Source organism: Molothrus ater, chromosome 26, assembly GCF_012460135.2.
Source record: "Molothrus ater isolate BHLD 08-10-18 breed brown headed cowbird chromosome 26, BPBGC_Mater_1.1, whole genome shotgun sequence".
Taxonomy (NCBI): Eukaryota; Metazoa; Chordata; class Aves; order Passeriformes; family Icteridae; genus Molothrus; species Molothrus ater.
The window spans coordinates 3285686-3419665 of NC_050503.2; the positions used below are offsets into that span (position 1 = coordinate 3285686).

The following is a 133980-nucleotide window of genomic DNA, read 5'->3' on the forward strand; positions in this document are numbered from 1 at the left end:
CCCTCCTGCTCCTCCCTGCTCCGCTCTCAGCCCAGCCCCATCCATCTCACAGGGCTGAAACCCAATTAGGGCGCCGAGGAGGGGGTGGTGCAGCGGCACAGATGTCCATTAGCCTCGGGGATGGAGATGGAGCGATAGGAGCTCTAATGGCCTCACCAGGACTCTGATGACAGCCTGGCTGCCCCAGCTGCAGCGCTCAGACTCGCTGGGGTGACACCAGAGCGGTTCAGCCCTGGTTTGCAGCCCGTGATAAGGATCTCGATGCAGATTTGTGCGCCTCGTGTGTGCTTGCACGATTTAAAGGCACTCCAACACCCCCAGGAGCAGCCCAGAGCTGCTCCCTCCTCACCCTCACTTGTCCCACTGGAAGAAGGATATTTGGCAGTGGAGCCTGCTGTGCTCTGAAGTTTAATTAACCCCGTCTCCCCCCTGAACAGGCTTCCCTTCCTCTGCTCAAATGCCACAAATGATCCTTTGCAGATGCTAATCTGCAGAAGAGAGAGAAAAAAAAAATAGGAAAGATTCCACATTTAAGATTCCACATTTAATTGCAGAACATAAAGATATTACAGGGTCATTAAAACACCATGAATATGGAAATGAAATCCACAGGCATCCATGCAGATAATGGCAGGGAAAAGGGAGTTGCAGGTGAAGCTGAAAGGTGGAAAGGTGGAAAGGTCAGCTCCATCTGGATGCATCATTAACCCCGCTCCCGGCAATCTCCAGAGGCCAGGGGGGGTCTCGGGGGTCTCGGCCGTGCTGGCCTCACCCCGCAGCAGGGGGAGGGCGGTGCTGCCCCGGGCAGAGGCCAAGTGCTGAGGGTTAACCCTTGCTCTGGGGGTTTTGGGGATCAGCCTCTGCCTGCAGCTGCAGGAGCCTCCAAAGATGCCTCAAATCCCCACCAAACCTGGTCTGTGACTCGGACTGTGAGACCCCACAGCCCAGGAGGGGATGCTGAGATGGTTTTGCTCTTCAGGGCCTCCTTCCCAGCCAGGCTCAGCCCCCCGTGTGCCTCATTACTGGGCTGATCCCAACTCCCTGTCTCTCCTCCGCCCCGGCTCCCTCCCGCTGCTCTCGCTGCCGGCTTGACACTGACGGGAGCTGCTAAGTGGAAAAAATTAATGGGGACCTCGCTAATTGGAGCTGAGACACCAGGAAAGAGAGAGACACAGGCCAGGGTGGCTCTGCCACCCGCCTGCAGGTGGTGATGGGTGCTGTGGTGTGGCAGGGGCCGCAGCCACTTGGATTTAGGAGCTTTTCGCCGTGCCCAGGGTGCTGCTGCACCTCTGTCCTTGCAGCTTTTGGGATGTCCCCAAGGAGCTGCAGCCCCTGGCATTCCTTAGGAATGTCCCCAAGGAGCTGCAGCCCCTGGCATTCCTTAGGAATGTCCCCAAGGAGCTGCAGCCCCTGGCATTCCTAGGGATGTCCCCAAGGAGCTGCAGCCCCTGGCATTCCCTGGGATGTCCCCAAGGAGCTGCAGCCCCTGGCATTCCTTAGGAATGTCCCCAAGGAGCTGCAGCCCCTGGCATTCCCTGGGATGTCCCCAAGGAGCTGCAGCCCCTGGCATTCCCTGGGATGTCCCCAAGGAGATTCAGCCCCTGGCATTCCTTAGGAATGTCCCCAAGGAGCTGCAGCCCCTGGCATTCCCTGGGATGTCCCCAAGGAGCTGCAGCCCCTGGCAGGGGCCACAGCCACCAGGACTTGGGGGCTTTTTGCCGTGCCCAGGGTGCTGTTTTTCCTCTGTCCTTGCAGCTTTTGGGATGTCCCCAAGGAGCTGCAGCCCCTGGCATTCGTGTCCTGATGGGAGGGCACGGCTGAGGAGGGTGTGGTGCTGCTGGGACACCTCCGGACCCTCGGAACCCTGCAGACCCCCAGCACGGTGCTGTTGTGCCGAGCTGCCAGAGCCCCCCTGCTCTCCCAGCAGCGGCTTTTTGCCTCCAGGGAGAGCGTGAGGAGGAGAAAAGCAGATTAGAGTTATCGCAGCATCTCCTCGCTGAGCCGAGAGCTAAATGTCAGCTCACATCTGACACAGCTCCGAGGGGGAGGGCGAGGAGTGCCGGTGCCCCCCTCATCTCAGGGGGCAGCCCTGGGGGCACGGGCAGCTGGAATGCCACCAGAGGGGGGGGGATGGCTGCCCTGGGGTCCCGCTGCCTCGCCTGGCTGGCAGAATCCCAGCCGCAGCCCCAGAAACTTTCCTCCTCCCGTTCCCATGGAAACCGGGAATTTGCTTCTTCTCCCCAAAGTTGAGCTGCGTGCCTGAGCTCTGTGCCCAAGTGGAGCCCCTTCCTCAGAGCCCCACGGGACGATATTTTGGGGGGAGCTGCTGGAAACGTGCCTGGGTGTTTGTGGAGCCAGAGCCCGGCTGGGGAACCAGACCAGCTCAGACACCCTGCCCGGGCTGATCCGTGCCAAACCGGGATGTCCTGAGAGGGGCAGAGGCACCGAGGAGGAGGAGGATCCTCACCTTCTCAGCACGCTGTCATCTCCACAGCTCAAGCAGAAAAAATGAGCAGCCTGCCGGGAAAACAGCACGGCAGAGCGACCAGAGAGCCCTTGGTCCAACCCCAGCCATAGTGAGCCCCTGCATGCAGCAGGAGCCAGCCCTGCTGTGGGCTCCAGCTGGGAAGGACACTGGGGGAGTGATTTGAGGCGGTTCCTGGGCAATCAGAGGGTTTCAGGGCTCTGCTCACCCCCAGCAGGAAGGGCACGGCCTGATGTCTGCGCTGCCGAAAGGAAGGAAAAGCTTTCCCCATCCATCACTGCCGTGGGCTGGCAGGAGCTGGCATCAGGCACCAGCCCTGGGGGCACTGAAACCCTGAGGGCTGAGCTGCAGGAGCTTTTCCGTGGGATAAGTGTGGAGGAGTCAGATTTAGACAACAATGACTAAAACTGAGCTTCAGTAAAAATTAACTCCAAAGAGGGGAATGTTCCAGGCGCTGCCATTTGCTGTCGGTAAAAATAAACCTGCAGGTTCAACACAGCCTTTTCCTTCTGGGGGCTCACGTGCCAGATCAGGGGAGCTTCCTCCTGCTGAAATGGTTAAAAAGAATAAAATCACAGAGGGCCAGCTCTGCCCTGCCCTGTTGAGCATCATCCCCATGGCTGATATGGGGTCCCCAAGGCCTCTCAGTACTCGGGGGTGCATCAGGGCTGGGGTAAATTTGTAAGCACAGTTTTTGGGGTGCAGCCAGCGCCTGCTCCACATCCCAGAGCTGGAAGGAGCTGGAAGCATCAGGTGGTGTTTAAGGCTCGCTGGACACCTGGCAGGGCCCATCCCTGCAGCACACAGCCCCCCCTGCCAGGGCTGGCTCCTTCCCTCCACCTGCCATTCTCACTGGGGTTTTAATTAGTGCTCCTCTGTATATTCAGCAAGCAGGAGCCCGGAATGGAAATGTACAGGTGTCCCCTTGATCCAGTTTCCATGGTTGCCGCATCGAGGTGGGGGCTACATCTTTTTTTTTTTTTTTTTTTAATATTTAATAATTTTATTACAGTGGCTTCAATCCACTGGCGAAGAAGGGAAGGGGGGGAGAACGTGGGGGAATAAAAAATGCTGGATGAAAAGGGCATGTTCCCGTGGCTGGGCTTATTTGCTGTCATTCTTTTTCTCTTATTAGCAAGCGCTGTTTTCCAACATGCTCAAAGTCCAGGAGCTCACTAACGAGATCCCAGCTCTGTCTGCTGTGGGGAAACAGCCCAGGCAGCCATGCTGGAGCCACACAAATATCTGTGGGGCCACCCCAGAGGCCAAGGTGGGCATCAGGAACACCACAGAGCGATGCTGCCCTCTCCTTATCCCCATGTCCCTGTTCCCACCCTGTGGGATTGGCCCTGGCATCCCCTCACTGAAGGAACAATAATTTTCATTAGTACAAGATACAAATCCTACAGCATTTACATGCAGCCTATAAGAATCACTACATTACCATACTGTGCTACATTTTAAACCCTAAAAACTCCTCTTTGGGCCCCTTCTGCCAAGCTGTAGGGTCTGCTCTGACCCTTGGGCCTGCCTGCAAGCAGAGGGTGTTGTTCCATCAAAAGGGGATCACCTTCAGCTGGCCATGCCATTGTTTTCCCGTTGTTCAGTAACTGAGGGATCTCAAAGCTTGCTTTCATTTCAATCTCGCTTATAGTTTCCATATTCTCAAAATCTTTTGCCAGGCAATCATATTTATAAGGCTTTCCTGTTTCATCTTCCCCAACACAGCAAAGCCCACAAAGGAACCCTGGCCACCCCTGAGCAGCTCTTGGGGACGCTGGGTTGGTGCACAAGGAGAGCCCAGGGGGTGCCAGGCAGGGTCCCCACAGCCCTGCCAGGGAAATGGGCTCGAGCTCAGGGACTGCCAGCACCGGGATCTGTCTGTCCTGCCCCATCCTCACCCAGAGTGGTGGCACTCGGGGATGGTGGTGGCACTCAGTGAGGGTGGTGGCACTTGGTGAGGGTGGTGGCTGCTCTGGGTGCCAGCACCAGGAACTCTCCTTTCCTCTCACCAGATCAGCCTCAATCTCCTCTGCTGTGACCAGTGCAGCGTGTGAACGTCCCCATCTGCCACCACGGGATTGTTTAGCCCCCGCCCTGCCTTGAAAACAGCCAAAATCTTCTCTGTTTAGCTCAGGATGGGTTTCAGCTTTTGTGCAACGGGCGTTAAAAATATCACAGAAACGGCATGGGCCCAGAAAAATCCTCTCTCCTCGCACTGCACTGTGCATCTGGGCTTGCCAAGAAGGGAGAAATCCCCTCTGCTCCTGGCACCGTCCCGCGCTGTGGCAGGCAAACACACACGCCGAGCCACAGACCTATTAGTCACCAGTAAATGTTCTTTTCCTCTCCCGATTTGTTTCCCTTGAAGCTTGATGTTTTCCTCTCCTGCTGCCCGGGCCTCGTTAGGCTGCAATTAAAGCCAGGAATCAAAGCGGCATGGTGCAATTAAAGCTCGGGATGCGGGATGCAGGATGCCCCGGGGCTCATGCACAGCCCCGCCTGTCCTGGGGAGCTGTGACAGTGCCAGGGGGCAGGACAGGCTCAGCCCGAGCTCCTCGGTGAAGATCTTCCGTCGTTTACAGCGTCATCCCCAGCTCTGGCACCTGGAGGATGAGCCGAGATGCATTCACTCCCCAAAGGAGATGAATTTTCCTGGCTGTGAGAGTCGTAAACACACGGAGCAGCTCACAGTGGGGAAGAGACGCTGCTCACGGTGCCTCCACACTGAGATCGAATCTCCATCGTGCCAGGGGAGGCTGTGCCCATCCTGCACTGACTGCTGCTCACTGCCTCCTTCCCCGTGGCTTTCCTTGGGGACAGCCCTGAGGATGCAGATCCCACACCCAGAACCCAAAGCCATCCTGCTGGTTCACGTCCCTGTGCCAGGGGACAGCTCAGGGAACAGCCATTGGTGTCCTGCTCCTGGCCAGGGAATAACAAACCATGAGATGTAACATTCAGTGCAATAGAAAGACTACCCGGTGCAAATCTCCAATCACCCAGTGCAAAACAACAATTAATAAACTATTTTGTGCAATACAACACTGCTCCTAGCCAGGATGAGTGGGCTGGATGGAGGCCAGGACGTGGGCTTGGGGCAGTGCCCCAGCAGGAGCATTGTCAGTGCCCAGTGAGCTGTGGCAGTGGGCAGTGGGCAGTGCCTGGGCACAGCATGGCACGGTGCTGTGGGAGGGACACACCACCAGCGTGCTGAGCCCTCTGGGCAGGGCCAGCCAGCTCCACCAGCACCAAATCCACTGCCATAACAGCTCCACCAGCACCAAATCCACTGCCAGAACAGCTCCACCAGCACCAAATCCACTGCCAGAACAGCTGAGCCAGGGCAGGACCAGTGGGCTCCTCTAGCACCAAATCCACTGCCACAGCAGGGCAGGACCAGAGCTGGCTCCACCAGCACCAAATCCGCTGCCACAGCAGCTGAGGAAGGACCAGGTCCCTCCACCAGCACCAAATCCACTGGCAGAGCAGAGCAGGACCAGAGATGGTTCCACCATCACCAAATTCACTGCCACAGCAGCTGAGGAAGGACCAGGTGGTTCCACCAGCACCAAACCCACTGCCACAGCAGGACAGGACAGGACAGGACCGGACCAGTGGGCTCCTCCAGCACCAAACCCACTGCCACAGCAGCTGGGGCAGGAGCAGGTGGTTCCTCTAGCACCAAATCCACTGCCACAGCAGGGTAGGACCAGAGCTGGCTCCACCAGCTACCAAACCCACTGCCACAGCAGCTGAGGAAGGACCAGGTGGTTCCACCAGCACCAAACCCACTGCCACAGCAGCTGAGGAAGGACCAGGTGGTCCCACCAGCCCCAAATCCACTGCCACAGCAGAGCTGGTGCCCATGTGGGAAGTGCTGGGGAGCAGGAGTTGCCCCCAGAGCAGGTCTGAGAGCCCCAGAGAGAGATCCCCTGCCCTCCCGTGTGCCATAAACACCAGCGCCCCACCGCAGCTCGTCTCCCCACTGCTGGCAGCCGCCGCACGCAGAGGCTGCCCCAGCTTTGGAAAATAGATAGTAACAAGTGAGCGCGGGCAGCAGAAGTAGCAAAGCATATGGTAGGTGTTGGAGTTTATTCCTGTCGGCGAGTGTCAGCAGCGACAGACGGCTGGGGGCGGCAAAGGGAGAGGCTTCGGGAGGCGCCCGTGCGACACCACCCCACGGGCTCGGCGGCTGCGGCGAGGGTTGGGACCCTGCCACCCCCTGCCACCCCCTGCCACCCCTGCCACCGGCGCTGCGATGCTCTCCTGGGCTGTCTGAGCCCCCTCCTGCCCCCCAAACCCCCCCACAAATCCGTGATGCCATCCAGGCACACCTGGGAGCCCCATCTGAAGGTCACCTGCCTGATGTGGGGCGTGAAAAATGCGTGGTTTGTGGTCGGCTTTTCGCAAATATTCAAATGGGTATTGGATGTGTTGTGTTAGAAAGTGATGCTGTGTTGATTCTCTTAAGTAGTGTGGTAAATATCGTTTTAGGTTATATTTTTTTTTTAAGAAAGGAATCACACCGAGATGGCAGACACAGGACACCTAAATCTTTCAGAGAAAGAGAATTTATTGCTCCATTATCAGAAGAAACGAACTTCTTCCCGCCTGGCTAAAGATTGAAGGTGCCTTAGGATTAGGAGGGAGAAGTTGACACTGACCAGACAGAATCCTGTGTTTGAATGGAATTTCTGCATCATATATGAGAAGTATGAATATGCAACAGGTTGTTGTGTTTAAGGGTCAACCCTCTGTTAACTGTGTCCTTTTTCGGGCTTGTGCTGCCCAGAAAAGGGTACCTGGACGTCCATAACTCTTTGTTTCTATTGTCTCATACTATCCTAGTTCAAATTGTCCAAATTATTATTACTCTGATTGTATTACTATTTTTATAACCATTTTATTACTATTAAACTTTTAAAATTTTAAAAACAACTGATTGGCATTTTTCACATGCATCATGTATGAAGTGTATGAATATGCAACAGGCTGTTGTTTTTAAGGGTCAATCCTCTGTTAACTGTGTCCTTTTTCGGGCTTGTGCTGCCCAGAAAAAGGTACCTGGACGTCCATAACTCTTTGTTTCCATTGTCTCATATTGTCCTAATCCAAATTGTCCACATTATTATTACTCTAATTCTATGACTATTTGTAGAACCACATTATTACTAAATTTACTAAATATAAATTCTTAAATATAAATTTTTATCATTTACTACACATAAATTTTTAACATTTTCAAAACAAGTGATTGGCGTTTTTTCACATGGGGGAACACCTGGGGGAACAGCTGGGGGAACATCTGGGGGAACAGCTGGGGGAACACCTGGGGGAACACTTGAGGGAAAACCTGGGGGAACACCTTGGGGAACACTTGAGGGAACACCTGGGGGAACACCTGGGAGAACACTTGAGGGAACACCTGGGGGAACACCTGAGGGAACACCTGGGGGAACACCTGGGAGAACACTTGAGGGAACACCTGGGGGAACACCTGAGGGAACACCTGGGGGAACACCTGGGGGAACACCTGGCTGCTCTCTGCTCCCGGCCTCTGCCAGCACTGCCCCTTCAGCCCAGCCTGGCCCTGTGGCACTTGGTGGCTCCCATGGAATTGTCCTGGTGGCCAGAGCCACTCTCACCACCTCCGCCTCTGCGGGGAATGGGGCGGGCAGGGAGCCAGCGGCAGTGGGAGGGAACAGATTGTCCGCAAAAAAGCGCCTCAGTTCCCAAACGGCTCGGAGCAGGATCTCCCGAGGGTTTGTGCCTTGTTTGCCTGAGCCCCCTCAGAGGCTCTGGGGCTGTTTAAGGACTTTGCATGGTGATGTGGGGCTGGGAAAGGTGAGGGCACCTTGGGGATCCCTTCCTGCCCAGACTGGGCAAGGAACAGCCCTGGCAAGCACTGCAGGCTGTGTGCATCCTCCCCTGGCACAGGTGAGGCAAACACTCGCCCAGCAGCAGCTCACCTGCTAATTGCAGTGTTCTCACCTTGATAAGATTAGCAATTAGCAATTACAGAAACCTCCTGCAACAATTGGTCTGGGTCAGGAGCCTTGCGAGGGAAATTGGACAGAAGCGCAAATGGGGATTAATTATAACCCGGCTGTGGACAGCTTGGAGGGTTTGAGTCTGTGTTTTTATGGATTTCTCAGCGCAACCTCCGTCTCTGCCGAGGGTGTGAAGGGTGCCAAGGGCTTCACCGCAGCAAAGATGTGCTCACTGCTGTCCAGGCCATACAGAGCTCGGGCAGGGGATGTCACAGTGTTCCAGATTGCAATGCAAGATGTTTTCTGTTACCATCTGTATGGCAGATTATCTTTGTCAATGGGGCAGTTTGCCCTATCTCTCTCTCTGAGTGACCACAATCACTCCTGCCTCGGGAGGGGACACCTGCTGATAACAGCCATTGAATGTCCCTGCATGGCTGATAAGAACTACAGCATCCCATTGGGAGATGGGAGCCCAGAGGGAGGAGCCAAGCATTGCTACCTGGATATAATCTGGAGATTCTGGACACCAGCACGGCTTCTGCACTGGATTGCCCAGAGGAACAGCAGCTGCCTCTTGCCCTGGATCTTCAGAGGCAGAGACTGCACCTTTCTCCAGGATTCCTGCTCCAGCAGAACCAGCCCTGGCACTGCAGGAGGGCTGAGCCACAATTCCAATGGTCCTGCTGCCAACAGCCTGACCCACAGGGTGTCAGGTTGGGTTCTGACTCTGGCAGTGTTGTTCTAGTGTACTGCATTGTTTATTTTATCCTTTCACTTTTTTTTCTTCCCTCTTAAAGAACTGTTATTTCCTGCTCCCATATTTTTTGCCTGAGAGCCCCTTAATTTAAAATTTATAGCAATTCAGAGCGATGGGGAGGGTTCACATTCTCCATTCCAGGGGAGGCTCCTGCCTTCCTTAGCAGCCTCCTGTCTTTCCAAACCAAGACACACAGGTCAGGCCTGGGCTGGGATCCCAGTGTGAGGCGCGGGTGAGTGCTGGAGATCCCTGCCCTCGCTGCTCCCGCCTGGCAGCTGCCGTTGTTATCTCATTGCCATGGCAATGCCAGCCCGGCTCCCACGGCGTGGCAGGGGCGGTCCAGGCCAGGGCTGGAGCCCCCTCCCACCACAGCCCACCCCCCTGAACGGCCACAGCACGGACAGCAGGGCGAACACACCCCAAAGCACTCGGGGGATTGCAGATGGACATGCCCCCACCCAGGAGGTGAGGTCTGGGTGGGGAGCACAGAGAGGGGAGACCTGGAGCATCTCTCAGCCCTGCCCTGCTGCGTCCAGCCAGGTGCCCTCCACCTCAGCAGGACCTCTGTGCCCCACAGCCCCCCTGGGCTCAGCCACAGCCCCCCTGAGCTGGTGCCAGCCCCTGGCCCCAAAAGACACATGGATCAGCACCCGGCTGCACTGATATTGAAGTTTTTGCCAGCAGCTGCTGGTGTTTAACAAATCCTCCTGCCTGATAATTTATGCTGTTTTTCCCCCCTCCCACCTGGGCCCTCTTGATGCTTTGGGAATTTTGCAGAGCGTTTTAAAGGCAGAATGTCAGAGTCCACCAGGCAGCTGGCGAGGAGCAGGTCACTAGAGAGGGTGAGGAGAGGCAGGGAAGATTCTGCACCCTGCTGCTCTCACCCTCATCCATCCCTGCATGCTCCCTGCACTCTCCCACTGCAGCTCCTCGTGTTCTGTACACCCACCCTGACCCCAGCCCCAAGTCAAGGCTGGATCCAGAGGCTTGAGGGGGAATCCAAAGTGCCATTTCCCATCCTCTGGTTGCCTTTTCCTGGCTATGAAGGCACGATCTGGGCCCAGATCCCTGTTGGATTGCCAGCCTCAAAGCAGGAGAGCAAAGTGCAGATGGGAAAGCAGCACAGAGGGAGCGTGTGCTGGGCAGCTGCAGCCACCGAGCTGCATTTCAGCACGGTGCCAAGTGCCTCGGGGCTGATGAGGAGCTGGAGGACACCTCTGCCCCCGGCGGGCTCTTGGGACCCCAGCCCGGGGGTTTCTGTGTGCCCTGGAGGAGCAGCACAGACTGCTGGGTGCCGGGGGTAATTCAGACCTGTCACTCTCCACTGAAGAGACTCTGAGATTCAATTAAGTTCTGTTTTCCTCCCAGTAACAGTGGGAGTCTCTCCTCTCCCCTTGAAGGCAGACACGCTGCCATGGAAGACAAATGCTCTCAATAAAGCGCTGCAGCCGGGGGAGGCCGATGCTCCCTCCCTGCAGCCGGACCGCGCCCGCCGCTTCCCCGCGCCCTCCCCGCCCGCTCTGGCTGTCCAGAACCGCGTGGCGGAGTCACCACCGGCACCGAGCTGGCTCCGGCCGCAGGGCCACCCCTGTCCCCGCCACCGGCCGAGCGTTGCCAGGCAACGGGAAGATGCTTTTCTGACCGAAAAACGGGAAATCGGCAGCCGGAGTCGGGCGTGGGGGGAGGGAAAGGGCTGGGCTGGAGCACGCCAGGCTCCCCCAGCCTCGACAGCAGCCAAAAAACACCGAGAGGAGAAGGAGCCGTGGCAAAACGGCTCAGCCAAAACTGCCAAGGATCCCCGAACACCTCGGCCCTGGGAGCCCCAGGGTGTCCCCAGCAGGGCCAGGGTGTCCCCAGCAGGGCCAGCCCCGCTGATCTCCTCGCTGCAGAGCCCTCCCGGCAGCCTCGGCCCTGCAGAACGCCCTGGATGAAATTGAGCCCCTAATTTGCCCTCTCCTCCCTCCCTCCCTCCCTCGCCAGCCATCACGCCATGGCTAAATGAGCTCCAGGCAATTTTCTCAGAAGTTGAGTCCTCAGCGCTGAGGGAACACAGGGCTAAAAATAGCCATGGCCTGTGTGTGCCTCTGACCCAGGTGAGCCTCAATCCCTCTCTCTGGAGATCAGGGCTCCTCCACATCCAGCTCTGCCTCAGTTTCCTGCACAGATTGGGTCCCACATTCCTCAGGACCCCTGGTCAGAGGGATCCCTGTGCAGGGGAAACCTCCCAGGGGTCAGACATCCCTTGGTGTGCACAGCAAAGGGCAGAGCTGGGATTTCACCCGGCTGCTCTTTGCCTGGGCACCCCCTGACCCCAGGGGCTGTTGTGCAGTGGGGATGTGTCACCCTCTTCCTCAGAGGATGTCTCATCCTCTTCCTCCCAGCTCTCAGCATGACCAAGCCCTCCCAGGTCAGTGAGGCAGACACATTTCCTTCCCACGGTGTCTCAATTACAAATTCAGAGTTAAATCTTCCCCCACAAGATGCCCCTCTCCACCCCTCTGGCTGCTTCCATTGCTTCAAACGTTGGACACTTTCCAGGGATTTTTGTGTGCTCAGGCTGACCCCATCCACTCTGGTTCAGACTAACTTAATCAGCCTCATTTTGTTACTAACTGCTGCAGCTTTGGACCTCTAGAAAAAGCATGACTTAAATTATTAGCACCTACCAAGCTGCTTTCAGCAACCCTGTGGGGGCCAGAGGTGAGAGAACAGATCTGTTCCCACCCAGCCTCTATAGCTATCAAAAATGACAAATTATCAGAATTGTGGAAATTAGAAAAATGGTATTTAGGTAACAGGCAAACACTCCTCTTTTTCTTCAGCAGCATCTGGCTAGGAACAGATTTGGAAGCGGCAGGTGGGGAGAAAAGAAAGCAACCTGAATGCTGTCAGCTGGGCAGGGGGGGCTGGGAGTGGCCAGAACAAAACCATCACCATTTTCTTCATCGCCAGTGCTGGGAAGGGCTGCAGGGGTCAGGAGGAGGAGGAGGAGGAAGGACACCCCCAGAGTGTCACAGCCCTGGCTGTGAGCTGGCAATGCCGTGGCTCAGCACAGCCCTGAGTCCCCCCTCAAGCAGGAGCAGCACCTTTCCCCATGCACCCCCCTCTCCCCAGGAGATTCACTCTCACCTCACCCCATGGCAGATGGGGAAGAGCTTCAGAAGCACCTTGAGCCCCTGGAAGGCTGCTTGGAAAGGGGAGCACACAGGGAGCCATCGAGAATAATGCCAGGAAATATCTTTGGGAAAGCAGGAGCCAGGGCCACACCTGCATCTGTTTTAGAAATTACTTTATTGCACTAAAAAGAGGAAATCATCTGTAAACAAACATTCCATTCAGGTATTAATATATTTTTTTTTCACTCCAAAAAATACATCATTAAATCCAGCCACAGAGATATCAAAGCAGGAACAATAGAAAATAGCTCCAGCAGCAGAGACCCATCCAAGCAACAGCCCTGGCTCCCACACCACCAGCCCAGCTCAGAGCAGGGCTCACAGCAGCTCATCCCTGCATGGGCACACACCCAGCTCCAGCAGGACAGCCCTGGGACAGGCTGGGGTGGGGCAGGACGAGGGTCCCCAGCCCCTTGGGTCTCCCTCAAGCCAAGGAGCAGCCCGGGCTGCAGCTCTCAGCATCCTCCTCCTCCCCCCAAAACCCAAAGGCACACGGTTCTTCTGAGGGGATGTCAGCCCTCAAACCTCTCAGAGCACCAAAGCCTTCATCCCAGCTCCCATTCCTCCTCTTCCTGCAGCCGGTGCCCCCCACCCCAGCAGCTCCCGGGTCCCCCCAGGGAGCACAGGGTGAGGTGTGTGGGGGCTGCCAGGCAGCAGCCGGCTGGGCAGGGTCCCCTTCCTGCCCCAGACCTCCTCGGGGGCAGGATGGTCACCCCAGACCCCGGAATGTGACCCCTCTCCCTGTCCCCCCCTCCCCAGGGTGAGCCAGGGCACTTGAGGGTGGGGAACCATCCCTGGTGCTGGCTCCTGGGGGAGCACAGGGAAGCCTCAGGTGGGACACTCCCTGTGAAGGATGGACATGTCAGCTCCTTATGTCCTGCACGTTTTCAGCCACAAGCTCAGCAAACAGCCACCATCACCCTGGATCCCCCCGCCCCCCGACATGCAAACACGGCTCTGCCTCTGTACCTGGAACGTATTTACAGACAAAATAAAACGCTGCAAAAAGATCAGCCTCGGGTATAAATAGTCAACACTGAGATCTGCCATCTGCTGCAAAAGGACAAGGAAGGAACATGGACTGCCAGCACAGAGGTTAACACAGAGGGGACACGTGTGTGTGTGTGTGCGTCCACGGGAGCGCTGCAAGCCCTGCTCCCCGCACAGAAACATGCAGAGCCCGACACAAAGGGTGACACCACACCAAACAACGACGCAGAGTGTTTGATCCACCCGCAGGAATGCCCCGGCTGGGTCCTCCCCGCCCTCATTGTCCCCAGGCACTCAGGAGGGTGACACGGTGGGATGGGGAGGGTTGGCAGCACCCAGCTCCCGCCCCAAAGGGAAACTGGAAGCCAGGCCAGTCACTCTGGGAAGCTCCCGCTGGGCACAGGAGCTTGGGGGCCCCGCAGGACACATCTCTGCTGCCACTTGAAAGATCCTCTGCCCTCATAGACAGGGGAGGATGCAGGGTTGTGGAGCCTCAGCCTGCCCCCCTGCCCAGCCTCACCCGCACTCAGGTGGGGCTGCTGCTGTCACCTCAGCTTTTGTCAGCGAGCACATCTGCTGGGACACTGCCTGGGACCATCGGTGTGCCCAGGGCAGAGGTGCCAGCCCCAGCATCTCCCTCCAGTGGGCAGGGAAAAGGCACAGGCAGCCTCCTGGGTATGGGCAAACAAAACCCCCCAAAGCTCCATGAGCAGTTGCCCAGGAGGGGCAGCTGTGGGGACAGTGCTGGGGTGGGCAGGGAGGGCAGCCCAGGAGGCTGCAGGGGTCAGACCAAGCCAACCTTGCAGCCTCACAGGGCTGGACCGAGTCCAGGAAAGGCTCAAAAGCCACAGACCTGACTCATCCCCCAGGCTGGCCGCCCTTGGCCCACTCTCAGGTCACCTCTGCAGTATTTTCTTTGCAGTTTCCAAGACCAGAAACTTGTCTTTTAAATTAAAGCTGTCACCTGACTACAGGTGCTGGGGCTTTGAGAGGTGGCCCTAAGTGTGCTACAGAGATTCACCCACCTCCAACCTGCTTGGTGGCAGCTGGAGACCACAGGCACAGGGAGGGAAGAGTCCAACAGGTGCTTCCATCCTCCCTGGTGGTGGGGAATGGGCTGGAGGCTCCCCACTTTCTGCTGGGCTCCAGGAGATGCAGCCCCGGGGCAGGACCAGGGAGGGAGCAGGGGCAGAGAGGCTGTGGCTGCCGGCTGGTGCTGGCAGAGCCCCATTCCTGGGGACCCCCACACTCTGCCACGACCCCGGCCCTCCTCAGGGGGCCCTTCCAAACCCTCCTGCAGCGGGGCTGGGGGACAGAGCCGGCCCCACAGGCGGGAGGGCTCCCTCCGGGGCTGGCAGCAGGTACCTACAGGCAGGACAGGAGGGCGGTGAGCGGCAGCTCCTTCTCCCCCAGCAGCGTGTCCCGCTTAAGGCTGCTGCCCTTGTTGACCACCTTGAGCTTCAGGGACATCTTCCTGGCGTGCCCGGGGCCCAGCCCATCGAAGAAGAAGTCCTCGTTGAAGACGGGGTTGCGGCTGTTCTTGACGATGGTGCTGCGCTGCTTCTGCAGCTTGCCGGGGTTGAGGCACAGCGAGACGCAGCAGTTGATGCTGCGCAGGTCGACCAGGGCATCGTAGAGGTCCTCGGCGGAGACGAGGCGCACTCGCAGCCGGGCGTTGGAGGGGTCGTACTCGGCGGCCAGGCGCAGGCTCCCGCCCCGGCTCAGCCTCAGGCTGTGCTCCCGGTCCCGCTCCCGGCCCGCGGGCAGCTCCAGGGGCAGCACGGCCGTCGGAGGCTGCGTCCCGGCCGGGGCGCTCCTGGCGCGGCGCTGGGCGCTGGGGCTGGTGTCGGCAGAGCTGTCGTCGGTGCTCAGCGAGCTGTTGCGGGCCACCGAGTGCTTCAGCTTGATCACCTTGGACTGGCTCTCCTGGCTGAAGAGCTTCAGCAGGGACACGGAGCGGGAGAGCAGCGGGGAGCCGAAGGGTGAGGATTCTGCCGAGGAGCACGTGTCGCTCTCTCCGCCGCTGAAATACCGGCCCGGGTGCATCAGGGCGGCGCCGAGATCCGCCGGTGTCCGGCGGCCGCTGTCGCCGTTGAGCTTGGCTTTGCGCTGGGCGCCGGGCGAGGTGACGGGCGAGGGGCACAGGCTGCTGTGCTCGCTGTGGAACAGGGACTCTTTGCGCCGGGTGTGCGGGCTCTCCATCAGCGTGGCGAAGCCATAGGAGGTCTGAGCCTTGGGCACGTAGGGCAGCGACATGGCCGTCTGTGCCTGCGGGTCCACGTTGGTGCCGCCCTCGGTCCAGTCCTCGGCGGTCTCGATCTGGATGATGTGCCGCCCGCCGGTGCGGGACCGGGAGCGGCTGGACGGGCGGGGGCTGCGCGGGGCTTTGCGCTTGGCCAGGTCCTGTTCCGACACTGAGGCGCCCAGAGCGGCCCCTGCGGGCACCTCGGAGCCCTCGGCCTCGGCGGGTGCCGCGCTCAGCTTGGGCGGGATGAAGAAGTCGGGGATCTTGTCGGGGGTGAGGACGTTGCTGTAGCGGGATCCCCGGGAGGACTCGTCTGTCCCCGCGCCCCGGGACCCGCCGTTCTCCGCCACCCCGCGCAGCCGCTCCAGCAGCCACATGTTGCTGCCGGGTGTGGGGCTGGAAGAGACCCGAGGGGCAACGCTATCACCGGGGGCCGGGCACCGGCGGAGGCAGGACGAAGCCGGAAGCCCCGGCAGCGACCGGCGGCACCGAGAGACCCGGACCGGGACAAGGAGCGGAGGGACCGGGGGGACCCGCCAGCCCGGGGAGGAGCGCGAAGGAAGCGGCCGCGAGGAGCGGGGATCGGGGACCCGGGGGACGGGGATGCGATGGGACGGGACAGACGCGACGCGACGCCGGGACCGACGGACGGACCGACCGAGCGAGCGGCGCCGCCGCGAGCGGGACGTTGCCGGGAGCCGCCGCACCTGGAGCGGAGCCGCCGCCGCCACCGCAGCCCGGGCGGGGCGGGCGCGGACGCGCTTTTATACGGCGGCGGTGGCGGCGGCGGCTCCGCTCCCCGTCCGCGCCGCCGCCGTAATCCTCCGAGTGCGGCACCCCCTCATTTCTGCCCGACCAGCGCTGGAACCGGGACCGGAACCCGGACGCCGACCGAGCGGCACCGGGACTGGGACCGTGAGGCCCCGGGGTGCTGATGCTCGGGAGGTGCAGGAAGCCGAGCCCGGGAGACCCGGCCGTGTTCCCACGGGAGTGTCGGGTTTGGGATGGGGCCAGGAGTGGGATCGGGACGGCAGCAGCCCCGGTCCGCACCTCCCGGTGCCCCCAGCCCGCAGCGGGGCCGTTCCCCTCTGGGTGCTGCCTCTCCCCAGCTCCCGATCTCAAAGCACTGAATGAAGGCAGCAGCGTCTCGGGGCTGAGGAGTTGCCTCATCGAGTGGTTTAATACTCCCCTGGAGGAGCTGGGGAGAGGGACGGTGCCGCATGTCACACTCTCTCATGTCACACAACCCACCAGCCCCTGGAGGGATGCGGTGGGGACTGGGGACACCTGGACAAAACGTCGGGAGGGTTCACGGAGCGTCACAGCAAGCCCCGGTGTTGCGGGGGGTCGGGAGACCCAGCCCCGGTCCCGCGGGGATTTACAGCCTTGGGGACAGGGATGCACCGACAGGGACAGTGCCACAAAAGGGTCCAGCGGCTCTTCCCTCCTGGCTGCTGCCCTGTGGGTGCCGTCAGGAAGCACCATCGTCCCTCAGCGGTGCAGGGCGGGCGATGACGGCCGGCAGGAGCAGCCTGGTGTGGCCAGCGCCTTCCGCGGGGGCTGCTGCGGCCTCGGCTCCCTCGGCACCCGCACTCTGAGCTGGTAAAATGAGGCGTCCGGCATCCCGGAGGGCTGGGATGTCCCAGGGACAGCAGTGGGGAGGGGATGGTGATGAGGACATCAGCCTGGCTGGACCCCGGGCTCTGATTGCGGGTTCCGCAGGGAGCAGAGGGCAGATGGAGCCCGGGGGAGGAGGAGGACGAGGCTCGCGGAAGGGGAAGCTGGTGAACAAAAGGCCGATGTTTGCTTTTCCTCCACCCTGCGAAACTGCGGGTAAACAAGGTGCAGAAATGGTTGAGTTCCCCCGAGATAACAAAGAGCGCTGGGGCCGGGCCAGCTCTGCCCGCTCGGGGCCGGTGCCTGCGGGGCACGGAGGGGAGCGGGGCGCTGGGAGCTGAGCACCGGCAGGGCCGGGGACGCTGGCAGGGGCTGGCAGGGCTGGGGACATGGCTGGTGGAGCCGGCAGTGTGCTACCACCTGCTGGAAGCCGGGAAGGAGGGAGAGGTGCTGTGGGAAAGGGTTTGTGCCCTGCAAAACCGAACTGGGCGTGTCTGTGGTCTGCACATTTGAGACAGGTGCAGGGGATGGGTTGGTCAGCGAGATATCCCAGGCTCTGGGAAAGCAAAGAGGCCACGTTCTCTGCAGCTGCTCTTCTGTGCCTTCCAAACCTTCCCAAAACACCTCAGCCTTCCCATCATAGGGGCTGAAAAAGCAGCAGCCCTTCAACCCAGCTGTGGCTTGAGGCACAGAGCCCCCTGCACCCATTGGCACCGCACATCAACCTCAACCAAAGTGGTTAAAGCCCTGAAACGAGCGCCCCACCAGCCCTCCATCCCTCCAGGGCAGCGTCCCCGGGGCTGCAGGGCGAGGCACAGCCAGCAGGTGAACCACACCAGAGCTCGGTTCTCCAGCTGTGAAATAAGAAAGTCGGGACCCTCGCTGCTTTTCCCTGCCTCTATTGAGGGAACAGTGCAATTATCTTTGCAGACACATCACTCCACGACAGAAAATAGCAGCTGAGATGGAAGCACGGCGTCCCTGCGGAATCCAGCTATCAATGGAAAATTACGCATTCATTACTGGGCTTTATTTAGGGGCTCATTTTATTCATTGGCTCGGCTGGCACTGGCCAGCTCTGGCAGAGGCCATCCCCAGCGAGGGGCTGAGGGTGCTGGGGTGACCCTGCTCCCCGAGGTGGGTGCTGGGCACTCAGAGCAGAGCCAGGATTGTCTGTGACACAGGAGCCACAGCCAGACCCACCCTCAGCTCTGGCTCTGCTGTCACCAGTGGGTCACAGCTTGGTTTGTGCCACTCAGAGCCACCCCAGCGGTGGCTGCTCCAGGTGGAGGCAGGTTGGGAGAGCCAGCAGGGCAGGGAGCTGCCAGGTGTGAGGAGGAGAGGCCATGCAGGGCCAGCCCTGGGTGCCAAAGGCCACTCTGAAGCCAGGGGGACACTGGGTGACCCAGAGGGGCAGGGATAAGTGTGACTGAACAGGATGGGTTGGCCAAGGTGAGACCAGGCAGGAGCTGGTGGTGATGGAGACCTGTCCCAGCATGAACCACCTGTTCCTTGCTCTTTTCCAGGTTTAATTAGAAATGTATTCCAAACCACAAACCCGTGCCCAGCACCAGACACAGGGCAGGTAAAGGGGGCTGTGATGGCACAAAAACCTGCCAAAACCCCGAGCTGGCCATGGGACACCTCGTGGGGCAGTGCCAGCAGCTCAGCCCTGCCCTGCACCTTCCCACAGTAGCTCCATCCTGGACCTGGCCTGGGGAGGGCTGCAGGGGCTTGGGGCCACATGGAGCATCATGTGGCAGCCACTCCTGGGGAGAATCCAGCTGAAAGGGGGTGTCCCCAACAGGAAAATCCAACAGCAGTGTCCAAGAGATGGTCTGGCCCCAGAGGCAGAGCCAAGCCAGGGGCTACAGCAACATCCACCAGCCCCCATTGCAGTGCTGGGGCAAGTGGGGGCAGCCCTGCCTGAGATGGCTTCAGGCTCTGTCCCTCCTGCTGAGGCCACTGAGCAGTTCCCACCCCAGGAGTGTTTTTCACCTGTAGGTGTGGAATTAAACATCTGTGTGTCCAGCTGGGCAGGGCACCCCGTGCAGGTGATGGAGGCAGGCAGCAGCCAGGGAGGACCTGCAGGGCCGGGCACCACACAGCCTCACTGGGGAGGAGAATGGGGAGCCTGACCCCAGACCTCAAAAACCAGGCACAACTGGAGAGGGGGAGCACAAAGGGACCCCAGTTTTGCCCTGGGGTGAGTCCAGAGCCAGGGGAGCATGTTAGGGGCTCACATACCCCCTTGGCATCACTGCTTCCTCTGTACAACCTGGCGGAGGTGCAGCTCGCTCTCTGCTGCCACGATGGGCTGCTCGTTCTGCCGGTGGTGGCTGATGAGGTGGCTGATGCTCTCAAACAGCACGTCCTTGGTCCTCACCTGGAGCAGGAGGGCACAGCAGTCCTCAGCTCAGCAGAGCTGCCTCTCATACAGCATCTGTCGCCCTGATTTTTTAACATTTTCTAAGCCTTCTGATGTTTGAATTCTTGTAGCAAACTTCCTCACACGCTTTCTGTAAATAGCTTATTGTTTTGCATTCTTTGATGGAGGAGGAGAAATTTGATGGATTGTCCAGTGTCATTGGAGAGGTGGCACTGTCACCCTCCAATCCACTGTCACTTTTGGAAAACTACAAATGTTGGAGTCAGAAAATAAATTTCCCTTTTCTTCACCTTGAGAGCAGCAGTGTGTGCACTCGTGTTGTTTCATGTCCTACAGTGAATGGGGGCACCTCACACCTGTGCCAGTGCCCTGGGGGTGTCACCCTGATTTTTTTAAGATTTTCTAAGCTTTCTGATGTTTAAATTCTTGTAGCAAGCTTCCTCACACGCTTTCTGTAAATAACTCATTGTTTTGCATTCTTTGATGGAGGAGGAGAAATTTCAGGGACTGTTGGTTTGTCCAGTGTCATTGCAGAGGTGGCACTGTCACCCTCCAATCCACTGTCACTTTTGGAAAACTGTAAATGTTGGAGTGAGAAAATAAACTTCCTTTTCCTTCACCTCAAACGTGTGTGCATTTGTGTTGTTCCATCTCCTACAGCAACAAGCACCCACTTGCAACACCCCGTGCCTGCCCGCAGCTGCATCCTCCATCACCCGCCCCACACCGTGCCCCAATCCCCCACCCTATGCCCTGCCCTGAGCCCCTGCCCTGCCCTCACCACTCCCTCGGGATCCACCAGCAGGAGGTGCTTGGGCTGCCCGCTGTGCATTCCGGTCAGCACGTACTGCCCCGGGTTGGTGAGGCTGTCCCGCACCAGGAAGTCCCCGTCCATCTGCAGGAGCCTCTCGGCGTCCCTCCTGCTCATCCTCCCGTGGTACCAGGGCTCCCTCCTCAGCTGCTCCTCCGTGGGGGCGATGGGGGCTTTGCGTGTGGGGGGGCTCGGCCACTGGTCCTCAATGGGGGGGCTGCTGGCCCCCCCTGCCATGCACTCGTGGAGCTTCAGGGCGTCCTCAAACGGCCCTGTGGGATCCAGGGGTTGTGGGGTGTTACAACCCAGGGCTGGGCTGTGCTGTGGGCAGACCCACAGCCCCCAGGGCACTGCTGTGGGCTCAGCACCTCCAGGGCTGTTTTGGGTGACCCAGCCAGCTGCTGGCACAGCTGGACTGCTCCACAGCACCGTTTCCCGCAGGGGCAGTGGCTTACTCATGTCAAAGAGGTCCTTTTTGGGGCTCTCCTCTGCTGTCCCATGAGCCAGCAGCTCAGGCTCCCAGGCGTCCAGGCTCTGGGTGTTCACGTACATGTGCTCCTCGTAGTCCCGTGGCCCCAGGGTGTGGCTGTCAGCCTGCAGGTACCCGTCGCAGGGCTGGCCTGCAAGGACGGCCATCACCCCATCACCGCCGGCCAGGGCTGCCCAGAGCCACAGGGACCCCCCCAGCGCACAGCTCAGTACCCACCCTGGCTCTCCACGTCCCAGGGTGGCCCCAGCTGGCTGCTCGGGTCTCTTCTGGCTGCTAACCCACCCTAGGGAAGGAGGCAGAAGAGAGTTGGGGGGCTCTGCACCCCCAGAGCAAGGCCAGCAGTGGCTCTGAGGGGCTCACCTGGCTGGAGGGGACGGAGCTGGGGGGCTGAGTGCGGATGTGGCGCAGCCGGGAGTCCACCAGGCCCCCTGGAGGCGGCTCCTTGCCCGGGATGCTGTTGTAGTAGTCGTGCTCGGCTGCCTCCTCATCCTCCCCCCAGGCTGACTCCTCTGCAGCCAGCGCCCTGCAGCAGGGATGGGTGAGCTGGGGACAGCCTGCCCGGCAGGGTGACCCTGCAGGGACACCCAGAGCCACCCCCAGGCAGGGACAGGCCCGGGACAGGGGGATGCAGCAGCAGGGCCTCCACCCCCCTACCTCTCTGGGGGTACCACCACCTTGGGGGGGCTGTGCAGGTACTGCTTGAAGCGCAGCTCAAAGGCCTGGCCCACCGTGCTGATCACGCTCTGCGCCAGCCCCTCGCAGCACTCCAGGATGTGGCAGGCTGTGGACAGACACACAGACACACAGACAGACAGACGGATGGTTTGAGTGTTTCCCCCACGCTGCCATCGCTCCACCCTCGTGAGCCCACGAGGGATCTCTGTCGCAGATATCTTTAATGAAAAATCCTTTCCTTAGGATTTTTCTTCCTGAGAAGCTGAGAGGCCTCAGGAACAAAATGTAAGCAATGGTTATCTGCTGCTGTGGAATGCAACAGGTGCATCTGGGATTGGGCTCATGTGGTTGTTTCTAATTAATGGCCAATCACAGCCCAGCTGGTTCAGACAGAGAGTCTGAGCCACAAGCCTTTATTATGATTCTTCTTCTTTCCTTTTTCTATTCTTAGCCAGCCTTCTGATGAAATCCTTTCCTCTATTCTTTTAGTATAGTTTTAATGTAATATATATCATAAAATAATAAATCAGCCTTCTGAAACTGGAGTCAAGATTCTCATCTCTTCCCTCATCCTAAGGCCCCTCTGAACATGGTCACAGATCTCCTCCTCCAGCCTCCATCCCTACTCCAGAGCCCCCAGGGCAGCGTCACCTCTCTGGTTGATGGGGTCCTTGGCGACATAAGCGACATAATCCGTGGTGTCCTGCAGACAGAGGGGGAGATCAGCACTCATGTCCTGCTACTCTCAGCCCCAGCCCCACGTCCTGACCCAGTTAAGGCCACCCTGTGCTTAGCTCAGCTGGCAGTCCCCGTCCCCCCCACCCTGGGTGTGTGTCACTCACCATGTCCCCACCGGAGGCGAAGGAGATGGACTGCATGTGGTGGTTGGCGATGATCTGCATGGGGAACACGGCCCAGGGGGGGAATCAGCAAAGGGGCTGCTGGCTCCCAGGCTGGCAGGCAGCAGGAATGTGTGCCCAGGAACGCTCACCTGGCGCGTGGTGGGGATCATGAGGTTCAGCCCATCCACGGAGATGTTGACAGCGATGCTCATGCCAGCGAAGTGTAGGTTGCTCTTGCCCAGGATGGAGAACAGGGCTTTGTTGGGAGCCTGGCGGGGGAGAGGATGCTGGGGGCAATGAAGACCACCAGGACCAGGCCTCCTGGGGTGAATGAGCAAACAGGGGGTGCCCCAAGAGGCTGCAGGCCCAGAAACTGGACAGGCACCCCCAGTGCCCACAGCCTTGGCTTGTCCCAGAGAAACTCACCTTCTTCTTCCAGATGCCCTTCACACCCGGCACTGCCTCGTATAGTCTGTTGATTGCTTCTCTGCAATGGACAGAGCCTGGCCTGCTCACTGCTCCACACCCAGCCCTTCCCAGCTGCCTTCCCACCCCACATTGCCCTGTGGGGTCTGGTGGCAGGAGCCCCCACATCCCCAGGGCATTGCAGCCTCCCCGCAGCGCTGCCCCACGTCACGGCCCCAGCCCTGGTACGTAATCCCGGCTGGGGCCACCTCCCTTCTCCTCTTTCCACCCATTGATCTGCAGCAGTGCCCTTCCTCTGTGTCCCTGCATGCAGGGCATGGCTTCCCCGGGCCTGTGTTCCCTTCTCTGCACGGGGCTCTGGGAAGGGGGAGCACCCAGGGCCACCGGGGGCTTGGGGTGGCACTGGGGTGTGGGACAGGGGGACTGCAGGGCCGTACCTGGTGACCTGTGTCCGGGTGTTGAAGTCGAGGGACCTCATGGAGCGCAGCACCTCAATGCACCCCATGTACTGCGGGGGGAAAGCACCACAGCAGGGCAGGCCAAGGACAGGAGAGGCTGTCAGGGGCAGCTCCACACCGGCTCCAGGCATCACACAGCAGCTTTCACTCCCCACCCCAAAATGCCCCATCACACACCCAGACCCCGTGCTAACACCCCAAAACTTCATCTGTGTGCTCCAGCTTGTGACGCCTGGTAGGAGCTGACAATGCTGGAGTCCCAAGGTGGGCTCCAAGGCCCAGCAAGCCCCCGGGGCCCGGCCCCATCACGGCTGTGATGTTCTGAGGGCGGCTGCCCCGGTCCAGCCGTGCCGGGGGGACTCGAGCGAGGGCTCAGCCCGTCGGGAGGAGCCGGACCCGCCGAGCCCCGCACACGCCTGGGCCCGGGGGTCTCCGCGCCCTCCCGCGCCTCACCGGGAGCTCCGGCGGGACTTACCCGGACAATGTAGGAGACGCCGGGCCCCAGCACCCGCTCATCGGGGTGCAGCCAGCCCTGAGCCGGTTTGCGGATGAAGCTGCCCTTGCGGCTCCACTCATCCCCGCCGGGCCGGGCCCCCGCCGCCGGTGCCGCCGCCGCCCCCCGCGCCCGCCCCGCCGCTCCCCGCGCCCTCCCGCCGCCCGGTAGCGCGCAGGGCGCGGCGCAGAGCGGCTCGCAGGCGCCCAGCACGGCGGCCAGCCCCGAGGGAGACTCCGCCGCGGCGGGGGCGTCCCGGGAGGCACCGGCGGGGCCGCGGCCGAGGAAGCCGCTGGAGCCGGGGAACTTCCACTGCGGCATCCGCGGCAGCAGAGCGCAGAAGGTGGTGCCGTGCTCGGGCTCCTCGCCCGCCGCGGGGCACGGAGCGGGGGCCGGCGACGGCATGGGGGCGGTCAGCGGCTCGTCGCGGAAGCGATCATACTTGGGCTCCGGGAGCATGCCCGGGGCCGCGCTCCGCTCCGCTGCCGCCGCCGCCGCCTCCGCGCCGGCTCCCACCCCCCGCCCGCTCCCCCGGGGCCGCGCCGCGCTGATGTCATGGTGAGAGCGCTGCTCCGCCGCCCGCCCGGCCCCGCATCCTCCGCCCCCGACCCCCCCCGCGGCCTCCAGAGCATCCCCGTCCCGCCCCGCATCCCCGTCCAGCCCCGCATCCCCGCCCCGCATCCCCGTCCCGCCCCGCATCCCCGCCCCGCAGCATCCACCCCGCCCCGCATCCCCGCACAGCGGAGCATCCACCCCGCGCCCGGGCTGCCCCCGCGGACACGGCCCGTGGGGCCGGAGCTGCCCACGCTGTGCCCTCCGTCCTGCTCCGAGCCGTGGGGCTGGCCCTGAGTATTTCCAGCTCTGCCACAAGCGTTGGGAGCGAGGGTACGGGGGGAACAGGCAGGGGAGGGTGACGGCTCCTCCCGCAGCCACGGGGCTGTGCCCGCTCTCGGTGTGCGTGAGCTGGAGCGAAAGCGGCCGGCAGCCCCCCTCGCCCACAACGGGGACATTTTCTGCTCTTTCCACCTCTGCACGCCCGGGAAGCGCTGCAGGAGCCCAGGGCTGGCCGGGGAGGAGGCGGGGGAGGGCTTGGCCAGGCTTCGATGCACAAGCGGGCTGCCCTACTTGTGTGCCTCGCAGCCCGCTGGTCTCTCTCGCTGTGATCTCATCCAAAGCCAGATCTGACTCCCGCTTTGTTTGTATCTGTCTGGAGGGCTCAGGCAGTGAACAGCACAAACATTTTCTTGTTTTTTTTTCTGCTTGTAACTGCAGCAAGCAGGGGGAAAAATAATCCCACAAAACCCTTAAAGGGATTTTCTGACCTCAATCGAGCGATTCGCCCTTGCTCCTGCCCCGGGGCTGCGGCGCTTTTCGAGCGGGTCAGAGGACCGGAGTGCTGCCCACAGTGCTGGAGCCCCCTCACTTTTCCCCAGCCCTGCATCCCCTCCATCTCCGAAGTGGTTTTAATGCTGGGGCAGCACCCCCGCTGCATCTCAGGCTCCTTTCAGCGCTTGTTTTCAGATTCCTGGGGTCGCTTTTCGGTCCAACACCCCCCAGCCCCCGCGGCACAAACAACACCGGAGCCTCCCCGTGCCCCGGACGACACAGCCGCCTTTGTCTCCTCTCCTCAGTGTCTCCTGCTCCCCGGCAGGTGACGGGGTGAGAGCCAGTAATTGCTCTAAGGGCGATCAATAAATCAAGGTAATAGAATTACATCTGCCGTTGCCATGTTGGGAAGCGCTTCCCTGCTCTCTGATCTCTCTCCTTGGTTTTGTTTTTGTGAAAAACGCCCAATCACTTGTTTTGTTTTTTTGGTTTTTTTTTTTTTAATTTTAAAAGTTTAGTAGTAATAAACTGGTTACAAAAATAGTAATATAATTAGAGTAATAATAATTTGGACAATTTGAACTAGGATAGTATGAGACAATAGAAACAAAGAGTTAAGGACAGTCCGGGTACCTTTTACTGGGCAGCACAAGGCTGAAAAAGGACACAGTTAACAGAGGATTAACCCTTAAAAACAACAGCCTGTTGCATATTCATACATCTCATACATGATGCATAAATTCCATTCAAACACAGGATTCTGTCTGGTCAGTGTCAACTTCTTCCTCTGAATCCTGACAGCGCCTTCGAGGTGGGAAGAAGTTCGTTTCTTCTGATAATGGAGCAATAAATTCTCTTTCTCTGAAAGATTCAGGTGTCCTGTGGCTGCTATCTCGCTGCGAGTCCTTTCTTTAGGAAGAAAGTATTTTACATAGCATAGTTTCTATTTTAACTTTTTTTTATAACCCAAAACTATATTTACCACACAACTTAGGAGAATTAATACAGCATAACTTTCTAACACAACACCTATAATATTCATTTGAATATTTGCGAAATTTTAATCATAAAATACGCATTTTTCACAGTTTTTAAGCCGTTGCAGAGCACTGGGATAAATCAGGCTTCTCCATGCTTTTATGAGGAGGGTTCAAAGGGGGGCTCAGGTGCCTGCCCAGCCTGGGGGAGCACATTCCTGGGGAGGGCACCGTGTTCCTGTGTTTTGCCCAAGGGTGTGACATGTGCAGGGCTGTGCAAGGCAAGATGTTTTCTATTACCATCTGTATGGCAGTTGTCTTTTGTCAAGTGGGCAGTTTGCCTTATCTCTCTCTCTGAGTGACCACAGTCACTCCTCCCTCTGGGCAGGGACACCTGCTGATAACAGCCACTGAATGTCCCTGCATGGCTGATAAGAACTGTAAGCATCCCACTGGGAGATGTGAGCCCAGAGGGAGGAGCCAAGCATTCCTGCCTGGATATAATCTGGAGATTCTGGAACACCAGCACAGCTTCTGCACTGCATTCCCAGAGGAACAGCAGCTGCCTCTTCTCCCACTGGATCTTCAGAGGCAGAATCCATCCTTCTCTACAGGATCCCTGCTCCAGCAGAACCAGCCCTGGCACTGCAGGAGGGCTGAGCCACAATTCCAATGGTTCTGCTGCCAACAGCCTGACCCACAGGGTGTCAGGTTGGGTTCTGACTCTGGCAGTGTTGTTTTGGTTTACTGCATTGTTTATTTTGTCCTTGTTTTTTACTTCTCTATTAAAGAACTGTTATTTCCTGCTCCCATATTTTTTGCCTGAGAGCCCCTTAATTATAGCAATTCAGAGCAATGGGGAGGGTTCACATTCTCCATTTCAGGGGAGGCTCCTGCCTTCCTTAGCAGCCTCCTGTCTTTCCAAACCAAGACAGCACAGCAGAGCGGGGCACTGGCGCAGCAGCCCCGGACAATGGAGCTGCTCTCCACACCCACACAAAAATCCCGGAAAATCAGGGGATTGCTTTCATCTTTCAGGTGGAGTTACCTGAGGCGACTTTTCCTTGGGTTTAATCATTGCTTAAAGGAAAAGCTCTGTGGATCAAGGCTGGATTGGAGCCTCTGGCGTTCCCTGGGCAGGCAGGAGCCCCGAGAGCCTCTCGGTGTCCCACGGTGAGACCCCTCCACGCATCCCAGGTCGTGTGTGGCCACCTCCCGCTGCCTGGGGCGGCCACCTCGAGTCAGCTGGGCCGAGTAGAGGGACCCGGCGAGCACAAAATTTATCTAAATGTGCCCAATTAATGTCCTCTGACCCCGCACCATGGTAATCAGCACCACGCGCTCCCCAGCCTGTGCAGGGTTAATTAGGACGCGCCCCAAGCACCTGCAGCACCGAGCTCGGGGGATGGGATGGAATCTATGGGATGGGATGGAATCCATGGGATGGGATGGGATGAGATGGAATCCATGGGATGGGATGGGATCCATGGGATGGGATGGAATCCATGGGATGGGATGGGATCCATGGGATGGGATGGGATCCATGGGATGGGATGGGATGGGATCCATGGGACGGGATCGTCCTGGGGAGGCCCTTGGCTTCACCACTACGGGATACCGCTGCTGAGGACAGAACCAGCAGCTCGGTACCGAGAGAGCCGCGCCGGGACAGACGCGGCCCTGCCGGTGCCGCCAGCCCCGGGGCGGCCGCGTGTCCTTGTTGAACCGGCCTGCCCCGGCCGGGAGCGCTGCCCGTGACGGAGCAGCAGCCGCTCCCAAAGGCGGCCCGGGACCCTGGGCCGCTGCCGGTGCCACCGCCCGTTCCCGGCGCCACTGCCGCGCCGTGACGTCACGGCCCCGCCCAAACCACCGAGAAATGCCCGCCTCCCCGGCCCGTCTAGCCAATCACAGACCAGAACGGCCGATGATGACTCGGCGGAGCAGCCAATGAGACGCGAGGAGCGGCGCGGCGGAAGTGCCGGTTCCCGTTGCGGGGGCGGGGCCAGCGGGCGGGGTCGCCCCCCTCCGCTCCGCTCGCCCGCCGTCAGCGCCGGGCCCGGCGCTCCCCGCCCGGTGCCGCTCCGGGGCCGGTGCCGGGCCCGGGCTCGGCCTCTGCGCAGCGCGGCCCGGTCCGGTTCGGCCCGGCCCGCCACGGGGAGGATGGGGCAGCCGCGGCGGCCGGTGAGCGGCAGCGGCCCGGCGGCGCCATGACCGGCGAGAAGAAGAAGAAGAAGCGGCTCAACCGCAGCGTCCTGCTGGCCAAGAAGATCGTGATCCGGGACGGGGCCGGCGTGAGCGCGGGGCTACCGGGGGCTGCGGGGGGATGGCGGGCACCGGCGCTGACGGGAGCGCGGGCGGTGCCGGTGCCCGGTGCCCGCGGAGGGCTGGCCCCGGTGGGCCGCGCTCCTCAAACCGGCCCCGCTGCTGCGGCTGCCGGCCTGGGACGCGGCGGATGCTGAGGATGCCGTGATGGGCGCTGCGCCTGCCGGTTCTGCGCCGCTTCCCCCGGGCGCTCCCGTTCCTGGGCGGCAAAACCGGGCAGGGAACCCCGCACCGAGCGGCTGGCGGTGGATTCAAGCACCCTGGGCTGGCTATGACCGGAAAAAACGCTTCGGAGCAGCGTCTCTCGCTGCCTCCACTCGTGTCCGGGATCCCCCTGTCACTGACATCTTTTATTAAAAATCCTTTCTTTAGGGCTTTTTCTCCTGAGAAGCTGAGAGGCTTCAAAAACAAAATGTAAATAATAATAATCTGCTGCTGTGAAATGCAACAGGTGCATCTGGGATTGGTCTCATGTGGTTGTTTTTAATTAATGGCCAATCACAGTCCAGCTGTCTTGGACTCTCTGGTCAGTCACAAGATTTTATGATCATTCCTTTCAAGGATGATGAAAGGATGAAATCCTTTCTGATGAAATCCTTTCTTCTATTCTTTTAGTATAGTTTTAAAATATATATTTTAATACAATACACAGCAAATAAACTTTCTGAAACATGGAGTCAGACTCTCATCTCTTCCCTCATCCTGGGACCCCTGTGAACACCACCACATCCCCCAGCTGTGTGAGCTCTCTCTGAGCTGCAGGACGAGGCTGCTGAAAGTTTTTTGGTTTTTTATTATTTTTGCTGTGTTTTGCAGCGCCAGGGGATCGGGGAGCCCAGTGTGTACCATGCTGTGGTGGTGATTTTCCTGGAGTTCTTTGCCTGGGGGCTGCTGACCACGCCAATGCTGACGGTGAGTGTGTCTCCATGGCAGCTCTCCTGAGAATTAAGGTTTTAGCACGACCTTTCATGGGGGAACTGTGCAAAAGGAGGGTATGGTTATACAAAAAATACATTTAGATATATTAGTCTATAAATTTATCTTTACATTCAAGTGTCTATATTAAATTATTAAATATAAATATTATTTATATCTATATTAAAATATAAATAAGATTTATATTCAAATGTCTATATTAAAATATAAATATATAATATATTTTAATATAATATATATTTATATATATTATTTATATATTATATATATTTATATTAAACATATAATATATATTAAAATATATAATTTATATTATTATATAATTTTATTTATATATTATATATAATATGTATAATTTATATTTATATATATACTTTATATATTATAATAGAATAATTATATAAACATATAATATATTTTAAATTATATTTATAAATAGAATTTTTATATACATATATAATGTATCTTTATAGAAATATAAAGTATATTTATAAATATAATTTTAAAATATAAACATTATATTTATATTAATACTATATTTATTTTAATATATAAATATTATTTCTATTTTAATATAAAATATAAAGTCAAACATACAGCACAAACGGATCAGCAGAGAAGGGATGTGGTGACATAAAGTCAAACCAGAGGGGGTTCAGGGGCTGGGGAAAGGCTCTCTGAGCATGCTGGAGTGATTTATACACCTGGAAAGTGTTATAGACCTTTATTTTTATGGTTAAAGGCATTTAAAGGCAGTGGTTTCCCATACTGGAAAAGGCAGGCAGAGCTCCTCACACAGAGGCAATGTTGGCAGGATATTTCCCCTTTTCCCTGGATTGTGCCCTTCCAGTTCTCTGGCTGGCAGATGCTCACAGAAATTTTGCAGAAGTTGCTGACTCTGACTTTTAAATTTGGTTTTTGTTTGTTTTCCCTTCCAGGTCTTACACCAGACTTTTCCTCAGCACACATTCCTGATGAATGGTTTGATTCATGGAGTCAAGGTAAGGAATATTCCTTCCAGGATTTCCTTTAAATCTGCCATGGGTGCAAGAAGGACAAGCCATCATTTATTTATATAACTTGTTGATGATGCCAGCCAGTATTTGGCCACTTTGAGAGGGTTCTGGCAAATCTGCTGCAAAAGGGAGGGCACAGGTATGGGACAGCTGATTTTACTGAGCAGGGGTGACAATGTGGAGTTACAACAGCTGAGTTGTTTCAGCTGGAAATCATCTCACCAGCATGAGATCAGCCCTGTGCCCATCCTCTGGAGCATAACAGAATGACAAATCAGTGACTTCTAAATTTATTGGTGATAGAAGCTGAAACCAAGTGGCCTCAGTGAGCTCCAGGCAGGAGGTGGGGATGTGCTGTGGGACTGGGGAGCTTCTTGCACTAGAGCAGAATTGCAGGCAACAGTTGTGAACAGGGAATATTCCTGAATTCTGACTGAGGAATTAGGCAATACAGACAATTCTTGGCTGTCTCTGGCAAGAGGATCTTGGAAAACAGCCCCTGCACTGAAAGGCTCTGCCCTGCCTGCCTCAGGCTTGGGAGATGTGGAAAGGCTTTGAATAATTTTATTTGTGCTTAATGGCCTTGGCTTCTCATTGTGTCTGTCCTGTCTCCACATACAAGAGAAGGCTTTCCCCAGAACTGCAGCAGCTGTTGCCATGCTGGAGCTGTGCCAGCAGCTCTCCAGGTCCTGGCAGGGCTGCCTGGGTGCCCAGAGCAGAGCTCTGAGGGAGCAGGGGTGCTCAGTGGGGCCTTGCTGGTCAAGGATTTGTTTTTGGGGAGTTGAATCCACTGCTCTGTTGTAACAGCATTGCAGCAATCAGAATGGGTTTTCTCCTCCTGATGTTGTTGAAAGCTCTCACTGAGGGGTTTCTCTGTCTGTCCATCCCAGGGTCTGCTCTCTTTCCTAAGTGCCCCACTGATTGGTGCTCTCTCTGATGTCTGGGGCAGGAAATCCTTCCTCCTTCTCACCGTCTTCTTCACGTGTGCACCAATTCCCCTGATGAAGATCAGCCCCTGGTGAGTTCACCCTCAGTGCAGCCCCAGGGTTCTGAGGAGGGGCAGCAGCAGCAAGAGGCTGAAGGAGGAGGGTTTGCAGCTGCTCCTTTCAGGGTGAGATGGAAGAGTCTCATCCATCTCAAGATGGAGGAGGATGCTCAGCCTAGAGACTGATTTGTCTGGTTCTGGAGGGTTCATTTGGGGGTTAAGGGTTGTTCTGTCCTCTGTGCTTGTTCCCTTACTCAGTGCAGTATTTCTGTTAGGAAAAATAAATGATAAAACTTCAGTGCTCTCCAGACCAAGATTCCATGTTCTTGTTCTGGTGCACTGGACAGGATGGAGGCAGAACAAAGGAGAGGCTCTGCTTCAGCAGCTGTGGGCCGTGGTGTGGCTGCTCTCTCACTGTGCCTTGGGCTCTTGCAGGTGGTACTTTGCTGTCATTTCCATGTCTGGAGTGTTTGCTGTCACCTTTTCTGTGATTTTTGCCTATGTTGCTGATATCACGCAGGAGCATGAGCGCAGCACGGCGTACGGCCTGGTAAGGAGCTGAGTCACTGGCCTGGCTCTTAAAGAAATATTTGGGGCTTTGCAGGTAGGAGAGATATAAAATTAGGGTGGGAGATTTATTGACTGATCAAACCTTCTGTTTGGGGTTTAGCTCTGGGGAGGAGGCTGATCTCTGCCCACTCTGAGTTCTGGCTGTGTCTAAACCAGCCTGGCCCTTCCCTTTTCCACACTGGGGAAGGGGAGTCTGTGATGCTTGCTGTGATCCTTCCCTTCCTGCAGCTTTACAGCACCATCCAGGCATTCCTAGGAAAGCTTTGATTCCCTTTTGCTAGAATTTAGCCCAAGCGCACCAAGAGAATCTGTCATCTGTGAATTGTTATTTATCTCTCCATCAAAGATGCCAGAAAGAATTCTCTGGATCACTAGGGAAGAGGAGATGGGCTCTCCATCAGAGATGCCAAAAAGAGTTCCCTGGGTCACTGAGGAGGAGGAAATGTGCTGTAGGAAGAAGAGGCTGTAGAGAATGTTTATGTTTCCAGGTGTCAGCCACGTTTGCTGCCAGCCTGGTCACCAGCCCGGCCATCGGCGCGTACCTGTCCCAAGCCTACGGTGACACCTTGGTGGTTGTGCTGGCTTCAGGGGTTGCTTTGCTGGACATTGGCTTCATCCTGCTGGCTGTGCCCGAGTCACTGCCTGAGGAGATGCGTCCAGTCTCCTGGGGAGCCCCAATCTCCTGGGAACAAGCTGACCCATTCGCTGTGAGTGAGCCTGCTGCCGTGTGGGAAATGGATCTCTTGAAAATTTGTAGAAAATCCAGCACTGCTGTTTTCCTGTGTGCTGGTAATGCTTAATGTTTGCTTTAATCCTGCTGATTTTTAAGGTGTTAAGCCCTTGGTTTGGCTCTCTTTGTACCTGCAGATTTTTCAGTGATATAAAGTCAAATTTTAAAAATTTTTCTGGTTCCCCACCCCTTTCCCTGCAGTCCTTGAGGAAGGTGGGTCAGGACTCCACAGTGCTGCTCACAGCCTGCTGCTGTGTGGGAAATGGATTTGTGGGAAATTTGTGAAAAATTTGTGGAAAGTTTGTAGAAAATCCAGCACTGCTGTTTTCCTGTCTGCTGGTAATGCTTAATGTTTGCTTCAGTCCTCCTGATTTTTAAGGTTTTGCTGTTTTTGTACCTGCAGATTTTTCAGTGCTATCAAGTCAAATTTTAAAACATTTTTTTCTGGTTCCCCACCCCTTTCCCTGCAGTCCTTGAGGAAGGTGGGTCAGGACTCCACAGTGCTGCTCATCTGCATCACAGTCTTTCTCTCCTACCTTCCTGAGGCCGGCCAGTACTCCAGCTTCTTCCTCTACCTGAGACAGGTCAGTCTCTCAAAGCTCTGCATGCAGGAAATCCTGCCCTATAAATACAATTTAAGTTGTGCCACCTGTCTCAAGGTGGCTTTTCTTGGCCAATAATTGTAAGAAATAGTGAAATTGTAAGAAATAGTGATTTTTTTTTTTTCCAGCTCCCCTGAAGAATGTGTGAGCCTGCTGACTGCCCCAGGCATTGTCTGGGGCAAGCCTGGCTTGGCTCCTTGCTGGTGTCTGCCTGGCAATCCTGGCTGGGCCACCTTCAGGCACTGCAAGGGGAGTTCAGTGATTTAAAACTGATTTTTCAGCCAGAGGAAAATCTGTTTGATTCCTATGGCAGGCCAGAGGCAGAGCTGTTAATGTGCAGCTCCCTGAGAAGGAAGTTCAGTAAACATGAGTGACATTGATGGAGGGGCTTTTGGTACAAATCTGCCTGAAAATCCCTCTTTGATGTTTTCACAGGTCATTGGTTTTTCCTCAGAGACTGTAGCAGCCTTTATTGGTGTCGTTGGAATTCTCTCTATACTGGCTCAGGTGAGAAGCAATTTCTGTGTTGGCTTGAGCAGTCCGAAATTTCTGAGTTGAGAGTTGTCAGAACTCCTGTGGCCACACAGACTTTTGAAACAGAGATCTTAAACTGGGAGGGACCCATAAGAATCCCTCAGGTTCCTGTGCTCTTGTCTCCTGATTGTTGCCCACTTTCTTTGCCCCTGCCTTGAAAACTCCTGTTTTTCTTTCCAGACAGTGGTGTTGGGAATCCTCATGCGCTCGATAGGGAATAAAAACACCATCCTGCTGGGCCTGGGCTTCCAGATCCTGCAGCTTGCCTGGTATGGCTTTGGATCACAGCCTTGGTGAGGGTCTGCCCACATTTCTGTCCCTCTGCGGCCTCTCCCACCCTGCAGCAGCACAGGGTGAGGGCTCAGGGCTGTTCCTCACAGCTGCCTCCTTCCTCCCCAGGATGATGTGGGCAGCAGGAGCTGTGGCTGCCATGTCCAGCATCACCTTCCCAGCCATCAGTGCCATGGTGTCGAGGAGCACAGACCCTGACCAGCAGGGTGAGTGCCTGGGGACACATCTGGGGGATTCTCTGAGGCCCTGTCAAAGGGAGGTGTGAGGAATCTGACTCCATGTTCTTAGAAGGCTAATTTATTATTTTATGATCTATAAAGAATATAATATATTAGAATATTTATTATATTCTAATATATTATATTCTTTATAGATCATAAAATGATACATAATATTATAATAATAAAAATAAAATAGATTAAATAATACATAATATTATAATAATAAAAATAAAATAGATGAAATAATACATAATATTATAATATAAAATAATATACAATATAATAATATATATTCTGATATAATATATATCAGAATATAATATATTAGAATATAATAATATATTAGAATATTATAATATAATAATAAATTAGAATAGATTATTTCTATTAAAAATATATCATATTCTTAATATATTAACAATACTAAACTGAAACCATACTAAAGAATAGAGAAAGGATACAGACAGAAGGCTAAGTATTTTCTGAGACCCTGTCAAAGGGAGGAATGATGAACCTGACTCCATGTTCTTAGAAGGCTGATTTATTATTTTATGATCTATAAAGAATATAATATATTAGAATATAATAATAAGAAGAAATATTCTAATATAATAATATATTAGAATATTATAGTAATATAACAACACATTAGAATATTATAACAACACATTAGAATATTATAATTAAAATAATATATTAGAATATAATATATTAAGACTACTAAACTAAAACTCTACTAAAGAATAGAGAAAGGATACAGAGAGAAGGCTAAAAAAAAACTAATGAAATCTCGTGACTCTTTCCAGAGTCCTGACACAGCCTGACCATGATTGGCCATTAAGTCAAAACAATTCACATGAAACCAACCAAACATGCATTGTTGGTAAACAATGTCCAACCCACATTCCAAAGCATCAAAACACAGGAGAAGCAAATCTGATAGTTATTGGTTTTATTTTTCTCCGAGGCTTCTCAGCTTCCCAGGAGACAATCCTGGGCCAAGAGATTTTTTTGGAAAATATGACAGTGACACACATCTGATGGAGGGTTCGTCCCAGCAGGTGCTGAGGTGGCACAAGGAGGGGAGGGGTTGGCAGGAACATCTGTGCCAGCTGTGGAGTGTCACTGTGCTCACAGCAATTTTCACACTCTTATCTTTGACCACGGCTGCTGCTTTCCTGGGGAACTCCCAAGCCATGAAAATGGGTGTTTGGTGTTGTCCTCTGAGGCAGAGGAGGCTGCTGCATTTTGCCTGCCTCACTGTACATCTCTGAATCCTCAATTAAATTCTAGTTAATTGGAAATTGTTGCTTGATGTGCTTATACTTATTTCAGTCAGCAAAGCAGCAAGCCCAGCATTACTGATTTTTCTAGAACCTGGCACTGAGTGAAGCTGCTCATCTGCAAACCCCTCCCCTGCACATCAGCCCAGATCCAAGTGCTTGATCTTGTTTCTAAATATGTATCCTCGAATAAAACAAGTGAAACTCACTTGAATTAAACAAGAAGCTCTCGCTTTCTTTGGAGAGCTGGAGGCATTTCCCCTGTTCTTCCCTCTGTCCCCAGGTGTGGTGCAGGGGATGATCACTGGAATTCGGGGTCTGTGTAATGGCCTGGGGCCAGCACTCTATGGTTTTGTCTTCTATCTCTTCCACGTGGAGCTGAACGAAATGGCTGAGGTGGAAACGTTGGGCAAGGCCTCCAAACCCAACATGGCCAACCCTACAGATGAGGTACCTACTCAGTTTCTCACTCTGTTTTTTGGGCTGGGTTTGCCCTCATGCTTGAATAATTCCTGTCTCTCTGTCTCTCTCTCCAGAGCAGCATCATCCCTGGGCCACCCTTCCTGTTCGGGGCGTGCTCCGTGCTGCTGTCGCTGCTGGTGGCCCTGTTCATTCCTGAACACAACCTGGCCCTGAGGTCAGGCAGCCACAAGAAGCACAGTGCAGGGGCTCAGGCTCACCCCCACAGCCCCCCAGCTGGGGGGTCTGATGGCAAAGAGCCCCTTCTGGAGGACAGCAGTGTGTGAGGTGGGACAGGGGACCTGCCCCAGGCTCGACTCCACGTCAAGGATGGACTCAGCAGGAGTTCAGGGAAGGGGAGAGGGATCCAAGGTGACAGACTGTGCCACTAACAGCTGCTGAGGAGGGATGAGGTTTCCCTTCGAGCCAAATACACCCAGCTGGTGCAAAAATGGAATTGTATCACCCGGTGCTGATGGAAAGGGGAGATAGGGAACTGCTCCACTGGAGGGATTGTTCTGGAAAGCAAACCTGCCCTTGTGAGTGACCCCTGTGTGCCCTGCCAAACCCTCTGCCTGGGCTGTGCTTGGTGGGAGCTGCCCCTGGAATCAAATCTGGCGTTTGCTCCATGCCCCATCCCTGCCAGAGCTGTTGCTGCTGCTGGCCCTGGCAGCCCTGCAGGCTGTGGTGGCACCCTGAGGAGGGGACAGGGTGTGTGTGAAGCACAGGGGCTGCAGCTCTGAGCTTCCTCTCTGCTGGAGGGCCCCATTCTGCCCAAGTGAGACTTAGACCAAAAAACCAGAAATCTGCTGACTTCATGTTCTGATGAAGAGGATAAAAATGAAGAAGTTGCAGCTGAGAAGGGCAACTCCATCAGTTACAAACACTTGGATGGCCACAATGGCTGTGGTTCTGTTTGGTTTTCTTTTATCTTGTCACTCTGAGGTGACATTTGCCTGTTGCCTCCACAGGCAGTAGGTGGAAGAATTTTTTCTTTTTCAGAAATCTTTTCCTGGAGCTGTGAGGGTTGTTTAGGAGATACAATTCTCTGGCAGGTTGGAGAAACAGCTTGGCTGTGCTGAGCACTTTGGAGATGAGTGATTTCCTGGGAGAAAGGTCAGAGAAATGTCTTGTTTACCTTGAGCATTGTATAAAGCACTCTGGTTTGCCCCTGGGCTCTACCATCTGATGCTAAACCCAAAGAGTGTCCAGAGCTGGTTTGTTCTCAACCCAGTAGATCCTGATGGTGAAGGTTGTGTTGATTTGGACTTAAGGGCTTTGGATTCCATGTGGCATTTCTGAGCCTGCTGTGGAGGCTTTTGTTTGTGGAACAGTGGAACTGCAACCTCTGCTGCAGGCTCAGCTGTGCTCAGAAAGAGCAGGAGCTGCTTGGAGCCTGGTGAAAGGAGCTGAGGCAAACAGGGAATGTGTGGTTGTTTATAGAAATGTGGTAGAGGGCAGGAAACAATTGTTCTCATTTGAGTGAATAAGAAGTGGTGGCATTGAGCAGTTCTGAGAAGTAAGGACCAAACCAAGGACACTTGAGGAATCTTTTGTTAAAGGAATTGAGGGTGCAGCAGCCAAACCAGCCTTGCCTTGGCTGTTCTCTGCCTGGGATCTCCTCTCTGTGGGTTTGGGGAAGGTTACCCAAGGGAGAGCAGCCAAAAGGGAGGCAGTGCTGGCCCTTGACGTGGTGGATCTTTGCAGACACACAGCAGTGACTGCAAATGCCATCTGGTTAGCAGAGGTGGGTGTTGAAATAAAAGAATGGACAGTTTGTTCTGCATTGATCTGGCCTGGTGGCAGCTCCTGTGCTCAGAACTGGGAGCAGCTGGGACACAGAGGGATGCTGAGATGGGTCTGGCTGCAGGTCTGGGGAGGAGCAGAGCCAGCAGAAACTTCCTTGACCTGCCATGACTCCATTTTTCCCTTCCCACAAGCTCCTTGTGGTGACACTCCCAATTCCCAAACATTAGTGGGATGGTCAGTACTGTGTGTGCATGGCAAGCTTTTATCCTGAAGGAAATCCTGTCACTTGCACTTCCAGGCAGCAGTTCCCCCACCTCTGTTCCTCACAAAAATGCCTTTTTTAGACGGGACTTTTCCCAAGTCCTGGCAATCTGTTGATTTATATGGGTTAAAGTGAGCTGATGTAGGATTTTCCCTCACACACAGAAGAAGTAAAAATGTAGAATTGTTACCTCAGAGCTTCACGGGTACAATACAGTGACACGTTACAAAAAAGATGAGCATAATTTATATGATATAAAATATATAGAGATATATTTTTAAAAGTCCTCTCCCTTATTGCATAGTTTATTGAAACCAATGTGTTTCTGGTCCCATTCCCTCTCACCACTGCTGCTGCCTGTGGCTTCTCACCCTTTCCTTCCCCTCGGACCCCAGAACTGTCCAGAATCTTCCCTCCCAGCTCATGTCCCTCACCCCTGAGCTTCTGGTGATGCTGACATGTGCATGGTGGGCCTGGAGTGTTTTGGTCACCAGTGGGGTTACTGGTGCAGCTGGGGTGGGGATATGGCAGTGGGTGGATGGAGGGGGGCACAGCACCAGGCAGCAGCAGGACCTCTACAGGTGCCATCCCCAACAGCAAAGTGGCTCGTGCTGGTGTGCAGAGCTGGCAGCAGGGGCTCTTTGAGGTGCAGGGAGCAAGCAGGGATCCCCTCCCACCCTGTTGGGGTTCCTCTCACCTGGTTTGGTGGGGCCTTGGCCCGGTGCCTCCCCTTCCCTCCTGCTCTGCCTTGATGGGACAGAGCAGGAGCTGGGCCAGGCAATGCTGGAGCTGAAGTCACCAGAGCCAGATGAAGAACAACTTGTTCTGAAGGGCTGGTGCTTCTGCAGCATCCCACGTGGAGGCTGGAAAGGCTGTGTGGAGCATTCAGCTAGTTTTTGCCAATTCTTGTTACTTTCTATGAAAACGCAACTTTTTAAAAAGGAGTCTTTTCTTAAAATCTGCTTGATCTGCTGTGCAGTGCCTGAGCCTGGCTGTTTAACGTTGGGATTCCCAGGATTTGTCTGCAGGGACTTAAAAATCTGGGATGGTAACAGCAATGCCCAAACACAAGGCAAAAATCATCTCAATTGCCTGTCAGCAGTCCTGGCAGGTCAAGTGAGTTTCAGCTGATCTTGTTGCATTAAAAACCTGAGTTACACCATTGCTTTCTCTTCTGCCATTAATTTTGCAAAGTAGTAACTTTTTACTTCCCTGTTTTTATTCTTTTTCTGCACTCCAAAGGCTGTTGACAGCTGTGGTATCTTTAAAGTGTGGGCACTTGACCCCACCTCTGCTCTCTCACAGTTCACCATCACGTGTGTTTGTGTCTCTTTTCTTTTTTTTTAAGCTAATGATAAAATGTATTTATTTTGGTTCGGGTTGTGTTTGGAACTGGCTAATCTCTCCCTCTGATGGATTATTTATTAAACTGCTGCTTTCCTGTTGTGTCAAAGGTCTCTGTCCTTATTCCTGTCCATCACCAGTGGTACCAGGCAGCTTCTGCCCAGAATTTAAATTCCCCTTGAGAATTATGTGAAGATGTGGGACAGGTTTGGGAGAGCTGGGTGAGGGCTGCCAGTCCTTGGCCCAGCCCAGGATGGAAAGCAGCTCCCTGCCCCACTGCAGCCTCCTCCTGGACTGGTTTTAGTAACCTCCACTCTATTGTCTTAATTTTTCAGCCAGGCCTAATTTAGATCTTATCTGACTCATTTAAACACTCTTTGTGGCAGCTGAGGATGGTCCTAAGTGACTAATATAATCCAAAAAAATATAAACACATCCAAGCCAGCTCTGGGATGGGAACTGCTGCTTGATGGATGGTATCCTGGAAAAATGAGCCATTACACAGCCTGTTGCTTCTGTATGCATTTCCTCCAGACTGGAACTAGCTTTTGTTTCGTTGTTTCCATCTTTAATTGAGACAAAACCCGGGATTTGTCTCACGTGAGGTGGCTGGAGAACAGAGGGCAGGTGTTGCAGTGCAGGATGTTGTTGACCACCCTTCAATAACATCCTGCACTGGTGTGGTGGCTCCTGGGGCAAAGCCTTGTGGTGACAGCCTGGGGCCAGGCCCCCACCTGAGGGGCTCTGGGGGTATCCTGTGCTGGAGCCAGCGCTCGTCCCTTGGTGCTTTGTGTCTCCAGCCTGAGCTGTTTTGTTTCCTGAGCAACATCTCTGCACAAAGTTTTGCCCTGCGCAAATCCCCGCGCCTGCCCTGAGGGAGGAAGCACAATCTGCCTCCAGGAAAGGTGTTCAGGCCCTTGAGTCTGGAAAAGCAGCATTCCCTTCACTCCTTCAAAGGCTTCCTGTAGGCTGGAAAACACTCCTGGTGTGTAATCTTGCTCCTTCTGCCCTGTGCACACAACCTGGTGTTGTCCCTTTGCTGTTCCTGTGCTCCTCTGGGCTGGGGGAAGGTCTGAATTCCACCAAGCAGGAGGTGGGACAGAGGTTGTGGTGGCTTCACTACTCAGAGTGAGCAAGAGCTGGCCCTGGGGGCTCTGCCATGTCACTCTGAGCTGGGCCAAGTCCCCTGACCTGGCCCAGGCTCTGTGGCTGAGCTGTTGGAACTGGAGGATTATCAGGTTTTGACTCCATTTTCCTCTGTGTTGCCCCCTCTGTGGGTGGCTGGGGCTGCTCTGGGCACTCCAAGCCCCAAAACAGAGAAAGTGCAGCACAAGGTTCTTGTAACTACTAATTTCTTAAGGTCCAGGAAGGTGTGGGGAAGCTTCTTTTTAAGATGAGGTGGTTCCCTAAATGCTGAGCTCTCATCCAGAACTGATTCAGGGGTTTTCTCATCACACCAGTGCCACAATCAGGGTTGTGGGAGAGGCAAGTGAAACCCTGGCACCACGTGTGTGTCCTCAAGGTTCCCAAACAAATTTCTGGGAAGATCCTGGCAGTGTGGGAGCAGCCCTGGCCATGGTTTGTCCCAGGGTTGGGCAGGGGGGCACTGGAGGCTGCTGGAAAATCTGGGAAGTGGCTCTGTTAACACAGGATGGAAGGAACAAAAAGCCCAGCACCATTAATCACCTGCTTCGGCTGAGTGAGCACATTTGGTGGGAAGTGTTTACAGAGCACTTTCCTTGCTCAGAGGCCTCGTGCACCCTCAAGAGAATTAATGGCATGACCTTCTAAAATGATGCATGGCACGCCCAGTGCGTGGAGCTGCCTCTCAGAGCAGTTCCCAGCTGGGAAATGTGCAGCTCCTGTGATGGCACTGGGTGCAGAGATGGGGATACCTCACCCTCAGCCCTTTGGGACCTTCCCCAGCCTTGGCTGCAGCCTGGCAGGGTGGGATGGGGCAGAGCAGGGCTCATCCCTGCATGGGGAGCTGGGCAGGAATGAGGGAGTGATGCCAGACCCAGCAGAGAGCCAGGACAGATGCTGAGAGCCCCGAGGTTGGATAATGCAGGTGTTCAACACCTTCTCTGGGGTGAGAGAAGGTGTCCATCTGTACCACAAGACCAAGCCTCACAGGAACACCTGATTCCATCCCTGAAAATGCCCTGTTTGAGGAATAAACAGGAATAATCAGCTCCCCAACAGGGCTGACCATCACTCCTCCACGGGGAGCTGGGCAGGAATGAGGGAGTGATGCCGGACCCAGCAGGGACAGATCCAGTGATGCCAGACCCAGCAGAGAGCCAGGACAGATGCTGGATAATGCAGGTGTTCAACACCTTCTCTGGGGTGACACTTTGTCCATCTGTACCACAAGACCAAGCCTCACAGGAACACCTGATTCCATCCCTGAAAATGCCCTGTTTGGATAATCAGCTCCCCAACAGGGCTGATCACAGGTCCTGGCTCTGCTTTTGGAGCAGGGATCTTTCCACAACCCCCCAGCAGCTCTTGGGGTCATGGAAAGGCTGGTTTGCCAGGGCCTCTGGGGGAGTAATCCCTGCAAAAAAAAAACAGGGATACAGCTGGATCTGAGCCACATCCCAGGGTGTGAGTGAGTCACCTGCTGGGGTGATGGGGACCCTGCAGTCCCTACAGGACAGGGACTTTCCTGGGTTTGGGGGGGCTGCCAGCTTGACCCTCGGCTGGGTGTTGTGCGAGAGCCGAACTTGGAAGAAAATCAGAAGCCTCCCTCTGGAAATACCCCTTGGGCGGGAAGTTGTGGAGCTCCTGGGGCCCGTGCTCATGGGGGCGGTTCCTACAGGGCTTAAGAAGGGCTGAGGTTGGAGCCGGCGGGCAGAAGGAGACAGCCCCGGCCAGCAGCCCCCGCTCCCTGGAAAGAGGGAAGGAATTAAAGAAGGGAAAACCAGCGCTGCTGCTGCCCTGTGGGTGATGGAGCCGGCTCCTGTCCTTCTCCTCCTCGGCTCGCTGTGGGGCTGCAGCGGTGAGTGCCACGGGGCCAAGAGCCACCCTAAACCCCCGAGCTGCTCTCCTCGCTTCACCCTACGGCCCCAGGAGCTGCCTGTCCCCGAGCCGTGACAGCCACCCCGTCCCCAAATCGCTGCTGTCCCGGCGCTGGTGACTGTCCCCTCCCCTGACCCCGCACTTTCCTCCTGCCCAGGTGGCCCCGCTCAGCGGCTGGTGGTGACACCGCGGGAGCCCGTGGTGCCCTTCGGGGGCTCGACAGAGCTGAACTGCTCCTTGGCCTGCCCAGGGAGCAGGGTGGAGTGGAGGGGGTTGGACACAGCCCTGGGGACCATCTCGTCCTTCTCCACCCACAGCATCCTGCACATCAGGCACGCCACAGTGGCCACGGAGGGTTTGAAGATCTGCGAGGGCAAATGCCACGGGCAGCACTACCAGGAAAGTGTCAGACTGAAGGTTTATGGTAAGCACTCCCTGTCGCAGACATCTTTTATGGAAAATCTTTAAGATTTTTCCTCCTGAGAAGCTGAGAGGCCTCAGGAACAAAATGTAAACAATGGTTATCTGCTGCTGTGGAATGCAACAGGTGAATCTGTGATTGGCCCATGTTGGATGTTTGTAATTAATGGCCAATCACAGCCCAGCTGGCTTGGACAGAGAGCCCGAGCCACAAACCTTTGTTATCATTCTTTGCTATTCTATTCTTAGCCGGCCTTCTGATGAAATCCTTTCTTCTATTCTTTTAGTATAGTTTTAATGTAATATATATCACAAAATGATAAATCAGCCTTCTCAAACATGGAGTGAGATCCTCATCTCTTGCCTCATCCTAAGACCCCTGTAAATGCCATCACAACTCCCCAGCCCATCCCTCACTGCCTCTTCCCAGCACCACCCTGCATCCCCAGGGCAGCCCCTTTCCTCCTGAACTCTCTGTGCTGCCAAAAATCACCTCTGACCCTGCTCTGACTCCTTTCCAGCCCTCCCAGACACGCTGAGGCTGGAGGCAGCTCCCCACACCCTGCGCCCAGGGCACCCTGCCAACCTGACCTGCTCGGCCACGCGCCTGTATCCCCTCGATGGGCTGGTCCTCACCTGGTACCGGGGGCAGCAGGTGGTAGAGAACCTTACAGGGCTTGACTGCAAGGATGCTGATGAGGAGGAGCTGTGTAACATCGTTTCCAGCCTGTCGGTGAAGGGGACAGAGGTGGCAGAAGGGGTGGAGTTCAGGTGCGAGGTGACGCTGCACGTTGGGCAGGAGACCTTCAGCAGGGTGGCATCTCTGGTGGCAAGTGCTGAGGGTGAGTGCCAGGAGGGGCTGGGGACTCCAACCTGCACGTCCCCCATCCCCTGGAGCCATCCCCAGTGCCCTGTGCTCCTCAAAACAGCTCTGCCAAGCAGCAGCAGCCCCCACTGCTGCACCACTCCTCAATCTCCCATCCCTGTCCCTCCTGGCACTGCCCCTTTGCTCTGGGGTTGGAAGAGCTTGGGGCTGCAGCGAGGTCCCCTGTGACCAAGGCTGCTGTGTTTGCAGCTGTGATGACACCAACCATGGCCACCTCCACGGGGAGCTCCAGCACAGCCACCGTGGCCACCACATCACTCCCTCCAGGGCCAGGTGCCCCTCCAGGTGACCCCACGACAGCACAGGACCCCAGCGCTGGCACCACTCTGCATCTGGCTGCTGTCACCAGTTCCCCTTCCACGGAGCCCTCTGCGCCCCAGGACCCCATGGCAACCACCCACACGGCAGATGTGGCCACCAGCACCCTCCCTGCGGCGACAGGGCCACCTCTGGGGACAGTGCCCACCTGCAGCCTGCAGATATGGTCGCTGCCTCCCACCGGGACGCGGGGCAGGGCTCTGCGCATCGAGTGCCACGCTCGGTGCCCCGGGAACGCCACGGTGGGCTGGCTCCGGACCCCCGCAGCCCTCGGGCAGTACCGGGAGGAGTCTGCGGGCAGCAGCTCCGCCCTGCGGCTGGACAGCGCCGAGCCCTGGCACCAGGGCCACTACCAGTGTGTCCTGCTCGGCCACCGCGCACAGGTGGCCAGCCTGGAGGTGCTGGTGGTGGATGGTGAGTGCTGCTGATCTGCAGACCCCTGGACCTCAAGGAATTAGCAGTTATCAGAAACCCCCACACCGTGTGCTGCACTTTGTTTTGGGGCTTGGAGTGCCATGGTTTAGTTGAGGTGTTGGGGCATGGGTTGGACTTGATGATTTTGAAGGTCTCTTCCAACCCACTGATTCTGTGGATTTTTCTGTGGATTTTTCTGTGAATTTTTCCGTGAATTTTTCTGTGATTCGCTCACCCCCTCAGCATTTCCCTGCAATAACACCTCCGTGTGTTCACAGATTCCTTCAGCTCCAGCCCTGCCATCGCTATGGGCACAGCGGGATCGCTCTTGGGGCTCATCGCGACCGCTGCCGTGTCTCGACGGCTGTGGAAGAGGTTCAGATCTCGGTAGCCGCTGTCCCGGGAGTGGGAGCAGCCGGGTGGCGGCCCTGGCCCTCCGGGGTGTCCCTGCTGTCCCCCGGCTGTCGCTGGCCCCTGGACAGCAAGAAGGAGCAGGAGGGGAACAGCTGCAGCGGGAGGCAAAGCCTGGAAGGACAATAAACACGGGCGACACAGGATTGGACCCCGGCGGGCTGGCACCGGTCACCGTGCTGGGTCCGGTGCGTGGAGCTCCCGGTACCACCGGACGGGCGGGAGCACGAAGGCCGCTTGTCTGTCACAACAGAAGGTCCTGGGGGAGCGTGGGCTCGGCGCGCGGGTCGGACCGGTGCTCCAATAAAGAGCTGTTTTCCGTTCGAGCCCTCAGCAAAGTATTATTTGGGCCCGGTCCCGCGGTCCTCACGGCCCCGGGGCGCGGGCGGTCTACCCGCAGCAAACATAGCGGTCGCGGCGCCAGCCGCGTTGATAGCGCAGCTCCTTTGCCCACACCCAAGATGGCGGCCGCGGCCTCGCCCAATGGCGGCGTTCTCTCACCGCCTTCCTGCCCACCGATTGGCTGCCAGCGTGCAAGATGGCGGCACCAAAACTTCCGGCCCGGGCGGAAGTGCGGTCCATGATGGCAGCGTACGAGAAGCGGCGAGCGGCCGCCGCCCCGGTATCGGCGGGGGGCAGCGGGCTGCCGGAACCGGGGCGGGCAGCGGCGGGGGGTGGCGGGCCGGCGGAGGGCAGTGCGGCGGAGTTCCTGATGCGAGCCGGCGTCACGGCCATGGTGCGGGAGGCGCTGCTCAAGGTGCTGGAGGCGCGGCCCGCCGAGCCCGTGTCCTTCCTGGCCGAGTACTTCGAGCGGCTGGTGCTGGCGGAGGCGGCGGCGGAACCCCCGGGGCCGCCGCAGCGCCTGGCCCGGGCGCTGTGGTACGTGTGCCTGGCTCATCACTCGCACAGGTGCGGCGAGCGGCGGCGGCGGGGGGCGGCGGGGACGGGGGGCGAGGCCGCCTCTCTGTGTGTGTGCCCTGTCGCGACAGGACGGCCTTCGACAGCAACGCCGGCGCGGCCTACGAGGTGCTGGGCTGCGGCGGGCGGCGGCGGGCGGCGGGCGTGGACGGGCGGCTCTACAGCGAGCTGCTGAGGCGCATCTGCCAGCGCGGGGCGGCCCCGGCCGAGGCGGCGGCCGAGCTGCTGCGCCGCGTCCGCTGCCGCGACCACGAGGCCGTCCCGTTCGACGTGTTCCGCTACGGCGTCCTCACCTGCTGCGTGCTGCTGGAGTTCGCGGCCAAAGCCGACGCGCTGTTCGCCGTGCTGGGCGTCGGGGACTCGGCGGACAGCCGGCTGTGCCAGGCGGTGCTGCGGGCGCTGGAGGACGCGCTGGGAGCCGGGCACGGCCCGCGGCCCGGCCGCTACCTGGAGGCGGGCTCCAGGCTGGGCCCCGACAGGCTGGCACTGGCCATGGACCAGGCGCTGCAGGAGAGGAAGCTGGGCTCCTCCATGAGCAGGGAGGAGTTCCTGAGGAAAGCCACGGCGCTGTTCATAGCCAAGGTGAAGCCTGTGGAGTGATGCCGGGTGGGAGCAGCGCTGGCTGCAGCTCCTCTCCGAGCTGGACGGTGAGCACGGGGAGCTGGCTGGAGAGCTCTGCTGTGCCCAGCAAGAGATTCCCAGTTTCTACACTCCCCGCCCTGCTCTGATGGTGCCCAGCAGCTCCATGTCCCAGCTGTGTTGGGAGATCCCTCTCAGGGATTATCCAGGACTCGCATGGAGGCTGTGACACGTGGAGCTGCTTTGGGCAGTGAAGTGACCCAGAAGGAACAAAGTGTGGGGCTGGGCTGTGGCTGCACAGGCGCAGCTGGGGAGGGCTGAGGTGGTTTGGATGTGCAGTGCAGGCTCTGGATGAGACACATCCCCTTCCCCCAGGGCCAGCTGCGTGTCAGGCCACGGGTTATTTATTTAAACTTGTCTGATCATTATTTATACTGTTCAATTCCTGGTTTGCTGTAAGACATTAAAGCTTTTTTATTATTTTTTAGTGGCCACTTTCTTACCTCCTGGCAGCACCAAGTGCCAGAATGAGCAGCAGAAGTACCCAGACCCCTGGGGTTAGTGTCGGCAGCAGGTGCAGGACTGTGGCAGAGCCAGTGGGAGGATCCCTGTGGGCTTGGGATGTTTGACTTTTTAATTACGAAAACTGGAGTGTTCCAGGGACTGGTAGTTGGAGTTTGGTGACCTTTGTTTAACTGTTCCTGTACCAACTGCTCTAATACAGCAAGTTTCTCTTCTGGTAAGGGCCATTGGCTGACCCAGAAGGGTGTAATGGATGTCCATGTGAGTTTTAGAGTGTTATGTCCATCAATAGCCTTTGTTAAAAATCAGTTTCTATTCTCAGACCCCATTGGGAGAGACTGTCTCTTCCCCAAAGAACTATATCAGCTCCTACTATGAATGGTTTTGTGGTGGCAACATGACCTTCAGGTCCCTCAAATGTGACAGAGTGTGAGCTATGGAAGCTTTCACAGTGACCACCAATACCTGCCACTTGGACCAGTGTGGATACAGTGGTCGAGTTCTGTGGCCGTTTCGATTTAGAAATTGTGTTGGGGCGGATGCTCTGCTCCCTGCAGGCAGGACGTGGGGCTGGTCTGGGTGAGGCTGCGGGTGGCGGCTCCTGACGCAGGCACAGCTGACGGGATGTGACACAAAGCGAGCTGCGAGCCGGGGATGCCAGAGGCGTCGTTGGTTCAGCTGAGCAGATTCTGCTGCTGTGAATCGTCGTACAGCTGTGACACCCGCAGGCTGCCCGGGGTTCTGTGTGCTGGGGAGCCCCGGGGCGCCCGCCCATCGCTGGGTTCGCTTGGTGGGCCCGGTGCCACCGGGGAAGCCGCCCTGCCCATCGCTGAGTTCGCTCGGTGGGCCGGTGCCACCGAGGGAGCCGCCCTGCCCATCGCTGGGTTCGCTCGGTGGGCCGGTGCCACCGGGGGAGCCGCCCTGCCCATCGCTGGGTTCGCTCGGTGGGCCGGTGCCACCGGGGAAGCCGCCCTGCCCATCGCTGGGTTCGCTCGGTGGGCCGGTGCCACCGGGGGAGCCGCCCTGCCCATCGCTGGGTTCGCTCGGTGCCACCGGGAGCGCCGCCGTGGGCATCGGCGGGGCTGCCCCGCCCACCGCCTGCCCCACCCCGCGCTCTGATTGGTCAGCAACACCCGTAGGGGCGTCTCCCTCGGTGGCCGCGCCCCTACCGGGACTCCAGCCCCCGCCGTGCCCCGCGTGGCCCCGGTGCCGCCGAACGCCCCCCGAGAGCCCCGGTACACCGGCATGGCGCGGCCCGCCGTGCCCAGCTCGCAGAAGGCGCTGCTGCTGGAGCTCAAGGGGCTGCAGGAGGAGCCCGTGGAGGGGTTCCGGGTCGGGCTGGTGGACGAAGGGGACCTGTACACCTGGGACGTGGCCATCTTCGGACCCCCGGACACACACTACGAGGGCGGATACTTCAAGGTGAGCGGCGGGGAAGGCGGAGCAGGCGGTGTCGGGGATGTGCTGCGTGTTTGGGAAGGAGTTTCTCAGTTTTGGGAAGGGTTGAGACCCTGTGAGGGGGCTGTGGGTGTCCCAGGTGGGTGTGGGGTTCGTGACAGAGCTGCTCCCAGGCTTAGGGGTGAGTTGAGGGAGAGTTGGGATTTTCACTGGACACTTGGGGGTCCCTGGGGCTTCGGGGTGGTCCTGGCAGGGAGATGGTACCTTCTACCGAGGGTCCCCTTATGGGGGGCTTCAACCACCCCCATGCCCTCCCTGGTCTGAGGGTGGACAGTGGGCTCCAGGTCGCTGAGGTTCCCTCTGCTGGAGGGGATCAGAGGCATTGCCACCAGGCCAGGGAAGAAATAAAAGTCCCCCGAGTGCAGCCAGAGACAGCCCAGGGTGGGAGCAGGGAGCTGGGTTAGGGAGTGAGCGTCGTGGCTTGGTTTGGGGTGGAAAAAGGTGTTTATTGGCCTGACTGCGCAGTCCCCCCTCGGCAGGATGTGTGTGTGCTCTTCCCAGGTATTGTGCAACCTGGTGTAGCTGTTTTCTTCCTCTTTCTCATCCTCCCTCCTCCACGGAGCTCTTGTGTTTTCATCCTGTTGCTGTCAGGGTGGGGATGCACAGGGTGAGTCACCCAGGGTTAGCTGTGTTTGTTTTCCTGGGCTGGCAAAGCTGACGCTTCAGAGCCAGGTTTCATCTCTTCACTGAAGTGAAGGGATTTTTTCCCCACAGCATTTTGGCATGAAACCCTCTGAACTCTCACCCTTTCAGCCACTCATTCTCCTGTTGTGTGCTTGAGAGCTTCCAAACTCAGCACTGAGGGTGCTGGTGAGACTGTGCATAAGAGGAGAGCGGAGGGGCAGAGTATTGCCCAGCCTGTTTGTACACACAGGTTGGGGTTGTTGCTGTCCAAGCCCTCTTTGGCATCGCTTTGCCTCGGCTGGTTTTGTTCTGATCCCCTCTGACACAACAAAGGGGATTATTCTGCCATGTTCAGCTGTTTGGCCAGAGCCCAGCAGGGGCTGAGTGTCACTGCCCTGCACTCTACACACACTGCACGGCCCCCACTGCACTTTTCCCTTTTCCCACCCCCCAATCCAGTGTCTGGATTTTCTTTTACATGAACTGAGGGAGCAAAGAACGTTCAGGGAGTTGTTGTGTTGAGTCTTGATCTGGAAGTTTGCTCCCAGGGCCTGGAAACAGCTGAAAGCTGAATCAGTCACTGGGAATTTGTGCAGCCACACAGGGAGAGGCTGCCCCCATCTTTTTGGATTCCTGGTGCGGGTGGGTTGGGGCAGCAGCTCTGAGCACTGTGGGATGTTGCTGTAGGTCCCTGTGCCCCCTCAGGCTTCACTCAGAGATGGACAGGGAGCCCCTCTTTGCCCAATCTCAGCCCTGGGGGTTTGGCAGCTGTGGGAGGAGCTGGTGGTGGCTGAGTGTCCCTGCTGGAGCCCTGGGCTGCAGCCTGAGCTTCATGTGATTTTATTTTTAGCCCCCAAGCTGCGCGTTGCGGCCAGTTTGGACTGGGTCTCTTCTCAGCAGTGACAGGCTATTTTTAGATTTGGTGCGTTCATCAGAGCACCAAACACCTGATGCTTCCTTCCTGTGAACTCTGGAGAGTAAACAGCCTTTCCTCCAGTGGTACAGCCATGGTCTGGGGGTGACCCAGACTCTCTGCCTGGCTCTGTGTGCTGCCGTGGGGCTTGTGCTGGGTTCCCAGCACCACGAGCTCCCCCTGGCTCCTCTGCATTGGAGAGCACTGGGTTAGCAGCAGAGGGCCCTGCTGGACAGGGGGTGTGGGCAGGATGGGGGGCAAGGAGCTGCTGCTGCTCACAGCCCCTTTGCTCTCCCCACTCTGTGTGGTGAGAGGCTCCCCCATGTCCCTGTGTTCTGCCCACAAAGCTGCCTGGTGCAGAGGCTCTGTCCCAGCAGGTGCCCAGCTGGCCTTGGCAGAGGTTCCTTTTCCCCAGACCTGCCAGAGGCTCTGTGATTTCCATCCCTCCCTTCTCACAAGCTGGTGTTCACATCTCCTTATTGCTCCCTCGCAGGCTCGTCTCCGCTTTCCCATCGACTACCCCTACTCTCCTCCTGCCTTCAGGTTCCTAACCAAAATGTGGCACCCCAATATCTACGAGGTAGGTCCCCTGGGACAGCAAGGGGGCTCTTGGACAGTCAGTGGACACGTGTGCCTCTGTTGTGATGGCACTGGATGCAACTGCCAGCCTTTGGCACTGGACACTCAGTGCCTGGCACAGGGAACATCACTAATGAGCTCACGACAGCCCTTTGCTGTCCCAGAGCAGCTTCCAGCTCAGCCAGGCTTTGCAGGCCTGATGGCTCCCACGCTTGGGGACATTGTGCCTATGCCAAGAGTGGCTGCAAGGGTGAGCAATGTGCCTGGCCCTGGGGCCCACGCCAGGGGCACAGCCTGCTGGGCACTGGGCAGCCTGACCTGTACAGAGCTGGCAGTCACAGGGTGCCTGTCCATTTCTGTGTCCCTCTATGGGACTGAAGGGACAGCTGGGGTCACCTGTGACCATGTTCACAGGGGTCTTAGGATGAGGGAAGAGATGAGAATGTTGACTCCATGTTTCAGAAGGTTGGATTTATTATTTTATTATATTTATTATATTAAAATTATACTAAAAAAATAGAAGAAAGGATTTCATCAGAAGGCTGGCTAAGAATAGAAAAAGAATGATCACAAATGCTTGTGACTGACCGAGACAGTCTGGACAGCTGGGCTGTGATTGGCTATTAATTAGAAACAACCACATGAGACCAATCAAAGATGCACCTGTTGCATTCCACAGCAGCAGATAATTATTGTTTACGTTTTGTTCCTGAGGCTTCTCAGCTTCTCAGGAGAAAAAATCCTAAGGAAAGGATTTTCCATAAAATGTGTGTGTGTGACAATTGCCTCACCTGGCTCCAGCCAAAGGGAAGAGCGAGTGAGGAGATCCTGGGGCAGCAGCTCCTGAGGATCCTGTTTCTCTTGTGCTTTCAGACAGGTGATGTCTGCATCTCCATCCTGCACCCGCCCGTGGATGACCCTCAGAGTGGGGAGCTGCCCTCGGAGCGCTGGAACCCCACCCAGAACGTGCGGTGAGGGCTGGGGGGATGGCAGCGTGGGAGGCTGGGGACAGGAGGTGCCAGGGGGCTGGTGAAGGCTCTCAGGCTGTTGGATTGGCTGAAGAACAGCCAGAGCTTGTGTATTCTCGGGTTGCTGTTTGATAATTGCTGCCCCAAGATGTGCAGGATGTCTCTGCTTCGGCTCGTGCACCTGAAGGACGAGTCTGGACTCTTCACTTTTCGGTCTTGAGGTTGTTTATTAATTCTTATCTATAAAATTTTCTTTCTGCCCAGCCAAGGTCTGCTCAGCAGGGCAGCCACAGGCACTCTGACCGCCCCCGAGGCAGTGTTGTCTTTTTATACTACAAACGACATATAACATAATTACACTTAATTCCCAATACCTATCACCCATGTTAGACAGTGCACTTCTACTCTAAACCAATCCCAAAGTGCCAACATCACTGCAGAAAATGGAGAACAAGAAGAAGAGGAAAGGCTAGACACACCCAGATTCCTCCATCTTGTCCCCACAACCCCCATACCAAAAATCCTAAAATCTACATTTTCACCCTGTGATTATTTTGTTATTACACTATTCAAACCTGTGTGACTTTCATGTCCTCATACAAAGCTGGCAACTTGCTCCAAGGGTCAAAATCAAATCCCCAGGTGTTCTGGGCTGCATGTTAGGGTCTTAGCCCCCCTGTCAGCGTTCTTGGCAACTTTGGACACCCAGATGGATGCACTGAGTTCCAACAGTGTATAAGCCCAAGAGCCCATGTGCTGCTGTTCCCTGCCCGTCCTGCTCCCCTTTGCTGGGACCTCTCTTGCTGTGGACAGCACAAGGTTTTGGGCTGCTGGCACTGTTGGGGTGCTGCTGAGCCACCTCAGCTCTGACCTACTCGTGTTTATCCACACCAGAACCATTCTGCTGAGTGTGATCTCGCTGCTGAATGAGCCCAACACGTTTTCCCCAGCCAACGTGGATGCCTCGGTGATGTACCGCAAGTGGAAGGAGAGCAAAGGGAAGGACCGGGAGTACACAGACATCATCAGGTGTGTGCTGAGCCTGGCCTGGCAGCCCTGGCTGTGCTGGGATGGGGGAGTGTCAGGGTTTATTGCAAAGGGCCTGGGTGCAGGGCCCTGCTGAGAGCTGCCAGCCACAGCTGGAGCAGGACTGAGAGAAGAGAGGGGGAGAGAGGATGAGAGGGTGAGAGAGTAAAAGGGGTTAGAGAGTAAAAGGTGTAAGAGGAGTAAAAAGGGTAAGAGAGTAAAAGGGGTAAGAGAGTGAGGTTCCCATTACAATACAATAAATCATCTTCTGTGTTGAATATTCTGATTCTCACTAACCAATCTAGTACAAGATACAAATCCTACAGCATTTCCATACAGCCTGTAAGAATCACTACATTACCGTACTGTGTTACATTTTAAACCTTAAAAACTCCTCTTTGGGCCCCTTCTGCCAAGCTGGCAGGGTCTGCTCTGACCCTTAGACCTGTCTGCAGGCAGAGGGTGTTGTTTCATCAAAAGGGGATCACCTTCAGCTGGCCATGCCATTGTTTTCCAGTTGTTCAGTAACTGAGGTATCTCAAAGCTTGCTTTCATTTCAATCTCGCTTACGGTTTCCATATTCTCAAAATCTTTTGCCAGGCAATCATATTTATAAGGCTTTCCTGTTTCATCTTCCTGGGATCCTGTAGGACACAGACTCTGCAGGGCTGTGGTGCAGAGCTCTGTTCTCACCTCCCATTTCTCACCCTGCAGGAAGCAGGTGCTGGGCACCAAGGTGGATGCTGAGCGGGATGGAGTGAAGGTCCCCACCACGCTGGCTGAGTACTGTGTGAAGACCAAGACTCCAGCCCCAGATGAGGGCTCAGACCTCTTTTACGATGACTATTATGAGGATGATGAGATGGAGGAGGAAGCAGAGAGCTGTTACGGTGATGAGGATGACTCCGGCAATGAGGAATCTTGATGGGCCTCTGGCATTGCAAAACTTACTATAAACTACTGAATTTTACCTCAACTAGAACAAACCGGTTTGAATTTAGGATCTGTCAGCCCTGAAATTAACTCTCTACCTCGCAGGGAGACTGTTCTGCTGTTGCAAAGGAAATCCCATCGCTGTCTTTGTAGGAAAAGATAAACCCCCTGTTTATAAACTTCCAGAGGGCTGGTGGAGAGGGGGAAGCTGTGTTGGGGTGTTCACAAATCCACAGAAATTGAGGTGCTGGTGGCTCTGCCTGGCTGAGGAGTGACAACCAGGCCTGGTGTTGGCTGCCCCTCATTTGGGTCTGTTCAGCTTCTCTTCAGCCCCATGGGGTAGGAGCAGTTTGGGGCACTTGTGGGGGTGGTGAGTGGTTGCTTTGGTGGGGGAACAACATGTGAGTGCTGTCTTGGCTTTCAAAACCTTTTAGGTTCACCCTGCAGCCATCTGGGCTGTCCCACAGGACCCTTTTGCCTTCCCTGCCCATGATGCTGGAGCTGTGTTCACAAGGAGAGGGGCACCAGGGAGGACTTGCCCAGAAGCCGCCAGCACTGACCATGTGGGGATGATCTGTTTGTGGTTTTTAACTTGCTGAGAGGGATGGGGTCATGCTGAGTATTTCTGCTTCTGGTTTGTTTTTTTTTTTTTTTTTTTGGACACTATTTAATAAAGTTCTTCCAGGGAAAGATTGTGATGCACGAGTGAGGTTCTGCCCAGGCTACAAGGGATTTGTATCAGACAGGGACTGGCATGGAGCAGTGGGTGGATGGGCTGGCTGCTCTCCTGGGGCAGCTGTGGGTCTCACAGTAACCCTCTTTCCACCTTGCAGAGTGGGCAGGGTTACCTCTGGTCTGGAGAGCATCTCTGCCCTTCCTGGGCAACATTCAGTGCCTCTGCCCTGGAGCTTTGGCCAGCACTCAGTCTCTGCCTGGGCCAAACCCTCCACAAGGTGTTTGTTCTGCCTCCTCTGAGGCAGCAGACCTGCCTGGGCAGTGCCTGGCTGTGCTCAGTGATAGCTGAGGGCGCCCCACGGGTGCCCAGGGCTGCTCTGATCCCATTTGGGTGTGCCCTGAACCCACAGACTGGAACTGGCTGGGACATGTGAGCTCAGGAGGCTGCGGGGAGCTCCCCAAACTGTGCTGAGCTCCCAGCCCAGGGCTGGGGCGAGCAGCCTTGGAGCCAGGGCAGGGCCAGGCCCTGGCAAAGAGCCTGCCTGGAGCTCCTGCCCCTGCTGCACAAAGCTCATCAGAGGGGTAATGAGCAAAACTTCCCTCGGCTGGAGTCGTGCAAATGGGATCAGGGCTTGAGTGACACCTGCGCCTGCACGCGGCGAGGGCATGTGCTTTATTGCCTTAGGAAATGAGGCTAAAAGGTGAATAGGATTATTGTCGCTTTATTCAGGCCTGGCAAACGGCTTCCAAGGTCACCCAGCACGGAGCAGCAGCAGCCCTGGGTGCCTGTTCATAGCCAGCCTCTCCTTCCTTTCCTGGGGGGCTGCTCTGTGCACCCCAAATCTGCATGGCCGTGCCCTTTGCTGGCTCTTTGTGGCCAGTTCCCTCCCCGATGCTGGATGCTGGGGGTTACCCAGATCATGGATGCCATGGGCTCCATACCCCCCGAATTTCTGCAAATCCCCCCAGTGCAGGGGGAGCCCGGCCAGTGGATGAGGGCGGGTGGGACATGGGGAAGAAATGGGAGGAAGGAGCTGGCAGATCCCCGTGGATCCCCTGGTGGGGACTGGCGCCTATGGCCCCGTTGTTTTGGCTTTTCCTGCCCCCCTGCCCAGAACCCCGCGGCTGACTCAGACAAGAGTTCACTCAGGGGATGGCGAAGAGTTGGAGACAAATCTGCTGTCCTGCAGAGGCCTCTTTGCCCAGCTGCCCTGTTGGTTTTTGCCTGCCCAGCCCCTCGGAGAAGCCTGATTTATCCCACTGCTCTGCAACGGCTTAAAAACTGTGAAAAATGCGTATTTTATGATTGGCTTTTCGCACATATTAAAATGAATATGTGTTGTGTTAGAAAGTTGTGGTGTATAAATTCTCTTAAGTAGCGTGGTAAATATAGTTTTGGGTTATAAAAATATGTTAAAATAGAAACTGTGCTATGTAAAATACTTTATTTTAAAGAAAGGACTCGCAGCAAGATAGCAGCCACAGGACACCTGAATCTTTCAGAGAAAGAGAATTTATTGCTCCATTATCAGAAGAAACTTCTTCTTGCCTCAAAGGTGCAGTTTGAGGATTCGGAGGAAGATGTTGACAATGACCAGACAGAATCCTGTATTTGAATGGAATTTATGCATCATGTATGAGGTGTATGAATATGCAACAGGTTATTGTTTTTAAGGGTTAATCCTCTGTTAATGTGGCTCCTTTTCTGGGCTCTGTCCTGGCCGCGGTGTCCTCGCAGGAGCCATTGTCCCGTTGTCCGGGCCGGACTCCCCGCGCTGAGGAAGCGCTGCCCGGTTCCCTTCCCACGCATCCCGCTGTCAGCCTCACTCCGTGTGCCCCCGGCAACCTCCGGGACCTGCCCGGTGGGAGAAACGCCCAGTCACTTGGTTTTAAAATTTTAATAGTAATAAAATGGTTATTAAAATAGTAATAGAATTAGAGTAATAATAATTTGGACAATTTGAATTAGGACAATATGAGACAATAGAAACAAAGAGTTACGGACGTCCGGGTACCTTTTTCTGCGCAGCACGAGCCCAAAAAGGACACAGTTAGCAAAAAATTAACTCTTAAAAGCAACAGCCTGTTGCATATTTATGCATGATGCATAAATTCCATTCAAATACAGGATTCTCTCTGGTCATCGTCAACTTCTTCCTCTGAATCCTAACAGTGCCTTCGAGGTGGGAAGAAGTTCGTTTCTTCTGTTAATGGGGCAATAAATTCTCTTTGTCTGAAAGATTCAGGTGTCCTGTGGCTGCTATCTCGCTGCGAGTCCTTTCTCTAAAGAAAAGTATCTTACATAGAGCATCGTTTCTGTTTTAACATTTTTTATAACCTAAAACTACATTTACCACACTTACTTAAGAGAATTAATACAGCATCACTTTCTAACACAACACATATAATATTCATTTTAACATTTGCCAAAAGCCAATCATAAAATACGCATTTTTCACACCGGGGACCCGCCTGCCCGAGCCCCCGCTGGCTCCCCCGTGACTCTGCCCACGCGGAGCCGCATGGCCTGGCGGGCGTGCGCGTCCCGGTGCTGCCCCCGGTGCGTGCGTGCCCCGGCTCGGCAGGCACGGACACGTGCGGGCCTGCTCGTCTCCCCCCCGTCCCTCCGCGCTCCCGGACCCGCCCGGGGCAGCGGCCGCACCGGGGGCACCCCCGGGACCCTCAGCCCCGCCCACAAGGCGCGTTCCCATTGGCTGTCCCGGTAAGTGGGCGCGGCCGGGCGGGACCGGCCCGAACCGGCTCTGCCCTCGGGGCCAGGAGAGAAGAGAAGGCGCTCGGCGCGATCTCATCTCTGATTGGCCGCGCCGCGCCGAATGGGCGGGGTCTGCGCGGCGCAGCGCAGCGCAATTGGCTGAGCGGCGGGGGGCGAGGGGGCGGTGCTCCATGTGGCCCCGCCTCCCCCCGGTGCCCCCGGTCGCGGTTATAGCGCGCGCGCGGCGCGGCGGGGGCGCGTGCGGAGATGGCGGCGGGCGCGGCGGGAACGCGCGCGGTCCTGGCGCTGCTCGTCTTGTGCTCGATGGCCGCCGGCGCCGCGGGGACAAGTACGGACCGGACCGGGGCGAGCCGGGCTGGCTCTGGGCTGCGGGGGGATCCATTCAGGCGGACCGGGGTGGCGGGGGGTTGGCGGGGGGGGGTTGGACCGAGGGACGTTCCGCGGGGGCTCCGAGGGGCTTGGGCAGAATCCCGGCCCCGCGGGTGGGCTCCGGGCCGGCTCCGGGAGCGGCGGGTGTGGGGGGAGGAGCGGCGGCGCGGGCGCCTGCGGCGGGGCACGTCCGCGGCGGGCGGGGCCGGGGGAGCGGAGGCGCCCTGGGGTTATCCGGGCATGGCCGGGCCGGGCTGGGCTCGGCGCAGCCGTCGGGCAGTCCCGGAGATCGAGCGGAGGATGCGCCGCGTGCCCGGTGATCTCTTAAACCGGAGGAGCGACCGGGACCGCGCTGGGTTGTTTTCTCCTTAGGAACACCCAGGAGTTTATTCCCCGCAGCCGCTTCTCCGGTTTCCGTGGCTGAGGAGCAGCGACGAGTCCCCCCCGGGGCTTTAAAAAACCTTAAAGATGTTCGGGATAATCCGCGGGGCGGAGCGGCTCCGGTGCGGGGCGGCGGCTCCGCAGCCCCCGGTGGGCACCGGGAGCTCTGCCCGGGGCTGGGCTCCCCCTCTCACCCCCGCAGGTTTGGGAGGAGCTCACGGCGAACCCGGCCGGGCTCTCCCCGTGCCCGAGGTGCGGATGGAAGAGGCTCGGTTCGGTCGCTGGTCCTGGCTGCTCGGCGTTTTGAATTCTTAAACAATTTGTAGCCTATTTGCACTTAATTCAGCCCGGTAGAACCGAACCTTAAGACTGAAGGAGTGTGTGGGTCATGGAAAGTGTGTGTTCTAATAGTTTCTTTTTACAGAATTGCGTTTTAATTCTGCAGGGCAGAGCCTCCTTCTAAACCTCACAATTTTCACCTGGAGCTGCCCGCCTTGGCCACATCCCGCTCCCTCTGTGCCCCTGAGGGGTTCCTGAGGGTTTCTCCAGCCTGGGACTGGCACCAGTGGGATGGGGAGGAGGCAATTCCTGCCCTGGATGGGAAAAACCCTGGAAAAACCGAGCTGGCCCATCAGTTGTGTAATGCCCATGTCCTGCCTGGCCATGCCTGGGCTTGGTGTGGAGCTGTGCTGGTGCCTCCAGGGAGCAGAGTGGGGTTTGGCCTCTCATCAGTGGCTTGGCTTTATGGAGATTAGGGGCTGGAGACTGGGGTTTGGCCTCTGAGCAGGTTTAGGTTTGGCTTTATGGAGCAGACTGGGGTTTAGAGAATGGGGTTTGGCCTCTGAGCAGGTTTAGGTTTGGCTTTATGGAGCACACTGGGGTTTAGAGAATGGGGTTTGGCCTCTGAGCAGGTTTAGGTTTGGCTTTATGGAGCACACTGCGTAGCAGCTCGCCCCACAGAGCATGGGTCAGTTTGTGTCTGGACTCTGTGCCCTCAGGGGGAGGGACCCTGACTTTGACCTGGCTGTGCAAAGCTTAAGGGCAGCTTTTATAGCTCTTTTAAATGGCAGAAAAAGGGTTAGATCCTCAACGATCCCCTTCCCAAACCGAGAATCAAAGCTCAGGCCAGGCAGGAACACGGACCCAGCGGGGCTCTGGCCAGGCTCTGCCACCCCGAGCACGTCCCACTGCTGTGAGCACCCCGGGGACTCCTCCCTCTGCGGGGGGAGAGGTTGTTTTTAGTCTGAAGGTGACTCTGGAGAATGTTATCTGCTCTCTCCCTGCCTCCCCTGCTGTCCTGCTGGCTCGGATACCGCGCCGTGCCCGGGGAGGCATCCGGGCTCAGCCCTGTGGGGAGCGTCTGGGCTTTGGGAGCTGAGCCCTTCTTGCAGCCTCTCACCCTCTGGAAAATGTGGCAGCAGCCCTGAGGGATCCCAGTGGTTTTGTGCTGGCCATTCTCCTGTACCTTGGGCTGGACAAGCGCTTTCCCCAGCCCAGAGAGCCCACGGTTGGGATTTCCTGCTCAGGACAGGGAGGGCATTAATCCCATGGGAATGTGAGTGCTGCTTGCTGGAGCCTTTTAACCTGTTTGGACTGCCCCACTTGCAGCCTCTCGCTCTCTGGAAAATGTGGCAGCACCCCTGATCGATCCCAGTGGTTTTCTGCTGGTCATTCTCCTGTACCTTGAGCTCCACAGGCATTTTCTTGAGCCCAGAGAGCCCAGGGAGGGCATTAATCCCACGGGAATGTGAGTGGTGCTTGCTGCTGCTTGCTGGAGCCTTTTAACCTGTTTGAACTGCACGAGGCACCCTCTAACTCGGAGCAAATAACCTTGCAGAGCTTATTTTGTCAGCGTACAGTAATCACCTTGTAGCTGTAAACCCCTTGATCTTTACCAGCTCCCGCTTTAATTCGGGCTGCGCTCGCAGCAGACGGGCTCACACAAAGTGCTGTGGGCAGTTCCAGGGCTTGGCAGCCTTGGGAGTGTTTGATCACAAGGCTGTGGTGTGGAAAAAACCCTTCTGGCGTGGTTCTGGGGGTGGAACCCAGCTGATGGCCCCATCCCATAACACCTCTGAGTACCCCTGAACCTCCTGCTTGGATAAATTGGTGTCTGCTTTCTCCTAGGAGTGCTTGGTCACCCCACAATGAGGGATCCTTTCTCTTTCAGCCATGCTTATTCTTCAAAACTTTCATAGCTTTAGTAAGAAAAGCTACTTTTTCCTTAAAAAACATGGAATTAATTTTTCTAGGAATCAAGCTTAGCTTACGGGCTAACTTGTGTCTTTCTAGAGTTTGAGCAAACTTGGGTTTGTGACACTGATTTCTTCCTCTTAGGATTTCCTGTTAAAACATCTCCAGGCTTTCAAAACCCCCAAAAACTTCTTCTAAGCCCAGTTCCTCTGTGCCTGTACGTCATGGTGCATCCGTGGAGGGTTGTGTGCAATCACAAAGTGCTTTTAACAGAGCTAATTAATTCCTGGAAGGTTCTTGGGGTGCCTGTTAGTACAGGAAGGATGTGTCTCAAGCTCCTTCTGAAATCTGGCTGGGGCTGGGTCACGTAGTGAGCTCTGCTTGTGCCTGATGGTTTTTCTCCAAGTGGAGCTGCTGAGCCTCCCCCTTCCTGCCCGCCCTGGGAAGGGCTCCTGGAGCTGGGGCTGCTGCCCTGGAGCCCGAGGTTGTTTGGCAGCTGCACTGCAGGTATTTAATTCCAGTAGGGACCGACCTTTGAACTGGCTGATTCCAGCACTGAACCCTCTGGCTGCAAGGGCAGAGGGAAAAACACCCAAATTCCAGCCTGCAGCTGCTGCCTGTGCCTCTGCTGTGTTGGTTGCCAGTTCAGCTCTGCAGGCTGGTCTTGCCCGAGATGAAAAATCAGATTTCTCTGTTCGTATGACAACAAATTTACACTTTTCCTCACCTGCCTCGTGACATCTTGCGGTCTGCGAGACTTTCTGCCTCTCCCAAAAAAGTTCTGGCCTCGGGGTTGTGCTCAGGGGTGCCTGCTGGGCACTTTGAGGGGCTGAGGGATGGAAGGAGGGTGTGGGCTGGTCGGTGTGGCTGTGGCTGGTACGTGTGGCTGTGCCATGGCTCAGCAAGGGGGGGGCCTGGACCCCGGCCAGCTCCAAATTAGTCAGGCAGCCCAGGGCTGTGCAGTGAGGGGGAACAGACACGTTCCTCTTGAGGCCACAGGGGCTCACTGAAGCTCTTTTCCCACCGCAGTTGTCTTCATAAAACTGGCTCTGAGGGGGCTCAGGGTCCTGCTGCCTTGCTGTCCCCAGCTTTCCATGCTGAGGTGACCTGTGCAGCACCAGGCTGGGGAATGTGGGGGCTGCATAAGCCCCTGAAACACAAATTGAGTGGTTTTATTGTGCTTAGGGGCCTTGGGCTGTCCCTCACAGCAGGTGGGGCATCCAGTTTGGATAGTGGCACGAACTGAGTGCTGGTTTTGCAGTGGAAATGCAGAATGCAAGCGAGCCAGGCAGAGCTCAGAGTGCGGAGGGGAGGGAGGGATGAGCACACTGATGTGCACACAGCTTGCAGCCTCTGCTCAGCCGCCGAGGGTTGTTTTTGCTGGTGGAAGGTGAGTTCTTGCTTTGCACTAACACTTTGCACTAATACCTCTCCAACTCATAGCTGGTTTTATAAAGTCACCGCTGTCTCAAAAGAGACTGGCTCAGGACAGCGTGGAGCTGTACTGCGAGGCGATTGGCAATCCCATCCCCGAGATCCAGTGGTGGTTTGAGGGCAACGACCCCAATGAGACCCATGCCCAGCTCTGGGATGGCGCACGGCAGGACCGTGTCAAAATCAACGCCACCTACAACCTGCACTCCACCAGCACCATCTCCATCGCCAACCTCACGGCCGACGACTCGGGCATGTACGAGTGCAGGGCCAGCAACGACCCCGACCGCAACCACTTGTCGAAGAGCCCCAAAGTCAAGTGGATCCGTTCCCAGGCGAACGTTTTTGTCATCGAACGTGAGTGGCCGCACGCCGAGGCCTTGGCACTTTGCTCGGACACCGGTGTCTCGAGTCTCCCGCCGTGCTCACCCCCGCACCCGTGTCCTGAAAGCTCTCCCCACCCTCCCACCCCAGCTGTAGAAGTCAGAGACTCCCACCCTGTGTTGATGTCCCCCCAAACCACCACCACTACCTGTGACTTGACCCGCTGCTCAAAAAGGGTTGTGGCTTCTCCCCGATCAAAAAATTCGCCCTCCGGCCATCCCGCGCCTTTTCCGGAGCCAAAGAACCTGGAAGTTGCTGCTTCCCTGAGCGCCTGGCTGCAGAATTAAACCTTCATTCTGTGGTCGACTCTTCCCCAACCACCACTGACCAGCAGCCCTTCCTTGCAGCTCATCCAGCTCCTTCTCCTTGCAGCAGCCCTGCTTTCAGCTCGCTTCCGTGCTGGTGAACCCAGACTCTTGGTGGGGGAAAAAAAAAAACAAATCTTGCTTTGAGGTCTGAGATGCAACCGTTTTTGAAATGGCCGTGTCTGTGTGACACCTGAGTGTTGGTGGTGTTGCTTGTCCTGTGGATGTGGCTGGGTTCCTGTGACCGTGTTCACAGGGGTCTGAGGATGAGGGAAGAGACGAGGCTGTGACTCCATGTTTGAGAAGGCTTGATTTATTATTTTATGATATATATTCTATTAAAACTATACTAAAAGAATAGAAGAAAGGATTTCATCAGAAGGATAGCTAAGAATAGAAAAAGAAGGAATGATAACAAAAACTTTCTGTCTGAGCCAGCTGACTGTGATTGGCCATTAATTAGAAACAACCACATGAGCCCAATCCCAGATGCACCTGTTGCATTCCACAGCAGCAGATAATCAATGTTTGCATTTTTTTCCTGAGGTCTCTCAGCTTCTCAGGAGGAAAAATCCTAAGGAAAAGATTTTTCCATAAAGGATGTCTGTGACAGGTTCCCACTCACAGTGTTGCAGCACCCAGGCTGCTTCCAGAGCTAGAAACTGGGAGGGGGATAAAATCCTGCTGAGGTCTCCCTGCGAGTGCTGGAGTTAGGAGAGCTGCCTTTCCAGCAGGAATGGAGTGCAGAGCTCCAGCAGGACCCTTCTTCCAGTGGCATTTGGATCGGAGGAAATGCCAAGTGCCTGTCAGACCTGGCAGGAATGGGGTGGGAGGGTAGGGGCTGTAGTGGCACTGGGGCCGTGCAGTGGTGCTGCTGATGGCAGCTGCCTTCTCGGACAGCCTCTTACGAGTAGAAATGCCTGAGTCATCTTAGCTTGCATAATTTACTGCTGCCTGGCACATGGAGGAGGCCCAGGACCTCTCGGAGCCAGGGCTCTGTGCTCTCCCTGGAGCCTTTCTCCCCAAACCCTTTGGGGCTGTCACGCAATCCTGTCTCACTGCAGAGGGTCCTGGCTGCCCTCTGTGCTCCCTGCAGGTGTCTGGAGCTGCTCAGGTGCTGGGAGGTGTTGGCACACGAGCTCTGTGGTGGCTCCCAGCAGCAGCAGAGCCGTGCTCTGCCCTTCAGAGTGACCTTTTCCATTGCTTATTGAGCACTGGGGCTGCAGCCCTGGCAGGGACACGGACATTCCAGTGGTGCAGGACTCAGCAGCCAGCCTGCTCCTGGGGGGGAGCAGCTGCAGGGCCATCCCAGGGCTGCTCAGCTGCCCTTGGGGACACCCTGCTGCTGGCCAGGTGTGGTAGGGAGCTGTGTGAAGGTAAGTGGGAGCTGGGAATAGAGACAAGGAGCTCTGTGGGGTTTGCGTTGCAGGTTCTTGGGCACCACGTCAGCTCTGTTGTACCCTGGGTTAACTTAAATCCAATTTTTTTATCAATGCAGGTCCAGAAATTGTTACTAATGTCACTGTGGGTCCTGACAAGGTGACCCTGAGCTGTAGCATATCTGCACCACAACTCCCCATCACTGGCCACAAGTGGATTCACAAGGAGAAGACCCTGCAGGAGGACAACAACTCGGGTGCTTCTACCAGCTACATGTGAGTGTCAGGGCAAGGTCAGAACCTGGGCACAGGCAGGGTTTTTACCCCAGAAAGCAGCTGGTGTTTGCTTCAGCTGGAACCAGGGCTGAGTTCTTGCAGCTCTGTTGATGGGGTGGGGTTAACAGAGTTTTGGTGAGGCCCAGCACTCTCCTTTATGGGCAGCGAAAAGGAGGAGAAAGGGGCAGTTTTGTGCCACAAATATCCTCTTAGAAAGAGATTTCCTGATTTTAAGCAGGTGTTCAGCTGGACTCTGGCTGTTCAGCGTTCCAGAGCTTTGAAGGAACCCTGCTCTGGGCAGGCCACCAGCAAGAGGCTCCAGTTTGTCACTATAGGACACAGAACAACACACTGCTGTTTTCAAGGTGAAAAAAGGGAAGTTTATTTTCTGACATTTATAGATTTCTATAAGTAACAGTGGATTGGAGGGTGACAGTGCCACCTCTGCAATGACACTGGACAAACTAACAGTCCATCAAATTTCTCTTCCTCTATAAATAATGCAAAACAATCAGTTATTTACAGCAAGTTTGTTACAAGAACGTAAACGTCAGAAGGCTTAGAAAACCCTAAAAAATAAAAATAAAAAAAAATTCTACTTGGAGCTTCCCTTCCCAGGGTCCCAGAAGGAGTTGGGTGCAGGAATAGCAGCCTTATTGTGGCAGTGCAGTGAGCTTTCCTTTCTGATTACACTCAGGCCTGGCTGGCAGTGACCCAGCAGCTGTGGAGGCATCATGTCCCTTTGTGTGGCACTGCAGACGTGCCTGTCTCCCCATAGCAACAGGGAGCTGAACAAGGATTAAAGTATTTATAACCCAGCCTCCCTCGTGTGACCTCAATTCCTCAGCTGAGTGGTTTTTGGAAGTGGGAAGAGCCGTGCAGGGCAGAATCAACAAACAGCTCCTTGTCCCAGTGCAGCCATGGGACAAAGTGTGGGCCCCTTCCCTCGAGTGGGTATTACTGAGCAGCAGAATGGGATGTTTGTTGCTGGGCTGCATAATCCACTAAATCTCATTGCAGCAGCTTTACAGGAAGGAGAATGTGAGGTTTTTTTTTCCTCTGTGAGGGGATCAATCCAAAGCAGCACGGCCTGGGTGATCTTTGCCATGTGTTTCACTGAGCTGGAACAGTGATCAGAACTTGATAGACATGGTGAGCATCAAGCCCTGTTCTGCCACCCTCAGTGTGTGAGGAGGCTTGGCTTGCTGTAGGTACACGGTGCAACATAAATATTCTGCTGGAATGGGGGACATTGGTTGTTCTGATTTTTTTTTTTTTTTTAAGATTTTTCTAAGCCTTCTGATGTTGACATTCTTGTAGCAAACTTTCTCACACACTTTCTGTAAATAACTCATTGTTTTGCATTCTTTTATGGAGGAGAAGAAATTTGATGGACTGTTTGTCCAGTGTCATTGCAGAGGTGGCACTGTCACCTTCCAATCCACTGTCACTTTTAAAAAACTACAAATGTTAAAGTCAGAAAATAAACTTCCCTTTTCTTCTTCACCTCGAGAGCAGCGCTGTCTGCTCGTGTTCTTTCTACAGTGACAGAAATTTCCTATGGAGGAGGCTGCTGATGCTGTTGTGTGTGTGATTCCCCAAGTGTGGAGGGTCAGAATCTCTGGATAAATTAAATTTTGCTGTCAAGTTGTGCTTACCTGAGTCCTGTTTTTGGCAGAATTGAGGGGACGATGGAGGAGCACTCTGGCATCTACGAGTGCATCTTTGAAGCCAACCCACAGATCAGAGGACAAGTGAATATTTCTGGTAATTTCATCCCTTTGCTCCTGGGGTCTGAGGAGGGGATGTGGGGAAGCTGTGACCTCCTGAACACTTTGCTGGAGGTTGTTGACTAAATAAAAAAGCTTATATTTCAGAGCTAATCACTGTACAAGTTATTTGCAACCAGGCCTCCACAAAACACCAATTAAAAAGTGTTTTAAACGACACTTTAAAAAGCAATAGCTTGTTGCATATTCATATATTTCATACATGATGCAAACAATCAAACAAATTCCCACAAGTGGGACTCCCATTATGTATGCTGACAGGTGCATTGCTTTTATACTGAAATTCCCATTTCTAACAGACCCAAAAACTCCCTGGGAAGATTTTGCATCATGCTGCTCCATAATGGTCCAGACCCCCTGTCCTGGTAGAGTTTTCTATCTTTACCATTAAAATATATCTGACTGACAGCACCATCCATTCACATGCCTTTGAAAGGTCAACAAGATGCATTTGGAACACATATTTACAACTGAATTTCTGCTTGAAAGGTGATTTTAAAGCAGAAAGTGTCTTTTCAGCTGGAAAAAGCTGCTCCCAGCCCTGAGATCTGGCATCAAACCACCCTTCTGTGGGCATGTTCCCACAGGAATAATGCACAGAGGGACAAAACCTGCTGCACAAATCTCTCTGAGCCTTTCCTGAAGCAGCTTGATGCTCTTTAAAAAATGCCAAAGTAGTGAGAGGAGCAACCTGACTGAGATTTTGGGGTGGCTGATTTTGTTGAGGTGAGCTGCAAGAAGCACAAATCTCTGTGATTTCTATAATGAGATGTCCGAATTTAATTTTTTTTTTCCCCCTTTTGCCTAGTTCCCCCCCAGGTGATGGCGTACAAGAAGTCAGAGCATGGCAATGAGGGGGACACAGGGGTGCTGACCTGCAAGAATCCCTCCTTCCCTGCTGTCACCACCTGGTCCTGGCACAAAAGTGGGCATGGGGTAAGTGCTGGTGTTTTCTCCTTCTCCCCTCCTGCCCTGTCCTTGTGGCGCCAGAGTTATTCCAAAGCTCAGTGCTCCCCAGAAAAAAGGATTTCTCAGCACTGCCCCGATGTTCTCCCTGTTGATGGAGTGACTAAATTATTATTTTAATGCTTGAAAAGACAAAAAGCCCAGAAATTTCTCTCCCAATTTGGTACAAAGACGCCTCAGACCTGGGGCTGTCCAATTGGTCAGAGGCCAAGAGGTCCCACCTGGGTAATTCACTGGAAAAGGAAGAGAAGGAAAGAAATAATCCCTTTTATGGGATGTTCTAGCTCAGTTTTCCTCTGTAAGAGCTTCGTTATTTTGCCTTTTATTAAACTTTTTTTCTGTTTCCAACACTACCTCAAAAGCCATCCTGCTAATTTTAAGCCATTTGGGGTAGCTGAGCTATCTCAGGTGTGATAAGTTCTCTAAAAGTTCATAAAACCTAGCTCTAAGAGAAACCCATCACCCTCTCCTTCCTTGTGAAAAATGCCAATCAGCTGTTTTTAAAATTTTATAGGTTTAATAGTAATAAAATCATTATAAAAATAGTAATATAATTAGAGTAACAAAAATTTGACCAATTTGGATTAGGACAATATGAGACAATAAAAACAAAGAGTTAGGAACAGTCTGGGTACCTCTCTCTGGGCAAAATAAGCCTGAAAAAGGACACACAGTACTTAAGAAAATTAATACAGGCTAACTTTCTAACATAACACATAGAGTATTCATTTTAATATTTGCCAAAAGCAAATCATAAAATACGCATTTTTCTTAATACAGCATAACTTTCTAATAAAACACTTGTAATATTCATTTTAATATTTGTGAAGAGCCAATCCTATAATACCCATTTTTCCACACAGCAAAACTTTATAACATAACACGTATAATATTCATTTGAATGTTTGCAAAGAGCCAATCATAAAACACATTTTTTTACATTGAGCTAGTTACAACAAGTATCTTACATAGCATAGTTTCTATTTTAATATTATGCTACAACCTAAAGTGGTGGTATAATTACCACACTACCTAAAAGTTGTGGTATATTTACCACACTACTTAAAAGAGATTAATGCAGCATAACTTTCCAATATAACACATGGAGTATTCATTTGAATTTTTGCAAAGAGCCAATCATAAAATACGCATTTTTCACAATAGAGCACGATTTCTAGCATAACACATAGAGTATTTTAATATTTGTGAAGAGCCAATCATTTTTCACAATACAGCATAACTTTCTAACACAACACATGGAGTATTCATTTGAATATTTGCAAAGAGCCAATCGTAAAATACGCATTTTTCACGATAGAGCATAATTTCTAGCGTAACACATAGAGTATTCATTTTAATTTTTGTGGAGAGCCAATAATTTTTCACAATACAGCATAACTTTCTAACACAACACACAGAGTATTCATTTTAATATTTGTGAGGAGCCGATCAAATTTCTAACATAGCACATAGAATATTAATTCTAATATTTGTGAAGAGCCAATCATTTTTCACAATACAGCATAACTTTCTAATATAACACATGGAGTATTCATTTGAATGTTTGCAAAGAGCCAATCATAAAATAAGCATTTTTCACAATACAGCACAATTTTTAGCATAACAGAGAGTACTTATTTTAATGTTTGTGAAGAGCCAATCAAATTTCTAACATAGCACATACAATATTAATTTTAATATTTGTGAAGAGCCAATCATTTTCCACAATACAGCACAATTTCTAACATAACACACAGAGTACTCATTTTAATATTTGTGAGGAGCCGATCAAATTTCTAACATAGCACATACAATATTAATTTTAATATTTGTGGAGAGCCAATAATTTTTCACAATACAGCATAACTTTCTAACACAACACACAGAGTACTCATTTTAATTTTTGCGAACACCCGACCCTATAAATCCCCATTTTCCCCCATCCCTCCTGCCCGCAGCGCCTGGAGAACGCCTCTGGCAGGTACATCATCAAATCCAGCGGCAACAAGACCGAGCTGCGGATCCTGAAGCTGGACATCGAGCAGGACACGGGGGATTATTTCTGCAACGCCACCAACTCGCTGGGCACGGGCGATGCCACCGTGAACCTGCGCGTGCGCAGCCGCCTGGCAGCGCTCTGGCCCTTCCTGGGCATCGTGGCAGAGGTGCTGGTCCTGGTCACCATCATCTTCATCTACGAGAAGAGGAGGAAGCCAGATGAGGTTCCTGACGGTAAGAGGCAGATGGGGTTTTTGGTGAAAAAATGCCTGATCTCGCTTGTTTTTAACATTTTAAAGATTTTTATATGTCTATAAAAATATATATATATGAATTTTATATATATATATATGAATTTTCATAATTTTTATATTTTTATATATATTAATTTTCCATATTTTTATAATTTTATATGTGGAGTTTCATATTTTTATATTTATATATAAATTTTCATATTTTATATTTATATGAATTTTAATATTATATATATTTATATTTTATCTATTTATTTTATATACATCTATATATATTTTTATATATATGAATTTTATATATATAATTTATATATATAAAATTCATATATATATGAAATCATATATATATGAAATTCATATATATATGAAGATCTAAAATTTACATATTTATATATCTATACACATATTTATACATAAAAATATAGAAATTTTATATATAAATGTATATATAAATATATCTCTATAAAAGTTATATATGAAATTTATATATCTATAAAATTATATATAGAATTTATAGATAAAATTTATATATATATAATTTACAAATTTATATGCTATAAAAATAGTAATATAATTAGAGTAATAATAATTTGGACTATTTCAATTAGGACAATATGAGACAATAGAAACAAAGAGTTAGGACACTCCAGACTCCTTCTGGAATTCCAGGACTGACAGACAGTGCTGGGAGGGGAAAGGAGAGGTGACTGACACACCTGGCAGGGAATCATCAGGGGAGGGACCCGAGGTTCTGGGGTAAACCCTGAAGTCACACCAAACAGTGTGGGAAGATCAAGTGGTTTGCAGCTTGCAGGGCTGGTTCTGAGGTCCCTCTCTCAGACCAAGGGTGGTTTGAGGGCCTTTGAGGAACCAGGCTGTGATTCAGCTGTGAGGCTGCCTGGAGTTGCGCTGTTTGTGGCAGTGCTGCAGTGAGATCTGGAGCAGGAGAGGATTCTGAGCAGGTCAGCCTGACCCTTTGTCTCACCAGTTCCTCTGCTTGAGTGTCTGCAGGGCTGGGTTTGCTTTGGCAGCTCCCGCTCTGGACAAGGTGGTTTGTAAATAAATTACCAGAGCTTTTGTGGTGCTGAGAGCTGTGTCAGTGGCTCTGCAAAACCGGGCTCAGCTGAACTTGTGTTCAGTTCAGGATGTTTTGGGTCATCACATCAGCACATCCTGGATCTCAAAAGACCCGGTGCTATCTTTAATCTGTTCTGGAAGCAGCGGCTCCTCCCTTTCCTTATCGCCGGGGATCTGCATTGTGTCAGCTCCTTTATCTGATGCTGTTAACAATGCGGTGTGAATGCTCTGCATCCTTCCTGCCCGGGACCCTGCGGAGCCCCCGGCCCCCTGCAGGAGCAGGCTCGGGAGAGGAGCAGCACAGGGAATAAATGTCAGATCCCCGCCCTGATTGCAGGGCTTGGAATTCCACTCCAGGCAGTTGAAACCAGCAGGTGTTTTCCCCTCTGGCACCCCTGTCCTAAAGATGTCGTAGCTGCATCTCCCAGCAAAAACGCTTTGTGATCAGGTTTGTGGTGCCATCAGTCCAGGTCTGTGGGATGCTGATCTGTCAGAGCTGTAGGAGATGCTTTCACAGACAGGTAAATGTCCTGAAATGTCCTGATGCTCCTTGGCAAGAGGAGCTCAAGTTCCCAAATGCTCATGGATGAGGAGACAGCATCACACCCCTTTGATAACCACACATGGCTTTACACTGCCCTGGTATAATTTGGGTTTTTTTCTGCCCCAAAGTCTCTGTAGCTTTGCCCCCACTTCCCTGGTATAATTTGGGTTTTTTTCTGCCCCAAAATCTCTGTAGCTTTGCCCCCACTTCCCTGGTATAATTTGGGTTTTTTTTCTGCCCCAAAGTCTCTGTAGCTTTGCCCCCACTTCCCTGGTATAATTTGGGTTTTTTTCTGCCCCAAAATCTCTGTAGCTTTGCCCCCACTTCCCTGGTATAATTTGGGTTTTTTTCTGCCCCAAAATCTCTGTAGCTTTGCCCCTCCTGAGGGGTGACAGTGAGACCTGTCTGAGCCAGTTCCTATAGGAATGTGCTTCCTGTTGATGGAGTGACAAAACTCCCTTTTGTCCCCTCAAAAAGGAAAGAAGCCCAGAAGTTTCTCTCCTCGATTAGGTGAAAAAAGCCACCTCGTTAGGCCTGGGAGGCTTCACCTCAAACTTCAGGATGGCCAATTGGACAGAAACCAAAAAGTCCAGGTTGGGCAATTTACTAGAAAAAGTGAACAAAGAAACTAATGTTTTTGTGAGGTGTTTTACCGGAGCAAGGACCTCCTGCACCTGGCTTAGTTTTTCTCTGTTTGTTATTTTGCCTTTTATTAAATCTTTTTGTTTCCAACACTGCCACAGAAGCCACCCTGCTGATTTTTATGCCTCCAAAGGTAGCTGAGCTACCTTGGGTGTGTTATAGACCTCTGAGAGCTTATTAAACCTGGCTCAAGAAGGCTCCTATAACACATTCCCTCCAGAACTTCCTGTGAGCTGGACCCTGCTGGGATGGGGTGGGGACAGTCTGGCCTGGGATGGGGACAGTCTGGCCTGTCTTAGGGGTGATATCCTTGCTGGTGTTACCTGTCCACTCTTCCTTTCTGTGCTGCTGGGTGCCACCTCTCATGGTGAGTAAAGGTAGTTCCAGATGTGTCTGTCCCTGTCCTCTCACCAGCCACGGGCAGATCCTGGTGCCCAGGACTGAAGGGGAGCCAGGGCTGGAGAAAAGGTGATGGGGAGCAAAGGAGACACCTGGGAGCCTCCTGTTGGGAGGTGGCAGGTCTCAGGGAGCTGGTGAAAGGCTGCAGGGCTTGGCACGTGTTGGCAGAGGTGTTTCCTTAGCTGTGCTGCTCAGAACGTGGTGTGTGCAGTGTTTGTTTTGGTAGCACAACCTGTGTGTGGGGAGGGAGGAGGGCTTCCTGCTGCTGCTGCTGCTTTTAAAGCCTCCTTCCTGAAACATCCTGTTTGGCTTCCCCTTCACCTGCTGGGAGTGTGCTGGGATCTGGGAGCCATCCCAAGTCCTGGTGCCGTGGGGGTGAGCACAGGGGATGGATCTCGCCCTCCCCAGTTTCAAATGGTGAGGAATGGCTGCCTGGAATGCACTCCCCACTGCTTTAAGGGGAGGCAGAGGTCACTTTGTATGTCCTCTTCCCTGACTATTTATATTTTGTTTTCTATTTTCTGTGCTGTCCTGAATGTGAAGATGATGATGGAGGCTCTGCACCACTGTGAGTACCTTCTTTGCCTGTTCCTATTTAGCCAGATTTGTACTGGTACATCTCATCCAGCCAGGGAATCTGCTCCAAAGATAAAAGCTTTATGCAATGATAAAAGCTGGCTGGTGTGGTGTGATGGTGTTCACAGGGATGAGGGAAGAGACGAGGATCTGACTCCATGTTTCAGGAGGCTTGATTTATTATTTTATGATATATATTACATTAAAACTATACTGAAAGAATAGAAGAAAGGATTTCATCAGAAGGCTGGCTAAGAATAGAATAGGAAGGAATGATAACAAAGGTTTGTGGCTCAGGCTCTCTGTCTGAGCCAGCTGGGCTGTGATTGGCCATTAATTACAAACATCCAACATGGGCCAGTCAAAGATTTACTTGTTGCATTCCACAGCAGCAGATAATCATTGTTTGCATTTTGTTCTTGAGGCCTCTCAGCTTCTCAGGAAGAAAAAATCTTAAAGAAAAGATTTTTTCATAACAGCTGTCTGTGACAGTGTGGGATAATCCTCAGTGGGGGGAGATGTCCCACCATGGTTCATTTGACGTCCCCACACATCCCTGGGGTGGCACCAGTGTCTGACCCTGCTCTGGGATCTGATCTGCACCCTCTGCTTGGACATTACTGGCTGAGGGGTGCTGCTGGGGGAGCTTTGTGCTCTCCCTTTCCTCACCTCCCTTCTCCCTCCCCAGGAAGAGCAATGCCACAAACCACAAGGACAAGAACGTCCGCCAGAGAAACGCCAACTGAGAGAGGCCAGGTGAGTGCCTGGGGCAGGAGCTGCAGGTCTGAGCCTGCTGGGGCTCTCTGGGAGAAGCCAGAGCCCCTTCTGGCCCAGCTCTACCACCAGCCCAGTGCAGCAGGGTTTATCTAACTGGCTTTTCTTTCTCTCCTGCCAGGTGATGTGTAGATGAAGAACTCGTCTGGACAATTTTGTTTTCTTTTAAATTTTTTTTTTTGGTAAAATAGCACCATGGAATATTCTAGTGCGTCCTTGAGATTCAGTTATTTCACTTTCTAAGGAAACTTTTAAGTTGTAGAATATAAAATACACTTCTTTTTTTTTTTTTTTTTTTTTAAGAGTCGTGGGAGGGTTTTTCTACCTGTAAAATGTAAATCCTTTGTCCCTAGTAGTCTGGGTCTCTTGACTGTCTCTGTCCTAGGTTATTTCATGTTGGTACAGAGTGGGGAGGGGGGGTGGCAATGCAGCTGTGCCCCACCTGCTTGTGGGGGTGAGGGAGGAGCTGCTTTGGTGGCTGTTGGGAGATGACCTGCGGGGGTTCAGGAAGGGGTTTTTGTGTCTTTCCCAGTGCATCACCAGGAGCAAGGCTGCACCTTTCCCTGGCCAGGGCTCGTTCCTGGCGTGTCCCTGTCGGGCACACTCCCGGTCAGCTCCTGCCAAGCTGCTCTTGGTTACTGTGCAGCCAGGAGCTGGATGCTGGATAAATGATTGCTGTAACTTATTCCAAGGGTTGCTCATGTCTGTGCAGTGGGGAGGGGCAGGGCGAGCCGGGGCTGGGGGTGGTTTTAAGGTTTAACAGCTTTGTGCTTGTGCTTTGTGCTTGAGCCATCGTGACTCGGGGGCCTGTGAGCAGACAGGTGCTCAGGGGAGTCTAACACCTTTACTGCTGGTTTAGCATTGAACTGTTCCATCTCTTAACACTTCACAAATAAAGATGATTCCTCTCTCTTTTTTCCACCTCTGGACTCTGGTCTCTGTCTGACCCTCTGGGCTGCAGATGCTGTGTCTGGGTTTGGTGCCAGCTCTGGCTGCCCTCTAATTGCTGAGGAGATGCAGCTCAATGGGTGTAAAACCTTCAGGGAGGGGAGGGAGGGGAGTTCCCTGCTCTGCAGAGCCTGCAGCAACCTGGGTTTCACGGTAGCAATTACTGTAATCAAAGTTGAGGATTTTGGAGAGTCACTGGAGAGATTCAGAACAACATTGCAAATATTAGGATGCAACCATTTCCAAATCCACACCATTGCATTCACTCAGGACTTTTAATTAAGAGTTTCAGTAATTTACGTTCATATTGCAGCTTTTGGTAAGGAGGACACTGCTGGACTTTAATGACATTTCCATGCCAGTCCATTCTGAACTGAACTATTAACAGACTGAAATATCATCATTAAACAACTGCTCTACTGTAAGGGACACTCTCCCCTTGCCCTGCTCCACAGTTCCTCAGCTCTTGTGGCTGTGGGCTCAAGGATCAGCCCCAGCCTTGAGGAGTCCCCCCAGGCCCTGCTGTTTGTGTGTCTCACACTTCTCCAAGCAGATTTTCTAGGTTTATTTGGTTTTTTTCCTGCCCTTTATGCTTGGAGAGAACAAAGGTGTGAGGCCTTTGGGCACAGAGCTGGGGCCAGGACAGGATCTGGTGGGGAGTCCCTTCTGATCTCAGGGGCATTCTGCCAGCATTCCTGCCCTGGAGGGGAGGCAGCAGAGCCCTTGGGCTGAAGAGAAGCTGCCCTGAGCTCCCAGCTGGCCTGAGGAGCTTCATTCTGGGCACAGGACTGAGCCATGGCCTTGCTCTGCAGGCAGATGCTCGTCCCTGCCTGCCATGGGACAAAGCAGGGCTGGAGTGGCCGCCCTGTGCCCAGAGAGGTGGTGCCAGGTCTGGTGGCAGTGCTGACAGCCTGGTGCTTTGGTGGATGGGTCCCAGTGCCTTGCTGTGCTGTGTAAATGGGTTATGCAAGGCGTTCACAGCCCCAGCCTTGCGCCATCCTGGTGAAAAATCAACGCATGGCTTCATTTCCTTTGTGACAATTTTGGGTCCTGCTGGAGCCTGCTCTGGGTCACAGCACACAGCACCACTTGTGCCTTTGGTTTGGCTGGGCAGGGGCTGGAGCTGGCACTGTGTCAGCTGTCCTGGTGAGCTGTGGCACAGCTGCCACAGGAACCTTGGGCAGGGATGGCACAGCCAGGCCCTGCTGTGGTGTCCAGAGAGAGGGAGGGGGTGCTCTGAGCCCCCTGCTCAGCCCCTGCTCCTCGGGGTGCGCCTTGAGCTGCTGCCTCCCTTCTTGGCACCAGCATCTCCAGCCTCGCCTTCAGGTTCAGCTCAATCAGTGTCTCCATGGGGTTTAAATTAAAGGCGTTTTTTGTTTGTTTTTTCTAAAGGTTCAGCTCAATCAGTGTCTCCATGGGCTGGGGGCAGCTCAGGGGTGGCAGAGCTCTGCCCCAGGAAGAGAAATTTCATTTCTCCATGGTTTGGGGAAATGAACTGTCCTTGGAGGCAGCCGTGCTGAGCCCGGGCTGTGAAGATGCAGAACGAAGCCGCTGCGGTCCCCAGGGTGATTTTGGGGTATCTGCTGCCCTGGGGCTCAGCACAGGGTGATTTTGGGGTATCTCCTGCCCTGGGGCTCAGCACAGGGTGATTTTGGGGTTTCTCCTGCCCCGGGGCTCAGCACAGGGTGATTTTGGGGTGTCTCCTGCCCCGGGGCTCAGCACAGGGTGATTTTGGGGTTTCTCCTGCCCCGGGGCTCAGCACAGGGTGATTTTGGGGTGTCTCCTGCCCCGGGGCTCAGCACAGGGTGATTTTGGGGTATCTCCTGCCCTGAGGCTCAGCACAGGGTGATTTTGGGGTATCTCCTGCCCTGGGGCTCAGAGCAGGGTGATTTTGGGGTGTCTCCTGCCCTGGGGCTCAGAGCAGGGTGATTTTGGGGTGTCTCCTGCCCTGGGGCTCAGAGCAGGGTGATTTTGGGGTGTCTCCTGCCCTGAGGCTCAGCGCAGGGTGATTTTGGGGTGTCTCCTGCCCCGGGGCTCAGCACAGGGTGATTTTGGGGTGTCTCCTGCCCTGGGGCTCAGCGCAGGGCCCGCGGCTGTCGGTGCCCGGCCCGGGCCCGGCGTTGGCTCCTCCGTGGCCGCGGGACGCGCTCCGGGGCGGTTCCGTCACCAGGTGGTGCCACCGGGGGGCTCCCGGCTCCGGCTGCTCGGGGCTGCTCGGGGCGCACCCGGACCCCTCGCCCCGGCCATGCCCGACACCCTATTTCTGTTTGGGATCAGCAGCAATAACAGAAGGATTTAATTTATTTGATTTCCCTATTGCAAATGACTAAACAGTCCAGAACTTCTACAAATTAGTTCTTAGTTTAACTAGTATTTTGTTTGATGCCTCTATGTTCATGCACACATGAGCAAAAAAACCAAAAAAATTTCCTAAGAAATATTCAGAATAAGATACCAATAAAACAGTATTCAGTATCTCCTCCTCACTTGCAATTAGGACATAATGTTGAATAGTGCTTCCATTGACTTCTAATTTCATGAACTAGATAGAATACATGAATAAAAACCCATTTTTTTCTCAGTAGCAGCATATCTTCCATGTGAAATGTTTCATATGATTCAAACTAGATGCTCAAATGCTATTCCAGACTTTTCTGGCCCAGTTCAATGCCTGGTTAATCAATGGGAATGTTTGACTTTCCTGCGGCAGAGGGCAGGAGGTGCCAGTCCTGGTGTTCTTCCAGAGCATCACCCCCTTGGCGGAGGTGACCATGTTCACAGGGGTTTTCAGGTGAGGGAAGAGACGAGAATGTTGACTCCATGGTTCAGAAGGCTTGGTTGATTATTTTATGATATACATTACATTAAAACTATACTAAAAAGAATAGAAGAAAAGGTTTCATCTCAGAAGGCTGGCTAAGCTAAGAATAGGAAAGAAAAGAATGATAACAAAGGCAGCTGCCTCAGACTCTCTGTCTGAGCCAGCTGGGCTGTGATTGGCCATTAATTAGAAACAACCACATGAGACCAATCCCAGATCCACCTGTTGCATTCCACAGCAGCAGATAATAATTGTTTACATTTTGTTCCTGAGGCCTCTCAGCTTCTCAGGAGGGAAAAAATCCTAAGGAAAGGATTTTTAATGAAAAGATGTCTGTGACAGGGGTCCGGTGTCCAGCTTGGGGTGCTGGTGATGTCCTGAGGTGCCGGTCCGGGCTCTCCATCCCCAGCTACACCAGAGGGGGCTCAGAGCTGGAGCGATGGGTCCTTGGGAGGGTTGGAGGCTGTGTCACAGACATCTTTTCATGAAAATCTTTTAAGATTTTTTCCTCCTGAGAAGCTGAGAGGCCTCAGGAACAAAATGTAAGCAATGATTATCTGCTGCTGTGGAATGCAACAGGTGCATCTGGGATTGGTTTCATGTGGTTGTTTCTAATTAATGGCCAATCACAGTCCAGCTGGTTCGGACAGAGAGCCCGAGCCACAAACCTTTGTTATAATTCCTTCTTTTTCTATTCTTAGCCAGCCTTCTGATGAAACCTTTTCTTCTATTCTTTTAGTATAGTTTTAATATAATATATATCATAAAGTAATAGTAAATCAAGCCTTCTGAAACATGAAGTCAAATCCTCGTCTCTCCCCTCATCCTCAGACCCCTGTGAACTCGGTCACACTTACCCCAACTAAAGCATCCGCCCGAGAACTACGAGCACCAACGCCTAAAACTCTAAACGCCGCTCCCTCGGATGGGCTGGGGCAGCGGAGCCCCGCGGGGAGAGCGGCCGTTCCCGCACCGAGCACACCGGGGACTGCGCTGCCGGAGACCGGCGCCGTCGGGGCGGGAGCTGGATGTCCCATCCCGGTGACCGGTGCCCGTAACGCATCCCGGTGATCGCTCCCGGTGACCGATCCCACCGGCGAGGGCTGCGCCGGCGGGGGGAGCTGCGGAGCCGCCCGGCCCCCAGCCCAGCCCAGCGCAGCCCAGCCCAGCCCCGCCGCCCGCCCCCGGCCCGCCCCGGCCCGCCCCCGCCGCGGCGGCGGGCGCCACTCGGCCGCCGGTGGCCTCGGTGGCGGCGGCAGCGGCGGCAGGATGCGGGCGGGCCGCGGCGCGGCGGGCGGGGAGGCGGCGGCGGCGGCCGAGGAGGAGGCGGCGGCCGATGGGGCCAAGCGCGGCGGGGCAGCGGCAGCGGCGGCAGCGGCGGCGGCGGCGGGGCGGGCGCGGGGCCGCGGCGGGAAGGGGTCCCCGAACGGCGAGTGCCGGCGCGGGGAAGCGCCGCGGAGCCCCGGCCCGGAGCCGCCCCGCGAGCCCAAGGTCTCGTTCTCCTGCGGCGGCGGCGGAGCATCCCCCGGCGGGGCCAAGGCGGCCGAGGAGGGGGCGAGCGAGGATGCGGCCGAGGAGGTGCGCGGGAGCCAGGCCAGCTTCATGCAGCGGCAGTTCGGGGCGATGCTCCAGCCCGGCGTCAACAAGTTCTCGCTGCGGATGTTCGGCTCGCAGAAGGCGGTGGAGAGGGAGCAGGAGCGCGTCAAGTCGGCGGGGGCCTGGATCATCCACCCCTACAGCGATTTCAGGTGCGGGGGGACCCGCGGGGTTCGGCCGCATCCCGCATCCCGCGGGGCCGGGCCGGGAGCGGGGCTGCCGGTGCGGCCGGGCCGAGGGCACCTTGAGCCGCCGCCGGCTGCGGGAGGGGACGAGGCGGGCATCCCCCTCCCCAGCGCGGCAGGGATGCCGGGAGCCCTGGCGGTGTCTGAGCAAGGGCATCCCCTCGTCCCCTTGTCCTTCCCGGGCAGGTTCGGCCCGGCTCGGCCCTCCCGAGCCCCAGCGGGCCTTGGTTGTGTCCCCGGAGCTCGCTGGGGTTCGGTGTCCCCCTCCCTGGGCAGGGGGCTGTGCTTTGCAGAGCGTTGTGAAGGCTCCCCCCCCCCCCCCCGCCAAAGGACGCCTGATGCTGTCCCTGGGGTTCAGCCGCTTTGAGAGGAATCCTCCGGGCTCCCGGCAGGACTCGAGCCCCCGAATCCAGCCTGTGTCTGCCAGGCGAGGAATGCCAAACCGGGGAGAAAGGCTCTGCAGCTCCATCTCCTTCCCTGGCGAGCTCCACAGTGGCAAATGCTTCCCGAGCCGTGTGAAAGGCAGCGGGAGGGATGGCAGCGCTGTCTGGGGCAGGCAGCACGGCATCCTGCGGGGATGGGCACTCCGAGCCCCCGCTGGCATCGCTGCTGAGCCAGCACTGCGAGCGCCCTGCTCCAGACACCTCCAAGGGGCTGGAGGAGCCTTTGGCCAGGGGCTGGGGGGGCTCAGCCCCGCATCGTTGTGCTGCTGTGCTGGTGAGAGGTCTGGGGTGGCTCAGGGAGGCTTTGCTGGGTGCCTGAGAGGGGGATCCCCCAGGCACAGCTCAGGTTCTGTGACACTGATGGGTCCCCCTGGGCTGGGCTTCCCTGAGGCAGGTGAGGTGGCCACGGGCTCAGGGCAGGGAGCAGCACCTTCACTTCACCTCCTGCTTCAACCCTCGTATGCTGCTCCTGGGCTGCTCTGGCATCTTCCAGAGGAGCAGTTGGAGGCCTTTGGGCACCTCTCAGGGCTGGCTTCCTGCACAGGGGTGGGTTTGAGCCCTTCCACCCTGGGAATCTGCCATGGGAACCCAGTGGAGCCCCCTCCCCATCTCACCCAGGCTGGGCACTGGGTTCTGCTGCAGGTTTGGGGTGAGAATTGGTCGCACTGCCCGGCCACTGCCAGCCCTGTGGCAGAGGGAGCTCCACTGTCCCTGCCGTGACAGAGCAGAGGTGGCAGTGCCAGGCAGATCCTGGGGGCTTCCCCTTCCTCACTCCCCGTGCTCCTCCTCATCCTCAGCAGCTGTGGGATGTTGGGGGAGGCTGGGAGTGGGGTGAGCCCCATTCCTGCACTGGGGCAGAGCCTGCCCTGCTTCTCTGAGCTGGCAGAGCTGTGGCAGAGCCCACAGAATTGCCAAGAGTGGGGATCTCCCTCTGGTGGGCCTGCAGTGGGCTCGAGGCCTCAGAGGATTCCCCAGAGTGCAGCAGCATCACTCCCTGCACTGGTGCTTGCAGCAGGCAGGTGGGTGCTGGAGTGACCTTGGCGAGTCACCCTGGCTGTCCTGCCCTGCACGGGCTTCATCCTCCTGGAACGAGGAAGACTTGAAAGCCATTGGGGCAGAGTGGCTGCCTGTGTTTTGATGCTGGAAGTGGCGTAGGAGAGTTCCCTGCCCAGTGGGGAGGAGCTGCAGGCAGAGCCATGGCATCCTCCAGCTCCACAACCGTGCACAGGAACAGGATCGGCCCACGCCAGGCTGGGCTGAGGAACCAGCTCTGCCTGTGCCCCTTGGGGACATCAGTGCATCCCTCCCATGCTGCCCTGCCTTAAAGTAATCAAAAAAGCATTTATCCACTGATGATAATGGAGCATGACCTGGCTGTGTTTGCCCTGCATTTCCCATCTTAAGGGAAAATCATTCTCCATCTGTGACATCATTTCATAATCAGTGTTGTTTAGCAATCCTGGCTCCTCACGGCCATGGTGCTGCCATCGTTCACACACAATTCAGGGCAGATTTGCTCCAGGAACCAAAGTTGCTATTTACATAAATATTGAATGATGAGGAAGCAATCAGGGCGGCTGGTGAGATCCTGAGCTGCAAATCTGATCAAAGAGACCTTGTAAGTGTGTGCTGGAGCAGGGCCACCTCCTTTTGGGTGCTGGGCAATGTTTGTCACCCACTTTGCCACTTCTGGAGGAGCAGCCAAGCCACGCCAACTCCTTCACTGCTTCTTTTGGGGTTTCTGCACCAGCCCTGGGGCATTGCTTTGGGAGCTGGTGGAGGTTTGGAGGTGGTGGCAGTGCCCATCACCCTGTGACCACCAAGGGGCTGCTCAGGGGTTACCCCACAGGGCTGGGCTGGGGCTGGGGTTGGAGCTGAGCAGGAGGCTCTCCCTGATGATGATTTTCTGTTGCAAGAACCATTCCTGCCTGTGAATCAGGGGCAAAGATGCATTCAGAGCACATCCCTGGTGTTGCTTGGCTGGAGCCTTCCTCATCCAGGTTTGAATGCTTCCCTCTGCCTGGATGGTGCCCCCACAGGGGCCCTGAGCAGAGGGATGGGGTTCACCAGCTGCTCTTGCTGCTGGTGTGTGTGGCAGCTCTGGTGTTCCCATTCCCTGTGGTGAGGCTGTTGGGAGCTGGGCCCCTCCCTCTGCAGCGTCAGCTGCTGAAAGCCACCTCAAGGGGAGGACAGGCTGTGACCGACCTGGGGGATGGTGGAGGTTTGGGTCCTTGAGCAGCTTGCAAAGCCTTTACACCCCCTTCTCCCAGGGTAAAAACCTTTTCCAGGGGAGAGGGCACCAGTCCTTCATCACAACTGGTTGTACTGGGATCTGTGTGTTGGCCACCACTGCTCATCAGCTCGGGCAAACTTCTGCCACTGGCTGCACAGGCCACTTCTCACAGCAATCTCGTTTTTAGAATGTGAGTGTTTAGCGTGAGTTTGCAAAGTGCCAATCCTGCCTCAATCCTGCACCGATTCCACACAGATCCTTCACTGATCCCGTGCTGCTCTGCCCTGGCTGGCATCTGGGCCCCACCAGAGCCAAAGGGCTCAGACCTCAGGGGCAGAGGGGGCTCTAAAGGAGCTCTGTCCTGGCGGGTGTGTGTCCCATGGGATCAGCACTGACAGGAGGGGTTGGATCATCCCTGGCAGTCCCTGGAGCTCCGAGTGCTGCCAATGGAGTTAAGCAGGGACCACCCTGGCACTGATGCCCCCCTCTAGGGCTTGGACCTGACTCTTATCTTGCCCAGCACCACTGAGCCAGGCCTTGGGCGGGTGATGGAGCAGGGAGGTGGCAGCCGCCTCTTGCAGGGGCTTTGGGCATCTCCTGTCATCATCACTGTCGTACAATTGGGTCAGAAGCGAGGGAGGGGTGTCGAGGATCCTGATTAATTTGTTTGCAGATATTTTTAGTAGCCTGGATTGGATCTTTTTTCTATGCACATGAACCTTCCAAGGAAGCAGGCGCTGGCATGGCAGGCTGCACCCCGGGGCGATCGCACAGGGTCAGCTCTGTGCAGGGGGGGATCAGGAGCAGTTTATCTTTCTCTGCAGGCCGAATTCTGCCCTGGCTCAGCCAGATTGCAGAGGGATTGGAGCCAGAGGGGAGTTTTGCCCAGCTGGCGTGGTTATTTAATCTCTGTTCTTCGCAGCTTTGCATGGCTAATGCCCCTGTGGGACCCACGCAGCGCAGCAGGGTCAGTCTGAGCAGGAGCTGCTGGGGGTTTAGGGACAGATCCAGCCCCACAGCATCCCTGGGAGGTCGTGGGGGTCCAGCTGGCAGCCAGAGCTCAGTGTAAGGGTGCAGGGGGGGCACAGCTCCTCTGCCGAGGGTACCCTGGGGACCGCCCTGGTGTGAAGTCATCGTTTTGCAGCAGTGACATCACTCACGGTTGCCACGGCAATGTCTCACATGAGGAAGGTGTCATTGGAGAAAGGTCAGGAGCTGGGATGCTCAGCTCCTTCTGGCCCTGCGCTAGTCTGCGCAGTGGGGGGGGGCTGGCGGTGGGGACCTGCCCCATCGCTGCCTCCCGTGTGCGTGGGGGGCTCCTCCTCATGCCCTCATCCCCCCGGGCACAGCGTGGCCGTGGCACCCCCTGCCCGTCCTCCCGCAGCTCCCGGGCTGGGCTGAGCAGGATGCGTGGGCGAGGGTCCCCGCGTGTCCGTGATCGTGGCACCGAGGAGGCTCCCCCCAATCCTGCCCCCCGGCCAGGCCAGGCAGGGCAGGGCAGGGCAGGGGTGGCCTCGCCTCATCCTGCCGTGACAGAGCCGCTGTGACCTTGCAGATGCTCACAAAGGTCACGGGTGGCCCGGGAGAGGGGGACGAGGAGGAAGGGGCGAAGGATGGGGTGAGGCAGAGGGGGAAGAGGGGCAGCGCAGCCCGGGCAGGGCCAGGGGCGGGGGCGGCCGCTCATCCCCGCACCGCCCGCGCGTCTGGCCGGGGCTGCGGGCGCCGCCGCCGCTGCAGCCGTACGTGCTCCGCTGCACCGGAGCCGCGGCCGCTCCTTCCGCCGCCCCCGCGCTGCGGGCGGATCCCACCCGCCCGGCACCCCCCAAACCGTGACCCAGCCTGGCCCTGGCTGTCCCCGGGGCTGTCCCCAGGGCTGTCCCCTGTCCTTGCGTCCCCACTTTGGGAGTGCAGGAAGAGGGGGACTGCTCCCAGGGCTCTCGGATTCTGACTCCGCCCGGTCGTTTGGGGGTCCCCCAGCCCACGGGATGCCCCCGGGCAGCTCAGCTGGAGCGTGTCCCCCTCTGGTGCTTGGTGCCATCATTGTCCCCTCCCTCAGGACCTGCTGCCACGGGCCAAATCAGCAGAAGCCTTCAGTCCCATCCTCTGCCTCAATCAGGGGCTCTGCTGGCTGCAGGATCACCCTGGGGGCAGTTTGGAGCAGCAGGATGAGGTCTCTGGGGAGAGGAGGGGGTTCCTGTGCCTGAGGTGGCATTAGAGTGACAGTAGCCCAGTGGCACAGGTCCCTGAGGACAGGGCATGGTCCCCTTGGCATGGAGGGGACTCTGGGGCACTGGTGTCATCCCCCAACATCTTCTCGCTCCTCAGATTTTACTGGGACTTCACGATGCTGCTCTTCATGGTGGGCAACCTGATCATCATTCCCGTGGGCATCACCTTCTTCAAGGAGGAGACCACGGCCCCCTGGATCGTGTTCAACGTGGTCTCTGACACCTTCTTCCTGATGGACCTGGTGCTGAACTTCCGGACAGGAATTGTCATTGAGGACAACACAGAAATCATCCTGGACCCCGAGAAGATCAAGAAGAAGTACCTCAAGACCTGGTTTGTGGTGGATTTTGTCTCCTCCATCCCTGTGGACTACGTTTTCCTCATTGTGGAGAAGGGCATAGACTCTGAGGTCTATAAGACAGCCCGTGCCCTCCGCATCGTCCGGTTCACCAAGATCCTGAGCCTGCTGCGGCTACTCCGCCTCTCCCGCCTCATCCGCTACATCCACCAGTGGGAGGAGGTGAGGACCTGCTCCGGGAGCCTCTGGCAGCAGCTGCATGGCTGGAGAGAGTGGGAGCTGGGTTCCCTGACGAGCTGGCAGGGTGCAGAGGACCTGTGGGGCTGGTGGGTGGCTGTGACCCACCCTGGAGGGTTTGGGGCATCCCTGAGCTGTGATATAACACCCACCATCCCCTGCTCTGCCAGCAGTAAGACTCAATCCCCCTGCCCAGCTCAGCACCTCCTGCCCCTACCAGGAGTTCAGGGAGGACAGCAGGACCCCCAGCCCCGTGGGGTCTCCAGCTTTGAGAGTCCTCCCTGCTTTGAGGGGACATGCTCAGCCTTGCTGCATGGCTCTGGCCATGCCCTGGGAGCTGCCCTGCTCCCTGCTCAGTGCCCAGAGTATTTGTGTCTCCTTGATCCCTGTCAAGGCTCGCTGCCATTAGCGCTGTCCGGGCGGCAGCGCGGCGGCACCCGCTGGCTATAAATAGGCAGGTGGAGCTCAGCCACCTCGAGTCCAGAGCCAGGCCAGCCACAGGAGCCTCTTCCAGCTGGGGCCATGCAGGTCGGTGCCCTGAGCAGGGCTGGGCACTGGGGGACAGTCCCCAGGCTCACCTCCTGCCATGCCACCCACCCCCAGATCTTCCACATGACGTACGACCTGGCCAGCGCCGTGATGAGGATCATCAACCTCATTGGGATGATGCTGCTGCTCTGCCACTGGGATGGCTGCCTCCAGTTCCTGGTGCCCATGCTGCAGGATTTCCCCCAGAACTGCTGGGTGTCCATCAACGGGATGGTGGTGAGTTCCATCTGCCCCACGCCGTGCTCCTGCCTGCTCCCCAGGGCTTCCACCCATCCCCACATCATCCATCCTCCATCCTCCAGCCCCAGGAGATGCCATCCCCCGTGGGCCAGGGCAGAGGAGCACAGAGCACCTGGCCCCAGATGCTGGTGTCACCCTGGTGAGGTCTCACAGGACCTGGAGCAGGGGATTATCAGGGTGGGAGGAATATGCTGACATGGGGCTCTTGGCCCCATCCCCTGCTGCCTTCTCCTGCTCATTAGCCACAAAGCTGCTATTAATAAATAATGGCTCCTGTTTCTAATTGCTGCCTCTCAGCCCTGCAGCCTCCTGCAAATGGCCCTTTTCCCCTGTCTGTCTCATCCTGTTTCATCAAATTTCCATCTCTGCTTTGTTCCGCCTGGCTTCCTCCTCTTCCTCCCCTGCCTGTCTCACCCTTTTCCTTCCCTGCCTACTTCGCCGGGGGAGTCTGGAAAGTTTGAAAACTTTGCTTTTCAACAAATTCCTATTGCTGGGAGAGAACTGGGACTGCTGATGGAGCCAGGGCCCTCAAGCAGTGCTCCCCACACACACACACATGCATGGCTGACATTGTCCCTGTCACTGCAGAACGACTCCTGGAGTGAGCTGTACTCCTTCGCCCTCTTCAAGTCCATGAGCCACATGCTGTGCATCGGCTACGGGAAGCAGGCACCTGAGAGCATGACAGACATCTGGCTGACCATGCTGAGCATGATCGTGGGGGCCACCTGCTACGCCATGTTCATCGGCCACGCCACCGCCCTCATCCAGTCCCTGGACTCCTCCCGGCGCCAGTACCAGGAGAAGGTAGGGCTGTGCTGGATGGGGCCACAGCTTTGTTCCCTCCTGGAGCCATGTGGGGTGAGGGTTCCTGTGACCGTGTTCACAGGGGTCTTAGGATGAGGGAAGAGATGAGGATCTGACTCCATGGTTCAGAAGGCTTGATTTATTATTTTATGATATTATTAAAACTATACTAAAAGAATAGAAGAAAGGATTTCATCAGAAGGCTGGCTAAGAATAGAAAAAGAAAGAATGATAACAAAGGCTTGTGGCTCGGACTCTGTCTGAGCCAGCTGGGCTGTGGTTGGCCATTAATCAGAAACAACCACATGAGACCAATCCCAGATGCACCTGTTGCATTCCACAGCAGCAGATAATCAATGTTTACATTTTGTTCCTGAGGCCTCTCAGCTCTCAGGAGGAAAAATCCTAAGGAAAGGATTTTTCATAGAAGATGGCTGTGACAGGTTCCCAGTCAGGAGCAGGAGTGGGACCAGCCCCGTGGAGTGGGGATGTCCCAGCTGACAGCAGCTCTCCCCACAGTACAAGCAGGTGGAGCAGTACATGTCCTTCCACAAGCTGCCCGCTGACTTCCGCCAGAAGATCCACGACTACTACGAGCATCGCTACCAGGGCAAGATGTTTGATGAGGACAGCATCCTGGGGGAGCTCAACGAGCCCCTGCGTGAGGTGAGGGCTGGAGGGCTGGGAGGAGGATGGGGATTACCCCCACCTGCCAAGGGAAGGCATCCCCTGCTCCTTGCTGTGGGTCCCACCAGCTCTTGCCATGCCTGGGGTCAAACACCTCTCGCTGCAGCTTTGCAGCTCTGTATGGAAGCATGTCCATGCACAATCTGCATGCCAGGGTGTCCATGAGACTGGGGTGGGGAAGCACGTCCCAGCTTCCTGGGCTCACCCACTTCCCCACAGGAAATCGTGAACTTCAACTGCCGCAAGCTGGTGGCCTCGATGCCGCTGTTTGCCAACGCCGACCCCAACTTTGTCACGGCCATGCTCACCAAGCTGAAGTTTGAGGTGTTCCAGCCGGGTGACTACATCATCCGAGAGGGCACCATCGGCAAGAAGATGTACTTCATCCAGCACGGGGTGGTCAGCATCCTCACCAAGGGCAACAAGAGATGAAACTCTCTGATGGCTCCTACTTTGGGGGTGAGCACTGGCAGGACTAAGCCAGGGTCTGTGAGAGTCACTAGGACACCTCTGCTGTCCTAGGGCACCCAGTGTGTGGTGGTTCTCATACCCTGCCCTGTTTTGTTCTTAATGGTGGAGTTCTGACCTTGGCCCTGGTGTTTTTCCCCCAGAGATCTGCTTGCTGACCCGTGGCCGGCGCACGGCCAGTGTCCGTGCAGACACCTACTGCCGCCTCTACTCGCTCTCCGTGGACAACTTCAACGAGGTGCTGGAGGAGTACCCCATGATGAGACGGGCCTTTGAGACTGTGGCCATCGACCGTCTCGACCGCATCGGTAGGACACAGGGGGACCTGGGGGGGAGAGGGGATGTCTTGGCAAAGGGGAAAGCTGTGATTCCCATGGGAACCCAGCACAGCCCCAACACAGGGTCTCAAGGTGCTTCCTCTCCCTGTAGGGAAGAAGAACTCGATCCTGCTCCACAAAGTTCAGCACGACCTCAACTCAGGTGTCTTCAACAACCAGGAGAACGAGATCATCCAGGAGATCGTCAAGTACGACCGGGAGATGGTGCAGCAGGCGGAGCTGCAGCAGCACACGGCCATGTACAGCCCCGTCCAGCCGCAGGTCACCTCTGCCATCGCCACCCTCCAGCAAGCCGTGGCCATGAGCTTCTGCCCGCAGATGGCCAGCCCGCTGGTGGGCTCCATGGCGCTGGGCTCGCCCCGCATGATGCGCCGCTTGCAGTACGCCCAGGCCGTGCCCAGCCCCTTCGCCGTGTCCCCCGTGCTGCTGCAGCAGAGCCCCCCGCCGCAGCCGCAGCCCCCCGTGCCCCACGCCAACCCCTCGCCCTCGCAGGACCCGGCGCAGCCCACGGCCCTGCCCGCCTCCACCAGCGCCTTCGCCGCGGCCGCGGCCAGCCCTCCGTCCCAAAGCCCGCTGGCCAGCCGGACGTTCGCCTACGGAGGTACCCCCGGGCCGCTGGGCTCGCAGCTGTCCCTCAGCCAGCAGCCGGCGCCCGGCTCGCCGCAGCGCCTGGCCGCCCACAAGAGCACACAGGCGCTGCACACCAGCAGCCTCAGCCAGGATTCGCGGCCCCTCTCGGCCTCGCAGCCCTCGCTGCCCCACGGGCTGGCGGCCGGCAGCACCCAGAGCCCCCCGGCGTCCGCCCGCGAGTCCAGCACCTCCATCGGAGGGGGCCCGGCCGCCGCCTCGCCGGGCCCGGGCCCTCCGGCCGGGCTGCGGGCCCAGGCGCCCTCACGGGGGGCCCCGGCCCACCCGGCGCCCACGGGCTCGGGGCTGACAGCGCCGCCCGCCCTGCCGCAGGACTCGGCGGCGGCCCGCAAGGATTCGGCGTCCAGCACGCCCGACACGGACCCGGCCAAGTCCAGGCTTTCTTCCAACTTGTGACCTCCGCGCCGGAGGGGCGGCGGCGGGGAGCTCCCCCAGCTCCTCTCGCCCTGCGCCGCCGGGTGAGGGCCACGGCCGCACCGCCGGCTGCCGCCCCCCGCCACGGCGCCAGCCCCGCTCCCCCGGTCCCTCCTGCCACCCGCTGCAGAGCGGGGCAGCTGCCGAGGGTGGGCCTGGGGCTGCCGGGCCCTCTCCCCACCGCGGGGTCACTGGGCTGAGCCCCCCGGGTGTGTCGTCTCCGACCAAAGTCTGACCCTGTCGCCCGCTCCCCGCGGCGAAGCCCCGCTGCCCCCTGGCCTCCCCGGCTGCCCATAGAAGCCACAGCTGCATTCTCGCCATGACCAACTCTGTGTATGATATCTATGACCTGAACACATCCCTGTGTGTGACCCGCAGGACACCTCCCTGGGGCTGTCGGCGCAGCCCTGGCGCCGCGCGTGTCCCTGCGCCCCTCTCACAGACCCAAGGCGAGGGGTGATGGTCCAGGACTGGAGGTAAGTTGGGAAGGGTCTGAGGGATGGTCGCCCTGAGGCTTTTGAGCACCCACGAACACACTGTCCCCCACTCCGGGGCTGGGGGTGAGCACAGCCCCGTGTCCCCATAGGCAGCGCTAGGACGGAGGCAGGCGCTGGAGCCCGGGCCCTGGGGCTGGGGCAGGCACCTGCTGAGCGTTCCAGGTGCCTGTGCGTGTGTTGTGTGTGTGTGGTGTGGGTGTGCGTGCAGGTGTGTGTGTGCACGTGTGCCTCGCTGCCTCGCACTCTGGAGCCTTCCACATTGAATGTACCGCGAGCGCGGGGCCCGCGCCAGCCCCGGCACCCTGCGGCCGAGCAGCCGGAGGGACAGGGCCCCACTCCAAGCGTCCACTTTCCCATCCAGCCCATCCTGTGCAATAAACGTCAGCAGATGACAGAGCTACGCACGACTCCGGCTCTGCTTCTTCGCCACCGTCCCTCCCCGCCGCGCCTCCCGCTCCTCATGCCCGCCCCGGGAGCCGGAACATTGGGCACAGCCCCAGCTCAGGCTGTGGGATGCAGCTTTGTCCTTTGAAGAGCTGTGTCCCTTGCCAGGAAAGCCACAAGGTGAAAAGCCTCTGCCAGCTCCAGCAGCAGCCAGGAAGAAGCTGAGTGTGAGCCTGTGGTTATGGGGCACAGCTCCAGCTGCAAGGTGCAACTATCTCCAGCACCAGCCTGGTGGAGAGGAGGTCTGGGAAGCCACAGTCCAGTGAGAAAGGGAGGGTCCTGGCTGGAAAAGCTGCAGTTGGTCCCTGTGAGTCCAGTTCCCGCTGTAGCTGCACTGGCACAATTCCATGTTTCTGCTACAAAAGCGTTTTCAGAATGTGACACCCTGTGCCCTACCAGTCAGCAGAACAGGGCCAGACTGGAAGGCAGCAATCCCACCTCCCCGTGCCCCTGGCAAAGATTTCAGAGGACACAGGTCCCATCTTGTATTTCAAAAAAACATTTTATTTACAATATTATACATGTTGACCCCCAAGTTAGTGGTTTTCCCTGCCTGAGCCCCAGTGAGCAGCAGCAAAACTCATCCCTGGAAAAGAGAGTGAAGAGCAGAGGCTGTGCTATGGAGAGTGAGGACAGTGCCCAGAGCTGGAGCAGAGCACAGAGCAGCACCTGCCTTGTGGCCAAGAGCAGGTCAGTTGCCTGCCATGCCAAGTTTGAGCCCTGCTGGTGGAGAGGGAAGGACAGGGACAGCTGCTCACAGCACTGGGGTGAGTGAGGGCTGAGGGGAGCCACCCTGGCTCCTGCCACCCCTTTGCCCCCAGCCCAGAGCTGCAGCCCTCTGCAGGGCTTGGTGTCCTCTCCCCGTGCTGGGACAGCAGTGACAGCAAACACTGCAGAGCCCCTGTCCCCCAGCAGCTGCTCCAGCAGAGCCTCAGTTTGCCCCAGCACCTCAGAGTGAGGCTGGGCTGGAGGCTGCAGCTTCTTCCCCATGAGATGTGGGACAGAAGAGCATTGCAGGCCAGTGCCCAGCATGGCTGGAGGTCCAGAGGTATCCCAGGGCCCTGTGGGCTGCCAGGCTCAGCTGAAGAAATACGTGGAATCCATCACTTGCTTCAGGTTGAATTCACCTGAGGGGAGCAAAGGAGAGGTCAGAGAGTGAGGTGGGGATGGACAGGGGGAGGGAAGTGGCTTCAGTGCACGAAGGATCCCTGTCCCTGGACTGTGCTGCCCATGGAGCCACTCCAGAGAGGTCAGGCAGAGCCAGATGGCCTGGCAGATACAGGGCTGAGGGATTAGAAGGAGTTAAACTAATTGCCTTAATCCCATTGCATGTATATCATCTAGATCCTGGCAATTACCATGCCGAGGCCCTCGCTCCCCATCTCTGAGCAAATGCTCCTGGTTGGAAACAGATGGGAGCAGAACAAGAGCAGGATGGGAAGAGCTGGGTCAGCCTGGGGGGAATCCCAGGGACGCAGTGAGGATGGCAGGGAGCACTGACAGGAATGCTACAGGGGAATGTGGACATGCTGGACTGCTCTGCCCCATGGCTCTGCACTCCAGCATAGGAGAGGAAACCTGATCCAAGGAGACAGCTCTGGCTTTTTGCCTTTTGGTGGTTTTGGGGGCCACTCCATCTCATTCCCCTTGTCTCCAAAATGCTCCTGAGCTCTGCATGTTCCTGTCCCATGCTCCTACCTGTCCTGGGGACATTTGACAGCTGCTCCTTCAGTCTCTTCTGCCAATGGGCTATGGGCTCTGTGCTGGAGCTGGATGAACTAGAAGGAAGCAAATAAACACAGGTTATCTGGAACCAGGCACACCCTCCTCTGCCCCCCAGTGCAGCTCCTGACAACAGGATTCAGCTCTTCTAAAACAGACCAGGCACCCCAGAGTGAGAGCAGGAGCCCAGCCCCAGCAGCCCAGGGCAGGCCTAAGGCTGCCAAACCCTCCCCTGGTTCTGCAGCAAGAGGGTGCAGAGCCCTTGGTTTTTACAGAGCTGTTGAAGGTGATTTGGGTGTCAGGCAAGAAGGAAGGACAGCTTCCCCACAGAGCAACCCCCAGGCAGGTGACACAACCTGTGAGCACCTGGACACGGCCTCTGTGAGGTAGAGGGGAAAATCCTACAGGTCAGGAATACCTGCAATACTTCTCCAGCATGAACTCAGACAGATCCTGCAGAATCTTCTCACTGTGCAGAGCCACAAACTGCTGCCGACAGACCTGACCCAGGGAGACAACAGTGAGGTGCAGCTTAGCAGGTGTTTTCTCTCCTTCCAGTGACAGGTCAGAGGTGAGGGGCAGGGAAAGCACCAGGAGTGGGAAGGGGGGGCTGCCAGACAAGGGTGAAGGGAATCAGCCTGGGGAGGTGTGAAGCACAGGTGGACCCTCATTAGCACAAAAGCCCTTGGGAAGGACCCAGGGCAGGGCAGGGGCACTGACAGCCAGAATCTGTGGAAATAGACCTGTTTAGTGCCTGTTTCCACAGATTCTCCCCACACACTCCCTGCAGAGTGGGAGGAGAAGGGGCACCAGGAAATCAGCTGTGACCGCCAGCAAACATCCCAGGTTCACCTCTCCTCAGGGTGAATCAATCAGCCTATGGAGCATAGCCCAGGGGAGGCGAGGCCTGGCATGGGCCCAGAGCACAGATCAGCAAGATCTTGCTCCCAAGGGAGCCAGGAGGACACTTTTACCTGGTTCATGACATCCACGGTGAGCGCGTGAGTCCAGTAGCAGTCGTGGACTGAGACAAAGGTCAGGCCCTTCCTGGGAGGGGGCAGAGGTGCCATGAAGCAGAGCTGAGACCCCTCTGTGTGATGGACCCACCCCATGTAGAACCTCTGGCTGGGACAGGAGCATCCCCACACAAGAGGGGGACTCCCAGCACAGCAGCTTTTCAGAGGGAGGCTCCCAATCCCAGGATCTCCCTGTCCTTGTCCTGCTGCCTCCTTTCCTTCTCTGCCAGAGGCCCCAAATTCCCACCCACCATGGACTCCTAAGTCCCATGTGATTCTTTGCCCCAAAATTCTCTCCCAGGAGAGTTCTGAGCCAGGTGAGAGCTGCCCACTCCCTACCTGAGGCAGTACAGTGCTGTGAGCATCATGTGTGTGGAGTCCAGAGAGTGGATGAAATTGGGGGGAAAGGCATTCTTCTGCTTCACAGTGTCAGGTTTCCTGCAGGACAAAGCAGGCCACAGAGGAGCTGGGACATTTCAGGGCCAGAGATGACAGCAGTGGCACAGAGATAGTGACAGCCCAGCCTGGGGATCAGGGGCCTGCCCTGAAGGGGCCCAAAGCCCTGCTGCTCTGTCCAGCTGTCTGCAGCTCAGGGGCAGTAAGAGGAGCTCTGTCACTCCTTGACAGCTTCCATTATAGGAAAGCCTTGTCCCCAGAGCACAGGCTGGGGCCAGCAGGGGTGCAGTGCAGGCCATGGTTTTGTACTTACTGGCTGCTGTTGGAGGTTTTCACACTCAAGCGCTGCATGCCACAGTTCAGCTGTGGGGAGAGAGGGCACCAGTGTCACCCTGCACTGCCTGGCCTGGCAGCACGCAGGGCTGGGCACTGCCCCACCCCTCTGGAGAGGGGTCTGTGTCTTTCCAGAGTGTCCCAGCACCACAGCAGCTGCCACTGCCCAGTGACACTTTGCCCAGCTCCCCTCCTGAGGGTTCTGGCAGGCATCTGAACCCCTTCACCCTCTCAGGGAAGGGCTGCTGGAGCTGGGCTGGGGGGCTGTGAGTCAGCACAGCAGCACGTGGGAGGTGCCAGCACTGAGACTGAGTCACAGGAGCCCTGAGGAGGCTCTCAGAGCGGGGAACGGCCCGTGCCCCAGCTGCCTGAGTGGGATGGAGCCACAGAGCTTCCTCACCAGCTCACCCACACACTCCAGGCTCTGCAGGGAGCCATGAGGCTGGAGGATGTGCCTGCACTCAGGGATCCTACCTGCTCTGCAGGCTCACCCACCAGTGATGCCAACCTGCCAGGCCTCAGCCCAGGCTGTCTTTTCCCTGCTCCCACCATGGCACAGGGAGGGTGGGGGCCACGAGACCTGCCAGTGGACACTCACCACAGTGGACCTGGAGCGATAGTAGGGCTGGATGATGGGCAGCCCCAGAGGTGTGACCCACTCCACTGTCCGGCCCGACTGAGCGATGAGCTTGGCACTCTCTGTCAGCCAGTTCTTGAGAAAAGGAGAGGAAGCAGCTGGAGTTAGTGTGGAGCTGGGAGACCCCATCCCCTCCCAGCACAGGACAACCTCACTCCTGCCACAGAACTCCCCAGGGCTTACTGGGGTGTTTGGCACAATCCCACACCTCTGGGCTGGGGCAGGAGGATCCTCTCTGGGCCAGGAGCCAGGAGAATCATCTCTTCCCATGGAGCATCCCCTTGTCTATGTATAAATGGACAAGGGAAGGAGAAAAAGTGGAGGTAAAGGGCAACAGGCTCCTTACCTGGATATCTCGAGTCGCTGAGAACATCTCCTTGATGCTGTTGAACACCTGCTTCACCAGATAATGAGATGCTTCCCACAAATACTCCTGGCACAGAGCAGAGGCAGAGAGCCATGGGTCATACAAAGGGACAGCCAAAGAGAGGAAAGTGACAGGACCCAGGGAGGGGGGGACACACAGAGGAATGCTACCTCGGGGAACTCATCGATCTCCTTGAGGCGTTTCTCGATCTGCAGGCGGCCGCCGTAGCGAGTGACGCCGTACACGACCGTCATCACCGTCTGCTTCACCACCTTGCGGCTGATGAAGCCCTGCAGCACCTGGGCAATCTTCAAACCCCTCTCAGCATCCTTCTTCCGAAACTCCTCCACCTGAGAGGGTGCCTCTGAGTCAGGGCTGGCACGAGCCGCGCTGGCTGGAGCCCCCTCTGGGGTTGGGGACCCTCCCAGCTGGGCACTGCCTGGCTCAAGCTCCCACCAGGATCCCTGCAGCCAATTTTCCCCACCCTGGATAACAGAAGGCACCTGCTGAAGGGATCCAGCATGGATAACAGTGCCTGCAGAGCCTTCCCTGCTGCCTCAGCACTGTCCCTTGGTGCCAGCTGGGACAAGGACACGGCTTGACTGTGGCTCAGAGCTTGGGGTCTCCTGCCTCTGCCCCCCCAGTGATAACTGAGCAAGTCCTGCACCCCCATGAACTCTTCCTGCTCTCTGGAGAAAACCTGCTGAGACCCAGATGGGAGATGCAGGGTCCAATGCCAGCTGAATGAGCCTCTCAGCACTCTCCCAGTGGCAAATTTCACATCATGTCTTGCCAAAGAAACCAAAGACTTTGTAGCAGGACCAAGGCTGAATTTCTACCCACTCCCTCCAACTCAGCTCAAGGAAGAAAAATCTCATAACCCATGGGCCAGCCAGCTGTGACCAAGGGATGAGGAGCATCCCTTGCTCTCTTCCACCTCTCCAGCCTAGTTCTCCCAGGCTTCATTCAGAACAAGTGAGGACAGCAGAAATCAGAGGGGATTTCTCCATGAGGACAGATCTCCAGTCAGATCCACTTGGGGACAGACAATCCAGCTCATGCCTCCCCAGCTCTCTGCACACTCATCCCCACCTTTCCCCTGGGAGGTGTCACCCTGTGCACACCAAGAGGAGGAGAAACAGGTCCAAAAGGACCCTGTGTGTCCCCACAGAGCCTCACCTGCTGGGCCACTGCACTGTAGACATCCTGAGGGAGCCCACAGGGCACCAGGTTGACAGAGGCAGCGCCGCTGAGATCCCGGCCGAGCGCTGCATAGTGCTGCAGCCCATTGCAGGAGCCATCCTGCAGGGAGAGCACCAGGGAAACAAGGGGTTAATGCATGGACAGAGCTCTGCTCATCTGCCCCCTCCCCATGCACAGCTACCCTGGCCTCAGGTGGTCATTATTTCCCCTCCCCACTCTTCAGAGCAGTGACCATCTCCCAGCAGTGACCATTGCCCTTCTGGACAGGTTTCCTGCCTGAGTCCAGCCCTAACTGCTGTGAACTGTGAGGTTTAAAGGCAGAAACCTCACATCACCAACTCTGTGGGTTTCCAAAGACATCAGAGCTCTGTGGAAACACTGAAAACCAGAAAATTGGGAAAACACCAAATATGTCTGGGATGCTAAAAGCAGCCCCAAGAGCCAGCAGTCAAAACAACCTCAGCAGTGGGATCAGAGGCAGGAAAAGGCAAGGCCAAGGCAGAGATCCCTCAGGAAGCCCCAGCTGGCTCTGAAAACATCCCTCTGACAGAAACCAGCTGCCACCCAGATTTCCCAAAGCTGCATCAGAGGCACAGTGAGTGCCTGCCACAGCAGCTGCCCTTGCAGCCCTTCTGGAAGCAAGAGCAGCTTGGGTGAGACAGACAGGATCTGAATGATGGTGCAGGAAGATCTTGGCTCTCCCCAGGCTGCAGTGGCAGTGATGCTTCTCAGAGATGTGCTGCTATTCCTGGCCCCCTGTGCTCAGGATCTCCCAGATACCCCAGGAACTGTCAGGTTCCTCAAGCAGGGCCCCCTTTCCCCTGCACCCTCTCCCCACTCCCTGCAGTGTGGAAAGGCAGCACCTGCACCTGATGGCTCTGTTAATTGAGCACTGATGACTCAGGCTGAACGAGCCTCTGGTACCCTCCAGAAGAAGTCCCTGCTGATGATATTTCATTAGCTGCACCCTCCACACACACCCCCAGCTGCTCTCTTGACCTTTTGTTGTCATCAAAATATCAAACCTGGCTGTCTCATGTATATTCCAGGCTATCACTGCTGCCCTCCCCATTCAGTCATGGCCACTTGATCTCCTCATAAGAGAAAGGAGCAGCCACCCCTCACCCATGGCCACTATCAGCCTTGTCCCTGTGCAGCCAGGGAGGACAGGTGCCTTCAGGGAGCTGAGCAGCACATGAGCAGGCACAGGGCACATGGTAACAGGTCATCTAAGGTGGTGGACAACCACCTCTGTCCCTGTGCCCTTCCTCAGAGTTCCAGACCTGCCATATTGGCTCTTGCAGAGCTGCTTGGCTTCAGGCACAGAGCAGGAGTGGAGAAAGGCCTCCAAAGCACAGCTCTGAGCACTCCAGCCAGCCAGGTGTTGCCCTGCTGGGCCAATTTCCAGTCCTGATCCTGTGGCTGCAGAAGGTGACACTGGCTTGGCTCTCACCCTGCAGCAGCTGCCAGCGAGTTCCCAGCTGGGCTCTGCTCAGGCCAAGGGAAGTGAGGCAGCCCTCAGATGTTCCAGCTCATGGATGGCTGCAGGCAGCAGCAAATCACCAGAGTTCTCATGCCAAAATGCCCAACACTGCTTTTCCATTCCTAAGAAAACCCAGCCACGTGGAGCAGGGATTGCAGAGCTGGAGACCTGGATGCTCCTTCCCTGCCCTGCTGAGCCTCACACGTGCTGTGAGGATGTGCCAGGCTCCTACCTGGTGAACTGGGAAGTGAGAGATGTAAGCTGCTGGGTCTGGGGACCTGGAGGCTTTGGCGATTTCCATACAGCATGCCAAGGCTTGCCAGGGCTCATCAGTGTCCATCCACCACTTCCTGCCCTGGGAATGAGAAAGGCCAGGCTGGTGGGAGCAGGCAGTGCTCCTGTGCCCCACAAAGCACAGGCAGGAGCCCCTGAGCACCTGGGGTACATTGGGCACAGCACCTCCTCCCACCATGCCTCCACTTCCCTAGTTTTACATCATGTTTTCAGACAGGAACAGGTTATTTAGGAATTTAAGTTATTTAGGAAGGCATTGCCTTCTCCCTTTTTACCTCTCAAAAATCTTTCATAATGTTTTTGTTCCAAAAAGGATTCTGATTTCCATTTTGTTTCACTTCCCAGAAGCTCCCACGTACCGTGAGCGGGTGGTCAGCCGAGTCCAGGATGTCCTCCATGATTTCATTGGCATAGTCCAGCCTCTCCTGCAAGGCATTCTTCTTCTTCAGCCCTGTCAGGTTGATGAGGTGGATCTTCAGCCAGTCAAGTCCCTTGGGGCCCAGCGGCCTCCCCTCTGCAAACAGCAGGATGGCCCTGGTGACATCGTTCCCCAGGTGGTTGAAATAGGGTGGGCATGGGTAAGTCCTGCCACGGAAGTCCATGTTGTGAGGGAACCAGAACACCTTGTCCCTGACATAGTTGGCGATTGAGAGCTTGTAGAGAGCGTCCATGCGCAGGCTGTGCATCTCTGCAGCCTTCTTCTTGCACAGGAACACCTCGTGCTTGAAGGACTTGCTCCAGGTGGAGGAATTGCCAGGAGGAGTAGGAGGCTTGGGAGCCTCAGAGATGGGTGGTGGGATGTCCAGCTTCTCATCCCCTTTGTCATTGAAGATGGAGATGATGATATCCAGCACTGGCTGGTTGATCTTCCAGGCACAGTTGCCCAGTTGGTTCAGGGCATCCAGCACAGGGTGGAGGTTCACCAGGGGACACTGCTCCAGGAGCAGCTGGTGGTGGGTGGTGTCATCCATGAAACGCATCAGCTTGGTGTCATTGAGGACAAAGGCACCAAAAGTGGGGGAGGTCCAGGGCACAGGAGGGCACAGCATGGGCATGGCAGAGGAGTTGAAGGTCAGCGTGGTCTCTGCAGCGTTTGACACAAGCTGCGAGAAGATGGGATGGGGCCTTATCAGCCCGACCTGGAGAGGAGGATCAGCAGCAGAGGGTTAGGGCTGGAGTGTGGGAGAGCCTGTGGTCAGTCAGCCATTCCACAAGGATCATGCCAAGTAAGGTTAAACCCTTCTTACCTGCCAAGGAGAGGTAAAACCAGCGAGAACTGCTAACTCTTGTATCTGAGTATAAAACCTCAGTCTCCTTCCTTTCAAAGGATAATAGTAATCCAATGGTCTTAGGAGCCACTCACCTTGGTGCAAGTCCAAGTGAAAGTAATGGACCTCTCACTAGTCCTAAACACATTCATCATCTTAACCCTAGTAACCCTCTCCACCCCCATCCTATTTCCACTTCTATCCAACAACCTCAAAACACCCCCAACACAATTACAAACAAAATCAAAACTTCCTTCCTTCTTCATCAGCCTAATCCCAATAACAATCTACATCCACTCTGGAACAGAAAGCCTCATCTCCTTCTGAGAATGAAGAATCAAGGGCTCCTCAAAGCATCCCTGAGTAGAAATGGCAGCAAGCAAGGACAGAAAAGGGCCTTGCAAGGGTCTGATTTTGAGGAAGGGGTGTCCTGCACAGCCCTAGAGCCCCCAGGATGAGGCTCACCTGCCAGTTACTGTAGAAGGAGTAGACGTGGTAGAGGACAGGGATAGGCTTGGACTCCAGGCGACGATTGAGGATGTTCCTGGGCACCTTAACAGCCTTCACCAGGAGCTCCAGCATGTGCATGCCCAGGCGCATGAGGAGCACACACGGCCAGCTGCAGGTCTTCAGGTTCAGGGAAGGCCCAAAGCCTGCTTCTGCCACCAGCTTCTCCCAGTATTCCCGTGGCAAGTACTGTTTAGGCTGGGAGGTGGAGGGAGAAAATGGAGTCAGCTGAAGGAGATCAATCTACCTGAGATATGGCCCTGAGAAGGACTCTCCTATCTTTGTGACCTCAAAGGTCCTTCCTGATAGGGGTGTTTGGGGAAGCAGGGCTGAGGAGGCTGTGTCACAGCCATCTTTTATGAAAAAAATCCTTTCCTTAGGATTTTTTCCTCCTGAGAAGCTGAGAGGCCTCAGGAACAAAATGTAAACACTGCTTATCTGCTGCTGTGGAATGCAACAGGTGGATCTGGGATTGGTCTCATGTGGTTGTTTCTAATTAATGGCCAATCACAGCCCAGCTGGCTCAGACTGTCTCAGTCAGTCACAAGCCTTTGTTATCATTCCTTCTTTTTCTATTCTTAGCCAGCCTTCTGATGAAACCTTTTCTTCTATTCTTTTAGTATAGTTTTAATATAATATATATCATAAAATAACAAATCAAGCCTTCTGAAACATGGAGTGAGATCCTCATCTCTTCCCTCATCCTAAGAGCCCTGTGAACACCGCCACAAGGCTGGGCTGAGCCCAACAGTGAGAATGGGAACAGTGGCACTGCACCACACCCCAGTGCTGACACCCTGGTCCCACATCATCCTGCCCCTCCTGCCCAGACTGCAGACCTGCCTGCCCCTATGAGCACCCAGCTCTGAGAACAACCTGCTCACCTGGTCCTTGATGTGCCCAGGGCAGCAGGCTTGGCCCTTTTCTCCCCTCTCATCCTCTCCTGCCCTGCAAAGCCCAGAGCTTTCCTGCATGGGATCCTGGCTCCAAGGGCTCCTACCTGGCTGTCCTTTGCCAGCAGCTGGATGTAGCTCTCATAGATCTGCTGCACCTTCTCCAGCTGCCCACTGTGCAGCTTCCTCTGGATGATGTACCTGTCGTAGACTTTGGAGCCCAGCTCCCTGGCCAGGACTGCCAGGGACTCACCTTGTGGAGACAGATCATTGAGGATCTGGGAAAGGGGAAGGCAAAAAGGGTCTTAGGAAGGAGGAACAGAGAGATACAGCAGAGAGACAGAGCAGGAGTTAAAGCTGCTGTGCAGGGAGCACAGAAAGATGCTGATTTCTATGATACTGAACAGATGGTGAGGAAGGAAAAACAACCAGGACAGAGCATGGATTTCTCTGGCTGCTCTGCAGAGGGAGCAGACAGCCTGCAGCCAATAACCTGGTAAACCTCTCAGGAAATCCCAATTCTGCTCAAGTGGGACATTAGTGCTCTGTGACAGCCCCACGGCTGATAGCCCAGCCCCACTCCTGGGAGGGTAGGGCAGGCTCCTACCTGCAGCATGATGTCCACATACTCCTCATCTGGCAGCAGACACAGGTAGGGGTAGAGGACGTTGTACTTGGACATCCTCTTGGGCCTGGCCATGCTGCGTTTGGAGCTCTGCAGGGCCTGGAGGATGGCATCACGCCACTGCGAGCGGAGCGTGCCCAGCAGCTCGCGCTGCAGGGAAAAGGAAGGAAGAGAGCTGGTGAGCATGAGCTGCCCCCTCTTTAGCTCATGGACCCTCAGCTCTCACCCACAGGTCCTCAGGGCTGCCCCAGGGCCGAGCTTTACCGCTTTGATGGCCTGTGGGGTCAGGGGCTTGGCTGCCTCCACCGACTCGATGGTCACGGTGTTCTTCAGCTCCATCTCCAGCTGCTGCTGGAAGCGCTCCTGCAACTCCTTCACTGAGAAATCCAGCTTGGGGTATGAGCCCATCGTCTCCTGCAATGGGAGAGAGGCAGTGGGAGGAAGAGAAGCCATGCTCATTCTCCCAGCTTCCCTGCAAGAGGAACAATGGTGGTACAATTGTGGTACAATTCTGGGTTGAAAGCACCGTGCTGGGACTTCTGGGTCTCAGACTTCTCTGGCAGACAAACGCCAGAGGCTGCTCTGCTCCTGTGCTATGGCCAAGCACCTCCCCAAGCACCCCCTCCCATGCATGGAGGCAATCTCCAGCCTCCTGTTTTGCTGTTCCCCTGTAAGGCTGTTAGTAACATCATCCATTTGATGATTTGTGTGGGCTATTGGGCAGAGATCAGGTTAAAAAGCTCTTTCTTTCTAGCCCTCCCCTGGGCTGCACCTAAGAACACCTGGCCAGCTTCAACAGTTCCCTGAGCGCTGTGGCTTACTCTGGAATAGAAGTCCTGGAGCAGAGAAGACTTGCAGATCTTGGTGCTGGGTGGAGGAGGCAGCTGGTAGTTGGGCTGGACAGTCCTGACAGCCCGCAGCACCATCTCCTTCTCATCTTCCTCAAACAGGCACTTTTGGAAGAGCTCATCCACATGGAAGCCACTGCTGTTCAGCTGCTGCAGGTACCTGAGGAGGGGCAGACAGGACAGGCTTGATCTTCCCCAAGGGCCTGAGCATGTTGTACAAGAGCTGCCTCAGCACAGCCTGTCCCACAAGGTCACCACCAGCCTCAGGTTACAGGGATCAGGTGTCCATCCCTCAGCCGGCACTGCTGCAGAGCTTCCTGGGCAGGGAGGCCACTGCAGCTGCCCACAGGCAGCCCCACAGCCTGTGCTGCCCTGACACAGCTCCACACGTCCAGCACAGCCACTGCCAGCCCCCTCAGAGGCATCTGACTGGAGATATTCCCCTGAAGGCATCTAGAATTTGTCAGCAGCCAAAGGACAGAGAGCAGTGATACATCCCTGACGTTCACACTAGTGCATCTGAAGCTTTCTCCATCCTCTGGAGAGGAGCTGGCTGTGCCTCCAGCCTCAGGCACTGCCCCCAGGCCCAGCCTGTGGGATCTTCCAGGGCTCTTTTAGCTGCTCCCTTTAGCACTGACACTTTCCTGTCCATGAAATCTACCATCTACAATCTTGCTATCTTTAGCACTGACACTTTCCTGTCCATTATCCTCTATAAAATCTACCTGAATCTCCTGACCAAGCTCCTCTGGAGAGCCCTGCAGGAACCAGCTATGTGATTGAGCCCACCAAAATGGGCAAACCCCACAGAAGTATACCATAAAAACAAACAGAGGAGCCATAAAAACAAACCAAGGAGCCAAGCCATTCCCACCAGGCAGCAACAGAGGGGCCAGAAGGAATGAGATGCCTGGGATGGGTGTGGAACCAAGGAATTCCTGACTGGAGAGGGCCTCTCCCAGCCCAGCTCTGGGGGGAACAGTGCCTGTTCTCACCTTCCACATCTCCTCTCCCTGCACAATCTCAGACAAACACCCCAGCAGCTGGGGGTGGCAGGGAATGTGCTCCACCCACACCAAAATCTGGCCATGAGAAGTGGCTCAGAGCATCCAGGTGGGCACAGCTCTTCCTGACCCCAACCCTCTGCATCTCCCAGCTCTCCAAGCACAGCAGATGGAGCACCTGAGGCAGGTGTTACCTCAGGATGGCTTTGGGAGGTGACTGGCTCCGGCCCGTGCACTCCAGGGCCGTGGCGTAGGAGTCCAGGTTGGGCTGGAGCCCAGCAGCCTCCAGGATGGAAAACAATCGGTCCAGGCGGTTCAAACAGCCCTGCAGGAGAGAGAGCAGGGAGGCTGTGCACACCAGGAAGGAGGCTGTGCACACTGGGAAGGGAAAGGGACTGTGGACACTGAAAAGAAAAGGAGTGAGAAGGGGAGAAGGCCGTGCACACTGAGAAAGGAAGGAGACCATGGACATTGAGAAAGGAAGGAGGCTGTGGTCACTGAGAAGGGAAGGAGGCTGTGCACACTGAGAAGGGAAGGAGGCTGTGCACACTGAGAAGGGAAGGAGGCTGTGAACATTGGGTAGAAGGCTGTGCACACTGAGAAAGGAAGGAGGCTGTGAACATTGGGTAGAAGGCTGTGCACACTGAGAAGGGAAGGGGCTGTGCACACTGAGAAGGGAAGGAGGCTGTGCACACTGAGAAAGGAAGGAGGCTGTGCACACTGAGAAGGGAAGGGGCTGTGCACACTGAGAAGGGAAGGGGCTGTGCACACTGAGAAGGGAAGGGGGCTGTGCACACTGATACCAACAGCCCCAAAATCCCAGCTCCACGCCCCTCTACTGCTCAGATTTAGTCAGGTCTACCCTACCCTTTCCCCACTCCTCTCAAAGCTAGTTCACATGGGTCTGTGGCCTCATGCCAGCAGCACTGCTTGGACACTTGCTGAAGTGACAAGCACGGGTCAAACCAGCTGGAGGCTCCTCCTCAGGAGCCAGCCCCTCTCCCACCCGGAGCAGCCAGGCTTTGGTACCTTCCTGGCCCAGATGCGCATGACGATGTTGAAGGCACCCACGTCCAGCACCTTCCTCTTCACAGGGGAGCTGTGGCACAGCAGGAGGTACCTCTCAGCCTCCTCTGCCTGCTGCAGGAACAGGAAGCACTCCAGGTTGGCCTGGATGGTCTGCTGCAGCACCTGCTGGTTACTCTTGTCCTTTGGCATCCTCTGAGGCCTCTTCAGCTCTTCAGCTCCCTTCACTTCCACCACCCTGGGCTTGTTGTGGGGGCTGCCAGAGCTCTGGTTCCAGGCAGTGGTTGCTTTCATCTTTGGGATCTTTGGGCTCTTCATGGTTCTTGTGTTGGGTGTGGCCTCTGCCTTGGCCTGGCTCTCTAGACCCAGCTGGGAGGCAGCACTGGGCAATTCCTGCTTCATCTTTGGCTGCTGGCTGTACATCTCCTTCTGCAGCTTTTTGGCCCAGGTGCTGGACCGAGCCAGGCCATTACCCTGTGCCCTGGGAATGGGCTGCTTCTCCTTGGGGCCAGGGACCACGGCCTCCTGGTACTTGTCATTGTCCAGTGCAGCCAATTCCACTTTGCTGACTGTCACCTCTGGGATGTTACTGCCCTGGAGCTGCTTGGCTCGAGCTTTCAGCACTAGTGGGAAACACAGAGGTGATGGGAGACAGGGCACAGCAAAAAGCTCTGTCCTGTCCTCACCCTGGAAGTACCAGGATCATGCTCAGAAAAAAGAATTCACACAAGAACTTCATCCCTCCAGAGATACCAACCTCTGTCTCCAGAGATCTACCTGCAAGCTGGAGCCCACCCCAGCATCCCAGGAGCCCACCCAGCATCCCAAGAACCCACCCCAGCATCCCTGGAACCCACCCCAGCATCCCTGGAACCCACCCCAGCATCCCTGGAACCCACCCCAGCATTCCAGGAACCCACCCCAGCATGCCAGGAACCCACCCCAGCATGCCAGGAACCCACCCCAGCATGCCAGGCACCCAGCAATGTCACTGCCAGGGAAAAAGCAACAGCCCAGGTTGGTCTGCCTGTTGTCTGCTCACTGCATCTCTCCCAGCACCCACCTTCCAGCAGCTCTGTCCTCTCACAGGGGCCATTTCTGTTCGCCTTCTCCTTGGTGCTGGCAGAGGAGTAGCTCCTGAAGATTCTCCATGGAATCCCTACCATGAAGAACGCAAAGGGGTGGGGGGTCAGAGGAAGATTGGAAGCTCCACACCCTCAAACACTCCCTGTCCCCCACTCTGCCCCATGGCCCCAGCTGGACACAGCATGGACAGGGTGACTGAGGGATGTTTCTCAGCTCAGCTGCTCCAGCAGCAGCACAGGAGGGACAGGGCCACCCCTCAGCCCCTGGAACCAGATGCTCAGAAGGAACACGACCCCAGGGACACCACAAACCCCAGCGCTGTCAATGGGGTGGCAGCACCCCGAGACCCCCAGAGCATGTGGGTGCTATCCCCCAGCTAGGACACGACCCAGAGCCGCCGAATCAACCCTTTGGAGAGCAACAACATCCCACAGCCCCCAGTCTATCCCTGGGGTGCTCACGACTCAAAAAAGACCCCCTCATCTTCCAGGTGTAACCCACAGAACGCTCAGAACCGTGAGACGTCCCGGCCCAGCTCCGTCCGCACACTCGCGCCCTGTCCTGCTCTCCTGGTGTCCCCGCCGGTCCCTCCATGCCCCCTGGAGCCCCGGTGTCCTCCCGATCCCCGTTCCCACTCACCGGGCCCCCTCAGCCCGCCCGGGCCCCTCAGCACCGCCCGCAGCCTCAGCAGCGACATCCCCGGGCCACGCGCGCCGCGCGCCCCCGCGCATGCGCCGCCCCGCCGTGGGGCACGCCGGGAGCGCGAGTCCCGCCGCGCAAGACTACAGCTCCCATGGTGCAGCGCGGCCGCGCTCTGCGCCCCCTGGCGGCCGCGGCGGCCCCGACGGGGTGGGCCGGGACGAGCGCGGAGCCCGGGACACGGCGGAGGCTCCGGGAGGTGGCGGAGCCCGGGGAAAACGGTGGAGCCCGGCTGACCCGCGCCTCCCGGCCCGAGCTCGGCGCGTCTCAGGTCGGGCTAGAGATGGACGCCACCCTCCGCAGGTTCTGAGCCACAGCAGCCTCGCGCCCTCCGCCTCTCCCCGCGCTCTGTGCCCGCGGCGCTCGTCCCGTGCCCGCCCATCGCGGCTGACGGCGGATACCGGACTGTGCCGTCCCCGCGGTGGTGGGCGACTGACCGCGGGCAGTGACCCGGGACAGCCGTCGGGACGCCGATTTATGAATGGGAGGCACCGCCCCGGTCCCCGCCCCGCCCCGAGCCGCCACAGCCCCGCCCCGAGCCGCCCATCCCGGCCGCTCGCGCCGTCGGGGCCGGTCGCCTGTCGCCCGCCGTGGCCATGGCCCATGGCCCGTCGCCCGCCTGTCGCCCGCCGCCCGCCGCCATGAGGCGCGGGGGCCCCGCCGCCATCGCCGCCTGCCTGGCCGGGGCACTGGCCGTGCTGGCGGGGCCGGGGCCGGGGCCGGGCAGTGCCTCCGGGACCGGCCGGCGGCCCCCCCGCAGCTACGGGCACCTGGAGGGCGACGTGCGCTGGCGGCGGCTCTTCTCCGCCACCCGCTTCTTCCTGCGCATCGACGGCGGCGGCGGCGTGGAGGGAACGCGCTGGAGGGAGCGGCCGGGCAGTGAGTGGGGACGGGACCGGGACGGGACCGGGACGGGACCGGGACGGGGTCGGGGACGGGGACGGGGACGGAGGAAAGCCGGGATCTGGGGCCGCCCCCCGCCCACGGCGGGCGAGAGCGCGATCGCGCCGGTGCCGGTGCTGCGGCGGAGACGCCTCGGGTCGGCGACGGGACCCTCCATGCCCTGCCCGGGGAGGGCCCCTGACTCTTCCCTCTGGGGAAATCTCAGCCAAAGTGCCCGGTCCTCCGGAGGCACGAGATCGGCGGGTCCCCGTTGTCTCCCGGCGCTCCGGGAGCGCCCCGGCACCGGCTGCCCCCGTCACTGCACTGTGGGAGCCGTGAGAGGGGCGCGGACACCGGCGGGCACTGCCCGGGCACCCGGCGTTGCTTTCTCAGCGGCTGGGGGGTCCTAGGAGGTCTCTCCGGGGTCCTTTGTCCCATCTGGTCCTGCCAGTTCACGATTCCCCCTGCCCTGCATTCCCCAGGGATCGGGAGGATCTGATCGTTCCCCCACCAACACACTGGAGGGAAAGAAGGCTGAGGAGGAGGAGGGGGGATGTAGGAAGCTTTGTGGTGATGCTGATTCCAGAATGGGGCATCTGTCCGATGTGGGACAGTAGAGCATCCCCGTCGGAGGGGACCATGGAGCAGCAGAGCAGGTTGGGACTCAAATTAGCAGGCTGGGCAGAGGGACAGAGTCCCCAAGGACGTGGCAGGGCTGCAAGTGCTCAGGTATCAGCTGCCCATCGGGGTGCAGGGTCTGAGCCCCTGGGACAGGGATGGGGGCACCAGGCTGGCAGGACAACAGCTGGACAAGGAGGGGGATCTTGGGGGCCTTGGAAAAGATGCCCTGACAGGGTGTTGGGGTTTGGGCAGGAGGGCTGCAGCACCCCCAGCCCATGTCCTGCTCCAGCAGGGGCTGCCCCATCTCCCAGCCAGCACAGGACATCTCCCAGCAGCCCCAGGACACGGCAGCCAAGCCCAGCCCAGCCCAGGGAACCCTCCTGAGGTGTCGGAGGCTGTCGGGAGTCCCGACCAGGCACACTGCCAGCACAAAGCACCCCAACACGTTCCCTCCATGGTGTGGCCATGGGAGCTGGCAGGCAGAGCAGCTCCGGGCTGTACACGAGGCTCACTCTGCTTATCTGTGTGCGCCTGGGCTGGGCGCGGGCTCTGCTCCACAGCCCTCGCAGAAGCTGCTGGACCAGCCCCACTGGCAGCTCTAGGGTGGCAGGGGATCTTCCAGGGACTCCCCCACTTCAAGCCCTGCATCTGTCCCAGCCTCCTAGAGACCCCTCTGGGGCTGAGTGAGAAACTGGGAGCACTGGGAGCTGGCTCTGGCCAGGTACTGGGCAGGCACCTGCAAACAAAGGGCAGCAGAGCCGGCCGGAGCGCTGGGAACAGAACGGGGTTATTTTTAGAAAAGCACAAGTCCTTATAAATAGCAGCAGCTTCAGACAGCGATCAAGTGGGATGAATTCACAGGCATTCGCTCAGTCAGTGCCCTGTCAGTGGCTTCCCGTGGCAGCAGCACTGAAAACCCCGGGGGAGCTCAAACGCTGCCCCGGTGCTGTACCCACCCTGTCCTCCTGCAGGCAGGTGATGCCCAGGGAATGCCAGCAACACCGGGAGATTGATGAAAGCCCTTTCCCAGGGGCTGCAGCCCCCACGCTGTGTGTCCTCCCACCCTGTCCAGCCCCTGCAGTGGTGCCCAGTGGCCGATCCTGCTGTGGCTCCAGCCCTTCCTGCTGCCCTGCCCACATCGCTGGACATTCCTTCTCCCCTTCCCACTGTGCCTGGCGGGCAGCGGCGCTCGGGGCCGGCCGGCGTGAGGCAGTGCAGGAATCCAGAGGCCCCGATGATGCTCTGGGTGTTTCCCCGTGCCAGAGCCGCTGGTCTGACCGCATGCCTTTCCCATTAGCGGCCGAGCCGGAGCTCGGCGGTCGGGGCACACACACACGCCAGCCCAGCTGTGGCTCCACAGCCTCCCCCCGGGCTCATCCTCATGCCCTGCAGTGCTCACAGTGCTGGGAATGGGGCTGCTTGTCCTCGTTTGTGCCACCAGGAAATTGGGCATCCATGGACAGCGCTGTCCTGGCTTATTTCTGCCCCACAGAGCTCTGCTGTGTGCCTTCGTCCACCATAACAGGATGTGTGTTGTTGCTGCCACCCCCATGCCCACTCGGCCCTTTCAGTGCCCTGCGGGAGGCGGGTCAGGGCCCCGGGGCACCGTGCTAGGGATGGATGAACGGGCAGAGCTGCCAGCGAGGGGAGGACACACACGAGGTTGTGCTTGGCATCACTCCCACTTCTGGGAAGTGGCTGGACCCTGGGGAGGAGAGGAGTAAAGATCAAACCTTGCTTGGATCAGAGGTTCCTCCTCCCACTCCCAGCTTGGGCTGCAGCCCTTGTTCCTCTGCTGCTCTGGATGAGGATCAGCAACTCCCTGTGTCTAGGAGGACACTGTGCGCACAGAGCCAGCAGGGGCAGGGATGTCTCCCGTCCCTCCCTGGCTCATGCCGCGCTTCCCTGTCCCGCAGGCATCGTTGAGATCCGGTCGGTTCGTGTCGGCGTCGTGGCCATCCGGGCGGTGCACACCGGATTCTACCTGGCCATGAACAAGCGGGGGAGGCTCTACGGGTCGGTAGGTCGGACGCTGCCTCCTGGGAGGGACTGCACCAGAGTCACAGGCTCAGGGCAGGCTCGGAACAGGCTCCTGCTTTCCCATGCCCTGACCTGCACCCACCAAGCCCCTCTGCCCCCAGGGGATCAGGGAGGAGCCAGGGTCCTGCCCTGCCCCACTCTTGGGGTCCGAGGGGCTGCAGCTGAGCAGAGCCACCCCTCACCCCCTTCCCTCTCCTGCCAGAAGGAGTTCAGCCCCAACTGCAAGTTCACGGAGCGCATCGAAGAGAACGGCTACAACACCTACGCGTCGCTGCGCTGGCGGCACCGCGGCCGCCCCATGTTCCTCTCGCTCAATAGCAAGGGCCGGCCACAGAGAGGGGGCAGGACAAGCCGGCAGCACCTCTCCACACACTTCCTCCCCATGCTCGTCAGCTGAACACCGTGGGCAGCTCCAGACGGTCCTGTAGGAAGAAAAAAAACCAAAAAACACACAAACAAAAAAAAAAGTTATTTTATTTATGTACATATCTATTTTTTTGCTATTTATTGCTTTATTTTTAATGCACAGCAGAGGAGGGATGTGGAAGGTAGATGCTCCAGACTCAGCCGTGTGGGGCTGTGGTTCTCCCACTGTTCCCAAATTCGCCCTAAACCAGGACAGCCTGGCACAGGGCTGGTGTGGTGCAGCTGGGGAACACGACTGGAGCAGAGGCCAGGATCTGCTAATGGCATCTCTGCAGGGCTGGGATGTAGCAGCAGGTTGTCTGTGTCCGAGCTTCCGTGGCAATTAAAGCTGTGTTGTGGTATGGAACAGGAGCAGGTCTTGGAGCTTTGATGGCGAACTTGGCTTGGAATGGGAGGGATTGGCTCCTGTGTGGTTGTGGCTGCAGCCACCAGTGTCACTGCTGCCCCTGGCAGGGAGCCCAGCTGGTCCTTTGCCACATGCAGCTTTTCACTGACCCCCACCCACCCTGCAGGAAAACAGTCACGGTGGTTCAGTGGCTCAAAGGAAGGAGCAGGAGCCAGCCCAGATCCTCAGGCAGACACAGCTCCAGGGCTGTCCCTGGCCACAGCCAGTGCCAGTCAGTCCTGCAGCCCAGCTCTGCATCTTCATTCCCAACAAAACCTCAGCTGGGACAGCGGACAGTGGTGAGGAGCAGCCCCTCAGCTGGAGGGCAGCATGGCCAGGAATAGCACCTGCACCTCAGTGTGCTGGCCAGGGCACATCCCTGGCAACACCTCACAGCTGCTGTGGCCAGGCCCAGCATCCTGGTCACTGTCACGTCAGACAGAGCAATGGCCCCAGCAAAAACCACCAAACTCGTTCCATTTCTGACCCAACCAGCTCCAAATGAGTCTGAGAGGGAACAGCCACTGTATTAACCATGTGCTGACTGTGGTGAGCCCCTGCCAGGTGGGCAGCACCTGCCATGCACCCACCCAGGACTTTGCTCAGCCCACTTGAAACCTCCCTGAGTGCTGCTCACACATGAGAAATCATCCCCAAGCACCTGGGGGAGCCAGGACCCCCTGTCACAGCTGAAATAGTGGGAGAGGGAAGATTTTTCCAGGTCTCTTTGTTTTGGTGACTAAACAGCAAAGCCTTTCCTTGGTGTCGGGTCAGCCAATGGACACGTTCAGGTTCAGCTGAGACCTTCTTGCTGCCACCCACCTCAACAGCCCAGGCTTCTGGCTCAACCCCTGGCAGAGGATGAGCCATTAACCCCGACACACCAGTCCTGAGATAAACCCTCCTGGCAGATGAAAGGCGCCGCCACACTGCCCGGCCAAGCCGAGGAAGAAAAACAGTCCTGGCAAGTCGGTCCCTGCCAGCCCCCGGCCCTGGCACACAGCTGGGGACACTCTCTCCAACAAACCAACTTCTTGTGTTCTGAAATGGCTCAAGAAATACCAAACCATCCTTCCCCCTCCTAAATGAGGTTCATCTCTTCTCAGGAAGGTCATGGAAGGGGGCCAGGTGCTGGGGTGATGCTGCTTTAGAAGAGACACCCAAGCTCTGCTTGAGCCAGCACCTTCCCCAGCAGCCCCAAAAGCCGAGGGAGAGGCAGGGAACCCCCCCAAACTGTCAAACCCTCCACCCACTTCTCCCATGGGGCCAGGTTCTCCCTGGTCTGCTCTGGTCTCTGCCACAGAGCAGTCCCAAATGTGGTACCATCACAGACCCCCAGCCCTCTAGGAAACCTCCTGACCACCTCAAGTCCCTGTGAGGGGAAGGGGCTCCCAGTGATGATGGTGAGAGCTTCTCCTCTCATGCCTCAGGACCCAGGAAGCAGGGACATGGCAGGGAGTCACTGCCCTCTCTGGTGACATTCTTGTCATTCTCCGAGCTCCAGCTCTGTCACAGAAACTGAGTCACAAACATACCTGGATATTTTTCTCTCTCTCCTTGTTTTAATCAGCTCTATTTTAAGTAGCTTTGCAATACATTTTTTTTTTTTCCTCTCCAAAATGTTGTTTTCCTGGTAATTACTCGGTCACAATGAGATTTGCTGGTCCTCGTTCTGCTGCACACACCCAGTCCTGTGTCGGCTCAGCAGAACAGCCTGCCCTGGCTGCGAGGGGGGCAGGACTGTAAGGGGGGAAAAAGGTGTAAAAAATAGAAAACACCAGGCGAGGATGATTCCAGCTGCGATCCTTGGCTACCTGTGCAGTGATCCACAGGCTGGCAGTGGCTCCCACCGGAACTCCCAGCACGCAGGAGGGCTCAGAGAGGCCCAGCCTGCCTGGGGAAGGCAGGACAGCTTGGTGGCCTCAGAGCTTACCCTGTAGCTTTCCTCAAATCATGCATAATGGCTCGCAGAGCTGAAATGTCCATTTATTGACAACAGTAATAATTTAAGATTATAAAAACCCCTTTCAGTGTTGAGTATCAGCGGGTGAGGTTATAAAGAGAAATAAAAGGGACTCGAGATGGGACAGGGAAGGATCCCGGGGTCTACTTGAGAGTTCCTGTTTCAGTGACAGCTATTGGTCCTCCCCAGATGGTGATCCTGGGGGGGGGAGGCAGCATCCTTATACTTCCATTTTAGACGTCAATCTCCAAAGCAGAAAAGATAGTATCCAAGGGGAGGAGGAGCAAAAGAAATAAAAAGAAAGGGATCTCAAATTCAAACCCATACAAACAACATTTCCATTCGGGATTCAACCACTCGCTCAGCACCTCGGGGTTCCCAGCCGGGGAGCGCAGCAGCCTCGCACTGCAATGGGTAAAGTCCACGCAAAGAGGATGTTTTTATTGACAGACAGAGCTCTTTCCCCCCTTTTTTCATCACAGAACTTGAGGCTTCTCATCTCTGAAGGACCCAGAGGCTCCGTGTCTTCAGAAATCAAAAGGAAATTCTGGGGGCACTGCTCCTGCCTCGTCCCCTCCCCTCGCTCTGCTCTGGAAGCCCCTTTGGCTGCTGGCGGTGCCCAGGGAGGGAAGGGGAACAGTGGAAGGGCCCCGGGGACAGAGGGTGCGTTAAGATTCATGAGTTGTTCGATGAGTTTTCATTACTTGGTGAGCTGGAGGAAGAGGAGGAGGAGGAGGATGACGAGAAGTTCATCCCTGTGAGTCCTGGGGGGTTTGTGGCAGTGTTTTGTCCACTTAAACTTTTCCGGCAGACGGGACACGTGTCATGCTTTGGGGAGCAGACAAAAAAACAAAACAAGAAATAGGGGAAATGGGATTAGAAACACACCAGGGGAGCAGCACTCGAGGAATGGGCTGGGATGACACTCCATCCTCTGACCACAGGTGCTCAGGCCTCATCGTGGAGGTAGGAAAATATTTACAGAGGGGAGCAGGAGCAGACAAAGCCCCCAGTGCTGCAGGCCCCAGGCACTCACCTGCTCCAGCCACGGGACGATGCAGCCGTCGTGGAACAGGTGATTGCACGGTAACTGCCGCACGTTCTCCCCGACTGTGTAGTCTTCCTTACACACAGGGCACTCCAACCCAGAATCTGCATGGCACAGGGAAAGCCAAGCCCAGCTGAGCAAAGGAGGAGAGAATGATGCACAAAGCCCCCGACTCAGGACTCATCATCCCTCTCCCCTTCCCTACCATGGCTCCATTCCTGTCAGGAGGAAAGCTTGGTGCTCTACAGTCCCCACACCATCACCCCACCTCCCCTGCCCAGGGTATGCCTCATCCTTCCCTTCTGCTTTTCCATCTCTATCCACACTGAACTTCTCACAACCTCCCCAGGGCAAATCTGTCCAGCCTACACTGCTCTTTTTTTTGTGTGAGTGTAACAGAGACCCTTCAGCTCTCTGCCCACTTTGAAATGTTTTAAGGTACAAACAGACAAAATTCAAGTCCCAAGAAAACATTACAGAGAGCTTCCAGTGCACAACTCCACGGAGCAGCCACGTACCTACGTGCTCCTGTGTGATCTGTATGGTGGGGAGGGCTTGGATCTTCTCTTTGTCTGCTGGTGGCGGTCCAGTGTTTTCAAATTGATTCAGTAACTGGAAAAACAACCAGCCAGGCAGGCAGAACAGAGAGGTGAGCTCAGCAGCACACAGAATCCACTCATTTCCTGAGCCAGGGCACCTGGATTTAGATGCACTTACACAAACACTGTCTGGTGCTCTTTTCTGTTTCCCCTCACAGCAAGTACAACAATTTTACAACACCTGGCAATGACCACTGTGGATCCTTTCCCATTTCAGTCCCCCAGCCCCTCATTCCCTGCACCCCCAGAGGTGCTGCCTCTCCTGCAGCACTGCACAGGATGGAGACTGCAGGGAATCCCAGTTTGTACCTGTGTGATAATCGCATCCAGGCCATTGGCACCCCAGGCATAGTCCATCGGATTTGAGTGCAGGACTCCCCTGAGGAGCAAGGACAGCAAGTGAGTTCATCCTGGAGCACCAAGGAGACACTGTCACAGAGAGCAGCACATCCTCCAACTCACCAAGGGCCCAGGCCTAGGTTTGGAATTGTGGTCGGTGCAATAATTCCGTTGACCAGCTGCTGGATAATTCTGAAAGACAAGAAAATCAGGATTGTGTAAGAATTAAAGTTTGCTGGCTCCCAGCCCAACACCCCATCATGGAGGGAGAGGCTGAGTAAGCTGAATACTGTCACATTGTTGGGGGCAATTACAAATACCCTACAGCAATTGCAATGGCAGCTTAGGGAGTGATCAGCCACTGATAAAGTTTCAATATTTGATTCAGAAGGGGACAATTCCTGCCATGATGGTGAGTGGCTCCCAAGATGCACTTACACACTCTCTGGTGTTCTCTTCAAGTACAACAATTTTGCAACACCTGGCAATGACCAGGGAATATTCTCCCACTATAGGACAAACCCCTAAGCACAGCTCACGTCACCACTCAGCTAAAACACCCCCAAGAGACCTCAAAAGCAGGAGCTGCCAACACGCTCAGGCGGCACACAGGTGTCACCCACAGCAGCGCTGGAGATCTTCGGGATGCCGCTCCGATAACCCAGAAGGAAAAGTGAGGAACAACAAGGTTCCCCCCTGAGGTGCCAGAGTGGTTCTCACCCTTCCAGCGTGGGGACTCCCTCGTGCCTGCCCGAGGCTCGGCGCGTGGCCAGGCGGGCGCGGGGCTGCCGGGCGCCGTAGCGGTGCCGGGACTGGTGCTCGCGCTCCCGCCGGTTCTCCGAGTCCCGGTTGTCCTCTGCCTGCTGCACGTTGGACCCGAAGGGAAACTCAAAGCTGTCGTCAAAGAAGCCGAAAGCAAACTGGCCATAGCCCGGGGGCAAGGTGAACAAGTGCTGATCCACGTTCTGGAATGCAGAGAACAGACTGTGACAAGAGGAACGACAGTAAAATTCAGAATGGGACAAAGATGCTGCTGGCCTGCCTCCACCTCAGCCCCTGCAGTCCAGCACTAACCCTGGAGTCTGCCACACTTGACCCAAACACCCATAACTTGTTTGCTCTCACTCTGACATTGCTCCAAGTGCACTTGATGGCCAGCTCTAATTGGAACGTGACATACCTGCAGCAGCAGTTTGAAAGGCTGTATGAATAAATGCATGCGTGTTAATATTTTCTCTGATATGAGTGATTGGAGTAAATAGTTTGTAGTGGAAGGGGAAGGTCAGTTCCAAGTCACAGCCCCTAAAAGTCCTGGGATGCTTGGATCAAAGTTCCAAGCATTGCTGGTGTCCCAGCAGCTGCCCACAGCCTGGGGTGACACTGGGACCAGCGCCCTCAGGGGCAGCTCAGTGAGGAACAGACACTGGAACTGCACACAAAGGCAGAAATAATCACAGTTCCCTGCTTTCTCTTTGGTGTGTCACTGCTGCTTCTGAGCTGAGGCTACTGCATAGCAACACACCCAAATCCTGCTCTCCAAATCCTGCTGAGCCCCCTCACGATGGGAATCAGCTGTGAGCGATGGTCCCGTGTAACACACACACAGCAAAAATACAGGATGTGGAGATTTCAGGAGCAGCATGTGGAGGATATGAATTCCTCCCTTCCAAGTTCTGTCATGAAGTGGGAAATGTTTAAACAATGCACTATTGGAGAAATACTCAATCCAACAGCAAAGCAGAAGGTGGTGGAAGAGAGAAAGGACTTGCTCACCTCGAAAGGATGCCTGCTCTGATCAGTGGCTGACGTGGAGGAGCTGGTCTCATTGTCAGCGTTCCTGTGGAGAATGAGGAGCACTGGTAATCTTCTCACAGCGGCTTCCAAGGCTTTTCTGCCCCCCCTCCCATCCCAGGGCAGAGGCAGCTCAACAGAACCTGGTCCTGCCTCAGCTGCTGATTTTCTGATTGCCTGGATCAATTCTCCCTCCCCGAACCTTTCATTTTCCCACATGCTCACCCATTTCTCTCTACTCTATTAGATCCCACAGGCTGCACAGAAGTGCCTGAACCATGATGTCAAGCCAGGATTTGCCCCACAATCCATCTCAAACACAGCAGCTAATCCTCCAGAGCACCAGGAAGACTTAAGGCACAAACGCTGATCTCTGTGACCCCAAGACACAGAAGTCTAATCTAGAATCAAAGAAACTTCTCTACCGCAGAAGCACACAACCAAACAGCTCAGGATATTGGGAAAACTAGTTCTTGTCAGACTTCTGCTTTCAGAGCTGCAGGAGCATTTCCTGCTCAGAACCAAGCTTTGCATTCATGGTACTGAAACCACTGAGATTCAGCAACTCTGTGACTCTCCCAAGGTCACAGGGAATCATCAAAACAGTCAGGATCAGCCAGCATGGATTTTCTGGCTCCAGGGCTGGTGATCAAACCAAACATCACCTGCTCAGTGCAGAAGCCCCAGGCCATGCACCACAATCAGCAGGCAGCACCACCCATTGCCCCTGGCCCCTGCACTGCCAGTCACAGCTGGGGCCTCACAAACACAGCTGGAACATTTTAAGACATTCCTGCTGCTTCTGCCACCAGTGGCAGCAGAGCAACACAGAAACACAGACCTCACTGCTCCAGGGCAGAGTCCAAAGTCTCAGCCACAACGTTTTGCTGTTCATTCCCAACACAGTCATTACTTACATGAGGTGTCCATGCACTCACCATGCCCAGATCCCTCTCTCTGGGGTTATCTCTGCCCTGATCAGGTCAGAGCCACCACACAGCATGGGGAAAACCTCCCTAACACTTCTTTACGTTTGTTTGAAATGAAACCATTCCTGCCCCACCCCTCAGCAGAGACATTGTGGACGCTCAGCATTGCTCTGATTGGCCTGTGGGTGCAAACTCTGCCAACAAAGCACTGTATTCCAAAAGTGAGGAAAAATGAGCTAAAGCTGGGGCAGAAGCAATAGAAACAGTGCATTTTATAGCAAACATTGCCTTTGAACTAGGAAGAGAGCAAAGCAACCTGGGCTCAGTGGAGCACCAGCCCCTGGGGCAGCACATTACCTCGGCTCCTCAGGAAGCTCTTCAATAAAACCAGACTCACACCGTGGGCAGATGTAGTCCTGCAGGAGAAGACACACTGGGTGAGAGGAGGAGGTGGCACCTCGGAGCTGCAGGCTGTGACAGGGTGGGAGGGTCCTGCAGTCTGCCATCGCCAGCACATGCAACAGTCCCAGAGCCAGAGAGACCCCGAACCCCAACATTTGCCTTCCAGAGCTCAGCCTAAGCCTGGGGGAGCTCAGCTTAAGAATGATGAGGGTGATGCTGGTTAATCCCCACTACAGACACAGCTGATGCAGCTCCAGTGAAGTGAAAGTGAAACCCCCAAGGCTCCCTGCACAACAAACCCACCAACGTTGGCCCAGCTGTGTGTTCTGGGGAGCAGGACACAATGTGGGAATGGCAGCAGGGACTTGGTGAGGTTGTGGTGCTCAGGGAGGCTGAATGGTCCCTGTCACTAACACAGCCTGAGGTTCACAGCCCACAGGGACACTCTGGGTTGTTGTGCAGCCAGGACCTCACAGTCCCACACCCAGAGCTCACTACAGAGACCTGTCACATCCCTGAGTGTGTCAGGACAGGCAGGCTGAGTGCAGCCCCTGTGACAGCCACCTCCTCACAATTCCTGGGCTTAGTGAGGAGGAATTTATCCTCTCCAACCATCCCAGAACACTGGAGACCCTGAAAGGGAACTGTTTCACTTCCCAGTGCTCAAGAAACAGCACAGAGCCAGGGGAATCCCATCCCCTGCTCCATGGCAGGCACACATCACCCCAAATCCCTGTGCTGGCAGAGCCAGGCTCAGCACAGAAGGCATTTAAGAGCTTCTAAAAATAATGTTTGCCACTTCCTTTTGCTGATCTGTTGGAACTGGCACAGCCCTGAGCCAGACTGAGGGATTCCCCCAAGGAGCTGAGGCTGCTGATAAGGCCCTTGGGGTCGCTCCTCTGGCCCCTACAGCCAACCCTGATAAGGCCCTAGAGAATGAGCAGAGCTTGGAGCCCCTGCATGTGCCCTGTCTGCCCAGGGAGATACAGGAGCAGACTGGGAGAGGTGGCTGCTCCCTCTCCCACACAGGACTGCTGCTGTGGAACAACAACCATCTCTGCACCACTGACAGGGCCAGGGTCCCGAGCTCAGGGTCTCCTGGGTGAGCACAGGCAACTGCAGCCCATGAAATCCCCTGCTCATGAAACCCCCTGCCCATTAAAACCCTCTTTGTGTTGCTTCCCACCAGCACAAACTGGTGGGGACACACGTGGCACAGGGGTGAGTGACCATGGCCTGAGCACCCTGCCCCAGGGAGCTTCTGTGTGTGTTGTGTGTGTGTGTGTGTCTCTGTGTGCTCACAGGCAGCTCCCAGCACAGGGATCAGCACATTCCTCTGCAGCTGGAACAGCACAAATGTCAAAGTTTGTTGTTTCTCGGGCTGTTTGAGTCCCTCCTTTGGCAGCGCTGGTTACTGCGCCTGCAGATGGTGAGAGAAACCTGAGGGAAACCTGGGTCCCCAAAACAAGCTCATGAACTCACAGATCTGAGTCCCCAAACCCAGCTGGCACAGCCAGGCGTGCCCAGCCAAGTGCACACAACCAGGTGTAAGCAGAGCCCAGCACGGGCTGTTTGAACAGAAATAAAGAACAGATTTCCTGGGTTCCCGCCTGGCTCCACAGCCCAGTGAGTTTGCCCTCACTCTTACACACAAGCTGGGAGCTCCAGCATGGCCCACCCTGGCCCGAAGGAGAGGGCAAAAGGACAAATCACACGTCACAAAGCAGCCAGCCCCGGCAGGGACAGCTCTGCTTGTCCTCGCAGGCTTTTCAAGTTCAGTGCCAGCAAACAGCAATGACTTTTGGGACAAGGTGCTGTGAAAAGTGTCAGGCTAAAGAGACCAGCAGCACTCTCCAAATCACACTGAACACCTCAGGAAGCCAAGCAGGGGAACAACTGATCCACCAGACCCTCCCTAACAGCCCACACTCCTTTTCCACCCACACCAGGACAAGCTCCACGCTCACACACCGGATTTTGGTGTGTGATTAAAGCACCTGCCCAGGTGCCTACACAGCACTTCTACCCACGTATTGCCGTGCACCTCCCTGAGCTCCAGCCGCCCCCACGGCGGGGCTTTTATCGTGTACATTAAACCTCCTGAAAGGGCAGCGAAAAACCCCCACACCCCGCGCTGCTTCACGGGCACCGGCTGGGATCAGGCTGCTCGGGCCGGGGGTGTCACAGCCGGGCTCGGGGGCTGCTGCCTGACGGGCTCCCAGCCCAGCCCGGCTCCCCGTGGGGCGGCCGGAGCGCTCGAACCGCCGCGGCCCCCCCAATCCGGGCGGACCGGGCCCGAGGGCCCCTCCCGCCGCGCCGCCCCCGGCCGGCCGCTGCCCCTCGGCCCGGCTGGCCCGTTCCCACCGCAGCCCCTCTCCCCTCACCGCCGCAGCCCCGTTCCCTCGCTACCGAGCCCCTCTCAACGCCCCCGAGCCCCGGTGCCACGGGCGGAGCCCCTCAGGGCAGCCCCCGCCTCCCCGGCCGCTCAGGCCCCCTGGGCCCCTCAGGCCTCGCCCCCACGTGCCCGTCCCCTCGGAGCCCCCACCCGGCCCTGCCCGCGCTCCCGGCCCTCCCCGGCGGCTCTCCCCGGTGCCCCGCTCACGGGTAGGCGCGGGGCGATCTCGGCCGAGCAGCAGTGGCAGAAGAACCGGCCCGGCTGCGGCGACGCCTCCGCCATCTTCCCTACCCGCCGGCCCCGCCCCCCGCGCGCGCCGCGGCGCCAACGGCGGCCGAGGGGGGACAGGGGACAGCGCGTGGCGGAAACGCGGAGGGGGAAAAAACGGCGGAGGGGGCGTGGCTAATACGGGGGCGGGGCTCTGCCATATTAAATGAATACGCGCGGTTTGCCCAAATAAGGAGATGGGCGTGGCCAAGGAAGCGGTGGGATGGATCCCCGATTCCGGGAACCCCCCATCATTCCGGGAACCCCCCCCCAATCCTTCCTGCACTCCCTCAGTCCTTCCTGCACCCCCTCCTCCCCCAGGCTCCTGATCCCTCTCTCAGCCCCACCGGACCCCCGAGCTTTAAAATATCCATTTAATTTTTAAAAGAAACGGAAAAAATGAGCTGGGGAGAGGTTGAGTCTCCCAAAAAGAGGAAAAAAGGGAGTGAAAAATCCCAGTAAAAATCCTATTGAAAATCCCGGGAGCTGCTTCAAGATGCAATAGCCCCAAAGGAACTGGAATGTTCCCCAATAGTCCCAAAGGAACTGGAATGTTCTATGTTGGCCGAGCACTCTTGGGCTGGGTATTTCTCCCAGACCTTTCCCCTTGGATGCTGGGGAGGTTTTTGAGGTTGAGAGCTGGAATCTCGATTTTTTGGACATGAGAATCCCACCTGTGGCTCAATTCAAGGCAAGCCTTTTGCCCAGGCTGCAGCTTTTGAAAGAGCAGAGGGTCTGCCTGGCCCTCCCTGGGATCCCAAACCTCAGGGACCATTGCGTGGCACTGCCGAGCCAGGGTTTGGGGGTGATTTTGGGGTATCCATGTGATATCGGTGATGTTTGGGATGATTTTTGGGAGATTTGGGGGTATCCACGTGATATCCGTGATTTTTGGGGAGATTTTGGGGTATCCTTGTGATACGGGTGATTTTTGGGGATATTTTGGGGTATCCACGCGATATCGGTGATTTGGGGGGAGATTTTGGGGTTTCCACGTGATACGGGTGATTTTGGGGGATATTTTGGGGTATCCACGCGATATCGGTGATTTGGGGGGAGATTTTGGGGTTTCCACGTGATACAGGTGATTTTGGGGGATATTTTGGGGTTTCCACGTGATACGGGTGATTTTGGGGTTTCCACGTGATATCAGTGATTTTTGGCGTGATTTTTGGAGTGATTTTGGGGTATCCCCGTGATATCGGTGATTTGGGGGGAGATTTTGGGGTTTCCACGTGATACGGGTGATTTTTGGGGTGATTTGGGGGTATCCACACAGTGCGGCTATGAGATTTTGGGGAGGGGGAGATGGCGAGGCTGCGGGGCGGGGCTGGAATGACAGAACCGTGGGATGTGAAGGGTTCTGCCCAGTGGGGCTGTGAGGTTTTTGGGATTTCAAGCCAGCTCCGCTCCCAGCAGGTGGCACCTTCAGCCCAGGATTTGCCGCTCCAGCTTTGCCGGGTGATGGAGCAGCCGGGAGGGATTTGTGGAGCAGCTCAGGAGCCCTGGAAAGCTCGGCAGAGCTGGGGACAGGGGCTGGACATTGGTGACACAAAGCTCTGGAGGGCTGGGAGGGCTCGGCGGTGGTGCGAGGATTGGGGCAGATCGGCAGAGTCCAGCGGCCGAGCGATGATCGCATTTATTTATTTACAGGTGATGAGGTTTATTTATTTACAGGTAATGAGGAAACTGCTGCTCCTGTAATTCAGGAGGTGGGTCCAGACGGGAGCCAGACAGAGCCCGGAGCCTCCGGATGGGGCATTTCCCACCCCAAGGGAAGCTCCTTCCCTCCCTGCAGCTCTCCAGCGCCCGGTTTCACCGTCGGAGGACAAGTTAGCACTTGATCAAATGGTGTGGGATGGCGCTGGGGGGAAGGATCCGGCTGCACTGACTTTGTCCCTCTGGAATTCCCTGACGCAGGAGCTGTGGAAGCTGAGTTGGGATGCAAATGGCAGAGGATGTGGATGCACAGGGAGATAAGGGCAGCAGGGCGGGCACACAGCAGTGGGGAGAGTCCCCCAAAAGCCCCTCACTCATCTCTTGGGGTCTGCATCCATGTCAGGACTGCAGATCCTGCCCATTCCTCATTGCTGGTGCTGATTGTGGAGATGGGATCTCCCCTCTCTGGGGGCTGAGGATCCCCCAAAAAACCCCTTGGGGTTTCCCTCCATGTCAGGACTGCAGCCCATTCCTCATTGCCCCAGCCCATTCCCATTGCTGATCATGGAGAGGGGATCTCCCTTCTCTGGCAGCTGAGGGTCCCCCCCGCCCTCATTCATCTGTTGGAGTCTGCATCCATGTCAGGACTGCAATCCCTGCCCATCCCTCATGGCTGGTGCTGCTCATGGAGAGGGGATCGCCCTTCTTGGGGGGCTGAGGATCCCCTCAAAGCCCCTCACTCATCTCTTGGGGTTTGCCCCCATGTCAGGACTACAAACTGTGCCCCTGCCTCATTGCTGGTGCTGCTCATGGAGAAGGAATTGCCATTTTCTGGCAGCTGAGGCTCCCAGACAGGTCCATACCCTGCCTTTGCCCCCAGCCACGATTCCTCCCCACAAAGGGCACCAAAATCCCATGGACACCCCATCTCTGATTCCTCGCCACAGAGGGCATGAGAATCCCATGGACACCCCATCTCCGATGCTGCAGGGGCACCCCAAGACTGGGGGTTCTGTGTTTGCCTGTCCCCCTTCCTTCTGCTGCCTCCAGAGGAATCTGTGTCTGCTCAGGAGCAAATTTGAGTCACCCAGGGAAGGATTTTTCCCACGGTGCTGCAGAAAGACAAACTGCAGCCTCACCTGAGAGGGCTGACGAGGAGGTGACACCTCCCCAGGTAGGATGGAGTCATCCTGAGACACAGCCCGCTCCCAAATGGGCCACCCTGCTTGGGAAGGGGGTGTGGGGAAAATCTCCCAGGGGAAAATCCCAATGTTTGAGGGTGAGAGGCTCCTCCAGCAGCTCAGAGCCACCATCCCACCTGGGCTGAGCAGTGCAGGGGACACGTGCCCCAGACAGGGGGCTGTCACCCTGATTTTTTAAATTTTTTTAAGCCTTCTGATGTTTACATTCTTGTAACGAACTTTCTCACACGCTTTATGTAAATAACTGATTGTTTTGCATTCTTTGATGGAGGAGGAGAAATTTGATGGACTGTTGGTTTGTCCGGTGTCATTGGAGAGGTGGCACTGTCACCCTCCAATCCGCTGTCACTTTTGGAAAATCTATAAATGTTGGAGTCAGAAATGAAAATTTCACTTTTCGCCTTGCAAGAGCTGCGTGTCCACATCGTGTTATTTCATGTCCTGTAGTGACAGGGGGTCAAGGGATCCCTCCTGTGTGTTCCTAAAGAAATTGGGGAAGCTGAAACCCCCCCCCCCCGCCACTGCCCAGGTGTTGGAGGCACAGGGGCAGCTCCGAGCTCATCCCAGGCTCTGCCTTGAGCCCTGGGAAGCACAAGCACCTCCTGGAGCCAGAGCAATTCCTGCCAAGTGAGAAGAACTGGTGCAGCTGGTCTCCCTGCTCCCCTCCACCCCACATCATATATAATTGCCTATTTTAATTAATAAATTGGAGGCCACTCAAAGGAAAGCGGGCGAGATTCCTTGCAGACACTGCCGGGGATTGTCTACCCGCCCCGAGCCAGTCGTGTCACGGCGCATTTGAATCGGTCTCCTTTGAATTTGCTCAGACAGATCGAGAGATTTACATCCCCCACCTCATCTCCTGGAGCCTCACACCTCCAGGCTGTGGGTCTGGATCCCATCTGGCCGTGATCCAGCGGCTCAGGGTGACCCAGGAGCAGCGGCACAGGCTGAGCCCCATCCTCAGCACCCCAGGGGATGCTGCTGGAGGGTGGTCCCAGCCCTCCATGGCTCTGATCCCTGGATCAGAAAGGCTGCTGGCATCTTGGTGGTCCATCCCTGTTCCAGCTGTGCTGTCCCAATGGTTCACCTTCCCCTGGGAGCAGCCAAGGCAGAGGGGAAGTTCATGGTCCCAGGGGGCTGATTTTAGGCTCCACCAAAAATTTTCCTTTCTCTCTTTTTTTTTTTTTTTCCTTTTTGGATTCTTTCCTTTTTAATGCTTTGTTTAAACCATTGTTCTTCAAGGGAAATTTTAATGTGAAAAACATGCTTTTCTAACAACTGCCAGCCTGGGCCAAGCAATGAGGCTCTTTGGCTGACAAGGGCTGTGTGGCAGATGTTGGGTGGATGTGACCTGTGGTGGCTCTGCTCTTTAGAGGCCCATGGCATGGGGATCCACCAGGCTGGGATGCTGGGATTGCAGTGCCAATGGGGTCCATGGTGTGGCTGGTTTGGGAGTATCCACCAGCCCGTCTGTCCCACCCCAATAACAGCACCTTGCTCCGGGAGCAAAGATCAGTGGAGCAGCCGGTGCTGCTTCCTGCAGCAGCGCCTCTCCCCAGTCTCACCAAGGAACCAGGAGGTTTTAATGACCCAGGAGGTTTTCCTGGCTCTGCTGGACCCGGTTCAGCCCCTCACGGCTGCCCGACATTCCCGGTGCTGCCAGCCCTTCCTTCCCTCCAGGCTCGCCCAGCGTTCGCGCTGGGAGCCCTCACGGCCGCCGGCGCTGACTCACGGCTTGTTTACACTCACAAACACTCACAAACACACACACACAGAGCCTGGGGCACTGCCAGGCCAACCCCACCGGGCTCAGCTGTGTGGGCAGCGGGATCAGCCCGTAAGGATCTCGCTAAGGTGGCTGGAAATTGGTGTGGAACGGGAGCCACGAGCTGCTCCTGGCTGAGAGGGACATGAGCTGTGGCTTCTGCAGGCTGGGATGGGATCCATGGCATGGGATGGGATGGAATCCATGTCATGGGATGGGATACATGGCATGGCATGGGATGGGATCCGTGGCATGGGATGGGATCCATGGGATGGGATGGGATGGGATCCATGAGATGGGGTGGGATGGGATCCATGGGATGGGATCCATGGCATGGGATGGGATCCATGGCATGGGATGGGATGGGATCCATGGGATGGGATCCATGGCATGGGATGGGATGGGATGGGATGGGATCCATGGCATGGGATGGGATCCATGGCCTGAGATGGGATGGGATGAGATCTATGGGATGGGATGGGATCCATGGCATGGGATGAGATCCATGGGATGGGATGGGATCCATGGGATGGGATCCATGACATGGGATGGGATCTATGGCATGGGATGGGATGCAATGACCTTGCCAGCTCTGGTCACTGCTTTCCCACATCCCAGCCTTCCCATGTCGCTTGCACGTCCTGGCATTTCCCCAGCATGGACAGAGCTCAGAGCATCTCCCATCACTTCAGGGCACAGCTGAGACTGAGCTGAGACTGGCACTGAGAGCAAAGATTTGAACAGAAGAGGTGTTGGGCGAGTGTGGCTCTTGCTGGGGGCACCCAAAGCACTGGAGTTGGAAGAGGACATTTCTGAGAAGGGGAGAGAGAGTGAATCCCCCCAGGGTGATGCTTCCTGTGGAGCTGCAGGGTGCTGGGGATGCTGGTGCCAGCAGCAGGGAGGGGGTCTGGCTCTGGCCATCAGCAGGAGGGATCAGAATCTGATCAGGAATCAAACAGAATGGGTGATCAGATCTGGAGGGGCAGGTCTTGGGAATGTATGTCAGGCTCCCAGCCCTCCCTGAACGCTCCCGCCCTGCCTTCCCTCATGCACACAAGTGGAAGTGTCCCAGCAACATGAAACGATTACTTGGCGAGGAGAATCCAGCTCAGCACTTCTTGGCATTTGTTCACGGCTTTTCATCTTCAAAGCTCCTTGCAGACATTAGCAAACTAATCCCTGCAACCTTCCTGGGAGATAGTGCAGGATCAAGCGGAGGGAGCATTATCTCTCCTCAGCAGATGGGGAAACTGAGGCACGGAGCGGTGACGCTGCCGCCCCGGGGCGCGGGGCGAAGCTCCGTGTCAGCGCTGGGGGTGGAGTGAGCCCATCAAGGTGCCGGCCTGACACTCTCTCCCCAAACAAACCCTGAGTCAATTCACTGGGCTGGAGCCGTGAGGACACGGGAGAAAATCCCGCCCCCGGGTCAGGGCTGCCGGCAGCACCGCGGGGCCGTGCCCTCGGCTCTGGCCACTCGCCACGTGCTCCAGGGATGTGACCCAGGCTCAGTCCTGTCCCCTTTGCTGAGCCCTGCTGAGCTCAGCCTGTCCCCGAGGGTCCCAAGGGCAAAGCTGAGCTGGGGCTGTGGAGCAGCCCCTCTCCCCACCGCGGTGTTTGGCAGCATCTCTGCTTGCATGAGAGAAACTGGGGCATCCCAGAGCGGTGAGGAGAGGAGGAACGGGGCCAGGATCACCCCTGTCTGACAGGGAAATGGCAACACGCAGGGCCCTGGCCAACACCTGCCCACAGATCCACGTATGAAACCTCTGCCCTGACCCTGGGCTCTTCTTCTCAATAGAACCTCTAGTTGCAAATTGCAGCTCTAATTGGTTTAGCAGAGTTTAATTAGCCTGAACTGATGAGAGAGGCGAGATTCCCTCCTTAAAGGAGCCCAGCAGCAGCAGCAGCGTGCAGCAGCTGGAGTTTGGGGGGAGAATGTTTTGGTCTGAAGCTTGTCCTGAAATCCGGCTGCAGCCTTGACCCAGCGTGGCACCAGTGCCCAGAGGAAAGGTCAGATGTGAAGCCACCATTCACTGTGCTCCAAAGGGCTCCTTTGTCCCTGCTCCAGTGCCTCCAGCCGCCCCCAGCCCTGGCCCAGGGGTTCCTCTGTCTCCCTTTGGGTGCTGCAGAGCTCCCAGGCCAGCTCCTCACCCCGCTCACTCCGTGGGTGCTGCTGGGGGTCAGTCACACCCTGGGGTGTCTGTGGGGTTCAGGGAGACAGCATCACCCTGGGTGTGGGACTGGCCAGTGGAATTTTGCTGCCAGCTTTGCTTAAGAACCAGCACTGTGGTATCACCACAGGCAAGTTGCTTCAGCCACAGGCAGGACAGAGCCCCCAGCATGGTTTTCCTGGCAGCAGGGCAGCCTCAACAGGACTCTGAGCACCCTTTGGCTCTGGGATCCACTTCCCTCCTGGCCACCAGCCTCCTCCTGCCTTTCTATCAGGATCCTGGCTGCTCCCTTACAGATGCAGCAGCGAGGTCTGACCCCTTCCCTGCCAGAGCCTGCGGTTGTGCAACCCCACTGGCAGCCAAGGAAAATCCCTTGCTGGCCTCTGCGAGCTCCTCTCGCATCCTGGAGCATGTGAGTGAGCGAGTGCATCACCACCCACTCGCTCACGGACATCGGGAGTTTGGCTCTCCAGCCCTCTGCCCTTACATGGGCAACTGCTCTGAGCCAGCCTGGGTCACAGCAGCCAGGACAGGGCCAGGAGCAGCCCAGGCCCAGCTGCTGGCTCTGTGCTTCCCCCCAGGAGCCTGCACTGTCCCCTCACACAGTGTCAGGAGGTGCTGCAGGGCTCCTGTGCCTGTGGATGGCACCAGTGCCACCCGGGGTAAACCCATCCCTCCCCATTCCCAACCCCTCCCCATTCCCAACCCGCCCCTGGGGGTGCACAGGGCTGTAAGTGGAGAAGAAAAGGAAGCTCTGCCCTGCTCAGAGCCTGCCTGCTGGCTGGAGGGATGGAGATGTGGCAGGGACAGTGGCACTGCTCTCTGTCCCTGCTGGCACAGGGCATTGCACCCACTCCCCCTGTCCCCAGGCTGCTCCACTTCCCGCAGGACCAAAGCCGTGTCCAGCCCCATCCCACGCCAAAACCGAGCTGCTCGTGCTGTGCTGGCACCACTCAGAGCCAGGAGGCTGCTGCAGGGCCGGGTGGGTGGTGCAGGCTCCCCTGGGCCCTGCGGCCCCTCTCCGAAAGAGCCCGGCTCAGCCCTGCCGAAAACATGACCTCAGCTGGGGCCAGTGCACGGGGTGAAACGTTCCTCAGCTGCGTGCCTGGGAGCTGGACAGGGCTTGGGGGCTGGAGAGCCCCCTGTGTCCAGCTGTGTCCCCAAAGCTCTGCCTTGGGAGCAGGGTGATGGTCCCAATGCACCCTGACCCCCCTTCAGACAGGCGGGTGGTCTCTTTGTGGTGGCACCAAGCAAGGAGCAAAGCCAAAGCTGCTCTGCCTTGCCCTGGGTTCTCTGCTGCCCTTCCCCTGTCCTGTAGGAGCCCCACAAAGCCCGGGAGCCCCTGAGAGCCTGGCAGTGCTGGCCCAGCTGCAGTTGCCCAGCCCAGGGGAGCTGTTCAGGAGGCAGATGGAGCAGTCCTCGTGGTGATGGGGACATCTGTGGAGGACAGGGACAGCACGTGCCACAGGGGTATGGCCCCACAGTTCTTCTCCTTCCTCTCCTTGCCTGGCAAGGCTCAGGGTGGTGCCTCAGTTTCCCTCTGTGTGTTGGCAGTGATGTTGGGTACCAGCCGAGCTGTGGGAGCGTTTGGGGAGCAGAGATGAAAGGAGCCATAGATGAGACAGCCCCACACCGTCCCCCTGCTGCCAGCCGGGGCTGCTCGGGGAGGAGGCAGGTTCGGCTTCATGCGAGGATGGGTGGGGAAGGCACAGGGGTCGAGCAGGGGAGCGCAGGGGAGCGCCCTGGGGTCCCCCACGCCTCGGGCTGTGCACAGACACCGCTCTGCTCCTCTCCACCCCGATCACCGAGGGCACCCCCAAACCTCCCCGGACCCATCCCAGTGCCGGGGTGCCGGTGGGACACACGGACACGACCCCCCCCGCCGCCCACTCGGTGACGATCAGCCCCTCACCGCCTCCCCTCGCTCTCATCCCCCTCGCTGCCCCCCGACTCCCCCGCCGCTGCCCCCGCCCCGGCCCCCCCGCGCCGCCCCGCCCGGTGATTCACGCCGCCCCGCCGCTTTATAGCTCGCTCGGTCTCGCCGCCGCCTCACAGCAACAGGTCACCGGTCACCGGAGCGCCCCGGCCCGTCCCGGCCCGTCCCCGCCCGGCCCGGCCATGCCGCTGCGGCTGGCGCTCTGCCTGCTGGCGCTCTGCAGCCCCGCCGCCGCGCACGGTAAGAGAGCCACGGGGGTCCCGGTGCAGTCCCTCCGTCCGTCCGTCTGTCCGGCCGGCCGCCGGTAACGCCGCTGCCGCCGGCAGGTGCTCGGGGCGGGGGCGGCCCGGCCCGGGGTCGCGGCGCCGTTATGGGGCGGCAGCCCCGGGCTCCGATGTCCCGTCCCCCCGGGCTCCGATGTCCCGTCCCGCCGGGCGGATACCGGGCTTTTCTTCTTTTTTCCGCCTTTATACCGGGCGGAGCGGCGGCTGCCGGGTGCCCGGCGGTGCCGCTCCGGTGTCCCGGTCGCCCGGGTGTCCCTCCGGCGGGCGGGTCCCCGGGTGCCGCCCGGTTCCGCAGCCGCGTCCCGGATCGCGGCGATCGGGACATCGCGCAGCCGGTGCGTCCCGGGGGATCCCCGTTCCGGGGCCGCGTGCCCCCGGTGGGACGGGCCGGGAGCGGCGTGTGAAGTTCGGAGCTCGGACCCTCCCGCTTCCGCTGCCGGTGCCTGGGCGGCGTCGGGACAGCGGGAGAGGCCGCCCCGTGACACCGGACCGGGGCTCTGTCAGCCCGCCCAGCGCCGGTGCCGTGCGGAGCCGCCGGTGTCCCCGCAGCGGAGCGGGAGTTTCCACCTTCCCCTCGCACGATGCTGAACGTTCCGTGGGGAGCGCGGGTGTTGTAACGGGAAATTGAGCTCGGAAAAGCAATTGGATAAATCCGTGGAGGGTAAACCCGCGCGTTGGAGCGGCCGGTGCTGCCCGAGGTGTGCGGGCGCTGATCCCCGGGGCTTTGCTCCATCATGGACTTGCGACAGAGCCAGAATCGCGTGCGTGGGGAAAAAGAGGGGCACAGGGGGTTTAGGACGGGGGCAGGCTCCGCTTTGGAGCCGGGTCAATCCTGCTTAGGAGGGGAGCGACTCCCGCCTGGCAGCGCAAGACCCGTCCCTGCCCCCATCATCCCTCCCTTCCATCTTTCGCCGTTTAGCAAACCTCAAGCACAGCTAATGAGAGCACGAACCCAAATAAGCGTCACAAGAGGCTGGTTTGCAGAGGCGGAAATTGCAAAGAAATCACTCACAAAAAAAAAAAAAAAAAAAAAAAAAAATTCTAACTGATTCTCTGGTGGGTCACGGAACAAACAGGCTTTTGAGTCAGAGGGATCAGTGCCAGACCCAAGGGCTGGAGCAAGTGCCCTGTGCTCCAGCCACTGGCTCAGATGCTCCTTGCAGAGGCCGTGGGTGTCGGGCTCCCGTGTCAGGGAACAGTTCCATCCCTCTGTGGGGCACATGCCAGGAGATCCAGCCCTCACAGCAGCCACCCACTGGCCCCACTCTGTCTGGTGTCCCCTCATTGTGGGGGCAGGCAGGAATTGGGCACAGAGGCAAGGGAGAGGCAAGCTACAAGCCCAGATCCTGGCTGGCAAGCTGGGCATCTCCCAGAGCATCCATCACGGGGAGTGCTGGGATAACTGGTCCATGCCTGTGGTCCAAGTGCTGGATTTGGAGCCTGTTGGCAGGAGAGGGCTGGCAGCAGCATTGGGGTGGCCATGGGGGCACTGAGTTGCTATGCCAGGGACCCTTGGGAATGCCTGCTCTTGGACAGATCTTGTGCCACAGGAGCCAGCACAGAGCATCTCTAGGTTCCCCAATTTGTCTCAGGCTCTGGAGTGATCTCTGTGCCTCTGCCCCGAGGTGCTCCAGCCACTGCCAGGATCTCTCTGCCCTTCTCAGGGGTCCTGGCACAGCAGGAATCCCTCACCCTCTGCCCTCTCCACAGGTGGAATCTGCTGGCTGCAGCAGGGGAAGGAGGCCAAGTGCACCATGATCCTGAAGACGGGCGTGACGTGGGAGGAATGCTGTGCCAACGGCAACGTGGACGTGGCCTGGTCTAATTACACCTACCCAGGCAACAAGATCAGCCTGCTGGGCTTCCTGGGGCTGGTGACCTGCCACCCCTGCAAAGGTGACGAGTTGGGGGCTGAGGGGCTGCTGTGGGGAATGTGTGGAGCCCTGGGGGCAATACTCAGAGTCTGGGTGATGCAGCAGCACAGAGCCGGGCTGCCCCTCACCAGAAAGGCTCTCCTTGGTGGTCTGGGACAGCACAGGCACCCCAGGGACTGCTGACCCCATGCTCCTGCTGCTGCAGCTCCTGCTTGGATGCTGCTGTGGATCAGAGCTGGCGGGACAGCCTGTGTCCCTCAGCTGCTCTTGGTTTTGAGTGTATTTTAGTTGCTCTCCCAGTGGAGAGGGATGCATGACCCAGGTCTTGGCCGGGCAGCCAAGTGCAGGGAGAGGATCTGGAGCTGGCTGTTCCCAAGTTAACCCCTCTGAGCTGGGGCCTCCCTCCCCTGCTCCGAAGGAAACTTCGTCAGGTTTTTCTGAGGGGAAAAAAAAAAGATCTATTTCTTCTTCCCCTCCGCTGCCCCTCGCTCCTCCCAGCGCGTGTGTGAAATGGCTTTATGTAACGGGCAGTTCCAGAAGTGGAAACTCTCCAGCTGTGAGTTCCAGCCCCGCCAGATGTTTTGGCGTGTGCCGGAGCTGCGGCTCCTCCAGCCCTTGCGTGGCTGTGTGAGAACAGCTCCAGGACCTGCTGCCCGCAGGAGGCAGGAGCAGGGCTTTGGAAGGTCATGTTGTTATTTGCTTAAAGAGGAAAAAAAAAAAAAAAAAGGTTTTTAACCAAACCACTTCCCTCAGCTCCCCGCACCCCTCAGCGCTGCTGCAATGGCAGCTCCTCAACCCTGTCCTGCCGCAGCTTGGGGCAGCTAAAAGCTGAGTGAGATCCTGGCCCCATCCCCATCCCTGCTTGGAGGGAGCTGGGAGCACTGGGACCCTCTCCAGAGGCTCCCCTGTGCTGGAGGCAAATGCAGTGGGGACAGACAGCCCCCAGGCAGGAGCCTGCACTCACCTCACCCATCTCTGTCAGGGGCCGGGGGGACCCAGGGAGGGCTGATCATGGTGGGGGCTGTGGTTCCTGGGCTTTGTTGGAGTTTTGGGGGACCCAGGGAGGGCTGACCGTGGTGGGGGCTGTGGTTCCTGGGCTTTGTTGGAGTTTGGGGGACCCAGGGAGGGCTGACCACGGTGGGGGCTGTGGTTCCTGGGCTTTGTTGGAGTTTGGGGGACCCAGTGGCCACAGACCACGGTGGGAGCTGTGACTCCTGGGGTTTTTTTGGTGTCTGGCAGCAGGATCTTTGAGGAAACCACTGGAGAGCCTGGCCAGCACGTGCACCACAACCCCCCACCCTCAGGCAGCCCTTGCCTGTCCCATCCAGATGGAGCTGGTGCTGCTCCTCACCCGGCTCCAGAGGCCTTGGAAGAGGGCGGGTTAGAGGAGCTGTGAGGCTGGGAAAGGTTACTCCAGGATAAAATGGGCCAGGGATGGTGCTGGCCTGACCCTGGGGGCTCTGCAAATGGGTCTCTGGGGGGAGGTGAAATTCCTGGCTCCAGCTGCTGGGGACACGGTGTCCCCCCACAGGACCCAGAGCAGGGTTGGGGTCACGGGTGGATTTTCCAACTGCTCCAAAGTGTCCCTTGCTGGGATAGTCTGGATGATTGGATTCTGCACTGCTGGCAGCATCTCAGAGTGGAGGGTGATAGGGTCTTGTTTGTTCTGGCAGCTTTGGGACATGGAGCTACCCTGCTCTGTCCTGAGGTCCCCCAGTCTCATCCTTCTCTTCCCTGGGACAGCTCCCAGCTATGGAAATCAGGGAGCAAAATCAGAAAGTGTTTCCCAGCAGGGAATTTCCCCCAGGGACAGCTGGGCCAAGCAGACAGGGAATTTCCCCTTCTTCCTTTTTCTTCTCCTCATCCTCCTCTTTCTCTTTCTCCCCCTCCTCCTAAGGTGGCCCAACTCCCACAGGGAAATCCCCCTCTGTGCCTCCCAGAGCTCCCAGCACACGCCCTGTCTCTGGGGATCCTTCCTCATGGGGGTGAATCCCCATTTTGGGAATCCTTTTGGTCCTGCCCTGCAGTCCCAGCAGTGCCTGTGTCCTGGGAGCTGTGGGGGTGTTTTTGGGGGTGAGGGATGTGTGTGCTTTATGTGGCAGTGCCTGGGAGCTCTGGGGGCATTTTTGGGGTGAGGGATGTGTGTGCTTTATGTGGCAGTGCCTGTGTCCTATGGGGAGCTATGGGGGTGTTTTTGGGGTGAAGGATATGTGGGCTTTAGGTGTCAAAGGGGTCTCCACAGGGGAATCTAAAGGAAAATCCCTGCTGCTGACCCCTTTGCCTGTCCTTGCAGAGGCACCAGTGTCCCTGCACAGCAGCATGGGCCCCTGGCTGGAGCTGCCAGCCCCGCTCCATCCCTGCCAGCGTGGGCACGGCCCTGGGGCACTGACAGCACCCCCTGGACCTGGCCCCCACGCTGGCCCAGAGGTGACCTGGGGGGGACAAAGCATCTGCCTGTCTGGGGAGCAGCTCTGGCTGCTGCCTCCTGCTCTTGTGTTCCAGTCAGGGAGCGAGACAGGGCCGGGCATTGTCTGCAGGGAGCAGCGGCATTCCCATCGCCCCGACAGCTCATGGAGCCCGGCTCCTTCTGCAGGAACTGGGGCCTTGTAGAGATGGATTTTTTCCATTGCACAAGAAAAAGAAATGTCTCCTTCCAAAGAATAAATAGATGGGAAGGAGTGAGCTGGTGCTGAGCGGGGCCGGGGCTCCGGCTGGGGTGAGCACAGGAGGATTGGAGGAGCTGCAGCCAAGGACCTGCTCCTGCTCCGGGGCTGAGCAGATCCAGATGCTGCTGGGACAGCTCGGCTCAGCACGCGTGCCCTGACCCGGGGAGCGTTGGGGACCACGGGGGGGACACCCTGTCCTGCTTGGTGTCACACTGTGGGGCAGGGCAGGGGTGTTTGGGACCACGAAGGGGACACCCCATCCCAGTCGGTGTCACATTGTGGGGCAGGGGCATTGGGGACTACAAGGGGGACACCCTGTCCTGCTTGGTGTCACACTGTGGGGCAGGACAGGGGTGTTTGGGACTACAAAGGGGACACCCTGTCCTGCTTGGTGTCACACTCTGGGGCTGGGGCGTTGGGGACCATAAAGGGGGACACCCTGTCCTGCTCGGTGTCACACTGTGGGGCAGGACAGGGGTGTTTGGGACTACAAGGGGGACACCCTGTCACACTGAGTGTCACACTCTGGGGCCGGGCAGGACGGAGCCTCCCCCGGCGGGTGACAGCCGCTCATGCAGTGCTGCCCTCTGTCCGCAGAGAGCTGCGAGGGGGTGGTGTGCGGCCCCGACAAGGTGTGCAAGATGAAGCACGGCCGTCCCCAGTGTGCCTGCGCCCCCGACTGCTCCAGCCTGCCCCGCAAGCTGCAGGTCTGTGGCTCTGATGGCTACACCTACCGCGACGAGTGTGACCTGCTGACAGCCAAGTGCAGAGACCACCCCGACCTCGAAGTGATGTACCAGGGCAAATGCAAAAGTAGGTGCCTCTACCCCACTGCATCCCATCCCCATCCTCTCCCTGTCCTGTCCTCCATTCCCTGTGGGACAAAGAGGGAAGATCTGTCCTGTGACAGGGGTTCTTGGATGAGGGAAGAGATGAGGATCTGACTCCATGTTTCAGAAGGCTTGATTTATTATTTTATGATATATATTACATTAAAACTATACTAAAAGAATAGAAGAAAGGATTTCATCAGAAGGCCAGCTAAAAATAGAATAGGAAAGAATGATAACAAAGGCTTCTGTCTGGGACAGAGAGTCCAAGCCAGCTGGAATGTGATTGGCCATTAATTAGAAACAACCACATGAGACCAATCACAGATGCACCTGTTGCATTCCACAGCAGCAGATAACCATTGTTTACATTGTGTTCCTGAGGCCTCTCAGCTTCTCAGGAGGAAAAAATCCTAAGGAAAGGATTTTTCATAAAAGTTGTCTGTGACACTGTCCTGGTACAGGTCCCTGCATGCCATAGGTCTCACTGTCCCTTGAGGGGACATTGCAGCTTGTTGGTGCAATGGGGTTTGGCCTTGCCTCAGGCTGAGCAGCAACAGTCCCTAAAATGTAATTTACAAACGTCAAGCCCCTTTTTTTCCTCTTTTGTAAAGAGTGCAGCAATCCACCCAGCCCTGCCAAGAGCTGTCAGAAGGATTATGGTTATTTTTCCAGCCCTCCTTTCTGGAAGGCTTTGCCTGTCGAGCTCTGGGCTGCGCAGGGAAAAACGTGGGGCAAGAAATGGGAGTTGGGAGCTGCAGATGCCAAATCTTCCAATCCATCAGGGAAAGAGAGGAGGGTGGAGGGACGGTGGGGGTGCACGAGCCTCCACCCTCCCCAGCAGAGCCCTGTGCAGGGGCTCTGCTCCTGCTGCTCAGGCTCCCTCCACCCCCGTGCGCCCTCGTTCCAGCGCTGGCTCTGCTCCAGGGTGACCCTGCCCTTCCCTCTCGCCGGGGCCAGCACGGCAGCTGCCAGCCTGGCCCCAGTGGCTGCTGCTTCCCTGCCAAGGCACCTGCGTGGGCTCAGCCCTCCTCTGCTGCAGCTGGGCCTCGGCTCCTCCCGCCTGGCAAAGCTCTGGCCAGGGCTGAGCCTGGGGAGACTCAAGGTCATCCAGGGGCTCAGGATGCCGGCCCCTGCCAGCCCCTGCCCTTTGGAGCAGCTCTGATGGGAGATCAGGACCCTCTGGCTCTGCTCTGTCCCCTGCTAGCAAAAGGAGGGAGGGGACTGGGTTTCCCTGGGGTGATGCCCCAAAGCCTGCCTGGGGTGAAATAGCTGTGAGAAGGGTATGGGGTGACCCTGGGGTGATGCCCAAAGCTGTGGGAAGGGCATGGGGTGATCCTGGGGTGATGCCCAAAGCTCTGGGAAGGGCATAGGGTGACCCCCAAAGCCTGCCTGGGGTAAAATAGCTGTGAGAAGG

The 133980-nt window shown here is 56.6% G+C and overlaps 12 protein-coding genes across 19 annotated transcripts in view; 8 read left to right on the top strand and 4 right to left on the bottom strand.

Annotated features, from left to right (window-relative positions):
- Positions 1-12512: 12512 nt before the first annotated feature.
- Positions 12513-16337, bottom strand: C2CD4C (C2 calcium dependent domain containing 4C). The gene has a single exon (XM_036399608.2). It carries the CDS (start codon positions 16024-16026, stop codon positions 14770-14772), a length of 1257 nt encoding a protein of 418 aa, XP_036255501.1. The 5' UTR covers positions 16027-16337; the 3' UTR covers positions 12513-14769.
- Positions 16338-17159: 822 nt separating this feature from the next.
- SHC2 (SHC adaptor protein 2) lies at positions 17160-24352 on the bottom strand. Of its 5 annotated transcripts, none has more exons than XM_036399232.2 (13): positions 23833-24352; positions 23337-23407; positions 22900-22960; positions 22623-22742; positions 22474-22527; positions 22283-22334; positions 21611-21737; positions 21317-21479; positions 21173-21239; positions 20922-21086; positions 20437-20738; positions 19514-19652; positions 17160-17476 (listed from the first exon to the last, which is right to left on the bottom strand). In XM_036399232.2, the coding sequence occupies exons 1-12, from the start codon at positions 24307-24309 to the stop codon at positions 19524-19526; spliced, it is 1788 nt and encodes a 595-aa protein (XP_036255125.1). In that variant the 5' UTR covers positions 24310-24352; the 3' UTR covers positions 17160-17476; positions 19514-19523. The 5 variants fall into 5 exon arrangements, with proteins under 5 accessions (XP_036255125.1, XP_036255126.1, XP_054373303.1 ...); XM_036399233.2 differs by lacking the exon at positions 17160-17476 and adding an exon at positions 18150-18260; XM_054517328.1 differs by lacking the exon at positions 17160-17476 and adding an exon at positions 18275-19351.
- A 3836-nt stretch (positions 24353-28188) lies between these two features.
- Positions 28189-39566, top strand: LOC118696882 (hippocampus abundant transcript 1 protein-like). The gene is made up of 12 exons (XM_036399235.2): positions 28189-28444; positions 29292-29387; positions 30350-30412; positions 31318-31445; positions 31848-31962; positions 32471-32689; positions 33183-33296; positions 33750-33821; positions 34029-34141; positions 34248-34345; positions 35927-36093; positions 36180-39566. The coding sequence occupies exons 1-12, from the start codon at positions 28361-28363 to the stop codon at positions 36387-36389; spliced, it is 1479 nt and encodes a 492-aa protein (XP_036255128.1). The 5' UTR covers positions 28189-28360; the 3' UTR covers positions 36390-39566.
- A 2840-nt stretch (positions 39567-42406) lies between these two features.
- MADCAM1 (mucosal vascular addressin cell adhesion molecule 1) lies at positions 42407-45073 on the top strand. Its single transcript, XM_036399660.2, has 5 exons — positions 42407-42458; positions 42636-42902; positions 43420-43740; positions 43974-44516; positions 44795-45073. The coding sequence occupies exons 1-5, from the start codon at positions 42407-42409 to the stop codon at positions 44905-44907; spliced, it is 1296 nt and encodes a 431-aa protein (XP_036255553.1). The 3' UTR covers positions 44908-45073.
- A 424-nt stretch (positions 45074-45497) lies between these two features.
- Positions 45498-46907, top strand: TPGS1 (tubulin polyglutamylase complex subunit 1). The gene is made up of 2 exons (XM_036399584.1): positions 45498-45836; positions 45917-46907. The coding sequence occupies exons 1-2, from the start codon at positions 45508-45510 to the stop codon at positions 46443-46445; spliced, it is 858 nt and encodes a 285-aa protein (XP_036255477.1). The 5' UTR covers positions 45498-45507; the 3' UTR covers positions 46446-46907.
- Positions 46908-47824: 917 nt separating this feature from the next.
- CDC34 (cell division cycle 34, ubiqiutin conjugating enzyme) lies at positions 47825-54119 on the top strand. Of its 2 annotated transcripts, XM_036399586.2 has the most exons (5): positions 47825-48368; positions 50435-50521; positions 51394-51491; positions 52383-52517; positions 53229-54119. In XM_036399586.2, exons 1-5 carry the CDS (start codon positions 48192-48194, stop codon positions 53437-53439), a joined length of 708 nt encoding a protein of 235 aa, XP_036255479.1. In that variant the 5' UTR covers positions 47825-48191; the 3' UTR covers positions 53440-54119. The 2 variants fall into 2 exon arrangements, with proteins under 2 accessions (XP_036255479.1, XP_036255478.1); XM_036399585.2 differs by lacking the exon at positions 47825-48368 and having other exon boundaries at positions 48399-50521.
- Positions 54120-57057: 2938 nt separating this feature from the next.
- BSG (basigin (Ok blood group)) lies at positions 57058-73518 on the top strand. 2 transcript variants are annotated; one of them, XM_036399365.2, is made up of 9 exons: positions 57067-57184; positions 61243-61590; positions 63421-63577; positions 65256-65344; positions 66176-66303; positions 68292-68565; positions 71791-71815; positions 72512-72579; positions 72719-73518. In XM_036399365.2, exons 1-8 carry the CDS (start codon positions 57103-57105, stop codon positions 72567-72569), a joined length of 1161 nt encoding a protein of 386 aa, XP_036255258.1. In that variant the 5' UTR covers positions 57067-57102; the 3' UTR covers positions 72570-72579; positions 72719-73518. The 2 variants fall into 2 exon arrangements, with proteins under 2 accessions (XP_036255257.1, XP_036255258.1); XM_036399364.2 differs by lacking the exon at positions 61243-61590 and having other exon boundaries at positions 57058-57184.
- A 4059-nt stretch (positions 73519-77577) lies between these two features.
- Positions 77578-87801, top strand: HCN2 (hyperpolarization activated cyclic nucleotide gated potassium and sodium channel 2). The gene is given in 9 exon segments (XM_036399693.2): positions 77578-78114; positions 83149-83572; positions 84191-84352; positions 84965-85183; positions 85703-85849; positions 86090-86288; positions 86291-86329; positions 86482-86646; positions 86768-87801. Coding segments are annotated over 9 exon segments (2787 nt in total). The 5' UTR covers positions 77578-77635; the 3' UTR covers positions 87721-87801.
- A 1359-nt stretch (positions 87802-89160) lies between these two features.
- On the bottom strand, positions 89161-104084 carry POLRMT (RNA polymerase mitochondrial). Its single transcript, XM_036399572.1, has 21 exons — positions 104027-104084; positions 103365-103460; positions 102305-102924; positions 101470-101600; positions 100245-100431; positions 99688-99837; positions 99406-99573; positions 98906-99076; positions 97864-98103; positions 96490-97269; positions 96069-96191; positions 94330-94452; positions 93321-93500; positions 93130-93216; positions 92745-92858; positions 92127-92176; positions 91757-91855; positions 91376-91448; positions 90820-90902; positions 90378-90457; positions 89161-89806 (listed from the first exon to the last, which is right to left on the bottom strand). Exons 1-21 carry the CDS (start codon positions 104082-104084, stop codon positions 89757-89759), a joined length of 3663 nt encoding a protein of 1220 aa, XP_036255465.1. The 3' UTR covers positions 89161-89756.
- Positions 104085-104682: 598 nt separating this feature from the next.
- Positions 104683-108401, top strand: FGF22 (fibroblast growth factor 22). The gene is made up of 3 exons (XM_036399694.1): positions 104683-104965; positions 107506-107609; positions 107832-108401. Exons 1-3 carry the CDS (start codon positions 104683-104685, stop codon positions 108024-108026), a joined length of 582 nt encoding a protein of 193 aa, XP_036255587.1. The 3' UTR covers positions 108027-108401.
- A 1579-nt stretch (positions 108402-109980) lies between these two features.
- Positions 109981-118205, bottom strand: RNF126 (ring finger protein 126). 2 transcript variants are annotated; one of them, XM_036399520.1, is made up of 9 exons: positions 118114-118205; positions 115467-115525; positions 114163-114226; positions 113110-113354; positions 112513-112581; positions 112360-112429; positions 111970-112063; positions 111440-111555; positions 109981-111231 (listed from the first exon to the last, which is right to left on the bottom strand). In XM_036399520.1, the coding sequence occupies exons 1-9, from the start codon at positions 118186-118188 to the stop codon at positions 111079-111081; spliced, it is 945 nt and encodes a 314-aa protein (XP_036255413.1). In that variant the 5' UTR covers positions 118189-118205; the 3' UTR covers positions 109981-111078. The 2 variants fall into 2 exon arrangements, with proteins under 2 accessions (XP_036255413.1, XP_036255414.1); XM_036399521.1 differs by having other exon boundaries at positions 111089-111231; positions 111440-111584.
- Positions 118206-127927: 9722 nt separating this feature from the next.
- Positions 127928-133980, top strand: part of FSTL3 (follistatin like 3) — an 8103-nt gene continuing 2050 nt past the window's right edge. The window contains exons 1-3 of the mRNA XM_054517319.1: positions 127928-127958; positions 128904-129089; positions 132331-132546. Coding sequence (XP_054373294.1) covers positions 127928-127958; positions 128904-129089; positions 132331-132546 — 433 coding nt within the window. The remainder of the gene's footprint in view (positions 127959-128903; positions 129090-132330; positions 132547-133980) is intronic.

Excerpts from the sequence above, each read along its gene's own strand:
- C2CD4C (XM_036399608.2), bottom strand. The coding sequence starts at position 16,026 with ATGTGGCTGCTGGAGCGGCTGCGCGGGGTGGCGGAGAACGGCGGGTCC.
- SHC2 (XM_036399232.2), bottom strand. The coding sequence starts at position 24,309 with ATGCTCCCGGAGCCCAAGTATGATCGCTTCCGCGACGAGCCGCTGACC. Across the intron at positions 22,961-23,336 it reads ACCCGGACACAGGTCACCAG|AGAAGCAATCAACAGACTAT; the intron begins GTACGGCCCTGC and ends TGTCCATTGCAG. Across the intron at positions 21,240-21,316 it reads GCTCCGTCCCCTCCAGCCAG|GGTGGGTTAGCAGCCAGAAG; the intron begins GTGAGCCCCTCA and ends CTCCTTCCCTAG.
- LOC118696882 (XM_036399235.2), top strand. The coding sequence starts at position 28,361 with ATGACCGGCGAGAAGAAGAAGAAGAAGCGGCTCAACCGCAGCGTCCTG. Across the intron at positions 31,963-32,470 it reads GCAGCACGGCGTACGGCCTG|GTGTCAGCCACGTTTGCTGC; the intron begins GTAAGGAGCTGA and ends TTATGTTTCCAG. Across the intron at positions 34,346-35,926 it reads CACAGACCCTGACCAGCAGG|GTGTGGTGCAGGGGATGATC; the intron begins GTGAGTGCCTGG and ends CTCTGTCCCCAG.
- MADCAM1 (XM_036399660.2), top strand. The coding sequence starts at position 42,407 with ATGGAGCCGGCTCCTGTCCTTCTCCTCCTCGGCTCGCTGTGGGGCTGC. Across the intron at positions 42,903-43,419 it reads TGTCAGACTGAAGGTTTATG|CCCTCCCAGACACGCTGAGG; the intron begins GTAAGCACTCCC and ends ACTCCTTTCCAG. Across the intron at positions 44,517-44,794 it reads GGAGGTGCTGGTGGTGGATG|ATTCCTTCAGCTCCAGCCCT; the intron begins GTGAGTGCTGCT and ends GTGTGTTCACAG.
- TPGS1 (XM_036399584.1), top strand. The coding sequence starts at position 45,508 with ATGATGGCAGCGTACGAGAAGCGGCGAGCGGCCGCCGCCCCGGTATCG. Across the intron at positions 45,837-45,916 it reads CTGGCTCATCACTCGCACAG|GACGGCCTTCGACAGCAACG; the intron begins GTGCGGCGAGCG and ends CTGTCGCGACAG.
- CDC34 (XM_036399585.2), top strand. The coding sequence starts at position 50,192 with ATGGGGGGCAAGGAGCTGCTGCTGCTCACAGCCCCTTTGCTCTCCCCA. Across the intron at positions 51,492-52,382 it reads AACCCCACCCAGAACGTGCG|AACCATTCTGCTGAGTGTGA; the intron begins GTGAGGGCTGGG and ends TATCCACACCAG. Across the intron at positions 52,518-53,228 it reads GAGTACACAGACATCATCAG|GAAGCAGGTGCTGGGCACCA; the intron begins GTGTGTGCTGAG and ends CTCACCCTGCAG.
- BSG (XM_036399365.2), top strand. The coding sequence starts at position 57,103 with ATGGCGGCGGGCGCGGCGGGAACGCGCGCGGTCCTGGCGCTGCTCGTC. Across the intron at positions 57,185-61,242 it reads CGCCGGCGCCGCGGGGACAA|CTGGTTTTATAAAGTCACCG; the intron begins GTACGGACCGGA and ends TCCAACTCATAG. Across the intron at positions 71,816-72,511 it reads GATGGAGGCTCTGCACCACT|GAAGAGCAATGCCACAAACC; the intron begins GTGAGTACCTTC and ends CTCCCTCCCCAG.
- POLRMT (XM_036399572.1), bottom strand. The coding sequence starts at position 104,084 with ATGTCGCTGCTGAGGCTGCGGGCGGTGCTGAGGGGCCCGGGCGGGCTG. Across the intron at positions 101,601-102,304 it reads TGCGCATCTGGGCCAGGAAG|GGCTGTTTGAACCGCCTGGA; the intron begins GTACCAAAGCCT and ends TCTCTCCTGCAG. Across the intron at positions 92,859-93,129 it reads CAGCGACTCGAGATATCCAG|AACTGGCTGACAGAGAGTGC; the intron begins GTAAGGAGCCTG and ends CCTTTTCTCAAG.
- FGF22 (XM_036399694.1), top strand. The coding sequence starts at position 104,683 with ATGGCCCATGGCCCGTCGCCCGCCTGTCGCCCGCCGCCCGCCGCCATG. Across the intron at positions 104,966-107,505 it reads CTGGAGGGAGCGGCCGGGCA|GCATCGTTGAGATCCGGTCG; the intron begins GTGAGTGGGGAC and ends CCTGTCCCGCAG. Across the intron at positions 107,610-107,831 it reads GGGGGAGGCTCTACGGGTCG|AAGGAGTTCAGCCCCAACTG; the intron begins GTAGGTCGGACG and ends CTCTCCTGCCAG.
- RNF126 (XM_036399520.1), bottom strand. The coding sequence starts at position 118,188 with ATGGCGGAGGCGTCGCCGCAGCCGGGCCGGTTCTTCTGCCACTGCTGC. Across the intron at positions 113,355-114,162 it reads AGAGCAGGCATCCTTTCGAG|AACGTGGATCAGCACTTGTT; the intron begins GTGAGCAAGTCC and ends TCTGCATTCCAG. Across the intron at positions 111,232-111,439 it reads TCGTCCCGTGGCTGGAGCAG|CATGACACGTGTCCCGTCTG; the intron begins GTGAGTGCCTGG and ends TGCTCCCCAAAG.